Raw genomic sequence first — 144,179 nt, 5'->3', positions numbered from 1 at the left:
TCCCCTTTAGAAGTAACCTGAGAAATCTGCAACTCCAAGACAAAACAACGAGCTTCCAATAATGCCAAACTTCCGATCTCCATTGATCTCTTTGGAGGAAAGGCTGCATCTTGAGCATAGACAAAAGCACCAACTATGTCTTCCAATCACCACACCCATAGCTTAAGCATAGAGGAGAAGTTGCCCCATCAAATTATTATGATCATTTAGGTGGTGTTTGGAACCAATGTCGTTTCTTAAGATTTTTTTTTTTTTTAGAAAACAATGACACATTAGTATGTCATTTTCTTAGAAAATGTTTTTCCTTTTTTTCTATTTATACCTTTGTTGTTACTACCACGTAGGCATTTTTCAATTACATGTCAGCATACTATTGTTAGTAGTAGCAAAAAAAAAGAGCACACACCAAAAAGGGCATTTTCGCATACCACATCTTTTCATGGTCTGAATTTTTTTTTGAAAAAAAAAACACATAACCAAACATCAAGCGTTGTTTGAAAAACGGATTTCAAAGGTGGTGCTAATGTGACCGTTTTTTGAAGAAATAACATCAGTTCCAAACACTTACTTAAAATTGAAACATGCAACCCACATGGATATTTACTAGTTAAAAATGGAAAAAATACTTGTTTCAATCAAGTTTTTAGAACCAAACCGGTGATCAAACCGGTCAGGGCACCGTTTTTTCGGTTTGGCGGTTCAACCGTCTGGGTTGAACGGTTCGACCCGTGATGTCATAAATAAATAAAAACAAAAAATACATATATATAATAGCAATACCATAGAAATTTAAATAAAATACATAGCAAAATACAGGAAAAAGAACAATACATGAAAAAAATAAAAATATCTAAATATAAAAATAATAAAATACAAAAAATACAAAAAAAAATCCAAAAAATCCAGAAAATTTTCCAAAAGATATAGAAAATTTTCCAAAAATATAGAAAAATTTCCAAAAAATTCCAACTATAGTACTTAGACCCTTTAGCCTACCTGAAGCATCCATGCCAAAAGATATGTAGTCTAATAACCAAAAATCTAACGCCCTAACGCAAGGTAGCTTGGATCCATCTTGCCTTGGGGTAGTCTAATAATTTGTAGTTGTGTACATATCTGTATTTCCAAAAGATCTATAGTTATGTACATTCTTCAATAAAGGGGTAGTCTAATAAATATTAGTAATATACTTATAGCTGCAACCAAACACCACAACCTACATATATATGAAGGTCTTTAAGGACTGACTAATGAAACATCCCAGTCAAAATAACTCACTTGTGTAATGGAAATTGGAAAGAAATAGCAATGTCCTTTTGACAAGTGGAAATGAAGTAGATTAATAAAGCATGTGTGAAAAATTGGTTTAGCACCTTTAATAAGCAAGATCTTTTCAAATCAAGAATCATGTAATTATAGTCATAGTTTCTTTTTCATCATATATCAAACTACAGTCATAATCACCCATATGTTTGATGTAATGCAACATTTTCAATAAACAAGAATTTAAGGTCCTAATAAATTACCTTCAACTAACCAATTGAAAATAGTAAATTTCCTTTAATCATAATGAAATCAAAATGATGAATACAAATGAAAATGGATTCATAGCATAAACAGTTGGCTGTAATGGATTCATAGTAAATTTCCTTTACATGATTGAGCTACTTAAAAAATAATATCTATTCAAAAAACTAGGGTGAAAGCATTGAATACTTGTGAGAAACAAGGAACTCTTGGCTATAATAGCCCTGTTAACAAGCTTAACAACTAGAACTAGAGAAAGAAAATTTACATCATAAGGATGAGTAAAAGATGGAATCCTTGATCATGACTCTAGAATACAAAAATGGATTTTACCTATCTCCCATGGTCACCTTTAGCCCTTGTTCGCTTCAAAATGTTTGTCACATTTTGCCTTTGTTCTTTGCTTGCTTCTTCTCTGTGCATTAGAATCACATATAATTGTCAAGAACTCATTCAATAGATTTTGTATGTTCAAGAAGAGGGTTGAATAACCACCTTGTCTCCTTTTTGCTTCAGATTTTGCAAAGAATTCCATCCATTCATCCGTCATTACAAACATAGGTTCTTCCTCTTCTTCTTCTTCTTCTTCTTCTTCTTCTTCTTCTTCTTCTTCTTCTTCTATTTTTTCCATCAAGTCCTCTTCCCTCTACTTATTAGAAAATACCCATTATAACAACTCAATGCACCTTACCATTAATTAGATAAATAAAATTTTTAATTAACAGAAAACGTTATAACTTATAATTGAGAAACAAAATCATTCCTTGAGAAATACCCATTATAATAGCTCAATGCACCTTACTATTAGCTATTTCAGGCTTTCAACTTCTACTTTCATTGAGTTTCTAACAAGCCCTTTTAACTTGTATTCCAAATATACAAAGAAAAATGTAAGAAAAACTTTTACAGGCCATAAGCAATGCAAACTATAAAAGGAGTACTTTCTTTCACCTTATGGAAAGGGACCCCTTTAGATGATCAAGTCTTTCAGAGTTTCCTCTAGACTTCCTATTTAAAAACACTAAGAAGACAAGAAAAGAAATTTTGCAAAAGATTCTATACATATTGTTATAGCATCGTGCATTCTTAATTCATCAAACATAATACTTAGATACTCAAAAACCAAGTTCACCAAGTATTAAACACAAATCAAAACTTCAAGTTCAACATAGAGTTTGGTTCACTAATCTAATCATCCAAATTCTCCAGATATGTTGGCCCCACTTCTCAATGGTACCAACTACCAACCAAAGCCAGGTGGTATTTCACCATCATCTTCATCTTTGGGATGTTGTGTTTCATCTACATCTCCAACTTGGGTATTGGTTGCATTTTCCTCCATGATTCCCCATTGCTCAATGAAAAATTCATCATCTAAAGAACGAAAATAGAAAATTAGAACTCAAAAAATAGCTAAAATAATCAAGTATGGAAATGTCATTTGAGATAATATCAATGATAGTTACCATCAATCCTATCTCTTTTTCTTGATGGTGATTCCATTATTGGAAATGTTGTCTCATCAGCTTTAAACATATCATCATTATCATTACCATCAAGTAATGGAGGATCCTTATCATCGTGCACTATCGAATCTTCCACAACATCAACATGTTCATGCCCAATTGGGTCGAGACTTTCAGTTTTTCTCCTACAAATCAATAAATGATACATTAGATGTAATGCAAGCATTAAAAAAAAGAAATCATGAAACATAAAAGTTAAAACGCTTACCCATCCATCACATGCAGGTTGCAATGAACATATACTAGGTCATTGAGCCTCTGGTGCTCTAACCTATTCCTTCTCTTCGTGTGTATACGTTCAAAAACACTCCACTTGCGTTTACATCCAGATGAGCTACATGTCTAGCTAAGGATCCGTACAACAATCCTTTTCAAATTTGGAGTGTCACAACCAAATCTCGACCACCATTCACCTATATACAATGAAATAGAGTTAATTTAATTTATAAAATAAAATTGAAAATTGAAATAATAAACATGTTATAAGAAAAAATATTTATTACCCAGAGATGTTGACTTAAATGTCTTCACTAAGAAAAGTCTTCCAAAATTACCACGACAATTTTCAAAAAGATTAAGCTCTTTGTTCAGCTTTATCTTTACATCATCTGATTTGATTACAAGCTTTTCAATGACATAAAAAACTGTAGACATAACGATCAAGGATTCAACTTTTGATTTTGGATCATATTGGAAGTTCGGGTTAAAATAATACCCTACAAGATGAAGCCTCTTACCCATTTTGTCTATTCCATCTTCTATCAATAATGTCCATGATTGGGCCATATTCAGCTTTCTTATAATTAAAAAACTTTTTATGTGATTCTTTTGCCTTCAACATTGCATGATACATATACCCCATTGCAGGCCTAAACTCAGAATCTGCAAGTCTCAATGCACTAACAAGAGGTGATGTGAAACCCATAATCATTTTTTATTGTGCCCAAAATTCAGAATCCAAAACTATTTGTATTACTTCCTTCCCCTTTGCATCTTTTGCATACCTAGAATCAATAAAACTCCAATCTGTCACCAAATTTTGCAAATCATGCATGTGCTTCAAAATGCTATCTAATGCAATGAAATTAGTTGCAAAACGAGTGGCTCCAGGACGTACTATCTCAGTCCAACCAGGTCTCTTCCTTAGCATTGAGAGTACAAAAATATGATTGTAGATAAATTTGGTAATTCTAGATGCACGTTGAACCACATTTGCAACATAATCCATTTCCCCAATTTCCTTTAACATCAAGTTTAGACAATGTGTTGCACAAGGTGACCAATATATCCATGGAAATTCTGCTTCCAACAATCTTCCTGCAGCTACATAATTTGTAGCATTGTTAGTGACCACCTGAACAACATTTTCTGCTTTTACCCAATTAATAACTTCCTTAAACAAAAGAAATAAATTCTCTTCACTCTTGACTGTTTTAGAAGCATCTGCAGACTTCACAAATGCAGTTCCTGTAGGACAATACACTAAAAAATTAATCAATGTTTGGCTACGTGTATCTGTCCAACTATTAGCAATTATAGTGCAACCATATGTAGCCCAATCCTTACAAAGTTTATCAACTGACATTTGCACCTCTTGAACTAAATCCTTCAACAAATTGGTCCTACAATTATAATATGAAGGAGCTTTGTACCATGGACCAATAGTAGCAAGGGCATCCAGCATAGGCTGAAAATATCTTGAAGCAAAGCATTCAAGGGAATACAAGCATCACACAACCACTTCATAACAGCATGGTCCACATGATTAATTGCTCCCTTAGATGCCAATACACTCTTAATTCCAGGTTGTGCACCTGGAATGGTCCATGGAGCAAAATGGCTAGTTATTAGCCCTGAAGATGCTTTCCCCTTTCCTGATGATGTAGTTGGTTTTTTCCCTTGATAGGTATAATGTGTACTAGGTGGATCTATTTCTCTAATCTCAATATCATCATCATTATCATTCCTTCCACATTGTACTCTAGTGTCAACAAATTTCATTGGTTGCTTTTCACTTCTTTTTTTGTCATTGATTTCATTCAACGATTGCTCCATTTTGAACCTTACATCATGGGGTACTTTACGACAAATTGCAATCTCACATTTTCTTTGGGCAAGATGTTGTTTCATCCTATTAATCCCTCACCCTTTAAAAGTCTTTTGACAATAAAGACATGTCATTGACTTTGATCCATTAAGAGGGTCAACTTTAAGGGAAACATGCTCCCAAGCAGAAACAGTTTTTCCCCTAACATTTGACGAAATGACCTCTTGTGATGGAGCTGGATCAGATGTATTAGCATTTGGACTTTGAGATTCCATCATCTTAATTCAACCAAAGAAACCCAACTCAAAAATAAATCCCTTCATACAAACACAAAATATAAAATTTAAAACCTTGCATTGACTAAAAGAACCAACCAAAATGTAAAATCGCTCCATATAAGCAAAAAATAATTAAGCAAATAATTAACCAAAATGTAAAATCACTCCATTAGAAATGAGAGTAAATTGTTTGCAAAAATTTAAGCAAAACTTTCAGCATCTGATCATCATATAAAAATTAAAAACAAATTAAGAAAGATTATTTAAACAAAGAACTAAGCATCTGATCATCAAATGAAGTTTGAGGGTTCAGCAAGGCATATAATCAACAAGAAACTGATACAGAAATACAAGCAACAACTTTCTGCTAGTAAATCTATCAACTTATTGTCTGCTGCTCCTAATTATAAACTATAAAATATTCACTAAAAGCCTCTGCCTAGCAGGCCCAAAGCAAAATGATGAACCAAATGAAGAACAAACAGGGGCTGATGAACCAAATGAATAAAAAAAATTCAAAAAATCAATTAAATCACAAAAAAAAACCCGAAAAAAAAATTAAACCTTCAGGGTTTCACTGCCGAGTGCCGGTAATGGTGGTGTGACAATGGATTCGCCGCCGGTGGGCTCGCACAGTCGGGCTTGATTGTAGGCAAGTTGCCGCTGCAAGCTTGCAAGTGTTGAGTGCCGAGTGGATTCACTGCCGCTGTAAGCCTGCAAGTCGGGCTTGGGCTCGCCAGTGCCGAGTGCCAAGTGTCGAGTGTTGCTGCAAGCTTGCCGTCCTCCGTTGCAAGTGCTGGGGTGAGGGTGACTTTTCGCCGTTGCAAGTTCGCCGGTCGCCGTCGAATGCCGGAGGTGATGGCCACCGTAGGTGATCGGTCGGTAGGGTGTGAGGGTTGAGAGGAGTGAGGAGTGAGGAGGGAAGTCGGGAAAATGGGAAATAACCCTAAAGCTAAAGGGAAACCCAAATAAGGGATTCGAACTAGTTGGGATATAATAGGTATTTTATTTTTTGTTTTTAAAATTAAAAATATTAACCCGCGAACAGCTGCCCAGGTCGAATGGTTTAGTGGTCTAACCGCCCGGGTCAGCAGTTTTTTTGACTTTTCAACATTTTTTTTTCAATTTTCATATTTCTAGTAAAACCAGACCCGAATGGCTGATCAGTTACCAGTTTTTCCAATCCGATCGTCCGGTCTGATCCAGTTTTGAAAATCATGGTTTCAACAACAAATAACAAAGGCCTAGATAAATTTTGGATTAACTAGATGCTTTAACATGTAGCAAATTGTGGAACCAATAATAATGCTCGATGCCAGTGACAAAATACATGGGGCTCGTACTGAGAGGTTGAATGGTAATGGGCCCTATGTATTCTATGACTGTGCGAAGTGTTATCATTGGTTTTTTCAGCCAATCCAATCTCTCCTGAATAGGTTCAAGGTGTTGGTTGTTCTTATAAATATACTCCGATGATAGGATCCAACATTGCAAGTGCTTTTAGCTATTTGTTTGGCATCAGATGGAATCAATGCAAATGCTAGAGGTGTCAAAGTAGATTTCAATCAGACATATAAAAAAGACTAGCAAAAACCCGTGCAATGCACATGAAATGAAGTAAGAGACCGAGAGATAAAAAATTGAAGTTGACAATGGGTATTGAATGCTTAAAAATTTGGATAGTAAAATGGTAAAAATATCAAAAAAAATGGGAGATGTTACAATCAAAAGCATATTACTTGTTGAACAAAGGAAAAAAATATATAATATTTGGTTTGTCTCCTCCAAACCTACAACAATACAAAAATAAAGGAAATTTAGTAAAGCCCTTGGTATTTGATAAAGAAAAAGAATGAAACAAATAATATAAAAAATAGATATAAAAGGAAAGAAAGAAATTTGATGAAGAAAGAAAAGAAATCTCACCACTTATGTATAACCAAGGGTCTAAGTAGGATCTACGGGAAATTTCCAATTGGAGTAGTTATGATAATATCCAAGGTTTTTAAAACTGGATTGGACAGGGAACCATTCTGGATCCGGTTCTTGGGTCGAATGGTCCGAACGGACAGCCCACTCTGATAAAAAATTAAAAAAAAATTAAAAACCCAAAAAAATCGGCTAAAAACTGTTCTTGGGTTGAACAGTTCAATGGTTTGACTGTCCAAATCAGACCAAATCAACAGTTTTTGGCCAAAAGCGAGTTTGGGGTTAAATGAAACCAATCAGGTGACTGGCTCCTGATTTTTCCAGTCTGATCTGGTTCGGTTTTGAAAACATTGATAATATATTTGCTACATAATGAAGTAAACGTCTACCCTGCCATGTTGGGCAGTTGGAGCTTCAAAACTATTGTTTGGGAAGCCATAACCAATGAAAGTAATAACCATTAAAGGAATTCTCCAAATTATCAAAATATAAGAAAATAAAAAGTAAAAGACCATAAAGCAACCAAATCTACTATCCAAATCGAACCAAGGCGGGAATGATTCATTCAAGAAAAATAAACTCAATTTGACCCAGCAAACAAAATAATTCAGTAAGGATTTAGTTGGAAAAATTAACATTATTTGAGTTTGTTGATTTAATTAAGGACAATATTCACTTCTCTTATTGTTTTATTTTGTTTTTGAGCAAAAGAGTAAAAACCAATAAATCAAAAAAAATGAAAAAAAAGATCATCATGAAAGAAAGCAAACAATCCATTTAGAAGAACACTTGTAGCAGGAGGCACGTTGGAAGCCAACAAGTTTTTGCAAAAATTAACTTGGGGCCGTTACACATTGGATGAGTAATTTTATCATTTTATAAGAAATGATCATGTTTCGTTTGTGAATAAAAAGTCCAATAGACCATTCTCCTTCCAACCAACTATTTAGTGATTTTATGCTTTCCTAAAATATCATTAGTGAGAAAAATAAATAAATGAATAGATTGATGAAATCCAAAAAGGAATCCCAAAAAGGCATTGAAAGGAATATGAACTTGTCGAACTTTGGCTTTATAGTTTGGACACTATTTCTTGTATATCTTTTAAATACGAGGCCGTTTGGTAAGTAGTCTTTTTTGAAAGATCTTTTGGAAGCTCTGACAGTCAAAAGTCGATGTAAGTTTTTGCATTAAGATCTTAATAGCTTGAAGATCGTTTGGTTAAGTCGTGTCCTTTTGCATGTCTTTCCATATGAAGATGAGTTAAACAAAGGAGAAAAGCTCCATTTGTAGCTTCTCGAAAATAGTCCAAAACGGGCTTCCCAAATCTTTTCGAGACTACAGCTTTCGGTGGCTAGATCTTTTTCCAACCAAAAAAAAAAAAAAAACGAAAACATGGGCTGCCAAGCTTCTAAAAAACCGATAGCCTTCACGAAAAGACATACCAAACGGAGTCGTAGTCTTTATCTATCTAAATTTCCCAAAGACTTAAAAGCTTCAATGTATTCCCACCCTAACAAAAAGCTCCCTCCATCTTTGAACCAAACGCGCAAACATGTACATTCCTCACTATAGTCAAAACTGAGATCAATAATATTTGGGGGAAATAAAAAATTGTAATAATGAAGACAAGAGATTAAAAACTTTGGAAGCCCCAAAGGATCCTACTGTTCCATTGAACCTTATGGTATTTATATACATACGGCGGTGGAGTTCCTTGCTCCCCAAAACTTTCTAAAACGAAGTTCCTAATCCATAAAGGAAAGAGACTTCCTATATTAGTACAGGTACAAATTAGGATAAAGACTTTCAAGCCGGGACTCTCGCGAGTCTTCTTATCTTCATCCAATACTCCCCCTCAAGGTGGTGCATGAGGATTGCGAATGCCCAACTTGGGAAGGAAGGAATCAAACTGTTGTTGTCCGAGGGCCTTGGTGAAAATGTCGGCAAGTTGTTCACCGGTACGGACATAGGCAGGTGCAATAGTGCCAGTTTGGAGCTCATTGCGAATGAAATGACAATCAACTTCAATATGTTTGGTCCGCTCATGGAAAACAGGGTTCGCGGCAATGTGCAGAGTAGCCTGATTGTCACAAAATAGGCGTATAGGTTGAGGATGAGAGATACCCAATGATGATAGCAAACCTTTTAGCCACTTCAACTCACAACTGGTAGTAGCCATTGACCGGTATTCAGCCTCGGTAGAGGACCGGGAGACAGTATGTTGTTTCTTGGTTTTCCAGGAGATGGGGAATGTCCGAACATGATAAAATACCCAGTAAGAGAGCGACGAGAGAGAGGGCAACTCGTCCAATTGGAATCACAATAGGCATATAATTGCATATCACTATCAGAGCGCAAAAATATTCCTTGACCAGGACATCCTTTCAGATAACGAACCACACGTAAGGCCGCATCCCAATGATCAACTCGAGGACTCTGCATAAATTGAGCTACGACATGGACGCAATAACTGAGCTTTGGCCGTGTAATGGTTAAATAAATCAAATGCCCCACAAGACATCGATACCGTTTCGGGTCATCTAGGAGTTCGCCGTTAGCAAGGGCAAGTTTATGATTCTGAGTAATAGGAAAGTGAGCAGGTTTGGACCCTAACAAGCCAGTTTCGGCAATAATGTCAAGGGCATACTTTCTTTGGCAAAGGAATATCCCGATGATCCGCAAGTTACTTCGATGCCCATAAAGTATTTAAGAGCACTCAAGTCTTCATGTGAAAGCACCGGTTCATATATTGCTTAAATTTGTGGATGAATGCCGGGTCATTCCTACCAACAATTAAGTCATCAACATAAACAAGCACGTGCAAGACAAGCTCCTCCTTGCGATAAGTAAATAAGGAATAATCGAAACAACACTGATTAAACCCAAAGATTTTTAAGGTAGAACTTAATTTAGAAAACCAGTTCCGGGGGGCTTGTCGTAGAGCATACAAAGGCTTCCAGAGTTTGCATACCTTGCCTGTTTTGGAGGTCGAAAAGCCTGGAGGAGGTTTCATATAGACCTCCTCATAGAGATCACCGTGTAGGAAAGCATTATGGACATCCATCTGATGTAATTCCCAATGTTGGGCCGCAGCAACTGCTAAGAAGGTTTGAACTGTCACCATTTTAGCCACAAGGGCAAAGGTTTCATTGTAATCAGGACCTTCAACTTGAGTGTTGCCCAAGGCTACCAACCGTGCTTTAAATCTTTCAATGCATCCATCAGAGTTGTACTTAATTTTGTAGACCCATTTACATCTGATTGCCTTTTTTTCAGGAGGGAGGTCTTCCACCCATTGTCTTCTAAAGCCTGTATTTCATGGCGCATAGCTTCGTACCATCGAGCATTAGTCATTGCCTCAGAGAAATGAATAGGTTCTCGGCCTACAGTAACAGTTGCCAAGAAATGCATGTGTTTCACAGAAAAATTATCATACGTCACATAATGAGTTATGGGATAAGGAGTACCTAAGGACTGAGATGATGCAGGACAAACAACGGAGGGGTCTAAACATTGAGCAAAGTGTGTGACAAAGTCTTGTAAATAGTTGGGGGTCCACTTTCTCGATGTTCATGCCCTAATAACTCTGTGGTGGGCTGAGGAGCAGTTGGAGTTTCATTATTCCTGCAATCTGTAAGGCTCCTTGTCTCATCAGGGGGTCTGCCTCCTCTTCATTACCCGTGTTCTGATGTTCTTCTTCATTGATCAAGTTCCCTACGGTGTTTATAAGTAGGACTTTGTCCAAATAGCATCTCGTAAGGTGTTTTACCACCAAGAAGGGTCGAAGGTGTCCGGTTAATCAAGTACCCTGCGGTCAAAACACACTCTCCCCAGAAGCTTATCGGAAGATGTGCTTGAAACCTCAGTGCTCTCGCCACATTCAAAATATGACAATGTTTTCTCTCTACATGACAATTTTGTTGTGGTGTTCCAACACATGAAGTTTGAAACAAAATTCCTTGCTCATCAAAATATGATTTCAAGGATTTAAACTCTGTGCCATTACCACTCCTTACCACCTTAACTTTCTTATTAAATTGCCGTTCGACCATTGCATAAAAATTTTTGAGTGTTCGACCAATTTCACTCTTTTTAGCCAGCAAATAAATCCAAACTACTCGAGAATAATCGTCAACAATTGTCAAAAAATATGCAGCACCACAAAATGCAGGTACTTTATAAGCACCCCATAGGTCACAATGAATTAATGCAAAACAATCAGTCACCTTATTGCTGCTTTGAATAAAAACATCTCTAGTTGTTTGCCTTCAAACAAACATCACAGGTTTTGTTCTTACTATTACTGAAATTAAGAAGTAAGCTAACCTTGATAAGAAGGGTGTCCCAATCTCCGATGCCATAAATCGCATGACCCAATTCCATCTGTCTTGTAAGCTTGAATCGGCACCACACCCTTGAAGACATAGACCCCATCAAGCTGTTCACCCGCACCAATCAAAGTCCTCGAGATGCGGTCCTGTATCACACACAACTTATTGGTAAATGTCACAATATAATCTGTGTCATGAAGTAACCGACCTATTGACAATAAATTACAATTGAGTTTTGGGACATATAATACGTGCAGCAATTTAAAATTATTTCCAAGTTCAACAGTGCCTTCTTTCAAGACCTCGGTGTGTGCACCGTTGGGTAACCTAACAGGACAAGGTGCAACATCATATGTGTCGACGAGCACATTTAAATTCCTTGTCATGTGACGTGACGCCCCAGAGTCAACAATCCATTCAGTGGAGTAAGTCTTACCAGAGAGTTTTTCATTAATCTTGGTTTTGTAAGCATCAAGCATGCTTACAAGAGTCTGCCATTGCTCGTCATTAAGCCCGTTTAGTCCGGTCCTATCTCCATCAGTTACAGCTGCATTAGCAGCCACCTCACACCCTGCCGATGACTGAGCAGCATGAGTTTTTGCTGAACCTCGGTCACGTCCGCTAGAGGGTCCACCCCCTTTTCCTCGACCTACTCCATGCCCGGTCGACGTACCGCGGGGTCTTTCTCCCCACCATTCAGACTTACTTGAGCTCTCACCAATCCTTTTGTTGTTGGCAACCATGGTAACCAATCAACAAGACTTCTCAGCAATAATATCGAGAAGAAACAGTAAGAAACATGACAGTCTTTGATTATCCTCTGAATCGCCGACTGGCAGGAACGAACTTAGAGCTTCGACTGCTGATGTTGCTGCACACTGTTCTGATCCTTCGGAAAAGGAAAGAGAATAACTATTCGGTATCGCCGCTATTGGAAGAAGAACTGAAGAACTCTGCTTGAGTGCAGAGTTCTTGCCTGAACTACGACAGTCAGAAGTTAGATGGCAGTGAAGACTGAAGAAAAAGAAGAATCGAAGAACTCTGCGTCTCTGCCTGAGTGCAGAGTGCCTACCTGACTGCGACAGGGGTCTGCTCTTGGCTCTTGCTCTGGAGTCGACTGGAACAGATGATGAGGAAGACGAAGTGCCGAACTGGAAACTGGAGTGCAAAGTCTGGACTCTTCCGGCGCCAAGCGAATGCGGTGTTGTTCTCATCAACTTCGTTACCGCTACTGATCTCCAGATTGTAGAACACAGTCCTCTCATTACCGCTACAATACTCCCTTTCTTTGGCAATGATATAAAAGGTCCTGCACAAACATGCCATAGCTCCAATCACACCGCACCCCCCCTCCGCCGCCGATGACAACGAAGAAGACGAGCACAGTGAAGCAGACGCGGGGGAAGCCGAAGCCGACGACGGCGATGAGAGCCAAGCAGGTCCACACCGCCAAAGCTGTGAGCGGTGAGCCAAACTTGTTAGCAGCCTATCGGCCGATGAAGCTATTTTCTCACTTGTAGAGGCATCAGATCTTAGCTCCGCTACTGGATCTTGAAGTCGAAGACGAGGTTGTGGAAGGTAAGTAGTCGAGAGAAACAGACTTTGAGAAACGTGAGGAGCCGTTGACGAGAGGGAGAGATCTGAGGTTACACAGTGGATCTGTGCACAAGAGGGCTACGACATGCCGGCGAGCTTCATCCACTAGACCTGGGGAATTCTGAGAATAAACAGACCGAAATTCCATCGATGGGAACCATGCTTACGTTTCTGCTTCTTCGTCCAAGTCGTCCTCTTCCGGAAGGAACCCAAAGTAAAAGTGAAGGGAGAGGGAACATTAAAGAGAAGTTTTGGTCTTTGATTTCCTTCTCTCCTGGTGAGGAGAAGAAGTCTTCATCAACATCTCTCCCCTTCTTTTTGAGCTCTATTGGACGAAGAAAGTAGGCCAAGGTTTCTTTTCCAATCTCGCGTTTCCTCGTCTTCAACCTCCGCTCTGATACCATGAAAAAACTTTGGAAGCCCCAAAGGATCCTGTTGTTCCATTGAACCTTATGGTATTTATATATGATGCGGCGCGATCCGGACACTCCTACCTGGCGGAAGCCTGGCTCCTAGCTGGCGACGGATGGTACATGCGAAGAAGAGGGAGGTGAAGAATTCCCAGGGAGCTCGCCCGGCGGGAACACTCTGATGCTTAAGTGAGAACTTTGAAAGAACTGTAGAGAATGCAAAGAGAGAGCTAAGAGTGCAGATGGCGCAAGTTCAGTACCTTTGCTCCTTGGGGATCAGGGTCCTTTTATATTGGAGTTTTGTCAAATCAGGCATAACCGCCTGTGCCGCAACCATTACTACCAGAGCTGAGGTGGTAGGTTCAAGCAGCCGTTGCGGGGTACGAACCTGTCAGGCATGCCACATCTTTCAGAAATGGCAGGCACGACGCTGCCTGACGAGGGACGTGGGTGCAGCCTCCAGATTCGGCAAGTACTGTTGTCAGGCAGATCTTTCCTGCAGGTTGTCGAACTACTTTGCACCGAGCTACCTTACACCGAGGTGCTGGGGGTGCACCGAGGTGCTTACGCTTGAAGCGGGCCTTAGGCAAGTATGGACATGAGTATTAATGGTGCTGACTCGAAGTGTTTCCACTTTGGGATACCTAGCCGCAGGTCGGGGTGTTCCCTTCTCAGGAAGGAAGAGCTCGGGGCTCATTGGGAGTAGATCGGGTCTTCTTCGGAGCTCGGGACTCCTTGCTTGGAGGGAGCTCGGAGCGCTCCACCCTTAGAAAGAATTCGGGGTAAGCTGGGTGTTACTTCTCGGTGAGTTTCCACATCCACCGAGTTGTCCGGCCGGGCTCCGGAGAGTTCGTTATGCCGAGTTATGGCCAGGCTGTCATGCTAAGTTGTCACTTATGCCAGGTCATGTCCACGTGTCCCCGTGTTACGAGGTCAGGCCAAATCACCCTCCATCAATTGCTCCCCACTCCCTGTGCTGGGGGTTCTGACCCAACGCGGGGAGTCTGCGGTGCGCCGGGTGGATTTGGCTTGGAGCTCAGGCCTTCTTGTTAGGCAGCTCATTGGTCGGACCAGTTCACTACTCGGCTCAATCAAGAGCAACCCTTGTCGCATATAGTTCACCCGTGGACGTCACGCGATCTATGGACTCCACGGACATCAAAAAACATGCTAAACCGATTTCGCCTCGGGGGTCACGTAGCCGGTTTTCTTGAGAATCATCAGATCGTCTTGATCTTGACCTTTGATGCCCGAGTATAGTGGCTATAAATAGTGGGGGTCATGGTCATTTTTCCCTCGCCATTAGTTCTCAGCATTCGTCTAGAGCTCACGTTTAAGGTCTCCAACTCGGGTCAATTCTCCCCAGTTCGGTTGTTTTTCCTTGGTGAGTCCCCTTAGCTTTTGTTTCAGTTCCCTCATTTCTTCCAGTTCGTTTTCTATCTTTCACCATGTCTAGTTTCGATAGTCAGTTGGATGAGCCCGTGGTGGGTACCTCGGCTCAAGGTGACCCTACCGAAGTCTAGTCTCACGAGGCACGGGAGGCCTCGGGTAATCTGGCGTCCACCTCTCACCGAGGTCGGATGCCGGATAAGTTCGGTCCTTCCACCATGACCCTAGAGAGACTCTGACACCTTATCCGGCAGTACAACTTACCTAGGGAGTATACCTACAGTCTACCTACGGGTAACTTCCCATGGGAGCACGGTCTTGACGAGATCGTGATCTTTCGGGAGTAGCTCATAGCCGGGCTCCGTCTTCCTTTCCACCCCCTTATCGTAGAGATTCCGAATCACTTCAACGTCACAATAGACCAGCTTCACCCGAACTCCATTCGTAATGTGGTCGGGACCATTTCCCTCTGCTTTGAGTACATCCTCCCTTTAGACGTAGATATTTTTTGTTTAATTCTCTCAATAAAGAAGAGCTCTTCAAGCGTTCTCCCCGAGCACAGGCGGGCCTACTACCTATCCCCGAGCCCGGGTTTCAAGTTATTGCACAAGCTTCCCAACAAAGTCCCAGCTTGGAACTAGGACTACTTTGTAGTCCGGAACACCGCGGGGTGGCCCTTCCCCACTCATTGGAGGGCGGTTGTTCAGGACCCCGGCATTATACTGGACAAGAAGACAAGGGAGACGCTCCAGTCATGGGCTGAGCTCGGGTTTAATTACAAGGATTATATCACCGAGAACAAGCTCATACAGGCCGGCTTGAGCCCGGGTAGGTCGTCTTACCTAGAGTTAAACATTTTGCCTTAGTAGCTTGTACCTTTGAGTTGCTAACATCGAGCTTTGTTGCAGGACCCATGGAGGGAGAGAAGCTCAAGGGGTAGAGGCTTTTTAGCCATATGAAGGGGAGGAAGAAGCGGGTTGACAAGAGAGCTCGCGTCGAGTCCCCGCAGGCCCCCACCTCTGAGCCTGAGCTTCCGCAGACCCCTACCTTTGAACCTGAGCTCCCTGATGTACCTCCGATCATCGATTTGGAAGAGATCTCACCACCTCAGGATCCTGAGACATCGGCAGAGCCTATTCCAAATGCAGTTGTGGAGCCCGAGGTCACCACCGAGGCCGCTGGTGTAGTAGTTGAAGCTTCTGTCGAGCCCATTTGCACAACCGAGATGGCAATTTCCAGCTCAGGGATTCAAGAGGGAGCCCAGAGTATCCTGATCCCACAGTGCAGCCTTCGGAAGAGCAAGGGGGTTGTCTACGCCGAAGAGGTTTCTGAATGGGCCCACCTCACTCCTGGTCAGCTCGGGGCCCGGGCTGCCACCCACTCTATGGTGGTAAGTTCTAAAGACTTCTTTTCTCCCTTTTTTTTGTTACCTCTTCGGTGCTAACTAACCTCCTCTTGTCAGGTGAACTCCGCTGTGCATGCCTTGACCCTTAAGTCCGAGAGGCACCTAAAGTGGGCTCTAGCTGTCGAGGATGGCTCACACAACCCATACCGATCTGAGGGCAGCTCGCAACCAAATCCATCAGTTGGAGAGCGATGCTTCAGCTCAGAACAACGTCACCGAAGCACTGATGGCGGAGAAAGAAGAGTTGACATGCGATGCTTCAGCTCAGAACAACGTCACCGAAGCACTGAGGAGCGAGGTGAATGCCCTCAAGGTAGACAAGGGGGCCTTAGAGCTCAAGGTGAAAGGCCTCAAGGAGGATAAGGGAGCCCTAGAGCACGAGGTGGAGTTCCTCAAGGCTGATATTGAGGAGAAAACCGAGATCTTCACCCAGGCCATAGAGGAGACAAAGGTCAAGGCTGTTATGGACTATGTCAAGTCAGTCAGGTTCGATGCCGTGCTGGGGGAGGCCTATCGTAAGGGCTTCAAGCTTAGCAGGTGGTTGATAAGGCACATGTACCTCGAGCTCGACACAAGCGCCATCACCACTTCACGGATCACGAATGACATAGCCCGACAAGCTACAGAGGATCTAGATTTTGAAGAGGAGGGTGGAAACGAAGAGGTAGATGTCACCGACTTGGCTGAACTCCCGAGGAGGTCCCGAGTAGGAACGATGAGCCCCCAAAATAGTTGTCCTTGTACTATGAGCCTATGAGCACAGCTTTAGTTTCTTCTCCTTTTTTTTATCGAGCTCATTGTATAGAACTCTCCATCAATGAAATTTATTTGTTTGCCAAGTGTTGTCACTTTATTCTTTTGTCGAAATGATTGTTTTATCCGAACTATTAGAGTTAAGTGCCCGAAGTAGAGTTTCTCAACTGTCGTCACCCTGAACTGTCTCTCAGTACTTTGTAGGGGTGGTTTTTATAACGTACACCGAGGTGAGCGACATAGTAAGGCATATGCCCGACCTGTCTACTCCTAGGTTACTCGATAGCTGTCCCTAGCGGGTCCAACCTGTTGTATACAGAGGTGGGCTATGCACCGTAGGGTTCACACCCGAGTTGCCTGTGTCCTTGGCATACTAAGCCTATGCCGATGAGGCAGTTAGGTCATATATAGTGCCGAGGCCCTTAGTTAGCTCGGCGTTTTACCCCTTAGGCTGGGGAAGTGACATAGTCACACTCTCCTAGAGTCTGCCCATGCCGAAGAGGTGACTGGGTCTTATAGTGCCAAGGTCATCGTTAGCTCAACATTTTGGCCCTTAGGCTCTGGAAGCGACTATGGTCCACCCCCTCCTGGAGTTTGCCCATGCCGAAGAGGCGATTGGGTCTTATAGTGCCGAGGTCTTTTGGCCCTTAGGCTCAGAGAGCAACTTGTAGTCCACTCAGTTCGGTAATTCATAGGTAATATTGCCTTAGGTTGACAATATTCCATGCCTGAGGTATTTGTTTCCCTTCTAGGGTTTCGAGCTCGTATGTACCTTCCCCGAGCTTACCAACACCGGGCTCAAGCACCATAACTTTTCGAAGGACCAGGTCTCCAGCACGGAAGTTCTGCTTTTTGACCCTGGCGTTATAGTACCGAGCTACTCTCTACTGGTAAGCCGCGGTCCTAATGTACGCGAGGTCCCGTACCTCGTCAAGTAGGTCGAGGTTGGTGCGTAGCTCGTCTTCGTTAGCTTTGTCGTCATGTGCTTCTAGGCGTAGCGTGGGAACCTCGATTTCTACTGAGATAATAACTGCCTCGGTGCCATAGGTGAGGTTGAAGGGAGTCTCTCCTGTAGCGGTCTTCACCGTGGTCCGATAAGCCCATATAACACTGGGTAGCTCGTCCACCCATAGTCTTTTAGCTCGGTCCAGTCGTGCCTTCAGTCCACGGAGATTGGCTCTGTTTGTGACTTCCTCTTGGCCGTTTGCTTGAGGATGCACTACCGAGGTAAAGTTTTGCTGTATCCCTATTACAAGTTGTGATTGGAACTGTTTACCATTATTGGAGATCAGTACTTGAGGTAGTCCGAGGCGGCATACTATACTCTTCCAGAAGAAGTTCTGCACATTCCGAGTTGTGATCGTTGTGAGGGGTTCAACCTCAACCCACTTAGTAAAATAATCGACTGCCACCACTAGGAACCTTCTTTTCCCTATTGCTGGTGGGAATGGGCTGAGTATGTCGATCCCCCACTGTGTGAATGGCCACGGGCTTGTAAGATATTTTAGGTCGGCGGCAGGCTGGTGGTGGATGCTGCCGTGCTTCTAATACTTGTTGCATTTTTTGACGAGCTCGGTCGTGTCTGCCTTCATCGTTGGCCGGTAATACCCTTGTCGCAATGCTTTCTGGGTGAGAGCCCTGCCCCCCAAGTGTCTGCCGCACAGGCCCTCATGAGTATCGCAGAGGACGAGCTCGGCCTCAGAGGGTTGCAAGCAGCGTAGATAGGGGAGCGTGTAGGATCTTTGGTACAGCCGTTCGTCTATCATGACGTATTTGGCTGTCTGACGCTCTACCCTTCTGGCGGCATTACGATCTGCATGGAGGGTTTCGTGTAGCAGGAAGCTCACGAGCGGATTGATCTAGCTCGACTCTGCTTGAACGACGGGAGCAACCTCCTTTGCTCCCCGAGAATGCTAGGCCGAGGTAAGTTCTCTATATACACGGTTCTCATGGTGTTATCACTGGTGCTGGCTAACCAGGATAGGGCATCGGCCTCAGCGTTCTCTGATATCGGGATCTGTTGGATGAAGTGTGACTAGAAGTTGAGTAGAGCCTCTCTTACTTTGGCTATGTAAGCGATCATGGTTGGCTCGCGAGCTTCATACTCACCCGTAACTTGGTTGACCACGAGCTAAGAATCACTGCATATGACAATGTGTTTGGCTTTCACTTCGTTTGCTAGAGCCAACCCAACTAGTAACGCCTCGTACTCCGCTACATTGTTGGATGCCGCAAACTCGAAGCGTAGTGCATATTCCAATTTCACACCGCTTGGCCCGTAAAGAACGATCCCAACTCCGCTGCCCTGCTGGTTTGACGAGCCATCTACGTGAAGGATCCAGGGCTCCTCATCCTAGCTCACGCTTGGTCTCACTAGGAGAGATGCCGCGCTGGTTGTTACTTCACGGTGCTCGAGCTCAACCGGCCTGGGAACCTCAGGCTCGCCCAAGCTGGGAGCCTCGTGTTCGACCGACCTTGGGCCTTGATAGCAGTTCACGGCTTGTATTGGAGATCGTACTTGCTGAGCTCGATGACCCACTTCGTCAACCTACCGGAGACCTCGGGCTTGAGCAAGACTTGCCTTAGAGGTTTGTTGGTAAGGACGATGACAGTGTGAGCTTGGAAGTACGGACGGAGCTTCCGGGCTGCAATGACTAGTTCGTAGGCCAGCTTTTCTATCTCTGGATACCTCGTCTCTGCTCCTTGCAACACTTTACTAACATAGTAGATGGGTCATTGGACCCGATCTACTTCTCTTATTAGTAACGAGCTAACCACCTCGTCGCTTGTTGAGAGGTACAACTCTAAAACATCACCCTCTTCAGGTCGGGTTAAGACTGGGATGCTGGCGAGGTACCTTTTGAGCTCATTGAACGTGAGTTGGCACTCTTCGGTCCATTCAAAGCCTTTGCTTTTTATTGCCTTAAAGAAAGGCAGGCAGCGATTTGCCGATTTGGACATGAAACGGCTCAGAGCGACTATACGGCCGTTCAATTTCTGAACCTCCTTCAATTTTCGGGGTGGTCTCATCTCTAAGATAGCCTTAATTTCTAAACCTCCACCGGTTAATGATGTACCCTAGGAATTTACCCGAGGTAACACCGAAGAAACACTTATTCAGGTTCAATTTCATGTTAAACTTTCGTAGAATTTCAAAAACTGAATGCAAATCTTGTATTAAATCATGTGAAAATTGGGTTTTGACGACCATGTCATCTACATAACATTCTATTTTTTTGCTAATCAATGGCTCAAATAATTTATTTACAAGTCTCTAAAAGGTTGCCCCGGCATTTTTTAACCCAAAGGGCATGACCTTGTAACAATACAAGTCGAGCTCGGTTATGAAGACAGTCTTTTCTTCGTCAGCTGGGTCCATCCTGATCTGGTTGTAGCCCGAATTGGCGTCTAAGAAACTCAACAACTCATGCCCTGAGGTCGCGTCCACCAGCCGGTCGATCCTGGGGAGTGGGAAGCAGTCATTTGGGCAAGCTCGGTTCAGGTCGGTATAATTGACGCACATTCGCCATTTACCGTTAGCCCTTTTTACTAGAACGGGGTTGGCCACCCAGCTCGGGTAATGGTCTTCTCTTATAAAGTCGGTTGCGAGGAGCTTGCCGACCTCCTCGTCAATTGCTCTCCATCGTTCTGGGGCTAAGTTGCGTTTCTTCTGTCTAACGGGCCTAACTACAGGATCGGTATTAAGCTTGTGAGTTAAATGCTAGGGTCTATGTCGGGAATCTCTACCGCGGATCATGCAAAAACATCTAAATTTTCAAGTAAGAAACTTACCAGTTGGGATCGTAGAGGCTCCTCAATAGAAGCATTGATCTGAAGTGTCCGAGTTGGGTCCTCTGTCAATACCGGGATGGAGACAGTCTCTTCTGTGGGTGCAGCTCGCTCTTCGCACTGCTCCGCAAGTCGCTCTAGCTCGAGGTCGTCTACCACCTTGGCTTTTCCTTTGAGGGCGGCGATGTAGCACTTGAGGGACTCAAGCTGATCGCCTCGTGCCACCCGACTCCGAAGTCCGTAGGGAACTTCATCGCTAGATAGTAGGTGGAGACCACCGCACGTAAGGCGTGGGTGATGGGCCGACCTACTATGGCATTGTACGGGGAGGGAGTTGCGACTACCAAGAAATCATGGTTGAGCCTTACTGTGGTAGGCCAGGTTCCGACCTCCACAAGTACGGTGACTCTTCCCAGGGGCCTGACTTCCTCTCCGCTGAAACCTACCAAGAGAGTGCTTGCAGGCATGAGATCGCTCTTTCGGAGCTAAAGTTTGCCGAATGCTGCTTTGAAAAGGATATCTGCAGAGCTGCTTGAGTCGATGAGGACACGCCTGACTTCAAAGTCATTGATCTTTATCTTTATGAAGAACATGTCATCGTGGGAGTAGTGGACCCCGTGCGCATCATCCTCTGTGAAGAAGATCGGGTCTTCCGTCCTTGGCCGCTTCGGGGGATTCTGCTCTTCCCTGGTGGCCTCGCAGGCTGATGTCCGAGCTGTAGCTGAGGTGCAGCCCGCGACAATCGATCCTCCGACAATCACATGAATAGTTCCCTGAACCGATCTTTCTTCACAGGGCTGCCTTTGCGGCTGCTCTGCTTGCCTGCTGGTTTCGGGGGCATCTGTACTCTGCTCCCCCTGCTAACCTGCTTTATTATTATTGTTATTTTGTACAAAATTTCTTAAGTATCCGTGACGGATGAGCTCCTCTATCTCGTCGTGGAGGTTGTTACAATTTTCGGTGCTATGACCGTGGTCTTTATGGAAATTACAATACAAATTCTTATTTCTTACACTAGGATCTGCCTTCAGCCGAGGTGGCCACTTCACATATGGGGCGTCCTTGATCACCATAAGGATCTCAGCCCACTTCGCATTCAGGGGCATGTAGTCCATCCTCTCTACTGTTGGAGCTCAGAAAGGCTGACCTGGCCTTGCCCCCCGAGCTTGGTCCTTCTTCTTGCTATCACCCTGAGTTGAGGACTCTATTTCCCTTTTTCTTTTCTCAAGGGTCTGTTCACCTTTCTGGTTGATCTCCTCCTCCGTCCCTATAAATTGATCCGCGAGCTTGAGGAACTCGGTCATAGTCTTGGACTGGTTAACAACCACATGTCACTTAAATTCTTTGTGCGTGATGCCCCTCTTGGCCGCAGTGAACCGAACTGCGGGGTCCAAGTAGGGTATCTGCAGGCAAGCGTCATTGAACCACTTGATATAACTCCGGACAGACTCTCCTTCCCTTTGGACTATGCGAAGGAGGCTCTCCTGGGTTCTGGGGCACCGCTTATTGGTGACAAAATGAGAAGTGAAGACTTGCACGAACTGCGTCCAACTTCTTATTGATCCGGGCGCAAGGTTCCGGTACCATGTGCGGGCCACCCCTTTGAAGGTGGTGGAGAAAGCCACGCACATGCAAGACTTGCTGGCCCTCGCCAAGTGCATCTGGGATTGGAAGGCGTCAACATGGTCATTCGGATCAAAGGATCCGTCATACTTATCCAACGGGGGAACTTCAAAATCCTTGGGCATAAGAACAACAAGGAGTTCTGGAGATAGGGGGATGGAACTGAGAGAAGCGGAGTAGCTTTTACTTCACCTGAGCTTACCTCTTCCTTACCCTTGAGCTTGGGCAGGTCGTGAGTGGCAGCTCGACGAGCTCGGCGGCGCCTCCGGTGCTTCTTTGCTGGCTCGGCGTTAGTACTTCTGGTCTTTGTGTTACCGAGCTCAATGGGCCCAGGGAGGGGCTCAGACTGCTACTGGTAGCTGTGAACTGAGGGGCCTTGCCTGAAATCCGCAGCCAGTACCTCGAACTGGTTTTTGGCAAGCGGGAGCTCAAATTGCGAATGCTGAGGCGACGCGGGCCTAACTGACTGAGAGGCCCCCGACCTGACTGCAGGCTGCGAGGCAGGGGTAGCTTGTCTCTCCTTCCTGTCGTGAGACGATGCCGAGGTCTCTCCCCGACGAGAAGGACGTTCGTTCCGACGGCGAGGCTTGGCTTGCTGCGTGGCCGGATGCCAAGGAGGAAGCGGCCACTGGGCCTGAGGTAGTGGAGGAAACTGCGGTTGATATTGATACTGGGAAACTTGATGCAACACTTACTGCTGATAGAGTTGAAACTACTGGAACTGTTGCATCTGAGCTTGCATAGCTCGCATGCATTGCACCAAGTCTTCAAGCTAGTTTTGGCTGGTCACCGGAGGAACGATAGAGGGTTTAGCGAAGGTTGTTTCAATCGTGGAAGGAAGTGGAGCGTTCACAGGTGCCACTGTCTGAGGCACATTCAGGCTGGGAACTCCGTCCACAGAGAGGAGGACGGTGAACTGTCCAATGCAGACAGTGGAAAGCTGAGGTTGCTCTTCAGAGGCGTTTTGGTCGACACCTCATTCGGCATTGCTGGAGGAAGCCACGGATGCTGAGTTTTGAGAGTTGCAGAGATTGGAGGAAGACTTTTTGAAGCATTCCCACAGATGGTGCCAAATGATGCGGCGCGATTCGGACACTCCTAGCTGGCGGAAGCCTGGCTCCTAGCTGGCGACGGACGGTACCTGAGAAGAAGAGGGAGGTGAAGAATTCCTGGGGAGCTTGCCCGGCGGGAACACTCCGTTGCTTAAGTTAGAACTCTAAGAGAACTGTAGAGAATGCAAAGAGAGAGCTAAGAGTGCAGATTGCGTAAGTTCAATACCTTTGCTCCTTGGGGATCGAGGTCCTTTTATATTGGAGTTCTGTCAAATCAGGCGTAACCGCCTCTGCCGCAGCCGTTACTGCCAAAGCTGAGGTGGCGGGTGCAGGCAGCCATTACAGGGTACGGACCTGTCAGGCATGCCACATCTTTCAGAAATGGTAGGCACGACGCCGCTTGATGAGGGACGTGGGTGCAACCTCCAAGTTCGGCAGGTATTGTTGTCAGGAAGATCTTTCCTGCAGGTTGTCAAACTACTTTTTACCGAGCTACCTTACACCGAGGTGCTGGGGGTGCGCTGAGGTGCTTACGCTTGAAGCGGGCCTTAGGCAAGTATGGACAAGAGTGTTAATGGTGCTGACCTGAAGTGTTTCCACTTTGGGAAACCTAGCTGCAGGTCGGGGTGTTCCCTTCTCAGGAAGGAAGAGCATGGGGCTCATTGGGAGTATCTCGGGTCTTCTTCAAAGCTCGGGACTCCTTGCTTGGAGGGAGCTCAGAGTGCTCCACCCTTAGAGAGAATTCAGGGTAAGCTGGGTGTTACTTCCCGGTGAGTTGCCACATCCACCGAGTTGTCCGACCGGGCTCCGGCGAGTTTGTTATGCCGAGTTATGGTCAGACTGTCACACTGAGTTGTCACTTGTGCCAGGTCATGTCCACGTGTCCCCATGCTACAAGGTCGGGCCAAATCACCCTCCATCAATATACATACGGCAGTGGAGTTCCTTGCTCCCCAAAACTTTCTAAAACGAAATTCCTAATCCATAAAGAAATATTAGTACAGATACAGATTAGGATAAAGACTTTCAAGCCGGGACTCTCGCGAGTGGACTTCTTATCTTCGTCCAATAGCCAACCAATTAAATAACTTAAAAGATAAGAAATCCATTTTTAAATGTCAAAATGAAAACACCAAGGTAAAGCACACCTACTTTACTACATATACCTTTCATCCATTTCTCCCAGAACAAATAAGCATAAAAGAAAATATACTACAAAATATGTAGTTCAAAGTTGGAAGCACAATTCATCATTTCATGAAAAACTCAACTCTAGGCTCAAACTTAAGCACTTATTTGTGTACCAGCAATAATTAACCAAAACCAAACAAAACACATTCTACATACACTCCTGCAATTGAAACAACACTATATGAAGTCACTTTATCAGGAAAAATATATGAAAGAGCTTCAGCCCATCCACTTGCAGCATAAGAAAACCCACCAAAGCATGCAGGAGAAACCTATCTATACAGATGAGGGAAACAAAAAAGTTAAATAAGTTAATAATGAGTAACAACTTCCTCTAAATTTAAATAAACTCTACGGACTAAATTTGACAAATTAATATGTTCTCTTTCTATCCAATTCACTTGTCTATGGGTAATTTAGGTGCAGATGAGAGTAATGAGGGTTAGATTTATGGATCACGATATAAGTAATAGTATTTTCAATGCCTAGATCAGACCCCAAGTTGTTCTCATCAATTCTTATAAGCATTTTGTGGTGAAGAAGATAAACCAAGAAAATCCGAGGCTTATGGTGGAAGATCCCTCACCTCTCCTTTTTCCTCTTTATTATATAGATATAGATTTTATCTCATGTTGGACCATCATTGAAATGAAGTCATCCCAAATACTAGCGCCTAGCGGTGCTAGTGCCACACCACAAGGAATTAACTTTCAAGGATGTATTAGTTAGGACCAGTGGGATGCATGGGTTTTATTTATCAACAAAATTGAAGATGGAACTCTATGAGATTTACAATTAAATAGTGTTCATCTAAGTTCAATTCAAGTATTATTTTTTGGGGTTGTCTAATTTATCCGATCACAATCTAAGTTGCACTTTAGTGGGAGTGGCTAATTTCCTATTCTCTAGATAAATTTGTATTATGTTTTTTGTATCTTCATGCTAATTTTTATTATTTTTTTGGAAATTATTTTATTAATTTTTATTGGTTTATTATTATTTTCAGGTAAAATTATAAAAAATCCTCTTATAACAATTCTATAAACCACATTTGTGTTTTGACCCTAACAAAGGCTTCCCCTATAGTTTTGAGAAAAAAAGTGCAACTACCTCCTTTCCCTTGACTCTTCGGTAACAAAGACATTAAAGTTATCAAAATACCCTTATCATTGCTAATGCATTATCATACATAATTTAAAGTTTCAACTTTCAAAGATTAATTCTCCTTACTCTTCTTCCACAAATGCAAAAAGGCTTAAGTGAAGTAAAACTAATGCATTACATCAACATTTTTTATTTGGGATGTTAACTAAAAGAAGGTATTTGCACCTTTTTTCAAAATAATAGGGGAGGTTTTTGTTAAGGCCAAAACACTGGAGAGTTTCATAGGATTGTTAGAAAACCCAAGGAGGTTTTTATAATTTACCTTATTTTTAAATGAAATTTAAATTGATTTTAAAATAATTCAACTATGTCTAAAACTTAATTTTTTTATTATATTAATAAAAATATTTTTATCAATAACAATAATTAATTTTTTATTTTATTTAAGTAACTTAATTATTTTTATTATTTTTCTAATGAAATACAAATGGATTATTATTTTAATATGGAAGTAGGTTATTTAGTGCATTAATATATCAATCTTATTGATAATTATAGTTTAATGCAAATATATATATATAGTTAAATTGAAATGGATATCTATTATATATATATGATATTTTAATGAGGAGTGTTAAAACTCTTAAAGGTGATTAGTCACTTGGGTTACTTTGTTAAATTTTAAAATTTAAAAAAAAAAAAATAAAAAAAAAATACGTGCTTTTGGGAAGAAACCAAAAAAGAGATAAGTGACTTTTAGAATAAACCATAAAGTAAGAAAGTGGCAACTTAGCATATTACATTTTAATATATATATATATATATATTAACTAATTAAAAACAAAGCTCATCCTACTTAGTTTCATATATTCACTATCTTATTAATAAGACACCCACTATAGTTTACAATATTTGTACTTTCAATTGGTAATGATCATTTGAGCGGTAATAAATGTGAAACAGCATGGACTCAGGATTTTTTTAGTTTAAAAATAAATATTAATAGTAACTCTCATCTCATCCATTTAGAAGCAAAACCTATGGAGCAAAATCAACATTTGTTTTTTTTCTTTTTTTTTTTCTTTTGATTAAATTTGGCCAAAGGGACACTATGCTAGGGTAAAGTACTCATAAAGTATGTGATAAATATAGTGGCTGCAAACTATAGTGTTTCTAATTAAGGTTATTTAAAGCATCGATATGCATACCCCTCATATCTATATGTGATAAATTGTATCTTTGGATTTGATACATGAATTTACAAGTACTAAATATAAAATTAAATTATAAAAATTAAAAGTAAAAATCGTATAAATATTAATACACCTCTACCAATATCGAGTAGAATCTCTTGCCCATAAGAACTCTGCCCACATCTGTCCACATCTATCCACATAACAATGCAGCCATACATGTGTAACTGTTGTACTACTTCGCCAAGCTTTGTGTATAAGGGTAAATTGAAAAGTTGAATTGACCAAAATCGAATTAAAATTTTGATTAATTGAACTGATTGATTCGATGCTTTTAAAAAAAAATTGAAGGTACTGGTTCAGTTTTGATTAACCAATATAGAAAACCGATGGTTAGTCGAATCGATCAATATACATATATTTTTATATATTTTTATTATAAATTAATAAATATACATTATATATAATCAACGTTTTAAAAAATGACCTGGAAACGGAACCGTTCTAGCCACTGGTTTTTGAGTCAACGGTCCAACCATCCGGTTCAAACGGATGGCCCGTTTTGATAGCAAAATTAAAAAATAATAAAATAATAAAAAATAAAAAACAGTCAAAACCGTTGAATAAGTCGATGGTTCGACCGCCTAGGTCAACAGTTTGTTTCAACGGTTTTTTACCAGATTCCAGGTTTGGGATAAAACGGAACCGGTTGCCTGGACGGTTTCTGGGCTGAACAGTCCGACCATCCGGGTCAATGATGGTTGAAAAACGTTGTTTATAATATATCATATATTATTTATTATTTAAAATATAATATTTTATTATTTATATTATAAAAATAAAAATAATAAAAAAACTGACAATTAACCAAATTGATCAATCGATTAACATATTGATTTCGATTACTGATTTTCCAAAAACCGGTATCACCGGTTCGATTAACCGTGGACTGGAGTACCCCTACTGTTATAATACTTCGCCACTGAGACAAATGTGGGACCCATAAAAGGACATGCCCAACTTCGTCCCGGCTCCCGACTCCTGAAGGTGATATCATGAAAGTTGCATGAAATTGTTGTTTACGAGCATTTCTCCATATCTAATGGTCCTCATGTGCAATTCTCATACGACTTCGCCCCGGAGAAAAATGTGGGACCAACGAAAACACATGCCCAACTTTGTCCTGAGGGCGAAATCATGAAAGTTGCATGAACTCGTTGCTTACGAGCATTTCTCCCTATCTAATGGTCCTCCGTCCCGGAAAGTGTATATTTTGTCTCTCAAACGAGAAGGATCGGAAATTGTTGCGGAATTGCTGAGAAGATTCTCATCCTCCTGCTGCAATGGACCTCCGTGTACTGGTTCTAATGTTCTTGCTCTGCCTGCAGATTAGGGTTTGTACTCAGTTCCTTTTTAACCAAATTATTCTCTTACCTTTGATGGGAATCGCTGCAATTTCATTCATCAGTCTTCGTAATTATTCGCGAAATTGATATAGATCTGCCAATGCTCTCGTTTGTTTTTGCTGTTTTTCTATCTAGGCCGAGAGCAGGACTGGTTCGATCTTATTCCTCGATAGCCCTGGTCATCAGTTTCTTCGTTCTCGTTCAACAGATGTCGCCTATGAGGTAGTTTATTTATTTATTTTGTTTGCTTTGTCGCCGAGGTATTCGAGATAAACAAATTTTGGGTTCTCCTGAACTTTATATCGTCTTCGCCGCCGAAGCTGAAGCTCTAGGTTTTGATAGGTTCAGGTGGATTGGTTGAGGATCGGAACTTACTTATTCTGACTGACTGAACCGATTTTTGTTTTCTTTCTCTATCTTTTTGATTAATTATTCATCATTTAGCATGATAGAGCCATGTTTGGTTTCTCAATCTTGACGACGGCTTGCTTGCTCATAATTATTAAATTGGCAATAGATTTTTTCCGTGCATTTGAATGATTTTGCAAACTATGCTTTGTAATCGACAGACAACTGATTGAAGGATTTTGTTCTTGTTGCCATAGACCGACTCGATGTTTCTCTCTGATGTTGCTGCTGCCGTGGCAGTTTTGCTTGGTTTTGCACCACCTGCTTCTCTTTCAGCAGATAGTTCATACAAGGTCTTATGGGTTATTACTCATTCGAAGTTTCTTTTCTTTACTTTTTGAGTAGGCTATCCTCTTTGCTATGGAAGCTTTTGGTTCTTACTAATGCCTTCTGTATCTGCAGTTGAATGAGGTTCTGCTGCCTAACCCATTTGATAGGCCTCATGCCGTATTGATGCTGGAAGTCAAAGGAATAGAAGGTTGCTGAATTTGATCCATAAAATGCATCTTGATCCATCCCCCTCAATTTCTTAGACTTAGTGAATAATTGATGAAATATTCTATTAATGCAGATCCACAGCTACTGGTTGACCAACTAGGCAAGGGCCACATTGGTGGTGCTTTTAAGAGCAAGGTTCTTCTTGATTCAAGTAAAGCTGATATCCAACTTCAAGGTATTTTAACTCTCTTAAACATGTCTTCTTCTCAGGCTTAAATTATGAGATATGGCCACTTATTGCATCAATACGTTTACACTCCAAATACCAAACTTTGTTGATGATTTGTGCAGATGAAGATGGCATCTCTGTGGTCTACCTAGATGAACCCTTAGGCTTTGACTGTGATGTTGATTGTACTCACAAAGAACTCCATGATCTTGTTAGTTATATTTTTCTCACTATTTCTTTTTGATGTTTACATTATTAACATCTTCATTCTCCTTTTATCATGTTCATATGTTGACCATGGATTTATTTTGTTTGTTCAGGCATCCTGGTTGGGTGGATCATATGTTTCTAGTGCCTTAGGAACATTCAATGGGGAGCTGAGTGTCCCTTTGATCAGTGGTTCTTCTATGAAACTGCATATGTCAAAGGTCTTCTTCAGGCTTTGAGTCCTTGCCCTTTGTTAATAAGCATCCAGTTTTCATTGACAAAAACAAATGCATATAGGCTCACACTACTTTTTCTGATTATTTTTTTTTTGAGGCTTTAATAGTAGCTTTGCATTCTATTATGCAGAATGCAGATAGGGAGTTTGTCATGAGTCTTCTTTCAATGATGCACAATATAAGACGGGCAATGGAAATGCATGAAGATTCCTCTGGTAGTATGCAAAGTCCGGCAGAATTAATCATAGGCTGTTTCACTGGCATTAAGGTGATGATATTTTTTCTCCCCTTCTCCATCCCTTCCTTCCTTACATGATGTTCCATAACTAGTATATTTTTTGAAAACTGAATGAAACTACTGAAAGAAGACTTAAGGGAGGGAAAAACCTTTGCTAAGTAAGTAGGCAAAGAGAAGTACTTAAGAGTTCCACCATGCAGCAGGATGGAAGATTGATGGAATATTTTAGAATACCACTTTGAGGGGATTAGTTTTTATACAACTCTGTTTTTTTTTTTTTTTTTTTTTGTGTTACAAATGACATTCATGTTCATGCCTCAAGTTCTATCCAATGGCAAAGACTTGGGGGAGTAGTATGTTCTATGCATATCTTTTTTTAGATTGTTAACAATGAAAAGATATTTATTAATTAAAAACTGTAAACTCTCTACCCTCTGAATATCAAGATTTGGGTGGGGTGGATGGATCCAGAGCAAATGACTGAGTACACATTAAACAGTTAAGCAAAAACAATGATCTGGAAATGTACAAAGCGACCCTCATAACGCAGCCCCTGGGCTTGGCAAGTTATTGGATGAACTTGGGGGTGCCGGGTATTTCTCCAAGATGGATCTCTGATTGGGCTATCATCAAATTAGGGTTCACCCTAGCCCATTCGGACAACCATCTTTTTTAAATAACTAGCTGTAATTATTGATCAAAAAAAAAATTAGGGTTCACCCAGAAGATGTGCATACGATAGCCCTTAGGATCCATGACGGCCATCCACCTTCTAGGCCATTATGAATGATATTTTCCAGCCCATCCTTCATGTTCTGTTCCATGTTCTGTTTTGAAATGGATATGTTTTATTCCACTAGCTGATAAAGTTAAGAAGATCAATCTACATTTGGTTAAACTACTCTGCAGGATCATTGCTTGAAGGGTTTATTTCAAGGTTGAACTTATTAGCTCCACATAATTACTTCCTGAGAATGAGTTTTTAGATGGAGAACAAAAAAGAATCGGTTCTAATGATTATCACATATCCAAACTTAATTGATTCTTAGAATCACAAAAATTTCGAGAACCCGTTCTCTCAAAGCATGCCAAATGCAACCCAAATTGTTGGAAAGGTAGTGTCAGATACATAACTTGTTTGTAACCTTAGTAGAGCACATGACCATCAATGTTCAAATGCTTGTTGTCTAGGTAACTTTTGTACTTATCTATTTTATTCTATTCATATTTTCCATGTTAATCTTTCCATTTTACTTATTATATACCCGTCATATACCAAGTCTATTTGATATGGTTCAGGTTTTGCAAGAACAATATGGACCTGATGACATTACTCAGCAAGGATTGGAGCTGTTTATGACCACTCTAAGCAAGATAGTTGATTCGTTATGGACAGCATACAAAGGTCAAATGCATTTTATGGTCCTAGATAATTCATCACTTAATTCTATATTGTATCAGCACAAATTTCCCTTTTTCTCTGGGTTAGTGACAAAAAAATGAAAATAAGATGATACATGAATATAAACTCCTTTCCTCCACACTGGGGCACCAGGGGTAAACCAAAACTATGTTGGCAATAAACGAAGTCCCTCAAATAAAGAAAAGTTCTTTCTCTACTAATCCTGTTTTAAGGAAGATCATCAATTATTAAGTTGGCCTCCTTTCAGATCCCCTTGAAGGAGAGCCAGGAACCTCTCCCTGAATTTCCAACCTAAATTGGACCTGAAAAGCTGAGCCAGATAGTTCTGATCGTTGTCTCTAGTAGTCCCCTAGTGCCTGGTGAGCCTGGAGTTCCCCATCATCAAGGTTTAGTTTATACTATCAAAAACTTAAAAAATAAATAGAAAAAGAGGAACAAACCATCTAGAGATAGCAAAACAGAGAGGAGCTGGCAATTAAATGCCCATTTCTGATGATCATGTTAATTGGGATACCTTTGAAGCCGCTACTACACTCAAAAAGCAAGATGCCATTATTTTTTCTCTTGAAAATTGCAACTGTGCATCACAAGGCTGATTGTAGAAGGGGACTCAAAAATAGTCATTGGTTGGTTGAAAAAAAGAAGGGGTATTATGGCAATTCAGAAATGAAATCAGGCAGTTCAAGTTGCTGTCAAGACAATTGCTAATTCATGTAAGATGAGTTAGGAGGTCCACTAATGGGTTGGTCCATGGATTAGCTAAGCAAGGAGTATATAGACATCATTTGTTTTGGGCTCAATGTTAAGAGGGTGGTGGGTTTTTTTGGTTGTAAAAGTTTTTTTTTTTCTTAACAGCTTCTTGTTGTAATCTCTTTTTCTTTAAGTTTTAATAAAATTCTGAGTTGCTGATAAAAAAAAAAGAGAGAAAATTTCAACTGTGCATACTGGACTTTGTCTTGGAAGTAGCCTTGTTTCTTGTCTTCTGATTCATGAATGCACCATAGAGATGAAAGGATCTAAGATCCCCATAATATTTTCCGTTAAAACAGTGAAAAAATCCGAATTCTGTTGCACATCAATGATATTAAATGGACACTCCTAATCAGAAGGTAGTTCCAAGAATCAATTCTGTGTTACAGCACTGCAATAGACCAATATATGATAACATTTTCCCTTGTGATCATACAAGTTACAACATTCCAAAATCTAAGATCAGATTTAGAGAGCAAAATATAGACATTTTTAGGGTTTGCATGTTACTGACATACATTAATGATATGCCAAGAAGATGTGAGACATGAGATTGTTATAGGCCTCTGGCAGAGGTGCCTGCTACTGTGCTTGTTATAGGCTTGATTGAATCCTACCTTCACAAAGCCAAAATCCTAAGCTAACCTTGACTTGGGATAGGTCACATTGAAGGGAAAGTTTCTAAAGGGAGAAATTCCATAAAGCTAATGGAATCTGGCACTTGGGTTCTTTGCCCACCCATATTTTCACAAATTTTAATTCCACTGCCCCCTCCAAGAAAATGTAGAAAATGTATATTTATCAATGATAGAAAATTTGGGTGGTATTGTGGAAATGGCTTCGCAAGAAATTGTATCACATTTAAGGTGTTCAACCCCTTTTCTTGTATCAATTGTATTGTATTAATGGCAAAAATGTACCAAGGAAGGCCTTTGGCATGGTTCCCAAGGCGCCAAGGTGAAGCTAGGTGATTGGGGGGGGGGCACCTTGCTGCCTAGTCCCAGGCATCACCTAGGCGATGGAGTTTTTACATGGAAACCATGAATCCTAGGGTAATTCCCTAGGTTCCATTTTTTTTATCAGTAAAACAGAGCAAATTTATTAATAAAAGAAAGGTGTCTTTACATCAAGGGGTAGCCTCGGCTACCCCTTACAACAGAAAAAGAAAAAACCCCAGTGGCTTTTTCTTCAATGTTACAGCTGTGCCCAAAAAACTTGATCTCTGTATACACCTTGTTTTGCTAACTGATCAGCTAGATTGTTGGCTGACCTTGGAACCCAATGAAATAATAGCTGCATGTCTTTTGACATTTTCTAAATTTTTTGATCTCATTTCTGAACCACCATGGGTGCTGTTCTTCTTTTCTTAGCTAGCTTAGAATCACCTTCAATTATCAGCTTTTGAAAACCTAACTCCACAACTCTGTATGCCAAACATCACAGCTTTCAGCTCTGCTCTCGTGGAGTTTCCTTCCCCAGTTGGTCCTGAGAACAAAGTCAGATTTTCTCCCCTCCCATTTCTTAACACCCAGCCTATCCCTGATGGACCTGGATTGCCAAGATTGCTGCCATCAAAGTTCAGTTTGAGAAAATCCATTTTTTCTTGGAGGAAGAGGTAGCTGCAATCACCCCCCAATTTCTGATAATATCATCAAAAGTAAAGTCCGAAAATACAGTAATAGTCTTGACCCAATGTATTACTTTAACCACAATGCCTTGAAACACAGCTTCTGCATTCCTTTTTTCCTTGAAAATTCTGAAGGTTCTTTCTTCCCAGATCATCCATAACATTGCTGCCCTTGTGCATTTCCAGAGTATCTTCCCTCTTTTTCTTGGGCACTTGAATGTGGATGAATTGAAGAGCCTGTCCAAACTGCTTGGAGTAGACCACCTGCAACCAAACAACACAAAAATTCTCTCCCAAATACATTCAGCAAAGGGACAGGATATGAAAAGATGGTAAACAGTTTCACCATTAGAAATACACACGATACACCTATTTGGAGAGAGGCACCAGCCAGGTCACTTCCTTTGCAACATGTCACAGTTTCACCATTAGAATTCCCTAGGTTCCATTATCAACCAGCAACCATCTTTTATTGATAATTATCAATTAACTTCATAAAAAAAGTATAAGTTTCATATTAAAACATAAAATCAACATATTTATGCGAAGAAGAATAAGAAAAGGTTATAAAATATATATAACTTCTTCCTTGCTTCACAAAATGAATTTCTAGATTAAAAATATCTATTTAATTATTGTAATATCAAAACAAAGAATATAAAAGTGTTTCATAGCAGCATGTACAAAATAGGTAGTTGATTAAGCAAGGCAACCATCCATGGGCACCCTGTTGCCTAGGTGTTGCTTTGACAACTAGGGGCCTCCTACATATACTTAAATCTGAATCTGTAGTTTTACCCTCCCCCCACAAAGAAAAATCCACATCAATAGAATTTTCGGCTAATTTACATTTTTCACCGAGTCTGCCTACCAGATCCAGATTTTTCTGTTGGTCCTCAATCTGTAAAGAAATTAGAGGGGTCGAGCATGTGACCTTTCTGATAAAAAGGACAGATTTTTTCTGAATATAACTTTTGATCCTCATATGTAATGAAGGTCTTGCTGACCTTCCCTTATCGACGCTAAGTGCATCTGAAACTGGTTTTGTAGCCTAATATGATTCCCTATTTCTCATACATGGCTAGCATTCCTTTGTTGATGACAGTGTTCCTAGTTGAATTTCTTTGTATGGACTGTTTTTTCCTGTGCTTTCAATTTTCAAATGATGACTTGGTTTTCTTTTGTTCTCAAAATCTTGTGGTATGTATCACTTGGACAGGTGAAATTGTTGGAGTGTTCACCTTTTCTGGAGACCTTTACCAAGAGTCTTCCTCAATGGTGAATGTGAAGTTTACTTCTCAGCCTTCTTTTCGGAGGATGGAGGAGGTGGCAGGCTCAACTAATTCGACAACTACTGCAGAAGTTCTGTTGGTTAGATGGAGCCTTGCTTGGATAACAGGAATCATTCTCCTCATATCTACTCTGCTTGGGGTGAGAAACACATTCGGTTTCGTTCTTTAACTTACTTTTTTTGTAATAAATAAAAAAGTAAATTTTGATTAAGTAATAAAAGGAAATTACAACATAGTTGATAAGATATCACTGACAGGAAAAAAGAGAAAACTCAAAACCTATATCCCAGCAGCCTTCACAAACCCCTAGCAAATAAACTTTTCCCATCCCAGAGACCTTAAACCAAGGCCCAAAACCCAACACAAGAAACCCAGGTGTCTTCCCTACACCCTGAAATACAGACACACCCAAATGCAAACAACTACTAATCAAATCTCAGCACTAGGACTTTCCACACCAAAAAAAATTTCTTTTGCAGTTCCAAAAAAGTTTTTATTGCAAATTCTTCTCCTCTGATAGAAGAAAGCCCCAACAATTTGCTAACTTGAACTTCAATTTCAACTATCTTTTCCAAATCCACATTTTTATCTATTTTCCTCTGTCAACAATCACCTTCTTTTCCTCTTCCCCTTCTGCAACCTCTTCCTCATTTTCACACTCAGTCCCCAGCTGATCTTCCTCCCTTAAAAAAATCAATTTCCTTATGGTCATCAATATTTAGTTCCAGTTCCTCCACCTCTTTTTTTTTGTCAAATCTGAAGAATTACTCCATTTTGTAGAGCTCTGAATTTTATTTTTGACCTTCACTCCATTCCTTTTTTGAACCCTCTTAAACTTGCTACAAGAGCCAGCCCTAATAGACCATCCTTGAGCTGATGGAAATTGGAAAACCTTGGTAGCATGATAAATTGGCCATTGTTTAAACCTTATTTTTTCAGATTCGCCAATGATTTATCACCTTTTTTGGCTCCTTCAAGATACTTGCATCCCTTTTTCTCCCTAAATCCACCTCTAATTTTCCAATAACCACTTTACTCGTCAAAAAAAAAAAAAAATATCCAATAACCACTTAACTCATAAAAAAAAAACCACATATAACAGATTCAGTGTCAAACTCCTCTACATCTCCACTTTCTCAAAACTTTTTTTTGGATAATTAATAGAAAACAACAGAGAGTACAATAGGAAAGAGGGAGGGGTAAAATCTCTTAACCCTCACTAAGATTCATATTCATGTTACAAAATTGCCCAAAAGAGACCGACTCTTCCCACCCCTTGCTTGGAAAGTGAACCCGCAAATGAATTTGCACTTCTCTTAATCCACTGGAACTTGATTTCCATGTTCCGGGTCAACTGCTTAAATTTCTTTTTCTCATTTAAGAACTTCCAAAACCTAATCTCTTTCCTTTGCAGCCAGCCAATGACTAACATTGAATCACCTTCCACCATCAGTTTTCTGATATATATATATATATATTGATAATTCATCAGTTTTCTGATATTCAGCTGTTTTCTTTTTACCCCTTCCAAGACCACCAAGATTTTCTCTCTTAATGAATCCCCATTACCAATAGGACCCGAATACAAAGCAGTGATTTTTCCTTCCTCATCCCTGAATACTCCTATAACTGAAGGGCCCGGATTTCCTTCACTGTTACCATCAAAATTCAGTTTAGTAAAGCCAACATCCGGAGGTGATCAAACTGGACTGGGAACCGCTTTAATAGGAGCTGAAAATGCCACTTCTTTCCAGTTCTTAGTGATATCTCCTGCTGACAACCCCTCAAAGAGCTTTTTTGTCTTGACCCAATGAATCACCCTAACAGTTATTGTTTCAATGATGATATCTTTACTTCTTTTTTTTTTTTCAGAGAAGATTCTTTGATTTCTTTCCTCCCAAACTGTCCAAAACCCCATGGGTCAAATATCCTGGGCCTTCCTTCAATGCTAATCAGCCTTTGTTTTTTTTTTTTTTTCTTGAAATGATTTTATCTGTCATGCATTCTTATTTTCTTTAGAATTAGCATTGAGATATTCATGAAACCTTCAAGCACAATTCATTCTAAGCTCAGGAAATTTTTCACAAGCATGCATAATGATTGCTGAACATGCCACAGAGATTATTTATACTGATCTGTTACTAATTGGAAAATATTACTGATTGGAAATTAAAGGTAGCCCAGTGCACAAGGCTCCCACCAATGTGTGGTCTGGGGAGGATAGATGTACGCAACCTTAGCCCCACATATACAGAGAGGCTGTTTCCAACATGCCTCTGATAATCATACCTCTCTGTTTCCAATATGCATATCATTGTCTATAAACCACATACAGGATTGAGAAGCTGACAATTATATTGTTTGGTGGTATACTTTTTTTCTATCTGCAGATCCACTTTCTTCTCAATATGCCTCTCACAAGGGACACCCTCCTGTATTCTAATGTAAAGCTTGACTGAATTTGAAGGGAGAATTTTACTGACTTGTCCAGTCGTGACAAGAAACTCCGCACATATTTGGAGTGCTAGGTACTTGCAATCCGTGGATCACGTGCTTTTTTTTGGGTATGATTATCTTCAAAGAGAAGTACAGTATTTTGTTTCCGTTACATGGAGTTCCTTGGTTCACTACACTAACTGGTTTGATGGTTAGTGCTTTGGGAAGTTGTAGCCTTGTAGGTGGACCAAAGAAGAATGATTTAATACATGTAGTATCAATTCCTAGTAGTATTACAGGTTATTTCATTCATTTCATAATAATGTGCGGAATTGGACACTGGAAAAACTGTATCAGCAAAGCTAGGGTTGTAATGATCTAAAAATATGCGCGTTTCATATGGATAACATCAGAATAAAAGAAAAGTTGCCCATTGACCAATCATGTCCGCATTTTTGCATTCCTTGCATTTACAATCTTGTAACCCCATTTTTGCACTATTGACCTGTTATAATCGCCAAGCTAGTTTGCTGAAACTCTAGTGCAAATGTGCAGCATTTTTTTAGGTAGTGTGACGAGGGAGCTAGACTAATGCTTGGTTGAAAATGTAAACGCGTTGTGCCAAGCCATTCTCCCACTCCCAGATAGGTATTTTGCGTAACAGAAAAGAAGGGTTATGTCCAAAATGGCTGCCAGTGTGCCACTGCTGTGTTGGATTATTTGATTTTCAGTTCTAGCTAGTTCTATGTCCATGCGCATGCATGCCTTGCTCTTACCGTGTCATAGACTTTTTAACACGTGGAGTAAAGACTGGTCGGAGCTCCAAATCTCAATTCACTACAAATCAAATCCAGTCGCCATCGAAGTGACTGGATTTTCTTCAATTGCATTTGTGAAACTGAGTCATTTGAAACATTTTTGTGGCCATAGGTTTGTTTTCTCCTTTTTTTTTTCGCTTAAATGTCTGTTTCATGGCCACATCTTTGGTGAAGCATCTATAGAATGCAGTATTTTAAAGGATTCAATTATGATGCTGGAAAAGACATGATGCCAGAAAAATTTATAACCAACCAATTGGTATCATAGAAGCGTAAAACCAATCAGATGGTATTGGTTATTGAAGGGAGGGGGGGGGGGGGGGGTTGATTGATCAAGTTCTTACGGTGAATTTTGATTGATGTCAAGTTACCAATTGATTTCGATACCGGTTCATTTAGTTACAAGTGTGTTAATATCATGCCTTTCTGGAATCTGTTGGACCCTTTTGAAAAATGACATGGCAATGCCTTACATATGGATGGTGGGCTTGCACTGATCAGCAGTTTCAATTGATCAATCTGTGATGCTAAAAATCAAATAATTAAAAATCTAGAAACTTCGCAGAAAAATTGATCTTATCATAAGTGTAACAAATGATAAGGTAAAATATTTATACCTCCCCTGACGTTTCTGATAATTACTTAAACCTCCCCTCACCATTAAAGTTTGTAAAGACCTTCCTGACCTTTGGTGTAAAATCTGCCTATTGACCCCTTCTGTTAGTTGCACGTTAGAAACTGAACAGAAATATAAGTCTATTGCTCTATTTTTTTAAATACCCAAATTACCCATGAATTATGCCAGGGTAAAATACTTATACCTCCCTGACGTTTATGATAAGTACTTATATCTCTCATCTTTTGATGGAGGCCCATCCCAAGGCCCATCTCACTATATGGGCGGCAACTCATAGGATAAGGATAAGGGTAAGGATAATTCAAGAAAAGATAATTCAATGATCCAAGACTCATCAAGAATTCAAGAACCCAAGACTCATTAAGAATTCAAGAATTCAAGACTCATCAAGAGTTCAATGCATGGATAAGATCCAGGGAAATCGGATAGTGATGATCAAACCAAAGTATTCGATCCTATCAAGACCAAGATCAAGAAGAAATCGACCCTAGCAGATTAGATGTTTTGATATCTATCATAGTTGTTCTTTCCTAGTTCTTCTACAATTTCTAGATGTATTATAAATATTGCTCTTTCCAAGCTAATACACACTTCAGATTTACACTTCAATTTTCGTCACCTTTTCTCTCTCCTCGAGATTTTCGTTAGCTTTGCTAGAAGCTTGTGTTCGCCCGGTGCTTGCGTAGCCAACCCGATTTTTATTGCTTCCACGCTGCGTCAGGTGGTATCAGAGCAGGGAGTTCGCCCAGTCAAATGGCCAACCAAGACGATAGCAGTCGCAACTCACCCCGTGACGGAGATCAGGGGTTCCCAACTGTTTGGAGAGCAATCGAAGAGCAGTGCACGACCACACGTAACATCGAACAGCAGTTGGCAAAGATGGCTGAACAACTGCGAACCTTGTTATGGGAGGTTGTTCCATGGAACCGGGAAAATCCACATCCAATCGAAGGAGATGACCACGACAGACCACCCGTCAACGCTGCATCCCGGCGTTCAGTTCTTGACGATGACAGTGATGATGAGTTAGAATTCGGTGGTGCTCCAGTTTTTCCCGGCAACGACAGAAACGGCAGAAATTGGCACAATCAAGGTAATTTCAATCCCCGTAGGCATAATGATGAATTTAAACTCAAGGTAGATATTCCTACTTTTAGTGGGGATCTTGGCATAGAGGGACTTCTAGATTGGATCACAGAAGTCGATCGTTTCTTCGAGTATATGGAAATCCCAGAAGAACGGAGAGTCAAACTAGTAGCCTTCCGACTAAAAGGAGGTGCATCTGTTTGGTGGGAACGCATGAGAGAGACTCGGATCAGAGAAGGAAGGGGTCCTGTTTGAACCTGGAGGCGCATGAAACAGTTAATCAGAGGTAGATTTTTACCCCCAGATTATGAACAATACATGTTTGAATCATACCAACGGTGTGCGCAGGGTTCTCGTAGTGTTAATGAATATACATCTGAATTTTTAAAATTAGTTGAAAGAAATCAATTATCTGAAAGTGATAACCAGCAGGCAGCCCGTTATCTAAACGGTTTAAGACCGTCTATCGGAGATAAAATTGGTGTACAGATGGTTCTTAGTGTGCAGGAAGCAAGGAACCTAGCCTTGAAAGTAGAATTGATGTTCCAAGAAAAGACCCATAGTGATAATTATCGCCGGTACAGCGGGAGCGACAACAGACCGGCAACTGTCGACAGGAACAAATCAGTCCCAGTAGTAAAACCTTCTCACCCGACAAGTACAGCTAATGTCGGTAAGGCCAACACAGGAGGACATACTCGAGGTAACCCTTCTAACCCTCCTAAACCCAGTAATCCCTATGCAAAGCCTACTCCTTTTAAATGCTTTAAATGTAATGAGGTTGGGTATAGATCTAGTGACTGTCCCAGAAGGAAGGCAGTTAATATGATAGAAAGGGAGGAGGAAGAAGATGTGGAGGAGGAAGTATACTGTGGACCTGATGGGGAAGATGAAGAGGGTCCATACGAACATAAAGAGTATACTTGTGTTGTGAGAAAATTAATGCTATCCCAGAAAAATAAAGATACCTCTCAAAGGCACAGATTGTTCCGTACCAGATGTACTGTCAAGGGTAAATTATTTGATTTAATTATTGATAGTGGCAGTCAAGAAAATATTATTTGCAGGGATATAATACAAAAGTTACAACTACTTCCTGAAAAACATCCAAACCCATACACAATTGGGTGGGTCAAGAAAGGAGGCGGCGTACGGGTGGAGGAACGCTACAAGGTACCCTTTTCTATTGGTAAGTATAATGATGAAGTATATTGTGATATTGTAGACATAGATGCTGGCCATATTTTGTTAGGTAGGCCTTGGCAATTTGATACAGATGCAAGGCACATGGGTAGGAAGAATACCTACCAACTTGAAAAAGAGGGCATACGCTATACTTTGTTACCCATGGTTGAAAAGAGTGTTCCTAAGGCCCCAAAAGCAAATGGAAAAAATTTCCTTACTATTACCCATCACCATGCTGAATTTGTAAAAGAATGTAAGGATACCCGTGAGGTACATTTGTTAGTAGTAAAGGGAGAAAATATGAATGAGACTCTGGAGGAAAATAAAATTCCAGTGGAAGTGCAGTGACTACTTGATGAATTCCATGATGTAGTTCCAGAGTAATTACCAAATGAACTCCCTCCCATGAGAGATATACAACATCATATTGACTTTGTTCCAGGTGCTAGTCTACCTAACCTCCCACAGTACAGGATGAGTCCTAAAGAGAATGAGATTTTATGGGAAAAGATAGAAGAATTGTTAAAAAATGGACACATTCAAGTCAATATGAGTCCTTGTGCAGTACCAGCTTTGCTAACACCTAAAAGGATGGCAGTTGGAGAATGTATGTCGACAGCAGGACTATTAACAAAATTACTATTGGATACAAATTCCCCATTCCTAGGCTGGACGACATGCTAGATCAGCTTAATGGAGCTGTAGTTTTCTCAAAAATCGATCTCAGGAGTGGATACCATCAGATCAGAATCCGCCCCGGAGATGAATGGAAGACATCCTTCAAGACTAGAGATGGCCTGTTCGAATGGTTAGTCATACCCTTTGGACTAACCAATGCACCCAGCACTTTCATGAGGCTGATGAACCAAGTACTGCGTCCCTTTACTGGTAAATTTGTGGTGGTATATTTTGGTGATATTTTAATTTACAACAATTTTATCACTGAGCATATTGAACATATTAGGGAGGTCCTAAAAGCATTAAGGGAAAATAAATTATATGCTAATTTGAATAAATGCACTTTTATGAGTGATAATTTGTTATTCCTGGGATTCATTATGAGTAAAGAAGGAATTAAAGTAGATGAAGAAAAGTTGAAAACCATTAGGGAGTGGCCGACCCCATCAAATGTCACAGATGTGAGACATTTCCATGGGTTAGCAACTTTCTGCAGGCGATTTATTAAACATTTTAGCAGTATTGTAACTCCCATCACTGAATGTTTGAAAAAGGGGAAATTTCAATGGGGAGAAGAACAAGAGCAAAGTTTTGCTCTCATAAAAGAAAAGTTATGTACTGCTCCTGTCCTTGCTTTACCAGATTTTGATAAATTATTTGAAGTTGAATGTGACGCAAGTGGAGTTGGCATAGGGGTTGTATTGTCCCAAGAAAAGAGACCCATTGCTATCTTCAGTGAAAAGTTATGTGAATCCAAGAGAAAGTGGTCTACTTATGACAAAGAGTTCTATGCTGTGGTTAGAGCCTTGAAAACATGGGAACATTATTTAATTGCAAAAGAATTTGTTCTTTATACTGACCACCAGGCCCTAAAGTATCTCAGTGGGCAAAAGCAATTAAGAAGTGATTTACATGCAAGATGGTTTGCTTTCCTTGACAAATTCCCATACAAAATTGTGTATAAGGCTGGACAACAAAATAAGGTGGTCGATGCTCTTAGTAGACGTGTAGCCCTCACCAAGACCCTCAGTATTGAGATTGTGGGTTTTGAATGCCTAAAAGACCTATACGCCCAGGATGAGGACTTCCAACATGTATGGGAGAAATGTGGGAATCGACAGTCAGCAGATGACTTCTACATTTATGATGGGTTCCTTATGAAAGGGAAACAGCTGTGCATCCCTTGCACCTCCCTCCGCGAAAAGATCATCCGTGATCTGCATGGGGGTGGATTAGCAGGACACCTGGGAAGGGACAAGACAATTGAAGCAATTAAGGGGCGTTATTATTGGCCAAAATTAAGAAAAGATGTGTCCACTATTGTGAGTAGATGTTATATTTGTTAGACAACTAAGGGCCAAACTCAAAACACTGGTCTCTACATACCTCTCCCCGTTCCTACTGTTATTTGGGAAGACTTGTCCATGGATTTTGTGCTAGGTTTGCCAAAAACCCAAAGAAATATGGACTCCGTCTTCGTAGTGGTTGACAGGTTCTCTAAGATGGCTTACTTCCTCCCATGCAAGAAAACAATAAATGCATCAGCGACTACCAAATTATTTTTCAAGGCGTTTACATGGGGTACCCAAGACTATCACATCAGGTCGAGACACAAGGTTCTTAAGTCACTTCTGGATGACCCTATGGAGGTTATTTGACTCATCACTAAATTTCAGCAACACAACCCATCCGCAGACAGACGGACAAACAGAGGTGGTGAACTAGACCCTTGGTAACTTGATTCGCAGTATATGTCGGGAGAGACCGAAACAATGGGATTTCGCTATTGCACAGGCTGAGTTCGCCTATAATAATGCAATACACAACTCTATAGGTAGATCTCCATTCTCCATTGTCTACATGAAGGTTCCAAATCATGCACTGGACTTAGTAAAGCTACCCAGAGTACCTGGTGCCAGTACCTCCGTAGAACAGATGGCGGACCAGATCCAATCCGTCCAAGAAGCCGTGAAGCAGAAGCTAGAACAAACCAACGCCAAGTACAAGTTGGCAGCAGACAAGCATCGGCGGCACCAAGTATTTGACGTCGATGACGAAGTTATGGTATTCTTGAGGAAGGAAAGGATTCCCGTGGGAAAATACAACAAGTTGTAGCCTCGGAAGTACGGTCCATACAAGATCGTGAAGAAAATCAACGACAATGCATATGTCGTGGACCTACCAAATCATATGGGTATCTCTAAGACGTTCAATGTTGTTGACCTTCATCGCTACCTGCCAGAGATGACACTTGCATATCCTAGTCACGACTCGGGGTTGAGTTTTTTCCAAGTGGGGGATAATGATGGAGGCCCATCCCAAGGCCCATCTCACTATATGGGCGTCAGCTCATAGGATAAGGATAAGGGTAAGGATAATTCAAGGATCCAAGACTCATCAAGAATTCAAGAACCCAAGACTCATCAAGAATTCAAGAATCCAAGACTCATCAAGAGTTCAATGCATGGATAAGATCCAGGGAGATCGGACAGTGAAGATCAAGCCAAAGTATTTGATCCTATCAAGACCAAGATCAAGAAGTCGACCCTAGAAGATTAGATGTTTTGATATTTATCATAGTTGTTCTTTCCTAGTTCTTCTACAATTTTCAGATGTATTATAAATATTGCTCTTTCCAAGCTAATACACACTTCAGATTTATACTTCAATTTTTGCCACCTTTTCTCTCTCCTCTAGAGATTTTCATTAGCTTTGCTAGAAGCTTGTGTTCGCCCGGTGCTTGCGTAGCCAGCCCGGTTTTTATTGCTTCCACGCTGTGTCATCTTTAAACATTTTCATATCTTCTCAAACTGGTTTCTATTATCCACTTGTTAAAGGACTCGGACATATTGTTATGTAAGTCATCACTCTTTGCACTAGTGTTGAAAGCATGCCTACTCCAACATTTTGAAGGTGTGTCCTTCGCCCACTCCCAAGCTAGCTTTCAACATTGTCTCATTAAAATCTTGAACTGTATAAGCCCTTGCTGCATCCCAAAAGGTGAGGGGAGGTTTAAGCATTTATCAAAAACGTCAAGGGAGGTATAAGTATTTTACCCGAGTATGATTCATAAGTATTTTACGTTCAACTAACGGAAAAGGTCAATAAGCAGATTTTACACTAAAGGTCAGGGGAGGTCTTTATTACAACGTTTAAAGGTGAGGGAAGGTTTAAGTACTTCTCTGAAACATCAGGGGAGTAAATTATTTTACCCTAAATGATAACGTTACTAATGAAGGAAATGTTCAAAATATTAAAAATAAAACAGAGAATAAAAAGCATGATCTTCTGATCAGGGAAAATGTTTCAATGGTTAAAATGAACCATTGATTGAGGGTGTTTTTTTTTTTTTTTCAAATATATTGGGGCCTAGAAGATCCGAACACCTGGTCAAGTGATTGTCCAGATTGGTTGACTGATCTTGAGACATGAACTTAATGATCAGAGATCATCAGTCCACTTACAAGGGCAAGTAACTAATGGTTGAGATTAATCGGTAATCTTCCCGAATGGTGACCAATTGTCATCATGATATGAGCTCCATTATCAGCTCATATAGAGGTGGACCCATATTCAATCAGTTAAAGAAACGGACAGAGAAAAGAGACAGATCAAAGGGGAGGAAGCGTAACAGGGGGAGAACGCAGTTCAAGTTGCTGGTTACTATTGGGTAAATTAAAATAAAGATGTGATAACGTCTGCAAGTACGTAACTTTTGGTGTTTTTTTCTCTTCAAAAATCAACACTACCCAAGTTCCTGCTGGGATGCAAGCATTTGACTTCGCTATGTGAGTTGTGAACTCACGCGCACGCCCTAATAATAATAAAACAGAAAAGACGTAGTGAGCAGCTAGCTCAGGTGCCGTTTGGCATTATTTTTTTTTTTTGAAAGATCTTTCAGAAAATCTGACAGCTAAAAAATCGTTAACGATCTTAGCAGACTTAGCGGTTGAAGGATCGCTTGTTTGGATGTGCGCCTTCCTGCATGAAGACGAAATTTAAACATACGAAAAAAAAGCGAGAAGTTCTATTTCTTTCTTCCTAAAATAAGTTCCAATCAAGCTTCTCACATTTTTTCTAAACTCCATCTTTCAGCCGAAAGATCTTCCCCCAAACAAATAAGAAAAAGATTTGAAAAGTAGCGGGGCTTAAGTTAGCAATCATCTAAAGTCCAAATGAATATAATTCACATCTATATATCTAGTCCACTTACTAGTGCAATCACGCAACCTTCTAAAGTCAATGGAAAGAGAAGAAAAAAACACCGAGAGTGCAATCCGTTTGGTTTGTAGTTAGACTTGGAATCGGAACATTCCATCAAATGGGAGAATGACATTCCAGCATGAATGAAAATAAGATTTCAATTCCACCCAACCAAACAATTGGAATGGAAATAGCCTATTCCGATTCCGATTCCGGCCTGTGAATCAAGCGGGGCCTGAGTTTTTCACTTGATAAAAGAGAGATCAACATTGCTCTGCTCCAGAACCTGCTGAAGCTAAGACTGATGATCATGATCATGAGTGACCATTAGTGGGTCCCGTGTGAGTCTTCATAGTGGCTGTTGGCTGCGGTCCTGAGGATGGGCGAAGAGCATCTCATGATTCCTGCTTTTAATATATAATATAAATAGAATTATCACCATACATATAATCCCCAATCACTTGTTTGACTATCTATATTAAAATCCTCGGTGCAGGAGAACACGATTCCTCCAAACCACAACTAGTGGCTCATTTGTTCTTCTCCCACGACTGCAAAAGGCATGCTTTTTACTCAAGATTCGCTCGGAGTTATAAATCCAATCGACCCACGTTCTCTTGGCATTCTGCAACTGAAGTTGTTTATGCAAACATGGAGTACCCAAACCACCAATCAGAGTGTCGCAAAACCAGCGAAAACCCATCGGTGGTGAGCACCGACCTTGCCCCCGCATCATCAAGTTTTCCGACCAGTGCTCTCAGCAAACTGAAGGACAACCTTGCTTTCAGAGGCTCCAAATGGTCGGAACTGAATGGAGCCATGGGAGACTTGGGAACATATATTCCTTTAGCAATCTCCATGACACTAGCCAATAACCTTAACCTTGGTGTAACGCTTATATTCACCGGTGTCTACAACATTATCACAGGTGTGATCTATGGTGTTCCTATGCCCGTCCAACCCATGAAGTCCATCGCCGCCGCTGCTATCTCGGATAGCAAAAACTTTGGCGTCCCGGAGATCATGGCTGCCGGAATCTGCACGTCGGCAATACTTTTCTTATTGGGAGTAACTGGGTTGATGGGACTTGTGTATAGGCTCATTCCTCTACCTGTTGTTAGGGGAATTCAGCTCTCACAGGGGCTGTCGTTTGCCTTCACTGCAGTTAAGTACGTTCGAAATGTTCAACAGCTTTCCAAGGGAAAGTCTAGCGGGACTAGGCCATGGTTAGGATTGGATGGTCTGGTTTTGGCTATTGTTTGTGCTTGCTTTATCGTGATTGTTAGTGGTGCAGGTGGGGAGGAGGAGACAGAAAGAGAAGGAGAAGATGCAGTTGGTGGTGATGGGTTGCCTGGAGAATCAAGGCCACGAACTCCAAGCCCAAGGAGACGATTATGGGGAATTTTAGTATCTCTACCTTCAGCCATGATTGTTTTTCTATTGGGTGTGGTCTTGGCCATCATAAGGAGGCCTAGAGTGATCAAAGAGATTGAATTCGGGCCATCTGATATACATGTTGTGAAGATGTCCAGGCATGCCTGGAAGGAAGGATTCATTAAAGGTACAATTCCTCAGTTACCACTTTCCATGTTGAATTCAGTGATCGCAGTCTGTAAGATGTCGTCGGATCTCTTCCCGGGGAAGCACTTCTCAGCCACTTCAGTCTCGGTGAGCGTGGGGTTGATGAACTTGGTTGGGTGCTGGTTTGGAGCCATGCCATGCTGCCATGGTGCAGGTGGGCTTGCTGGACAGTATAAGTTTGGGGGAAGGAGCGGTGGGTGTGTGGCAATTCTAGGGGCGGCCAAATTGGTGTTGGGCCTTGTGCTTGGGACGTCTTTGGTGAAGCTGTTGGCTCAATTTCCTGTGGGATTGTTAGGGGTGCTCCTTCTATTTGCAGGGATCGAGCTGGCCATGGCTTCCAGAGACATGGGTTCCAAAGAGGAGTCCTTCGTGATGCTTGTGTGCACTGCAGTATCGCTTGTAGGATCTAGTGCTGCACTTGGGTTTCTGTGTGGGGTTGTTGTTTGCGTGCTTCTTCGTCTTAGAAGCCTGACTAAAGATCCGTCGCTTCTGAGAAAATGGATGCATAGAATTAGAACCCCATGAAGTTGGACGTACCCCAGATTTCTCTTCTTAAAGGCCTGATTTTCCAGGTTCTGTGTCCAAATTAATGGGGCGACCTTCTTAATAAAGTGTCTTATTAATCTTATTAAGATCTAGTTCAATCACTGTTGAACTCGATTAACTATAGTGGAAGGTTGTTTTGCTTTTACATTTAAATCTGAATAAAGAGCTGTAAGCCAAGAGTTCAATCACTGTTGAACTCATAAGCCCTACTGGGAGGTCAATAATATATTTGAGACAGTGTCTGATTATTTCCCTTGTTAGCTCATATGTTAAATAAATGGACGTAGAGGATATTTGGCATCCCAATCTTTCTTGGTTGTTTAGCTACTTGATCTTTGCAATACATGCCCACTAACCAGACTTAAAGGCCCAAGTCCAACCCAATCCTGAGTAGGCCCTAGTTCTGTAGTTCATGGACATTGAGCCTGAAAGCCTGCCCACCGGGCCACAGATCCTAATTTATTTATTTATTTTTTTAACATAGGTGATAATAGCGGGATTCCAGTCCTAGTGTCTGCTGGGACTACCAGCTAGCATGCCAATCGAGCCACCACTCAATTGACGACCCTAATTTAATTTGATAATTATTTATATTTTGTAAAATTTTTTTATAGTTTTTATGAAGGGATTAGTGAGGAATATTGCAGCGTTTAGAAATCTGAAACATTGATACTCATGTTTTTCTTTGGTAAAAAACTTAAGCCTCCCTTGAGGTTTGTCATAAATATTTATACCTCTCCTCCAATTATTTTTAATAGGACTTAAAACCTCCACTGTCTAAATAAGATGCGGTTATATTTGACATAATTGATAAAAAGACACTTTTATCTTTTATTATCCTTCAAATTTTCAAAGAGTAGCACCGTAGGACCAGCTTTCACCATTTTGAAACAAGAATGATCATTCTAACCACTTCAAGGGTTGCTCACAAGAGTTGATTCACAAAGTTGATCTCAAGAACATTTTAAGGTAATTTGATAAGAGGTGTAAAGTGGGCCGGGCTGGGCACGGCATGGCCAGTGCAAAGTGTGGGTCGTGTCGTGCTGGCCCGTGGGCCGTCATTGGCCATGTCACCCTCCCTAGTGAATAGTTTGGGATCGGACCAGCATGGCCCACGGCCCAAGCCCGTGCCATGCCATGCCGTGTTGCGGGTCGAGTGGCCCGTTGGCCAAGCCTTGGTCCAAGTCGGGCCATGGACTGGGTCAAAGTTATTTTTGCCTATTTATTTAAAAAAATTAAAAAAAAAACTTAAAATTTTAATTTTATATGAATTTTGATGTATACAATTGCTTATATATAATAATTAAATAAGTTAGTATAATAAAATTGAAAACAATTGTTTATTTTATTAATATATTATACACTCTATATTATTATATAATTATAATTTATATAATATATTATATATTATATATATAAATATATAAAATATATAAATATTATATTTATACCATATATAAATAGTATATACGAGACGTGTTGGGCTGGGCCAAGCCAGGGCCGTGAACCTAAAACCCTAGGCCTAGCATAGCATGAACCATTGTGCTGGGCCTGGCACAGCCCGCGTGCTATCGTGCTAGGCCGGGCCGGGCCGTGCCGAGCCACAGGCGACACAGCCTGATTTACGCCTCTAAATTTGATGTGAAAACAGCTAGGGCTCATGAAACCATGAAATCATGGCCTTCAATAAATGGGAGGTTGCTAGAGAATGAAAATTTTAGGTTTTTCTTATGAAACCATCCAAAAGACTAAACCTGGACTACCTGGGCTAGAATAGCGATGGCAAAGCAATGGTAATAAAAGAAGCTCTGAAACTAATAAATCTGTTTGTCTTTTTCCTAAGGTTTTAGCTAGTTCTAAGGCCATGTTTGGAAGTGTTTATGATAAAAACAAGTGCTATTCGAATAAGTGCTTATTTTAAAAAGTAAGCACTTATTTCATATTGGGCGTTTAGTTGTCATTTTCTCCAATAAGCATTTGCGGTTATTTTGTCCTTCATTTTCTTTCAAATTTTACGAAAGTACTTTTATGAAATCACTAGCACTTTTACAAGAATACTTTATAAAACTACTTTTTTATAAAGCACTTTTACGGAAGTATTTTATAAAATTCAACTAGGGATAATTTTGTAAATGATATTTTAAAATTCAACTACGGATAAATTTGAAAGAAAAAAATTGAATAAGTGCTTATTGTATAAGCACTTAAAAAAGTCTGAAAAATTGGGCTTAAAAAATAAGCTCTTATTTTTAAAATAAGCAATTATTTTGGGCTTAAGTCCCAAACACCAAGAAGGCAAGTGCTTAATGGTGTGGTCCCGACCCAAATAAGCTCTTATTTTTAAGCACTCCCAAAGATAGCCTATCAGTCATTTCATTCAAGGGTTTAATTTCTAAAACCCTGAAATCTTAACTTCAAAGTCAATCATTGTAGCAGGAGCAAAATCATCATTAAAACACAAGCTCCATATCATTTGCTTGCACTGCGTTTTCTAATTTTAACCACATCAACGTGTATTGAGTGATTGATGACAAGCTCTACAAGAACTTGCGTCCCTAAAATTTCTTGCCTCAATTCTAATTGAACATTTATCCAAAAAGAGGATTCAAATATGGATAAAATAAAAATAAGTACTGAATCACGACTCCTCTTAATCGGTGCTTGTAAATAGAAATACTGAATCACGAGTCACGACTCCTCTTAATCAGTGCTTATTATCTCTCTCTCTCTCTCTCTCTCTCTCTCTTCTTGCCTTCTTTTCCTTCATCTCCTTTCTTTTTTGTTTTTTTCCTTCTTAGAAACCCAAACCATGAGTCCAGTATAGAGGGACAATATTGGGTTTTCAAAAAATTTTAATAAAATTTAGCCACACGTGAACTCACATGCAACCAATTCTTAACAAAATTGTGTTTGAAATCAGTATAAATCAAGAACAATGTAAAAATTTACACTATTTTGATTTTGTCGGTGTTTGGAAGAAATGTGTAATCATGAAAAGAAACGAGAGAATACAAGGAATGACAAGATACCTTTGTGTAGTGCAAGTCAGGTGATGCACATCAAGGGGGTGTTCTTCAATGTGAGTTGTTTTCCATGTGGAGTTCCAAAACTTGTTTTCCTTCTAAGATCCATCATTCTGATGGTTTCGAAAACATGAATGGTTTATGCAAAACAGAACACTTGCTTTTTGCTCTTCAAAACAAAAACACAGCCCAAGAACATATTTCAGCTTTTCTTGCTGATGTGGTGGTTTAAAAAAGTCATGTTGTAAAACGCCATTCAAATGTTGCCGTTGTGTTGCTCCATGAAGCCCAAAATGAAGTCAACGCTTATGTGCACCAAAGATAACTACTGATCCAATCACTTGTATTCACGGTAAAATTTAAGATATAATTGGGCCTTATAGAGGTGTAACCAAACACACTAAAAGAAGGATGTCTGCTTATCTAATCAGTTTCAAAGCATGACCGTCTTCTACAAAAAAAAAAAGGGTAAAAGACTTAAAAACCTCCCTGGAGGTTTATGCTAAATACTAAGACGGTAAGACCTCCCCTTTATTTTCAAAATAGACTAACACCTCCCTATTGCGTTACTTCATGGGACAAATACCTTCTGTTAGGCTGTGTTTGTTATCGGTGTAAAAGAACACTGATGACTCATTTTACACTGAACCGTGAGGGAAGTAACTGTTGCGCTTTAAAAAGCATGATGTGAAAAATGTAGAGTTTTACATTTATTTTACATATATTCACAATGTAAAAGCATGATGTACTTACTACATCGATGATCAATATAAAACCTTATGTTTGATGATGTTTTATATCTATTCACTATGTAAAACTCCACTCCATCCAAATGCACACAAAACGCAGTTGTTCTTGATTTACACGACAAAATCAAACTAGTATAAACTTTTACATTGTTCCGATTCCAAACACAGCCTTCTTAAGAATTCAAATAATTTCCACTTCTGCTTGTTATTTTCATTACAAAACAAAACTATTTGAAAAGGGATGTTATTTTCGAAGAACCCTACAGATATCTCTAGATCAAGGATGGGAGGATGTTTTGGTAATGACATGCTGAATCGGTGGCCAGTGTTGTCATCAAGAAGTTCTACTGATGGGTGATCTCAGAAGCTTCCTCCCCCCTCCCTCTCTGTTTCTGTTTTTTTTCTCTTTTTTTTTTTTTCTTGTGAGATATGGGAATGACAAATGGCAAGACCAACTTTCAGTAAACAGGAAAATATTTTTTTTTATTGTGACAAGACTAAACAAACAGAACCTTTCACTATTTTCCTTCTGTTTTTATTTCTTTCTACATTGTAAGATTTGTGTACCAATAAAGAGAACCAAAAGAATATCTCATCCAAATGTTCCCCATCATTTTAAATCATTTTTTCTTCATGGATCTGTTTTTGGCTTGTTCTCTGCAGAAACACGCCTTGTTACAGAACGCATCGTCACGAACTCCTCAGCAGCTGAGGGGTGAATTCCGACCTGTACAAATACCCCCACCCCCACCCCCAAAGAAAACAAATCAGATCAAATAAAAAAATGCATCAAATTAAAGCATCCAGTGTGAATAATTTGATTTATTTTACACTAATCAACAGAAAGTTCTGCACTAAAAATAAGAGAGAAAAAAGAGAAAGAAGCAGAAGAGCCAAAGAAAAATTATTTAATTTATTTTAGACGCATCATGTACCCTGATTTTCTTTCCCCCTTTTTAGTTGATTTGACTTTAAAAAAAGAAAAAAAAAAAAACAGAACTCTGAGCATTGTGGGAAGATTTTCCAAGGGGTAAATGTTGAACTGCTATATATAGGAGGCCTGCAGTGCACTCCTGAACTACGGGATCCAAGGAGCTTTAATGCTGCGTAAATTTTAGAATGAAAGAAAAAGGTAACCAATATCAGGGTTGATAGGAATACAGTCTAGCCCAAGGCTGATGAACCTATTTGCCTAGTAAAACCATAACCACCCACCCACCCCCATTTCCTGTCCGAGGGAATGGCTAGGCTTCTTGCACGACAGCTTTTCCTCAAAGGTTTTGTATTGCACCATCCTACATCAATTGACTTTCCTAAGAATTAAGGAGTATGAACTATGAAAACTGCAAAATATATCATGAATTAAGCAGAGAACCAATCAAAAAAGAATGAAGCAGAGCAAAACAATAAACCCCACTCTACTTCCTCTCCCATTGCAGGTTGTACAATGTCCATCACTTTCAAGTATTTAACAACCCCTCCGCCAAAGAAAATATGAAAAAAATAAGATAATAAATAGAATATACCTTGTTATGTGACAAAAAAAGGGCAGCCAAGTGCATGAGGCTCGCACCAATGCAGGGTCTGGGGAGGGATAGATGTACGCAGCCTTACCCCTGCACATACAGAGAGGCTGTTTCCAAGATTCAAACCCTGGTCACCCAGGTTGCAATGGAGCAACCCAACCATTGCGCCAAGGCCCACCCTCGCTAATGTGACAGAAAAACGTAAATATAATTCACTTAACATCCCGAAGAGTAGAACAACCACTCTGGATGCTGAGCTACCCGCCAAGATAAAGCTAAAATGAAATTCAAAGTATAGGTAGCCCTCAACTAATTATTATCCATGATTGGAAAACCATCAGTGAATTTGTAAATTATCAATGTTAAATGAAAACCAGGTTGCAGAGAAGCATTCTTCTTTCTTTCTTTCTTTTCCTCCTTTCTATGGGGGTAAAGTAAATAAAGAATTTTGTAAAAATAGCATCAACAATTTGTCAGGGCTACCTAAATTCTCATGAAAGAATCTGCTTACCGTGCTGTCAAATTGTGCCTTTGTTGCTTCACACTTGAGTGCAATAGCAATGCCCTGTGGAAAATGGCCCAAAATAACATTAAGGGTTTAAAATTTAAAAAGAAAATGAAAGAGGAAAAAAGAAATGAATAAATAAACTCATTTTATCAATAACAAACTCTAAGCTTATCCAAGGATACAGAAATAAGTCTATAGAGCAAGGTGAGCTTGACAATTAAGCCACTTCCAATGCAAAGAGATAGCAAGAAAAGTGTTGAAAACAAGTTCATGGTTGAATGGAAAAAAAAAAGAAAGAAATTATCATATAATTTGGAATAATTCTGAAAAATGTCTTTAGAATGAAGATTCATACCTGAATAATTTCAGGAGCATCAGGCCCACACATAGATGCACCTAGAACCTTATCTGTCTCAGCATCAACAACAAGCTTCATGATTGTCTTTTCTTGTCTCCTGCAGATAAACATAATGGAAACAAAACTAAAATTAGAAGGCATTGCATGCTAAGATTATGATTACTTGGAATAATTATTTCTTGCCAATAAATCCGATTGAAATATGAGGAAGTAGAGAAGAGAAGGGAAGAAGAGAGAAGAGAAGAAGAAAGGAAGAAGAAAAGGTTTAGAGCAATGGAACAGTACTGGCGGCGCCAGATTCTATTATATTATATAGGGCGGCAGAAATAAGAAGGGAAAAGACTCTTGTGCCCCTGCTGTAAGTGAGTACAATAAAAGAAAATAAAAAAAAAAGGCTTTAACTAGCCAAACAGACCTAACACAAATAACTAAATTATTTCAACACTCCCCCTCAAGTTGGAGCATAGATGTCAATCAAGCCCAACTTGTCACACAAATCATTGTGCCGCACATGATGAAGACCTTTGGTGAAGATATCTGCAAGTTGTTCTTCTGAGCTGACATATGGTGTACACACTTCTCCATTTACAAGTTTCTCTCTAATAAAATGCTTGTCCACTTCAATGTGTTTCGTCCTATTATGCAGGACTGGATTAGCAGCAATATCGATGGCAGCTTTATTGTCACAGTAGAGTGACATAGGGTTGCTCACTGCAAAACCCAGTTCACCTAACAGATTTCTTATCCACATGATTTCAGCAACCCCATGAGACATCGCTCTATATTCTGCTTCAGCACTAGATCTAGCCACCGCACTTTGTTTTTTACTTCTCCATGTGACCAGGTTTCCTCCTACAAAGGCACAATACCCACTGGTAGACTTTTGGTCATCAAATGCTCCTGCCCAATCAGCATCAGTATATACTTCCACCTTTAAGTGTCCATGTTTCTAGAACAACAAACCAACTCCGGGAAACTTCTTGAGGTATCTAAGGATCCTCTCTACAGCTTCAAAGTGAGTTGTCCTAGGATTGTGCATGAACTGACTAAGGACACCCACTGCATAAGCAATATCAGGCCTGGTCATAGACAAATACAAGAGTCCCCCTACGAGTCTCTGGAACTTCTTCAAATCTTTCAAAAACTCTCCCTGACTGTCTCCCAGCTGATGATTAGATTCAATTGGTGAGTCAATTGGTTTTACCCCCAACTTGCCTATATCTTCTAGTAGATCTAGTACATATTTCCGTTCGGAAATAAAGATGCCCTTGTGAGAGCGGGCAACTTTAATTCCAAGGAAATAATGTAAGGGGCCTAGATCTTTCACCTTAAATTGAGTGGCTAAGAATTTTTTTTAGTCTCCGTATTTCAGCCTCCCAATCTCCTGTGATCACTATGTCATCCATACACAATTAGAGCTGCAATTTTCCCTTCACCTTTTTTCACAAATAGAGTGTGATCTGACTGACATTGTTTGAACCCCATCTGTTGAACTGCTAAGTGGAACTTACTAAACCAAGCCCGAGGTGATTGTTTCAACCCATATAAAGATTTTTTTAACCTGCACACTTTTTGTTCACTGCCTTTGGCACAAAAACCTGGAGGTTGGGTCATGTACACTTCCTCTTCCAAGTCACCATTCAAGAAAGCATTTTTGATGTCCAATTGGTGAAGTTCCCAGTCAAGATTTGTTGTCATTGAAAGAAGAATCCTGATAAATTTCATCTTGGCTACTGGAGAAAAAGTCTCTTGCTACCAATCTAGCCTTGTACCTTTCAATAGCTCCATCAGCCTTGTGTTTCACTGTGAACACCCACTTGCAACCCACTGGTTCCTTCCCTTCAGGAAGATCAACCAACTCCCAAGTGCCATTTTTGTGTAATGCATCAATTTCTTCCTACATTGCATCTGTCCATTCAGGTTTAGATAAAGCTTCTGCCACATTCTTAGGAACGGGGACACTGTCCACAGAAGAGAGGATTGCATGGAATGAAGGTGAAATGTGATCATAGGACACAAAATTAGAGATAGGATGACTAGTGGTACAAGATCTAACACCCTTTCTCTTAGCAATAAGAACATCAAGATCATTGATGATAGGGGAATCAACATTGAGAGGAACAGGCATATCAATAGGAGCAAGTGTACCTGGTTGATGAGAAGGATCTGCCTCTGGCGAATCCGATGATGTTGGTTGCATAGTATCAGGTTCCACGGCTCTTGACCTTTGCTGGTTTTTATGGCGACAATGAAAGACATAGAATGGAGGAGGATCGGGTAAAGGAGGTAGTTGAGTTTGAGCTGCCTGTTTCTTCTCAACCCTACTCTCCCCCCGAGGAGAAACCGAGAAGAAAGGTTGATTCTCAAAGAAGGATACATCAATGGAGACATAGTACTTGCGAGAGGTAGGATCATAGCAACGATACCCCTTTCGAGATAAAGGGTAACCAAGGAAAACACAAGGAATAGCCCGACGATCAAGCTTACCTCGAGTAGGGGACAAGTTATGGACAAAGCAACGACACCCAAAAACATGCATTGGAATGGTGGACAACGGAGCTGTAGGAAACAGAAGCTGATGTGGGGCCTTATACTCTAGTAACCGACATGGCATGCAGTTGATGATGTATGTAGCACACAAAACTGCATCCATCCAAAAACGTTTTGGCACATTCATATGAATTAATAAGCCACGAGCTACTTCGAGAAGGTGACGGTTCTTTCATTCAGCAATACCATTTTATTGGGGTGTCCTAGCACAAGAGCTTCGTTGAAGTGACCCACTCGAAGCAAAAAACCCTGTGAGATCACTATGGAAGTATTCCTTCACATTGTCCGACTGGAAGATATGGATTTTAGTTTGGGACTGAGTAAACACCATGCGTTGAAAGTCTTTCACAATTTTTGGCACTTCATCTCTAGATCGCATAGGGTAAACCCAAGTGTATCTAGACTAACCATCAATCAAGGTAATGAAGTACTTATATCCAGCCTCAGTAGGTAGAGTAACAGGGCCCCAAACATCAGAATAAACAATATGAAATGGAAATTAAGATCTTTTATTTCTCAAAGGAAAAGAACTTCTACAATGTTTACTCAATTGACATGTCTGACACTGTAACTGACTCGCTGACAAGGACTCAAACAACTTTGTGAACATAACTTTTAATGACTCAAAAGAAAGATGACCAAGACGATTGTGCCATAAATAGGCTTGACTCTCACTGGACAAACAAACTCATGGACTCTGTAGCCACAAGACCAGCTTTATTCTCCAACACGTAGAGACCATCCACCATGCTTCCTCTACCAATCGTCTTCCCCGAGGCCAAATCCTAAAACACACATGAAGACGGAAAGAAAGTGACTGAATAGTTCAAGGAGTGAGTTATACTATTAATGGACAACAAATTTATAGGTAATTTCGGAACATGCAGTACATTAGAAAGGGTAAGACCGAGTGGGAGAGGTATGGTACCTTGGCCAGCTATGGTAGAGAAAGAACCATCAGCTAGTCTCATCTTATCTCTCCTAGAGAGAAGGTTATATGTCTGAAATAAATTTGACTAACTGGTCATGTGGTTTCAGGCTCCGGAGTCAATAACCCAAGGAGAATCAGTGGTATGAGATGACACATGGAAGGCAGTGGCAACGTTGCTTGATGTAGACGCGAAAGAGGTAGAGGGAGTAGAACCGGAATCCATCTGGCGGAGAGTCCTACCATACAATTCCAAATGGTCACGAAAGGAGTTGATAATTTCTTCCTTGGGGTCAGAACTGGGGTGCCTCTCCTGAGTTACCAATGGACTAGTCTCTGGAGATGCCATATTAGCTGAGTTATACTTTTTTTTATTCTGTTGACTTGGTTTCTTGCCCTGATCAGGTGTTGACTTCTTACCCAAATCTTGTGCCCATTTAGGTTTTCCATGGAGATCCCAACATGTATCTCTGGTGTGTCTTGTCTTCTGGCAGTGAGTGCACCAAAGTTTACTCTTATCATCTGTTCTCTTCTGAGAATCACCTTTCTTAAAAGCACCTCCGACATTTGTATTTGAATTTCCTTGGACAGCTAGGGCAACTGACTCCCCCTCTACACAATTCATCACACTTCTTCTACTCTCCTCTGACTGCACTAAGGCATACACCTCCTGAACTGATGAACTGATGGCAAGTCTTTACTACCCAAGATCTGCACCCTGATGGACTCATATGAAGGATTCAGCCCTAGGAGGAAGGCAAAGACCCATTGTTGAGATACAAGTGACTTATACGCCTTTGCATCTTCATCACACTTCCAATTCACATTCTGATAGTGATCAACTTCTTTCCATATCGATGTCAAATCAGAATAGTACATCGAGAGACTCCTCTCCCCCTGCTTGCAAGTAGAGGATTCAGCTTGTAGTTGGTATATCTTGGCATAGTGTCTCTCCTCTCCCCCTGCTTGTTCCCATAGTGTCTCACAAGCAGTTTCAGCCCACAAAAATCTTCCTTACCTGTGGCAGCATGGAAACCAAGAGCGATGACATCACTGTACTATTCTCTTGGTTCCACCTATCATATTCAGCACTTATGTTCTTCGGTTCCTTCACTCTCCCATTGATGTATCCTATTTTCCCCCTAGCAGTGTAGAGTTTTATTCCCCTAGACCACTCAAGGTAGTTCAAACCATCAAAGGGAATAACAGTCATGGGGAAATTCATATCCATTTCCCCACTCACTCCATTGTGGCTCCCTGAAATCTCTAAAGTAGTAGAATTCTCCGACGACATTGTAAACACAAAGTTTTTTTTTATCTAAACTCTCAACTTAGGATCCCTCCTTATATCGACAAAAGATCCACACACAACAATTCAGTTCTGGACTTAATCTGAGCACAAAAAACAGCACCAATTTCCAAAGAAGAACTATGGCGAGACTGATTTTCAGATCTGCATGAAGAACAGTCCCAACCTACTGGTTTTCCAGTAAGTTCCACCACAGCATTAATCAATAAGAGAGATCCTAACACACATGAAATCAGACTAACGAGCAGAGAAAACAGGTCATCTGTGACCTACAGTCACCTTTTCACAGGTATAGGATCACACGATCCAACAAATAAAAGAGGTATAACACTCACAAAAGTTTGCCGACATTCAGTGGTTTGGATTCATTTGTTCTCCACTTGGTACACGACCAAGGAAAGAAATAAAAGAAGAAAGAAAACTTTAGGGTTGTACCAGTTGCAGATCTGATTTGATCAGCCCAGATTCAATCCTCTGTTCCGCCCAGATTCAGCAACTTGAAGAGAAAACTTGGTCGCCCAGATTCAACAGCCTTGCTCTGATACCATCTTGGCAATAAATCCGATTGAAATATGAGGAAGTAGAGAAGAGAAGGGAAGAAGAGAGAAGAGAAGAAGAAAGAAAGGAAGAAGAAAAGGTTTGGAGCAATGGAACAGTACTGGCGGCGCCAGCTTCTATTATATTAAATAGGGCGGCAGAAATAAGAAGGGAAAAGACTCTTGTGCCCCTGCTGTAAGTGAGTACAATAACAGAAAATAAAAAAAGGCTTTAACTAGCCAAACAGACCCTAACACAAATAACTAAATTATTTCAACATTATTCTTCGATCTGGCTATGAATAAATGAGGGTTTGGAAGCAAATGGAAAAAGTGGTTTAGTGTGTAGTCACTTTTCTACCATGGTAAATGGGAGTGTTGAGGGTTTTTTCCTAGCAAAAAGAGACCTTAGGCAGGGGGACCTATTGCCACCAATCTTATTCACTATCATAGCAGATGCCTTTAGTAGTTCAATAACGAGGGCAGACAATCTAGGCCTCATTAGAGGGTGGGGGGAAGGAACAAGAAGTGTCCTCTCATTTATTTTTTGATAACAATATCATGATTTTTTGCTAGGACTGGGGGAAGAAGATATGCAGAATTTTCATCTATTGGTGAAATGTTTTGAAAGAATTTCAAATTTGAAGGTGAACTTGGGGAAAAGTTTCTTTATTGAGTTAAAAGATAATGTTCTTTTTAATTGGTAACCAGTAACTTGTATTAATCTAGAAATTTTAGTAGTACATGGCTCTCAACCTGAGCCAACCCCATATAAATCTTAAGAGTACAAGTTAAACAAAAATAATTGCTCCCTAGTCACTCCTTCACTCCTTTGCGTTGCTAAATGTGGAGATTCTGGGTTGCTCAGTGGCACATTAGTCCATCAAATATCTAGGTCTTCCTGTAGGTGGGAACCCAAAGTCCTCTAATTTTTGGTATCATGTACTGGATGGATTCTCCAAGAAGTTAACAGCTTGGAAGATAAATTATAATTTTTTCTTGGGGGTCAAATCACACTAATAAAGTTCACATTCAGCAACCTCCCTATTTTATTACCTTTCAATATTTGGAATCTTGACATCATTGGTAAACAGGACTGATAAAATCATGCAATATTTCCTTTGGGAACTGAGTAATGCAGGAGCTGAAGAATGAAATTTGGAATTTTCTTAAATTTTCTATGTTTTGTATACTTGGACAGTATGGGTATTTTCGTAATTTAACTAGTTCTGTGTGGGGCCTGGGCTATAACATAAGTTATTGTGTTTCTTGATGCACAAGACAAAGTGTGGCACTTTTTGTAATTATGGTGAACAGTGTTCCAGGCCACACAAGTCACTCTATAAATACATGTATTCTCTTCCTTTTGAGGCTAATGAATGAATGAAGATTTCTTAAGAGCTCTCTTTCTGTATGGAGTGATTCCTACAAACCCTAGAGTGATTCTAGGACCCCTTGGAGTGATTCCTTGGGAATTCTCTCTTTTCTCTAATAGTCGTACAAGACTACAAAGACTCTTCAGGTTTTGAACAGAAAATAAAAGAGAAGGAGAAAAGGAGAAGAAGAGAGATAGAGAAGGAGCACTCGTGGGAGAAGCTTTGAAAGAAGAGAATGGTTGGAGTGCTTAAAACAGCCGCCCCACTCCTTAATTTATATACATGGTTTCCTAATTGTAAAAGAACTTTAATGCTTACATGGCAATAAAAGATAAGATTAAAATAAAACTAATCCTAGATAAGATAGAATAAAACTTATCCTTATCCTACTAAGAAAGCTGATCCTAATCAATTAAATCTAAGTACATCTCAGGGTGTCACACGAATACTCTCAATGTGGGGTCCACAGTTTCCTACACTCCCCCTCAAGTTGGGTAGTAGATATTTGTCATTCCCAACTTGCATAGATCTTCTTTTTGAAACAGCCTTGGTGAGAAGGTCTGCAAGCTACATGTCGGAGGTGATGTAGGGAAGGCATACTTCTTGAGATGTAACCCTTTCTTTGATAAAATGCCGGTCCACTTCGATATGCTTAGTTCTATCGTGTTGTACTGGATTATGGGCTATATTGATGGCAGCCTGATTATCACAGTACAACATTAGGGGTTTTTCATAAACAATACCCAATTCCTCAAGTAATGACCTCAACCATAGAATCTCAGCCACACCATTTGCCATGGACCTATATTCAACTTCAGCACTTGAACAAGAAACAACACTTTGTTTTTTACTCTTCCAGGAGACCAGATTACCTCCAACAAAGGCACAATATCCAGAGGTAGATCTTCGGTCATCAACACACCCAGCCCAATCAGCACTTGTCTAGACTTCTATCTTCATGTGGTCATTTTTCTTGAACAAAATGCCTCTACCTGGGGACCTCTTCAAATATGCTAATATCCTTTCAACCGCAAGGAGGTGAGTAGTTCTAGGAGAGTGCATATACTGACTAAGTACACTGACTTCATAACTGATGTCAGGTCTTGTGAGGCAAAGATAGAGAAGCTTTCCAACTAACCGTTGAAACATAGCTTTATCTTCAATAGCCTCTCCACCCTCTGCACTAATCCTGTGGTTCTGTTCAATAGGTGTGTCCGTAGGTTTAATTCCCAACTTTCCTATTTCTTCTAGCAGATCAAGAAAATACTTTCGTTGAGAGACAAAAATCCCATGCTTGGATCTAGCTACCTCAATGCCCAAGAAGTGTCGTAATTCCCCCAGATCTTTTACCTCAAACTCTTGATGAAGGAGTTGCTTAAGAGACTCAATTTCACTAGTATCACTCCCGGTTACTACAATATCATCCACATACACGGAAACCAAGGTTACGGAGGAACCCACTCTCTTAATAAACAAGGTGTGGTCTGACTGAGCCTACACATATCCAAACCTATCAAGGGCTCGTCTGAATCTGTCAAACCATGCTCTGGGTGACTGTTTTCTCTACCCTTTCTACTCTCTCTTCCTCTCTCTTTCTGTCTTGTGTTAGTTTGTTCCAGCCCCACTGCATCAGTTTTTGGTATCAGAGCTAATGGTTAATCACCATGTTCTCACAAAGTGACCGATTCTATGGGCCTAGGGTATCATTTAAACAATCTCATGGGCCTAGAATGAATGATGATAAGGCTTTTGAACCATATGAAGGGTTTATGGTTGATTTACTTGAGAAATTGGTAGAAGAAAGTAGATCTAGTAATGTTGGCTATACGAAATAGGTTTTCAAGAATGTTAGAAGAGAAAGAGAAGTGCCTAATTTCAAGGGAAAAGAAGACAGACAAGCATTCTTTAATTGGATTACTATAATAGAAGAATATTTCGATTGGCATGATATGTCTAAAAAACAAAGATTTAGATTTGCACGCATGAAGCTCGCGGATATTGCTAAAGTATGGTGGAGAACTCATGATCAACGACTAGAAAATAGAGGTGAATATCCTATAACCACATGGGAAAGGATGAAGATGTATTTGCAAGAAAAGTACATTCCACAATACTTCCATGATGATCTATATACAGAGTTAACTAATCTCAAGCAAGGTATGCTATCTGTAGTTCAATATATGCATAAGTTTGATGAATTATATATTAGATGTGACATTACAGAAAGTGAAAGGCACAAATCAGTTCGTTTCATGAATGGACTAAGGGATGATATCAAGAATGAATTGTCTACGACTCGGATTTATGACTTAGACCATGCCTTTGAATTGGCTCTTAAGATAGAGAAGAAGCAGTTGATTACAACAAAGAATTTGAAGCCAATGCGAAGAAAGTACAAAGTTGAAGATAAAGAAGATGATTTCTTGCATGTTGATGCCCATTTTGGAGCTAAAGTTGAGAATGAAGAATTTCAACCTATAGAAGTTGTAAACATTGAAGATCAAAAGGGTGCAAGCCAAGAAAAGATTAGAATTGTTGAAGAAGGAACTTCCAAAACCTATGGTCAACTTGAGGTTAATGATCAAGAAGAGATAGAAGTTGAGCAAGTTGAAGAAATTCAAGTGCAAGATGCAACTGTGTTGGTTGTAGTAGATGTTAGTAAGGAAGCAAGTCATGACTTTACCTTACAAGTTCAATTGGAACCAATTGAAGAATTACAAGTTGACATAGTACAAGTTCCACCAACATTAATAATGGCAGAAGTTCAAGATTTTGCTGAAGAATCAAGGGGAGCTGGACACATAGAGATGGAGATTTCTCAACTATTGAAGGAAAAGTTCCAAATGCTGCAGTTGAGATTTTGGATATGAAAGTTCATAGTGATAAGCAAGGGGAAGATTCACCACAAGATAAGCTGATTGGTGATGTAAGTAGTCAAGAAGTTAATGTTATTGATTATTTATCAATGAAGGTTATGGAAGGCAGTATTTCAGACATACATTGCTTTCAAGATCCATTTATAGTTTTGTGCGTGACACCTACTCTACAGTCCAAGTATGTTGAAGTAGTTATGGGAATTACTATTCCTTTTGTCATCAAGGTACATCAACTTTACATCCTCAAGTTTTTCAAAACTCGAGGACGAGTTTTTTTGAACCGGGGGAGAATAATGCAGGAGATGAAGAATGAAATTTGAAATTTTCTATAGTTCTGTATACTTGGACAGTATGGGTATTTTTGTAATTTTAATTAGATATATGTGAGGCTTGGGCTATAACATCTTGTTCCTCTAGTTTAGTAGGGCTTATCTTTCAATTTTCAGTTTATTTGCATTAGTAGATAGAAAGTTATTGTGTTTCTTGATGCACAAGACAAAGAGTGGCATTTTTTGTAATTATGGTGAACAATGTTCCAGGTTGATAAGCCTATATTTGTACATATTTTCATACCTCTAACTTGATGATTTTGGAATTAGCATGGTATTGCACTAATTATGATGAAATTGTCTTGCAAGATGATTTGGAGCTTAATTGTGCAATTTTAAGGAGTTCGATTTAATTGATCAAGATAATCAGAGGAAGGACCATGTAGCAATGATGCTCCATGATGTAGCCATGAAGGAGAGAATCCATTGAAATCGGATTTGATATGTATGCACAAAAATCGGAAAATTTCCAATTTTGATCTAGTTCCCATATTTTGGGCATAACTTTCTGCATACAACTCGGATTGAGGTGATTCAAACGACTAATTAAAGCTAAGAGATAGGGCTACAACTCTTGTGTTTATCACTCAACCTAATTCCGCCGCCAACCAAGTGCAATTCGAGCTACAAGTTTCGGGTCTGGCAATTGGCAGTTGAGGGGAGGCTAAGAGACCTAATTTGTGTTGAATTAGGAATCTACATTGAGAAGCAATTGAGGGGAGGCTGCACTATAAAAAGGACCATAGACTCAAGGCAAGGGGGCACATCCTTAGAGAGAATTCAGCAAAAAAGAGAAGAGGAAGCATTCTCAACACATCAGAAGAGAAGAGGAAGCAATTTCAGCACACCAGAGAAGGAGAGGAAGAATCTGAATTCAAGAGGGAGAAAGGCTTAGTTGCTGCACTTGTCTTCTACCTTCAAAGGCTAAAGTTTTTTTGTTATTCTATTCATTCTTTAATGTGTTCTTGTTGTGTTTCCCCTTTAATTTTCTTGAGTATGATGAATTTAATGATGTCTAGCTAAATTCTCATAGCTAGGGTTTAGATGGATTTTGATCTTAAGATTATATAGTTATTTGTTTAATTCAATTCAAGACCTTTATTATTTGCATGAGGAATTTTTATTGCTATGCTTAATGCTTTAAAAGAATTGGTCAATCTTTTAATGATTTGATGATTCATGCATGACTGACTAAAGGATTGTTATGAATTAGATCCCTAGGCAATAAAAATTGCATGATAGACTATGATATCGAAAGATGATTAGCTCATGTGTGGAATCAAGGAAGCTTAGTGAGTCAAATCCCCTTCTACGATTAGAGGTTTCCAAAGAAATTAATGCTTATTTTTCCTTTTGACAACCACTTAGAAATTTGATGGTAGAATTGGATTAATAAAGGATTAATATGACTTGAGAAAGCTTATTAATTAATTTAGGGAAATCCACCATCACATGCAAATAACTTTAATATACCTTAGGGTAATTTCGATCTTGAGTTGGATAAAATAGGTAATTATATAACCTTGATTTAATGAAATCTAAACCCTAGCTGCATTCATCCATCAATTCAGTTTTTATTTAGCTCTTGGATTTGCATTAATTCTTGTAGTTTTTATTCATTCAATTGATTCACAAGTTCAACTTAGGTTAGTTTAAAATTGATTTGGAACTGTGATCTAGTCTCTGTGGGATCGACACTTTTCTCATCATTATACGCACATTTGACTAAGGTACACTTGCCTGAATTAACTGTGCATAAATTACACAACACAAGTCACTCTATAAATAGATGTATTCTCTTCCTTTTGAGGCTAATGAATGAATGACGATTTCGTAAGAGGTCTCTTGCTGTATGCGGTGATTCCTACAGACTGTAGAGTGATTCTAGGATCCCTTGGATTGATTCCTTGGGATTTTTCTCTCTTTTCTCTTTCTTTACCCTTTCTACTCTCTCTTTCTGTCTTGTGTTAGTTTGTTCCAGCCCTACTGCATCATTGAGTGAATCAAAAAGAACCATCTAGTCAATTGGAAGATTGGGAAAGGAGGAGGAAGGTGGATTGGGATTGGGTAAGGTGTCCTTAAGGAGTAAACACTTTGCCTGTTGGGAAAATGATTATTGCAATTTCCCATTGATTCAAACAAGCTTTGGCATGCAATTAACAAGAGAATTCATAGACAAAAACTCAACGGGTAGGACGTAAGTCTAAATTCAAGAGCTTCTTTGACATCACCTTAGAAAGTCATTGCGCCTCCATACTCCTTTCGTTCTTGGCCAATATTAGGTATGATGTCCCATCAGGATCTAGTACCAAATCCTGGAAGGACCTATGGTGATGGTGATGGTGGTGGTAGGGATCAGCTCCTCAAGGATTTGTTTCCTTGCATTTTGTATTTTCAGCTTTGTCATCCAACAAAAACTGCATGGCCTCTAATTGTGTTTCAATGTCCATTCTTGCCTTCTCAACCTACTAGAAGAGGTATCTATTGATCCCAACAAACCTGATTTCAGAATTTGGACTTTAACAACTTTAGGATCATACTCTTATGCATCGTTCTTCCTTGCCCTCTCCAAGGACCCCCATCCTAACCTTGTTTGCCCAATAAATGCCATTTAGGAAGGATTGGTTCCACCTAAAGTTAGAGCTCTCCCTTGAGAGATATACCAAGACAAGTTTAATACTTGTAAGGACTTACAAAGGAAAAAACCATTTTGGCTGCTCTCTCCCTATTGAGCAAGAGCAAGTGAAGAGAGGAGAGGAGAAGAGAGAAGAGAGATGAGTCGAGTGACTGAAAGCCATCCAGAACATAGGGGGCGAAAGAATGATTTTATTATTTATACTAGTACAGTCGAACAATATAAACAGAGGAGAAATTACAACAGTACCCTTATGGTACTAAATCTGAATACATAAACAACTAACAACACTCCCCCTCAAGTTGGAGCAAAGATATCAATCATGCCCAACTTGTCACAAAGATTATGATGTCTGGAAAGGTTTAAACCTATGTAAAGATGTCTGCAAGCTGGTTCTCAGAAGTGACATAGGGGGTACACACTTCGCCTGTGATAACATTCTCTCTGATAAAATGCTTGTCAACTTCGATGTGTTTTGTTCTATCATGTAACACCGGATTGGCAGCAATGCTTATAGCTGCTTTGTTATCACAAAATAGAGTTATAGGTTTGGTCACTGGGAAACCCAACTCCCCCAACAAATTCTTTATCCACATGCCTTCAGTACCCCCGTGGGCCATAGCACGATATTCAGCTTCAGCATTGGATCTAGCTACCACATTTTGCTTTTTACTCCTCCATGTAACAAGGTTCCCTCCTATAAAGGTGCAGTAGCCACTGGTAGACTTTCTGTCACTTTGGGATCCAACCCAATCTGCATCTGTATAAACTTCAACTTTCAAATGTCCGTGCTTTTGAAACAACAAACCAGTACCCGGATACTTCTTTAGATATCGGAGGATTCTCTTTGTTGCTTCAAGATGAGAAGACCTAAGAGCATGCATGAACTGACTGAGGACACCAACAGCATATGCAATGTCTGGGCGAGTCATAGAAAGGTATAACAATCTCCCTACAAGCCTCTGAAACTGTTTCACATCCTTGAGCGATTCACCACAGTGTCACCTAATTTATGGTTGGGGTCAATGGGAGAGTCAATTGGCTTCACCCCCATCTTTCCAGTGTCCTGAAGTAAATCAAGGACGTATTTCCTTTGAGAAATGAAGATACCCTACTTTGATCGGGCAACTTCAATTCCAAGGAAGTATCTGGCAGGTCCTAGATCCTTCACTTCAAATTGAGTGGCAAGAAAAAGTTTCAATTTTTGAATTTCATCCTCCCAATCACCAGTAACAATTATGTCATCCACATATACAATTAGAGCAGCAATTTTACCTTCTCCTTTTTTCACAAACAGTGTGTGATCTGATTGACATTGCCTGTATCCTTTCTGCTGAACTGCCACATGGAATTTGCTGAACCAAGCTCTTGGTGATTGTTTCAGCCCGTATAAGGACTTCTTCAACTTGCACACTTTCTATTCATTGCCTTGGGCTAGAAAACCAGGAGGTTGAATCATGTACACTTCCTCTTCAAAGTCACCATTCAAGAATGCATTCTTGATGTCCAGCTGGTGTAAAACCCAATCCAGATTAGCCGCAAGAGAGAAAAGGACTCTAATGGAATTCATCTTGGCAACGGGGGCAAAAGATTCTACATAATCAACTCCATACACTTGAGTAAATCCCTTTGCCACTAAGCAAGCTTTATACCTTTCCATTGTTCCATCAGCCTTATGCTTGACTGTGAACACCCATTTACATCCAACTGGAACCTTTCCCTTAGGAAGATCAACAAGTTCCCATGTGCCATTTTTGTGAAGGGCATTAATTTCTTCCCTCATGGCATTTGTCCATTCAGGAACTGAAAGAGCTTCTGCCACATTCTTAGGGATAGGGACACTGTCAATAGAGGTAAGGAAGGCACGGAATGAGGATGAAATGTTCTCATAGGAGACAAAGTTGGAAATGGGATGTTTAGTGGTGCACAATCTAACACCCTTCCTGTGAGCAATAGGACGGTCAAGATCATTAGCAGTAGAGGAATCATTTTCAATAGATTCAAGGACATCATTGGGAGCCAAAATACTTGAGTGAGTATGATCCTCCCCCGAGGAGTCTGGTGGCACTGGAGGTACAGCTTCCGGATTCTCTACAGCTCTTGAATTTGGTTGGCTTGCGACGACGAGAAAAAACACGAAAAGGTGGAGGGTCAGGGAGAGAGGGAAGCTGAACCAGTTTCTCCTCATGCCTACACTCCCCTTGAGGAGAAACAAGATAGAAAAGGCTCATCTTCAAAGAAAGAAACATCCATGGAGACATAGAATTTACGAGAAACAGAATCAAAACAACAATATCCCTTTTGAATGAAGGAGTAACCAAGAAATATGCAAGGGATAGCACGAGAATCCAATTTCCCACGGGTGGGAGACAAATTTTGGACAAAACACCGGCAACCAAAGACACGAGGAGGAATAGAAAGAAGGGGAGCCTTAGGAAAGAGAAGTTGATGTGGGGCTTTGTAATCTAACCGACGAGAGGGCATACGGTTTATAAGGTAAGTGGAACAAAGAATAGCTTCAAGCCAAAACCGTTTGGGAACATTCATATGAAGTAGCCACTTCAAGGAGATGTCGGTTCTTCCGTTCAGCCACACCATTTTGTTGTGGTGTGCGGGCACAAGAGCTACGGTGAAGGGAACCATGCGAAGCAAAAAATTCCGTGAGGTCACTATGAAAAAATTCTTTTGCATTGTCTGATTGGAAAATTTGGATTTCAGTTTGAAATTGAGTGAAGACCATCCGCTAGAAATCTTGAATGATTTCTGGTACTTCTTCTCTAGTTCGCATCGGGTATACCCAAGTATATCTAGAAGAATCATCAATGATCAATGTGAAATGGAGATTCAGATTTACTATTTCTTTGAAGAAAATGAATTCTACAATGCTTACTCAACTAACACGTTTGACAAGAAAAATCAAAAACAGACATTGACTTAAACAGTTCTGGGAATACAACTTTCAAAGACTAAAAAGACAAATGACCAAGACGACAATGCCATAAATAGACTTTTTTCTTACAGGACCGACTTATAGACTGACTCATAGACTCTGTAACATGAAGACCAGCCTTATTCTCCAGCATGTAAAGTCCATCAGCCATACGACCCCTACCAATCGTCCTCCCCGAGGCCAGATCCTAAATCACACAATGAGAAGGGAAAAAGGTCACTAAGCAATTCAAGGAATTAGTAACACTACTAACAAAGAACAAATTAATGGGAAAATTTGGAACATGAAGAACATCAGAAAGGGTAAGGCCAAGAGGAAGAGAGAGAGTTCCTTGTATGGAAGAGTATGATCCATCGGCTAGTCTCACCTTGTCTCTTCCAGAAAGAGGGTGATAGGTTTGAAAGTAAGAGGACGTACCAATCATATGTTTTGATGCTCCAGAATCAATGATCCATGGAGAGTCAGGGATGTGAGAAGCAACATGGAAAGCAATGGCAAGGTTACCTGAGGTAGATGCAAATGAGGTTGAGGGAGGAGTATCCATCTGACGAATTGCCCTACCATAGAGCTCTAAATGGTCACGGAAGGAATTCATAATGTCCTCCCTCGGATCAGGTCCAGTGAGATGTGTCTGAGTCACAGTAGAAATGGGGGGCTGATTTTCCCGAGTAGCCATGTTGGCCATGTGATGTTTCTTTGTACTTTGCTGTCCGTACTTCTTATTCACCTCTGAACCTTGCTTCTTAGTCAGATCTTGAGCCCATTTTGGTTTCCCATGAAGATCCCAACAGGTATCTTTGGTGTGTCGGGGTTTCTGGCAATGAGTGCACCACAATTTTTCCTTATTTTCTGTTTTTTTCTAGAGATCTCCTTTCCGGGAAGAAGATCCCACACCAGTAGATACACCTCCTTTTGCAACTAACACAACAGCATCCCCACCAGGGTTGTTCATCAAATTTCTCCTGCTTTCTTCAGATTGTACAAGAGCATAGACTTCTTGAACAGAAGGGAGATCCTTAGAACTGAGAATTTGAACCCTGATAGATTCATACATAGGATTCGGACCATGTAAGAATGCAAACACCCTTTGCTGGGAGACAAGCTGTTTGTACTTCTTAGCATCCTCAGCACACTTCCAATCCACACTCTGGTAATGATCCAACTCCTTCCAGACAGATGTTAAGTCAAAGTAATAGACCGATAAACACCTCTCCCCCTATCTACAAGTAGAAGATGCTGCCTGCAGTTGATAAATTTTGGCATAGTGTCGCAATTCTGAATATGTAGACTTTGCTTGTTCCCAGATTTCATTCGTTGTTTCAGCCCACATGAAATTCTTCCTGATTTGAGGTTGCATGGACACCAAGAGCCAGGACATAACAATACTGTTCTCCTGATTCCATCTATCATATTCAGCACTCCCGGAGGATGGTTCTTTTATCCTCCCATTAATATAGCCTATATTCCCCCTTGCAGTGATGTATAATTTGATCCCTCTTGACCACTCCAGGTAATTTAAACCATCAAGAGGGACAACAGCCATGGGAAAGGATAGGTCACCCCCACCCATTCCATTCAGCATTGAGGAAACTCCAGATGTGGCTGAATCTTCAATGCATTATATCTGAATAAAAAGTTGAAACAGCAACCAAAAAAAGGCACAGCCGTACAAGACTATTTCAGAGATAGGTCCTTCTGACCACCGGTTTCACTGAGAACAAAACAAAGAGCACTGCTGTTCCAGTACAAGAACAGGTCCTTCTGACCTACAGCTTCACCGAGAACAAATAACAAACTGAACATTGTTGTTGCAGTACTGAAGCAGGTCCTTCTGACCTACGGTTTCACTGAAACAAATCTGCACACTGCTGTTGCAGTACAAGAACAGGTCCTTCTGACCTACAGCTTCACTGAGAACAAATAACAAACTGAACACTGCTGTTGCAGTACTGAAACAGGTCCTTCTGACCTACGATTTCACTGAAACAAGTCTGCACACTGCTGTTGCAGTACAAGAACAGGTCTGAATGACCTACTTAGTAGGGCTTAATAAGATTGATGTTGAGCAGACAATTAGTCGGCTAAAACAGACCATCAACAGTCCACAATACCAACAACAAAAAAGTTTGAATACAGTTACTGTGTTAAGGAATACAGTCGCTTAACAGTAGGACAGCCGAACAGTTCATTAGTCGAACAGACAACAGTAGGGTAGCCAAACAGTCATCAAACAGTTCAGCAAACAATAGGCATCCAAACAGACAAGGATGATAGTCCACAAACAATAGGCATCAAACAGTAGGCATCAAATAGTTCATCAGTTCATCAGTCGAACAGACAACGGTAGGGTAGCCGAACAGTCATCAAACAGTTCAGCAAACAACAGGCATCCAAAGAGACAAGGATGATAGTACCTCTTTTAGTTTCGGATGATAGTCTCCCTTATGGTAAACCAGAACTCCTTGACTATCAACCAGAGCTCCTTCTACGAATCCTCAAACAATAGGCAGCTGAACAGAAGATGAGCAATTTCTAAAGACAGAACACCCTCTACGAACTGCAAACAATAGTCTCTCTACAGTCGAGCAGACAGGAGGAGCAATTTCTGGGCTGGAAGACGAAAAGACTCTGTAACTTCTGGGTCGAACTGATTTCACCAGATCAGGAGTTCGATTGGAGGCAGCACTGGATGCAACAGTAGTTAGCTTGACACCACCCTTCAGGCCTGGACGACTTGCTCTGATACCATGTTGAGCAAGAGCAAGTGAAGAGAGGAGAGGAGAAGAGAGAAGAGAGATGAGTCGAGTGACTGAAAGCCCTCCAGAACATAGGGGGCGAAAGAATGATTTTATTATTTATACTAGTACAGTCGAATAATATAAAGAGAGGAGAAATTACAACAGTACCCTTATGGTACTAAATCTGAATACATAAACAACTGACAACACTCCCCATGCCTACCTTCTATGCAAAGCAAATGGTGAAAGTACATTACACCTGCTAATTTCCTGAATTTTTTTTATCGGTAATTAATAGGATTTCATTTTATTATAAGAGGAAGAAATACAGTACAGATTAAGATCAATTTTTAAAGACATATGAGAAGCATAGTTTTTGAAAAGTTACAAGACTCCCAAATCTGCCCAGAAAGGTTGATCCCTATGTACCCCTTGTTTTGCCAAAGTATCAGCCATCCCATTTTCTGTTCTCTAATTTCATCTGCGGACTCGAATCATTGAAAATATCACCATTAAAGTTGTGCATTAGAAGAAATTATGGAGCTGTTCTCAAGTTTCACAATAGACAACATCATTAGAAACTAGAAACAGGTAACTACTACATCTTCAACCAGAACAAAACCTTTGGCTTATTTTACTCACCCCCCCCCCCCCAGTTCTAATAAAGTTAAACTTTGATGGATGCAGTATAGGCAACCCAGGGCTGCGTAGTGTGGGAGGAGTATTCAGGAATGAAGAAGGAAAAATTTTAGCAATCTTCTATGGACCTCTTGGGATTGGAGACTGAACTAAAAAAGAAGTTTGGGCAGTTCTCACAGGGCTAAGAAGAACAAAAGATCTAAAGTCTAAACATGAGAAACCTTATTGAAAACAACTTACATGTGGTAATATGGTGGTTAACAAGCAATCAGTATGCACCTTGGAAACATAGGCATGTCCTACCAAAAACACAAAGACTAACAAACAAGCTGAGAGTAAATGTGAAATGGTTACCACATTCTGCCAATGGTTTGGCATAGAAAGGGGTATTAAGGTATCAGATATACTGGGGTCAAGGGAAGTAGTATTTGTATTTGTTAGGAGGTTAACCTTGGGGTATCTCTCTTCCTTGTAAAATAAGTAACTGTCGTTCATCATTAAAGAATCTTTTATCTCAGATCATTTAAATTTGATAAAATATTTGTGTGGTTGCAGAAGGAGAAGTCGCAATACATGGAACCTCCTTTCCTATCTGTTTGGCATTATGGAATACATGTAAATTTTTAATGACAAAAGCCACATGCCGGTTATAGCTAAAAATTTCTAATACTTACTCGTATCTGTCCCAGTAGATTTTTAAGCCAAACTAAGATTGGAATAATGAGAACCATGAAAACAATATAACACCAGATAGATTGTATTAATATGAGAAAAGGGAAAAAAACACCAAGCCCAGATAGATACAATGATTACATGGTTAATGAGAACAATGAAAAACAATATACAGGTATTAACCAAGAATGGAAATTTGGAATAGTGTTTCACAACAAGGATTGAAATAGTGTTCTAAAGCACAAATCATAAAATAAAAAATCCATCTAGAATTTTATTGGGCTGCAAAATCTCTTAAAAACTTGCCCCTGTAAAATAACAGTATACTATTTCATGAGTCATGACTTGTGACTATATAATGGGGCTATACTATTTCATGACTTTTTGTCTTTGATAAGTTATACTACTTCATGGCTTCTCACTACAGTAATCCTTTAATCAACTCTCAATTTCCTTTAATTGCTTAAATTTCTTTAATCTTGCTACTTGGTAAGATACAAAAAGCATGTTATTAGTAAACATCAATTCCTTGTTTTTCATCTTTCTTCTTTCACCAGTCCCTCTTTCAAACATCCAAATCCAGATTCATTCTAAATTTCTAAATAATAATAATAATAATAATAATAGTAGTAATAATAAGAATAATAGCAACAACAACAATAATAATAGGACCCTGTTCTTTGTAAGCCTATTATTTAGCAAGAAAACAGTTCCGGATTATTTCACTTACCCAGATATAGTATTCTTCATTGGATTGAATGTTGATGTGAAAATCAGAATATCACCCTTTGCTTGTTCTATAGCCTTCTGTTCACTGAGGCCCACTACAGAAAGAGGAGGTATACTGCAAAGTGCCAAGTAAAAAACATTCATATTCTGAATATATTTTCAAATCTAAAATATGATAAAGAAAACAGAGTTATTTTCACAATCATACAGTTACCTACTTGATATAAACTTGCAAAAATCCCCCACCAAAAAAAAAAAAATAGTAACTGATCAACGGAAGAAATGTTTAGCTGCTTGAGATCCAACTAAACAATCAATAATTCTGATACACATATTAGCCATCCCTGTTTCCAGCATTCTAATTTGTTGCAATCAAAGTAGGTAAGTGAATTTTCTTATAGTTAACATTAAATTTTATAGAAATTACTATATGTACAAGTACAACTGAGGGTGGTCCTTGGTGCAATAGTTGGGTTGCTCCATTGCAACCTGGGCGACCAGGGTTCAAAATATATATATAATTTTTTTGCAAGTAGTACAATTTGTTCCTTTTTATATCCAAACTTACATATTTCTTTTTATTACACATATATTCTATATAATATGATTCTTATAATTTTTATTTTCTATTTTGCTTATGTTTATAATATTATTTACCTTAATTAAATAATATATAATATATTTATTTTTAAATTTATGCAATTTATTTCTTTCATAAGAAATTTATATATTTACTTCTTAATTACATATATATTTGTTTTAGTATGACTCCTATGTTTTTGCAATTTTATATTTTGTTTTGTTTCATGCTTGTAACCTTCTTTACCAAAATTAGAGATGGTAATTTGACCTGCCCTTGTCGAGGCTTTGACGCACCCGGCCCCGGTTGAGGCGGGTTTTTTGACCTTTGATCAGGTTCAAGGCAATTTTGGAGAAACCCAAAACTATGGTGACCAGGGACGGTGAGGATGGTATTTGTCCACCCTTTCCCAACCCCAAATCCACCCCAACTAATACCTACCTATATAATTCTAGGTAGGTTTCAAAAAATAGTAAAAAATAGATTTGCAAGTAGGAATGACTGGTGTGGGGTGGGGCAAATTCAAGGATCCCTATTCCTCACAGGGCATGCAAAACTTGGTCACTCAATGCCCCTTTTCATGAGCTGAGCTTGAATAGCTCAATTTTGTGTCCACCTCTAGCTCCTACTGAAGCTATTCCTGTTCTCCTCTTCTAGCTAACCTTTTATTCCTTATTCCTTCTATCAGATGTGAATCTGTCCTTCAAATCTGATATAAAACTGATAAAAAAAAGAAAAGTGAGAGAGAAAAGGTTACAGCAGAATAAAAAAAGTTTGATGGGTTTTTCTCTCCCTTCACTAATCTTTTATTAATCTTAATAAATTATGCTAATTACAAGTCTGCCCTTTATGTGAGCAGCCAGCAAAGCAAGAACTTAAAAAAAATTAAAAAAAAATATTAACAAGCCCATTAACTCATAAAATAGATAGAACACTACTTAAGCATAAAACAAATATTAGGGTCCACTCGGCCCAGTCTCTCTACACTCCCCCTCAAGTTGAGCATAGAAGTCAATCATGCCCAGCTTGCTTAGTGTGTCAGCTTTCCTTTTAGAACAACTCTGGTCAAAACATCAGCCAACTGCTCTTCTAAAGCAATAAATGGAAAGCAAACTTCCCCTGAAGCAACTTTCTCCCTTATGAAATGTCTATCAACCTCTATGTGCTTAGTTCTGTCATGCTGAACAAAATTATGTGCAATGTTGATAGTTGCCTAGTTGTCACAATAGAGCATCATTGGCTTTTCATGGTCAATACCCAACTCCCAAAAGTGATATCAACCACAATAGTTCAAACACTCCATGTGCCATTGCCCTGTACTCTGCTTCAACTGAGGATCTGACAACTACAGACTATTTCTTCTCCATGAGACAATGTTCCCTGCCACCAAAGCACAATATCCCGAGGTGGATCTCCTATCATCTATACATCTGGCCCAGTCAACATCAGTGCATGCCTCTAGCTTCATGTGTCCATGCTTAGCAAATAGAATACCTTTCCTTATAGTGCCTTTCAAGTAGCACAAAACTCTTTCTGCAACTATTGAATGTGTATCTCTGGGAGAATGCATAAACTGACTAATAACACTTACTGCATAGGAAATATCTAGCTGAGTCATGTAGAGATATAACAACTTCCCGAGCAGTCTCTGGAACACTCCCCTATCGATCAACAGTTAACCATCGGTAGCAGAAAGCTTATGGTTTAGGTCTATAGGGGTGGAAGCCGGTTTAGCACCAAGTTTACTAGTCTCTGCAAAGAGATCAAGAACATACTTGATCTTTTATCCCCCGAATCTTTTATCTCAAATTCAGTGTTAAAAAATCTTTTTGAGTTTAATCACTTCTTGAGTGTCATTACCTGTAACCACAATGCCATCAACAGAAACAATCAGAAAAGACACCAAAGAGTTACTTCTCTTCACAAATAAAGCATGATCAGATTGAGTCTGTGCATAACCAAAAGAAACAAGGGCAGCTCTAAATCACTGAAACCAGGTCTAGGGGATTGTTTGAGACCATAAAGAGACTTCTTCAATTTGCACACCTTCCCTTGCATTTCCTTTCCATACACCCCTGGAGATAAAGACATGTAGACCTCTTCATGTAGGTCTCCATTCAAGAAGGCATTTTTTACATCAAACTGGTGAAGGGGCCAATCGAAAGTAGCAGCTAGAGACAACAAAACTCGAACCAAAGTCATTTTAGCCACAGGAGAAAAATCTCAAGGTAATCAATAACATACATCTGAGTGTAACCCTTAGCAACCAATTGAGCCTTAAACCTCTCATTAATGCCATCAGAATGATATTTGATAGTGAATACCCATTTACAACCCACTAGTTCCTTCCCTTTAGGCAAATCCACAACATCCCAGGTATGGTTCTTATGCAAAGCATCTAGTTCAGTCATCATAGCATCCCTCCATTCAAATTTGGACAAGGCTTCTGGTACAAACTTGGGAATCACATGGGTAGAAATAGAGGCAAGAAAGTGTTAGACAGTGTATGCCCTTAGCTCCAATCATTGTAAATGAATAAAGTATATATTTGATTCATGTTAATGTGGCATGTTTCTGTGTAATACCCTTAAACTGGACACATATGATACTCGTGTTAGTTTAGAATGTTCACAGCCGTTGGGTAAGTCTGGGGAGATTTATCCTACCAAGGCTGACACTGATGTGCCGCCAAGTTGGTTGGGGTAGCATGTCTTAACTGCCAGGGTGAGACCCGAGGTACATGCAGTGTAGGTTTACTTGAAACCCTGAACCAGACCAAAACTCCAGTATTGCTCTGGACCTTGGAGATTGATGGGCAAAACTGGAATGTTACACCTGACCCCTAGACTCGATTATGATATTGCACTAGGTGTCGGATTGGGCTGTCGTTGATATGCCAATCAGTGAGATCCGTAGAGGGGGTCAAAACCTGGGTATGTTGGAACTGTCTGAGAATTCATCTGAGTGGGTTTGGAAACAAAAGCTGAACACAGAATGATGTACATTATGACATTTATTGTAAATGTCATAATGTGTCCCTTTGTCGAACAAAAGTAATGATCGGGGATGCACTCTCTTTGATGGAAACCAAAGCTGCCGGCAGCCGATTTCAATCGTTGAAATTTGTTTTTGCAAAATATATTTATATAAAGATATACATATATATTACGGTTTCAAAATGTTTGCAAAAGGTTTTAATTCCCAGGATCCACGTGAGTAGAGAGTGCAACACTGTTCTTTGCAGCCGAGGGAGAGGTCCTCTCTTGTCGAGCAGTGTTTGATCATTATGGGTTGAGAGGTTAAGTGTAAGACCATTGAGGGCTAATCTTGCATCTGCCCACAGTCCCTGGGTTTTTTTAAGGTGGCTTGGCCCAGGGACCACTTAGTGTAAGTGTTGAGCCCATTAAGAGCCCATGGTGATGAACTCTGGGGTTCATTGCCCATAACAGTGAATTCGGCTAGGCCTTGTAACAGAGGCTAGGCTGAACCCATGTGGCTGATGTGTAGATCAATGTTTGGGTCCCATGCCATACAAGGAAACCCAACTGGGCAGCAGTTTGGAAGGTTAGTGAGCACATACACTTAATGGGCCTAAAGCCCAATTCGAACTGGTCTAATTTGATTAGTTAAAGAAGGGGGCGGATCTAGGATTTGGATTAACAGATAGGATAGGGAGTTATCCCTATCCACTCAGAGAGTCCAGATCCAATTACAGATTTGGATTTGGAAACTCCTAATAAGATTAGGAGGGGTTGATCTAATCTACAGATAAGATAAGGGCTTATCCTTATCTCTTAAAGAGAAGTCCTAATCCAAATACAGATTTGGATTAGGAAACTCCTAATGAGATTAGGAGCTCTCTTTAAGGCTATAAAAAGAGGAGGAGGGCGAACCTCCAATCCTCTCATCACAACAGATCTCAGATCACAGAAAGAGAGAAGACAGCTACAGTAAAACTGTGCCATCTTCTGCTCTTGCGCCCTCCTCCTGCTGCCGCTATTGCCAGTTCGATCTCCACTGTAGGAGCGATCAAGAAGAGTTCTTGATATCAGTTTTTGGAGAAGAACTGATATGAAGTTGTGCTCACATAGCCTCCATCGAATTCTTGCTGAAGGATTCGGTTCTTGGGAAGAACCACCTGCTGATTCTGCTCCTCCCTACACTGTGTCATCTTCAATGGGAGCAGTCTTTGGAGCTTTCCTTAGGTGTGAACACCTTCGTTGGGAGTTACTGCTAATTCGTCTCAGGTATATCCCTCTCCTACCTTTTGGTTTCAGATCTGGTTCGGTTCTTGGTTCAAGATTGATTCTTGAAAATGCATATTTTCTAAAACAGGGAATGTGATTCCCAGATGGGAGAGAAAGAAATTTTGAAATTTCGCCCTACCTTCCTGCAAGGTTCGGCCATCCATATGATGGATCTCTCATCCCTTCAGTGGTATCAGAACCATGGTTCAAATCTTGAACCGAAATAGATCAGATCTAAACCTATGCAAATGGGTAAAAGGCGTTCTACCCGATTTTCGCAGATTGTGGTTTTTCTGGGAAATTGTTTCCTAGATCAAGGGCGAATGATCTGAAATTAATTCTTTATAAATTTGAAATATATTTAGAATTGTTCTTTATAATTTTCTTGATTTATGGGTTGTTCGTACAAAGGAGATCGAACTCTTTATTGGCGCAGGATATTTGCAGATTTTTACTTTCTGGTCTGTAATTAACTTTTCTTTTAATTTTTAGAATGAATGTATAGGAATTCGATCTGATGTAATATTAGTAGAAAATTAGGGTTTTCTATTTATTTTATTTCAAGATCGAAGTTGGATGCACAGGAGGAGATTTCGCGGATAAGAAAATCGCTATCTGCAATTTGTAGTTTATGAAACTGCAAACTGTGATCTAACATCTGTTTTGCAGGTTGGGAGATGTGCGAACAGCCCTGTTATCGTTTTCTTGAATTAATTCTTGAATTAAAAATCAAACCCTAGACCCATTCGAACCAGATTGGACCAAATCTGTGGTTCGACGGGGGCTGTTCTCAGCCCTAATTTCCCACTTTTGGGTCAAGGGATTGATGTTTAATTGTGAGACTTAATTCGACCCACACCTGTAAGGCCCAATTTTAAAATGTTAAAACTGCTTAAGCCCACTAACTGCAGAAAAACTATATGGGCCGAACTGCTTAATGCTATTCAGCCCATATACCTAGATAATATTAATCAGTAATATTATGGATTAAATTGGGCTTTAATAATGGGCTTCACAGATATTAATTGATTGGATCAATTCTATCCTTGCATGTGATGTATGGATGTGTGATGTGCAACGTTCATGGGCCATACGTACTTGGCCCATGCTGATACAACAGTGGCTCTTGCACACACCATGGCTGAATGCACATCATTGCCATGGTGTCCTTAAAGATCATTGGATGATCTCCCTTTGTGGTAGGCCCCACACCTCCCTGAAGAGGATCTGTGCAGAACCCTAGCCGCTTAGGGCCCATCGAAATCTGGCTTTATGAAAGTCAATGGGAGCCACTTTGGTTTGACCTAAATTAAACTAGGGCGTAATAACTTTGTTCCCTCCTGAAATATGAGTGCATGTGATAGGGAGATTCATATGATGAACTCTCTAAAGGCCTTTCATCATTAGCATGAAGATGGCTCCTTAAGTAATGAGGAAACGCACCATAAAATTGGGCTATCCATTTGCTGCTAGATCTGTTGAAATGTTTCATAAGATGATAGGGGCGGCATAGACCGATGTGGGAGGGGCCTATCCTAAAATGGAACTCTCTCACGGTACCTTGGCGTTCACGAATATGATGGGTGAGCACTCACTGGACAGAAAGGTTAAACCTAAAATGGCAATGAACCTAGTCTGACAAAGGCCAAAGGGAAAGCTCATTTGATGAGTGGATATGATCCTTCACAAAAAAGTGGTGGGGTTATACAGCTGAAACAGTTGGCTCCATGCACCCTATGTAATTTCCCACATTTCTACAGACAATTCGTTGTCTCCGTCACTAAGATAGGAGGGAAATCTCGAAGATGAACAAATGGAAATGGAACATAGATTAAAATCCATATCTATGTAGATAACATGAATCAAATTAGGTTGTGGACTAATGTTTGCTTTTTATCAGAAATGACAAACGGACAATTTGCAAAGCTGTTGGATGACAACAAACTGAAAGGACCAAACTATGTTGACTGGTACCGTAACCTTATGCTGATCCTAACTTCTGAAAAGTTGGACAAGGTGGCTAAAAACCCTACCCTGAAGCGTCCGGGAGATAGGGCTTCTGTGGCCCGTAGGAGGGACTACCAAGAGTGGGAAGAGAAAAATTCCCTGGCCCGGTGCTATATCATTGCCTCCCTGGACAATCCGATACAGAGGCAGTTCGATCAGATCGAGCTGGCCAAGGACATATTGGACAGTCTAAAGACAATGTACGAAGAGCAGAACCGTTCTACTCAGCAAAAGGTCTTGAAACAGTTCATGACCGTGCAAATGTCCAAGGGCCAACAGGTTCATGACCATTGTCTTTGGATGATGGGCTATATCAATGAACTTAAGGCTCTTGGATCCGGGCTGGACCATGTCACTAAGGTAGACGCCATACTAAATTCTTTGCCTCCTTCCTTCAATCTGTTCATCAGGAATTACAACATGAACAAGCTAAATGTCAACATTCAGAAACTCAGCAATATGTTGCAGAGGGCCGAAGAACTGATTAAGAAGGATGAGCCTCTTGCTATGCTTGTTGAAGCTAGCAAGTCGGGCAAGAAAAAGAGGAAGGCAAAGAAGAAGCCCCAGAAGAAAGCCGCCAAGCCCAAGAAGCAAAAGAAGGACAGAGCATCAGATGCTTGTCACTTCTGCAAACAGACCGGCCACTGGAAGAGGAACTGTCCTCAGTACATGGAATCCAAGAAAGGTAATTTCGAATCCTGTGTCATAAAAACCAATTTGTTGGTAACTTCTGCTTCCTAGAGTATTGACTCTGGGACATCAACTCATGCGTGTAACTCACTGTAGGGGTTCAGGATAAGCAGAAGATTGAGTGACGGAGAAGTAACTCTTTACTTGGGGACTTCTGCAAGTATTGCAGCTATGGCTATAGGAACCGTAGAGTTATTTTTCAGAGAAGAATCAATTGTACTGAAAGATCTTTATGTACAAAATTTGAGAAGAAATTTGATTTCTCTTGACAGTATGGCCGGCCAAAAATAAGGGGAAGAGAAGAGAAGAGAAGAGGAGAAGAAGAGAAGAGAAGAGAGAGAAGAAGGAAGGGTTTTGCAATGTAACAGTACTGGCGGTGCTAGCCTTTATTTTAATATATATAGGGCGGTAGAAATAACAAGGGAAAAGACCCTTGTGCCCCTAAGTACAAGAACAGACATAACAGAAAGAAAAAACGAAATAAAAACATTTTAATTAGCCAAACAGACCCTAACATCAGCAACTAAATTATTTTAACACTCCCCCTCAAGTTGGAGCATAGATGTCAATCATGCCCAACTTGTCACACTAATCTTTGTGTCGCACATGATGACCTTTGGTGAAGATATCTGCAAGTTGTTCTTCTGAGCTGACATATGGTGTACACACTTCTCCACTTTCAAGTTTCTCTCTAATAAAATGCTTGTCCACTTCAATGTGTTTCGTCCTATCATGCAGAACTGGATTAGCAGCAATATTGATGGCAGCTTTATTGTCACAATAGAGTGACATAGGATTGCTCACTGTGAAACCCAGTTCACCTAACAGATTTCTTATCCACATGATTTCCACAACTCCATGAGCCATCGCTCTATACTCTGCTTCAGAACTGGATCTAGCCACCACACTTTGTTTTTTGCTTCTCCATGTGACAAGGTTTCCTCCTACAAAGGCACAATACCCACTAGTAGACTTTTGGTCATTGATTGCTCCTGCCCAATCTGCATCAGTATATACTTCAACTTTTAAGTGACTGTGTTTCTGGAACAACAAACCAGCTCCAGGAAACTTCTTGAGAGATCTCAAGATCCTCTCTGCAGCCTCAAAGTGAGTTGTCCTAGGGTTGTGCATGAATTGACTAAGGACACCCACTGCATAGGCAATATCAAGCCTGGTCATAGACAAATACAAAAGTCTCCCCACGAGTCTCAGGAACATCTTTACATCTTTCAAAAAATCTCCGTGACTGTCTCCCAGATGGTGATTAGGTTCAATAGGTGAATCAAATGGTTTTACCCCCAACTTGCTTGTATCTTTTAGTAGATCTAGTACATATTTCCGTTGGGAAATAAAGATGCCCTTGTGAGAGCGGCTAACTTCAATTCCAAGGAAGTATCTTAAGGGGCCTAGATCCTTCACCTCAAATTTAGTGGCTAAGAATTTTTTCAGTCTCCGGATTTCAGCCTCCCAATCTCCTGTGATCACTATGTCATCCACATACACAATAAGAGTTGCAATTTTACCTTCACCTCTTTTCACAAATAGAGTATGATCTGACTGGCATTGTTTGAACCCCATCTGTTGAACTGCTAAATGAAACTTACTAAACCAAGTCCGAGGTGATTGTTTCAACCCATATAGAGATTTCTCATACTGGTCATAGTCCTGTAGTGATGATAATTACTCAGTTGTGAATATCAGAATGTTTCCCCCTAAGCATTGTGATCCGTCCCATAATCCTTTGATAGCAAATAACTCCTCCTATAGATCCTTTCTTTGTAACTCGTTGGTTCATAGGCATTCATCACAATCCACTCAAATCCATTCCACACATCTCAATTTTACTGAAACTGTAAATTGGCCAACCAGTTCCTCCACACATTCATATACATCATAGCGCCATGTTTTTAAAATACCCCCTAAAGCTCCCCAAGAGGCTGCATATGACCAATCAAGATTCCTAAAGGACCAAATACTTGTAATCCATATGGTGTCCACCTCAGTCAGCTTTTTACTTGTAATAAAACTATCTCAGGCCTCTCCTTCCTTAGGACATCTCTTATTGTTCTTTTCCTAGAGCTTCCAAGTTCTTGACATTCCAACTTATAATTTTCATCTTTGGTTTCTCTTATTGCCCAAGCCTTTTCCTCTTTTCCTTCCTTACATCCTCTCCCTTCTAGAGTTCCCATCTATGTCACATCTTAATTTCACACTTTTTTCTCTTCCTTTGTGTGGTTTGATTCTCAACAGTTTTCCTAGAATAACCTTTTGTTTCTTTCTGATTGATCATTTCAACACCCATGCTTCTCACAAATTCATTGAGCTGATCTTCCACAACTTACCCAATTCTATTTTCAGCTTCTGGCCTTGCTTACTCAAGAACTCCCCAAGTTTCCTTTTGAACCTATCCCCTCTTTCCTTCTCCTTGTTACCTAGCTTCCCTACTACTAGATCCCTAAAGGTTTCCAATAACCAAATCCAAAATTTTCTCTCTACTCTCTTAATCTTTTACTTCCATTCAACCCCTTCTATCTCTTCCTTATTATTCCCTTCCCTTTCTTAAGCATTCATGGTTTCCTCTGAGGTTGTGAGGATAGGACTTTCTACAATGACTGCATTAGAGAAAACTGCATACAAATTACAAAAACAAGTGGGGTTTGATATTTCATTGGATCAAGGTGACATTGATGAATAAATCAATGTTTTGCATGTTTCTTGTCATTAACAGTTTGGGTTTGCTATCACCTACCATAGACTCTGCAGGTCTTACCTCCTTGGTTTTTTACTCATCCCTGCGGTCACATCAACCAATTGGTGCAATGCCGCTAATGAAGCTTTCTTCATTTGACACTGAGTGTGGTCAACTATCTATTCTACATACACCCTATATTGCCTGGCGAGGATTCAAAGCTCTTTCTTTAGAATGGCCTTAAGTGATGCAATATAATCAACACCCTTTAGTATTCAAAGCTCCTTTTTGCCAACAGGAAGGAGCTTTGAATCCACCTTGCCAATTCCAGTACTATCGTCTGACTCTTCATCCTCAGATTCATCACAATGTACTCATTCCTTATCATTCCCAAGTTCCCTGATGTCCTTGCTCTCCCGGTGGTATATTGGACAAATGATAGCACTTGAGTAAAGTTCCAATACAAAGTGAAAGGGGTGACCTGGGCTTGGGGGAAGATACAATTCACTGGCCTGTCTATAAAAGTCAAGCTACTAAAAATTTTTCAAATATAAAATAGACATCAAGCTTTTTGAAAGTTAAATCAAAATTAATAACATGGTTTAACTTTATATTGAAAGTAAAAGCATGATAATTATATGCTAATGTGCATATAAATATGTGCTGTAAGAAAGAAATTTGTTACCAGAACACAGCATTAGGTACATTACTGTAATCAGGTTTAGCAGATTGACCACCAAAAACAGTTTTCTGCAGGCAATGCAAAAGAAAACCTTTGGTTAACACAAGGCAAAGTACTCCTTTGCACCAATCAAAGAATAAACAAAGAAATATCATGGTAATAAATCCTCAGTGAAGCCCCAGTTGATCACATACTGAAAAGCTGGTTGCCTCCATTAAGGCAACAGGAGTAAGATTGATCCGGTTAGTAACATCACCAACAGCCCATATGCTAGGGACATTGGTCCTGGAGTACTCATCTACCTGAAAACACAAACTAACATCATTAATAATCTTCCACAATGTCCTGCAATCATATTATAAACTTATCAGCCTTCACACAACACATTTAGTAATTTTAGTCAACATGATTTGTTTCATTTTCATTGAATAGATACAATGCAGTCAATAGTTGGATAAAGTTGATGAGAGACTTAAAACACATTTGGTAATCTTAGTTAATCCTAAATACTCTGTCAGTACTTAGGATTCCAGTGGGGGTTAGTTGAAGACTGGAAATGTTGATGAGAGACTTTTTATGGGAACCAGGGGAGGAGAAGAAGGACCATACAGTAAGTTGGGAAGTGATTTATAGAAGTACGGTGGTTTAGGTCTTGGGAACATTCAAGAGAGGAACATTGTATCTATAGCTGGCCTCACAACCATTTTATAGAATTTCCCTTTTAATCCAAGCATAGTTGTCAAGGCGACTAGGCGAGGAGGCTAGGCAACCATGGGGCACCCAGGCGATGGAATCTGACCTAGACTATTTTATAAGTTTAGCCTTTAGGAACTAGGAAGGGAGTAGGTTTGGCTGTTAAAAATATAAGTGCAGGAAGCCAGAAACTAGGAAGGGAAGAAGAAGAAGAAGAAGAAGGAGGAAGAGGAGGAGGAGGGAGGAGAATAGGGGTGGAGCCCCTGTTTTTCGGAAAAAAAAAAGCTGGAAGGAGGGGTGGAGCCCCTGATTTTTCGAAAAAAAAAAAAAAAAAAACATTGAATCTGGGCTGGAAGAAGAAGAAGAAGAAGGAGGAGGAGGAGGAGGATAGGGGCGGAGCCCCTGTTTTTTCGAAGAAAAAAAGAACTGAAGCTGGGCTGGAAGAGAAGAAGCCCCTGTTTTTTCGAAAAAAAAAAGCACTGAAGCTGGATTTAGGCACCCGCCTATTGACAACTATTAATCCAAGTGGTATTCTCCTATCACATAGGACTCCAGATGCACCCCCTCCATTTTTCCCATCCTACTCTAATTCTATGGGTGACATCTCTCCCTTGTTATGAATTATCAAACCAAGGTATCGGAAAAGGACACATTGAGTTATTCATGCTCTGCAATCCTAAGTATACCCTAATTTGCACTCCTATTATTATTTGTAGAGAGACTGGGCCGAGTGGGCTCTAGTGCTTATTTTCTTGTTATTAGTGCCTTTTATATGTTTGTTTGTTAATGGGCCTTTCTTCATGGGCCTGCTAATCTCTTTTTGTTTTTAAAATTAGATTAATAAAAGAATTAGAGAGATAGGAGAGGAGATCATTGAACTCTCTTCTTCTTCTTTTCTGTTGTCTTCTTCTTTTCTTTTTCATTTATTCTATAATCAGATATTACTTTACAGATTTTTAGTGGACTGAATCACATCTTGGTATCAAAGCACCTCTTCCTTTCTTCTTTTTGTTTTTTCCTTCTTTTCCCATACACCCTTCGATTAGAAGAGTGTATGGAGAGATAAGTTGCTGATTGTTCAGAGAACTTTTATGCCTAGTTGGTAGAGGGTTTGGAAAGTCAGAATCTAGCTATAGATTGCCAAAAAAGTGAGACTGCTAAGAGATAAGTTGCTGATTGTTCAGAGAACTTTTATGCCTAGTTGGTAGAGGGTTTGGAAAGTCAGAGTCTAGCTATAGATTGCCAAAAAAGTGAGACTGCTAACAGATAAATTGCTGATTGTTCAGAGAACTTTTATGCCTAGTTGGTAGAGGGTTCAGAAAGTCAGAATCTAGCTATAGATTGCCAAAAAAGTGAGACTGCTAATTTTTTGCCCAAAATCCTAGCTGACTAGAGAGTTTCCAATTACAGGTCAAAGAGAAAGTATGGGTGTGGCACTCAGGGCTTGGGGGTTCCTTTTGATCTCCAAAAGTGGGTGATTGAAGTCGGAAGAAGTTAGAGAAGCCCTAGTAGGTCCATAAAGACTAGTTTGGGAAGTTGAGTGTAGTGAAACCCTAGATTTGGAACCTTTAAGCATTGGATTGACCTCGGTTAGGTCCATAAAGACTAAAAACCTTGTTTTGGGATTTTCATTTGGTCAATGGAGCAATCTAAAAGTGAGGTGAAGCAAATCCCAGTGTCCAGGGTTGGTTCAGTAAATTTCCTTTTGACTGGAGTGACTAAAATTAAACTGGATGGAACAAATACCTGGCCTGGGCACAATTTATAAGGATTTATGTTTGTAGTAGAGGTAAATTGGGGTATCTCACAAGTAGTAAGGAGAAACCGTCAATTCTATGAAGCCTCACATAAGTCAACAATACTCTAGATGACTTTAGCCAAGGAGATTTGGAACAATGTTACAGAAACTTATTCTCAGAAATTGAATGTTGCAAGAGCCTATAAGTTGAAGAATGATGTGAACATCTGAGACAAGGGGAGAGCAGTATAGTTGTTTACTACTCTATGTTGAAGCCACTATGGGAAGAGATTGATGTAATGGAGACGGTTGTATGGGAGAGCACCAAGAATGCAGGGACATTCAAGAAATTGGTAGAAAGTGTCAAACAACATAAAATAGCTCTAATACCATGTCAACAAACATAAAATAGAATAACAAATCAAGAAGAAAATAAGAAGAGGAAATAGGGAAAACACCAAGGTTTAATGTGATTCGGCTCGGTAGCCTACATCCATGGGAAGAGAGGGAAAAATATCCACTAAGAGAACAAGAGATACACGTCTGACCTCTCTATAGACTCACAACAAAATATCCACTCTCGCTCAACCCTAATCCCACGCATCCAATGGCTTAAATAAACAAAAGGCCAAATTATACAAAAATTTCCAATAGGCCCCTCTTCCTCCCATAAATACATACAAGTCCCCAAAACTTATCAGCATTACAAATATACCCCTGTAACCTCCAAAAACTCAAATGCAATATACCTCTTGACACCCTCCTTCAAATTCAAGGTGGGGAAACTAGCTTGATTTTGCAAAAAGGATGTTGAAGCAACCTCAATGAAAATAGGTGTACTATCGAAGCAACAACCATGAAACTTGAGATGCTGAAGGGGCCTCTTAGAAAACCAAAACTCAAAAAGGCAAAGTAGAGCCAAGTCAACATCTAGTAATCACCAAATTTAAGTTGGTTAACGAAAAGCTAGCACATATCATGCCAAAGAATCAAATTCGGCCATCAAAAGGCCAATCACAACTTCCGAACTGAAGAACCAACCATGTCAAACAACTAGATCATTAGAAATGCCAATTTTACCAAAACAGAGTTGACTAGCAAAAAGCCAACTATACTTAACTCCATAAACCATAGCAAAGATTCAGATTTGATCAACAGAAAGCCAACTAGGAACTCCATAAACCAAATTGATAAATCAAAGTTGGCCAATTGAAAAGCCAACTAGATAAAGTGAATCAAAATCCCATGTCACCAAAGGAGATCAAAACTCCAAGGATTTCTTCAATAATAACTCAGAACTGATGAGCATAATAAAGGGTAATTGCAGAAATATTTCATCAAACATCTTCCATGCAAAACATGTATAAGGTAAACAAACCAGATATTGACCAATGATAATAGATCCATCATTCACCGAAATAGTCCAAATATCAAACCAAGCCACAAACGAGATCATATCAGAACCAATTATAGCAATGGAGAGCCATTATAGAAATTTTCACCATCGAGACATTTTCTCTAACACCAGATAGTCACCTTGAGCTCTAGTATCACACGCTGATATTGATACTCATAAATAAACCAGAGAAGTCACAGAGCTTCTATAATACTTCTTCGAAAAATTAGAGCTCCCGAAGAAAACACCAAACTTGGCTAAATGACCAACAACCAACCTCTTAGACAATAAATCAAACAGCTGATTTGCAACATGGAAACCAGAATTTGCTTGAAGATATGAACTAGTTCAAATGCTAGAGAGCATAACCCACAAGACAAGAAGGGAAAAGATGAAGAAAATAGTCTCAAATAGGCTGAAAACAACAAAGAAATATGTTCATAGTCCAGAAAAGGAAGATTCATAGATGAACCAAACAAAGGAAGGGATCAAAACCCTAGTAAACCAACTCCAATCTTCACCAAATTTCTAGGGCTGTAGGAACAGCCTAGGGAAACACCAGATCTAAATTTTTAGAGCAAATGGATTAGTTATTTGAAAGAAAACCCCAAAAAACTGACATAAGTGGCATCCCAGTCCAGAAAATCCTGATTTCTTGTCTTGATCAAAACAGTCCAAAAAAGGACATGCCAGTCCGAATAGGTTGAGAAATAGACAACTTGATGCTGAATATAAGAGAACAAATCCTGAGATCAAAGCCAAATAGAAAAATCCTCGCGAGAACAGATCTCGCGTGAACAGTAACGTGAATAGTAATTATTAGTCTTCTTTTTTTTTTTGATAAATTAATTATTAGTCTTCTTTGTTCACCAAACTAATTCCCACACTAAACCTTTCCGATACTATGTCAAACAACATAAAATAGCTCTGGTACCATGTCAACAAACATAAAATAGAATAACAAATCAAGAAGAAAATAAGAAGAGGAAATAGAGAAAACACCAAGATTTAACATGGTTCAGCTCGGTAGCCTACACCAATGGAAAGAGAGGGAAAAATATCCACTATGAGAACAAGAGATACATGTCTGACCCCTCTATAGACTCAACAATTTTTTTTTTCATCGGTAGCAAAAAACTTTATTAATGATGTGAAGTTTTGTGAAACTTTAGTTAAAATAGAGGGAGGTAAAATGTCTTAACTCCTCACCAACAAGATACAATGGAAGAAAGTTCAAAGTTAGCCCAAAACAGAGACTCCCTAATCACCCCTTGCTTGTCCAGCCCATCTGCAAATGAGTTAGCAGTCCTCTTCACCCAGTTCTATTGTATCTCAATGTCCCTACACAGCCAATTGAATTTTTCTTTTCATTGTTATAGCTCCACAAACCACTGTCTTCTTCCTTTAGCCAACTAATCACCACCTTCGAGTCACCTTCCAAGACCAAATGTCTGATATTTAGTTCTCTTGCTGTTTGGATTCCTTCAAGAGCTGCAAGGATCTCAGCCCTAAGAGAGTCTCCTTCTCTAATTGGTCTTGAGATCATAGCAGTAATAATCCCTTCCTCATTCTTGAATACTCCCCCAATCCCAGAAGACCCCGGATTCCTTAAGCTACTGCCATCACAATTCCGTTTTATAAATCCAGAGGGAGGAGGGGGCCAAGAGGGGCTAAGAGTCCTCTTACATTGGGCAGAAGTATCTATCTCTTTCCAATTTCTTAACAAGTCCGCCTTAGAAAAATCTGAGAACATCTCCATAGATTTCAGCCAGTGGGCAACCCTTAAAGTATTAGGTCTAATAGGTTTTCCAGGGTTCTTTCCTTGTCTGAAAAAATTCGTGAGTTTTCTTTCTTCCCACAGGGACCATCACATAGTTGCCCTAATGCACCTCCACATAATCTACTCTCTCTTCTTAGGCCATCTTAAAAATGAGAGAGAGAACAGAGTTTGGACACTATCGAGGGGATTCCAAAAACACCCAAAGAGGGAGAAAGCCCACTCCCATACAATTTTAGCAACCTTACAAGTAACCATAAGGTGGTAACCAGTTTCCCCATCAGCTTTACAGAGAGTACACCTATTAGGATGTAAACAAGAATTGGGTCTCTTTTTCTAAAGCAGATCATTTGTGTTAATTCTTTCCAGTAAAATTTCCCAACAAAAACTACCAACCTGAGGAGGAATGGGCTTGCTCCAAATTTCTTTCATCGGAAAGGACAACCCAAGAGGAACAGGAGGCTGAGTTAAGGTCTCAAAAAACGAAGCACAAAAGAAAGTACCTGAGGAGGAAGGAGTCCAAAATCTGGTGTCCTCCTTATTAGGGTCCAAGAAAACAATTTCAAGGATGGCTAACAGAGATAAAATGTGTCCAAGTCTATATCCCTAACTGCCCTTCTCAGACCTAGGTTCCACCCAAAACCAGAAGTGGAGTCTGAAGGACCTAAGAAAGAAGAAATAGGTTCATTTTTCAAGTCTGATAGAGCATACAAAGAGGGAAATTGGTCCTTCAAAGGTGAGTCCCCAATCCAAAGTTGTTCCCAAAATTTTATTTGATTACCAGAGTTAAGACCATACCTAATCCAAGGGGAGAAAACTAGAAGCAGATCATGAATGGCTTTCCAAGGAGAAGCAGCAATAACCCTTGCCATAATTCCAGGATCCCAACCATTGTCTTCCAGCCCATGTATGCTAGCCACAATCTTTGTCCACAATTTGCCTTTTTCCAATGTAAACCTCCACAACCATTTCCCCAGCAAAGGCATATTCCTTTTCTTGATGTTCCCAATCCCAAGGCCTCCTAGCATTTTACATTTAGTTACCACCTCCCAACTCACCCTATGACCTCTTCTCCTCTCCTGGCTCCCACAGAAAATGAGAAAATCCCTCATTAATTTTTCCAAAAAGTTGAAAACCTTTGTGGGAATCTTAAACACTGACAGAAAGTAAACAGGTAGGTTAACTAGGGTAGACCTAATCAAAATGACTCTCCCCCCTAAGGACAGACAATTTTTCCTCGAAGAAGCAAGCCTTTTCTCAAATCTCTCCATTACCAAGTTCCAGAAGCTTTCACTCTTAGGATTATCTCCTAAGGGGAAGCTCAAGTAAATCAAAGGCCAATCCGAGATTGCACAACCTAACACACATGCATATTCACTTAATTCACTCCCACCATACAACTCTTATCAAAGTTCACCTTGATCAAAGAGTAGTATTGCCAATTTTAAGTTCCCGATCCAATTTATGTCCCCACCTTCACAGAAGAAGATTGTGTCATCTGCATACTACATATCTACAATCTTCATCTCGAGATCTCATGAGATAAATCCAAGTATAGCGAGAGTAATCATCAGAGCTAGATGTTGAAACTACAGTCTCCAAATGATTAATTAATCTCCTGTACTTTTCAAATTCTGCCTTTGTTGTTGCCAGCTGCTTTATAGCAGATTTTTCTTCACTACCTTCAGGTACTATAGCAAAATTTGCATTCATCGGCTTCCTAATCTTATAATTCCTCCTAAAATTGTTGTTGTTGTTTTGAAACTTTTCAGGAGAAGACCTAGATGAATTTTCCAACAAGTGTTTTTAGTATGTTTCGGTTTCTTGTAGTATTCACATATCACCACTTTCTTCTTAGCCGACCCCTTTGGCTTTATCCCAGCATGTGCAAAATGCTCTGAAGGCGGTCCCTATAACTGTACTTGATTTACTCTCTTCACTACACACCATAGAATATGCTTGAGCAAGGGGTACTTCATTTCTAGCTAGAATATTCTACCTTATAATGTCAAACTCAGAGTTGAGTCCTATAAGAAACTCAAACACCCTACTTCTTTCTATCAAGAGATTAACTGTTGAGTTTTTGGAGGTTGTAGGAGTATATTGTAATGCTGATAAGTTCTGGGGACTTGTATGTATTTATGGGAGGAAGAGGGGCCTATTGAAAATTTTGGGATAATTTGGCCTTTTGTTTATTTAAGCCATTGGTTGTGTGGGATTAGGGGCCTATTGCCTTCTTAGTTCGGGTTTTGTTATCTCTGGATACTACTTTGGATTGGTCACTTCACCAATTTGATGTTAAAAATGCCTTCTTGATCTATGTCTTAACCTCCAAGGGTGTATGGGAAGAGAATGCAAGGGAAGGTGTGTAAACTGAGGAAGCCCCTTTATGGCCTCAAATAGTCTCCTAAAGCTTGGTTTGAGAGATTCCGAGCTACCCTTGTTACTTTTGGTTACACACAGACTCAATTTGGTCATACTCTATTTGTTAAGAGGAGTAATTCCTTGGTGACCCTTTTGTTTATTTATGTTGATGACATCGTGGTTACTGGTAATGACACCTAGGAAGTGGTTAATCTCAAAAGGTTTCTTAACACCGAGTTCGAGATCAACGATTTGGGGGGCTTCAGATATTTCTTGGGTTGAAGTTGCTCGGTCTAAGGATGATATCCTCATTTCTCTACGTAAGTATGTCCTTGATCTACTTGTAGAAACTAACAAACTTGGTGTTAAACCAGCCTCCACCCCTATAGACTTAAATCACAAACTCTCAGCTACTAATGGTGAACTACTAACTGATAGGGGAGTGTTCCAGAGACTGCTTGGGAAGTTGTTATATCTTTGCATGACTCAATCAGATATTTCCTATACAGTGAGTGTTATTAGTCATTTTATGCATTCTCCCAGAGATACACATTTAGTAGTTGCAAAGAGGGTTATGTGTTATTTAAAAAGTAATCCAGGGAAGGGTATCCTATTTGCTAAGCATGGACATATAAAGTTAGAAGCATACACTAATGTTGACTGGGTCGGATGTATTGATGATAGGAGATCCACCTCAGGATATTGTGCTTTGGTGGCAAGGAACATCGTCTCATGGAGTAGCAGTCTGTAGTGGCCATATCCTCAATTGAGGTAGTGTATAGGGCAATGGCATATGGAGTTTCAAAATTATTATGGCTTAGATCACTTTTGAGAGACTTGGGTATTAACTATGACAAGCCAATGATGCTATATTGTGAAAACCAAGAAGCTATCAAAATTGCACATAATCCTACCCAACATGATAGAACTAAGCACATAAGAAGTTAATAAACACTTTATACTAGAGAGACTTGCTTAGGGGGAAGTCTGCTTGCCATTTATTGCTTTTGAAGAGCGACTGGCTAATGTCTTGACAAAAGGTGTTCCAAAAGGAAAATTGATACACCATATAAGTAAGCTGGGCATGATTGATATCTATACTCAGCTTGAGGGGGAGTGTAGAGGGACTACATCGAATGGGCCCAAGTGCTTATTTTCTTGCTATTAGTGCCTTTTATATGTTTGTTTATGAATGCGCCTGTTAATCTCTTTTTGTTTGGCTGCCCATTTAAGGGCATACTTGTAATTAGTCTTAATTAAGTTAGATTAATAAAAGAATTAGAGAGAGAGGAAAGAAGATCATTGAACTCTCTTCTCCTTTCTCTTCTTCTTCTCCATCTTCTTATTCTTTTCTGTTGTCTTCTTCTTTTTTTCCTTTTTGCTATAATTAGAGATTACTTTATAGGTTTTTAGTGGACTGAATCACATCTTTATAAAAGTTACATAGCATTTATACCGCTTCCAATAAAAAAAATGCATATCATATATTCTGTTTTAGCCTTTATCAAGGTTCAAAATTTCAATACAATACGCCCCGTATCAGGCATATCGTATCGTATCGTTGGGGTCCTGATACACCTGTTTACAAGTGTTTCAGGAACCCTGTTTTTTTAATGAAAAAATATAGTTAAAATCAAGCCTAAAAATCAAATTTTGAAAAAAAAAAACTAAAAAAACAAAAAGGCATGTGGTTTTAAGTACCGATACACCTTTGCCAATACATAGGGGTGTATCGATACTTTGAACCTTGGCCCTTATTTTAAAACCTCCTGTTTTTAAGGTATTTGTCCATGAACTTAATTTTGAATTTAATAATTCATTAGTTTCATCAATTAAAGCAATGCCATTGGCAAACAACAAACACCATGGGACCTCTTGAACATGTTTAGTCAATTTACCTATGATCAATGCAAATACATAAGGGCTACGTTCTAAACCTTGATGAAGACCCATCTTAACTATAAAATCTAATGTTTTTCCTAAGGTTCAAAGTATCAATACGCCCTTGTGTATCGTCAAAGGCATATTAAAACCATGCGGGGCTTTGTGCTTTTTTTAGTTTTTTTTCAAAATTTGGTTTTTAGGCTTGTTTTTAACTATATTTTTTATTATAAAGAACAGGGTACACGAAACACTTGTAAACAAGTGTATCGGGACTCCAACGATACAATACAATATGGCCGATATGGGGCATATTGTATTGAAATTTTGAACCTTGGTTTTTCCACAAGCCACAAGTGTTCTAACATTGGTTGTTGCACCCTCATGCATATCCTTAACTACATACTTATTTGGAACTCCTTTTTTTTCCAAGACACACCATATTATCTCTTTAGGGATTCTATCATATGCTTTCTCTATACCAATGAACACCATATGAAGATCTCTCTTCTTCTCTCTAAATTTCTCTATCAATTGTCTCTAAAGAGAGATAGCTTCCATGATTGATCTCCCTAGAAAAAACCCAAATTGGTAATCTACTATACTTGTTTCATGTCGATCAGACAACTTATACCTAATTTTCAGAAAATAAAACAATAAGATTTTTGAATAACAATATGGCTGAAAGAAAATCCCTCATATATACAGGAATTAAGAGCCCCAACTTCAGCTTTACATACACATGCTAACCCAAAATAGATTACACACTATCAATATATATAGGGGGCATAGTTACCTTTTTCCCTTCCTAAAATGATTATATTATCACCTAATAATTGGTCCACTAGGTGATAAACCTCCAAAATGCCTAATCAGTTGCCTAGATGACATTTTAACTACATAGGTTAAATAGTATATCATTGTTGGTACTGGGTAGAGGCAACCATTTAAGGCATTTATTAGGTGACCAGCTAGCTAATATATTAGGCCCACTTAAGCATTTTACAGTGCTATTTCAGACAAATCATAGAAAATGCAGTAGTGAAATGGATAAAGAATCTGGTAACCTTCACAGCTCCAGCACCATCAAGTTCAACACCCACAGCTTCCAAGTTCAGCCTCTTTGTATTCGGAGTTCGACCTGCAATCAGAGAAGGAACATTGGATCTATAAGAATGAAGGATAAAACCATTAGGGTGGGCCTATTAGATTTCAGCATAGAATGCTACATTCCAACAAAAGCATAGCTCCATAGTTGGTGAAAATCATGGAAAAGTATGGAAAGTATGAATACAATTTTTATCAACATTGACCAGGGAGAATAAAACTTCGACACTAGGAAAATCACTAGACTAAAAATTTACAGGAAATATCCAGGTCGGGATGTTAACAACAAGCCCCCATAACATGTCTTATTTCTCACGTTCACAGTATTGGGATTCAAAATTGAATGAAATCAACTTAAGCATAACTTTTTTTTTCTTGCTTCATTCATTTGAACAGTCAAGAAGAAGAGATTTTTTCTAAGCTTCAAAGTGTAACAGTTAGATGCTTAAAATACAACTGATCGCGCTGTTTTTGGCCTTCCAGTATAGGAAAAGTGGAAAGTCTTATGCTGAATTTATGAACATGAGTTAGATGCTTAAAATACAACTGATCGTGCTGTTTTTGGCCTTCCAGTATAGGAAAAGTGGAAAGTCTTGTGCTGAATTTATGAACATGATGATATACATGTGATTATGTGTCTAAGTGGGGCACTTGCAGGTCCTGTAGCTCCATAACCAAGATGACCCCCAAGAATTATAATAGCCATCCCAAAAGGCTGGAGCAACAAAGACAGAATTTAGATGTAACAGTGTCAGTGCTTGTGGGTGTATCCTTCACAGCTTTTAATTAGCATTCCCCAATTCAAGCATAGACAATTTATTGGACTTTGGATGAGGAGTTGTATAGCACATAATCAGAAGAGCATGCTTTGGTACGTCTAAGTAGACCAACTCTTGCTCCATTTCATATACCAAAAGAGTTGCATTTAACAAGAGACAATGGCATATTCCAAAAGACTACACCATAAATATAGTATTTCCTAAAATATCATATTATGCCAAAGAACAAATATACATCATTATGGAGATTGAACCAAGCAGAAATACAATATAACAAAACAACTATGACTATGACACAAGCCCATGAAAGTTGGATGTGTTACTCAGAAACCACTATATTAAGAATTTGGTAGGCAATTACCAGTGGCAAACAATACAACATCTGCTACCAACTCTTCTCCATGATCTGTGAGAACTCTTATGCCATCTTCTGTTTTAGTCAGCTAAATTATAGAAGACAAAATTAATATAGTAGGTTGAAATTTCAAAATGCAAAAAGATGTTATGGAAAGAGCAATGCACAAGAACCAAAAGAAGAAATTATGTAAAGATTAAGAAGATCAAACCACAGTAATGCACAATATAAAACATATAAAAATGGGCTAAGAATACCTCTGATATGTTTGTTTTTGGGTGCAACTTGATTCCCCTGCCTTCAAGATTTCTTGCTACTACTTCCCTCATTTCATCATCAAAACCTCTGTAATATATTGCACAATGACATAAGCAACACTGATGCATTTTAGTCATAAAAAGATATGGTGACTGAACAATGCCTATATATAGATTATTTCTGACTAAACAAAGATAAAATCAAATATTGAGGAGCTAATTAAGTATTTTTGTTGATATAACATATCCTCTTTTCTCTGTTACCAAGTTGTTAGGAACCTGCCTAACTCAGGGCTCTTCGAGGGAGCCAACCTCCTGAATTCGTTGGAAGGAGAGAGAAAGAGAGATTAATGCCAAAAGAATTACTATCTTATTTCTCTTTGTACTTCACTACTTATACTCTTTACAATCTTTGATTTCTTTCTGTTACAGCTGTTGCAAGTGGACGATTAGTTGTGCTGACGTGGCCTCCTCTTGTAAAACTGATTAACTGCTTTCTGTTGGTCTGTTCCAGTAGTCTTTACAATCCCCCCTTCCTTTAGAGCGACCTTGCCCTCAAGGTCTAATGTGGGAAAATTTGATTGCAGATCTAAGTAGGATTCCCAGGTTGCATCCTCTTCTGGGAGTTTAGACCAAACAACTAATGCTTCTGGTATGACTCTTCCACCCCAGCACACCCATCTGAAATCAATGATTCAGGCTGGCTCAGTCTGCACTTGTCCTTCTTCTGAAAATGTGGGAAGGGTCGCACTTGTAATGACTCCTGACTTCGGCCCTTTCTTCAGTAAGGAGATATGGAATACAGGGTGCAGTTTTGATGTTGCCGGAAGGTCCAGCTTGTAGGCCACTGACCCTATTCTCTCAAGGATTCTAAATGGTCCAAAATAGCGTGGGCTGAGTTTGTTCCACTGTCGGCTTGCAACTGAAATCTGTCTGAAAGGTTGTAATTTGAGAAACACCCAATCACCGACTTCATATTGGAAATTCTTGTGATGTTTATCATAGGTGTGCTTCATCCATTGCTGTGCCTGTAAGAGATGATGTCTCAGTTCCTTTAACACCTCATCTCGTTGCGTCAGCTGTTCTTCTACAGCCGCTACTGTGGTGATCCCTTTTTCATAAGGAAGTAGAGGGGGAGGGTCCCGACCATATAGAGCTCTGAAAGGTGTCATCCCAGCGGCGCTATGGAAAGTGGTGGTGTACCACCATTCAGCCCAGTGGATCCACTTCACCCATTGTCTTGGTCGATCTCCCGCAAAGCATCTCAGATATGTTTCGAGACTCTTGTTAACTGCCTCTGTCTGTCCATCAGATTGGGGGTGGTAGCTAGTTGACTTGAACAGTTTAACCCCATGCAGGTGAAAAATCTCAGCCCAGAAACGGCTCATAAAAATAGGGTCCCTGTCTGATACAATTGAGCTGGGGAGCCCATGTAGGTGCACAATTTCCCAGAAGAACAATTCAGCAACTGTGACTGCTGTAAATGGGTGTGATAGAGGTAGGAAATGACTGTATTTCGTTAATCTATCCACTACCACAAGGATAACTGTTTTGCCGGCAGAAACGGGCAATCCTGTGATGAAATCCACTGATAAATCATCCCAGACTTGGGTTGGTATTGGGAGTGGTTGCAAGAGGCCTGTGCTGTAGTGGCCAACTTGTTTTGTTGGCACACTGCACACCCGGCTATGAAGTTCTGGATAGATGTACGCATGCCTTTCCAATGGAATTGTGTGGCGATGGGTTTTTGTGTCCATAGGATGCCGGAGTGGCCACCTGTGGGTGAGGCATGGAATAATTCCAAGAGCTTCCTGAGATGAGCAGAATCTGCCGGAATTTCCAGGCGTCCTTTGAAGAAGAGTAGATCATTCTTAATGGTGTACCCGGGGTGCAGTGAGGGATTTGCCAATACTTGGGCCTTCAACTGCTGTAACTCCCTATGGGATTGGGCTTCTTTTCAAAGTAGATCCAGGAGTGGAGAAGTTGGGGAAGATACTAGTAACTGAAATGATTGTGGGTGCCATTAGAGGGCGTCAGCCACCCGGTTAGCAGCCCCTGCTTTGTACTCAATTATGTAGTCGTACCCCAGTAGCTTGGATATCCATCGTTGTTGTTCCGGGGATAGGACTGATTGATCCAAATAAGAACTTCAAACTTTGATGGTCGGTCCGAATTATGAACCGTCTACCGAGCAAGTAGGATCGCCAACGTTGGACTGCTAAGACCACTGCTATTAATTCTCGTTCATAAATTGATTTGGCCCACTTTTGTGATGTTAAGGCCTTTCTGAAAAAGGCTAGTGGTCGCCCCTCTTGCATGAGAATAGCCCCAACACCTTGACCGGAGGCATCACACTCAATGATGAAGTCTTTTGTGAAATCGGGCAATGCTAATGTTGGAGGGCTCGCAACTGCCTGTCTCAATTGCTCAAAAGCTTGTTGGGCCTGGGTTGACCAATGAAAAGCGTCTTGTTTCAGCAATTGGGTCAACGGGGTAGCTATTAGGCCGTAGTTTTTGATGAAGCGGCGGTAGTACCCAAGAAGGCCCTCAACTCTTTCACACTTTTGGGTTGCGGCCAGCCCATTATACTGGAGATTTTATCTGGGTCAGCCGCTACAATTCCCTTCTCTACAACATGTCCCAAGTAGTGAACTTGGTTTTGTCCAAAGGAGCACTTGGACTCAAGTGTTGCAAGGGTGACCTGTAGATGATTCAAAAGTTCCTCCCAATTGGGGCTATAGGCCAATATGTCATCAAAGAAAACAAGGATGAACTTACGTAAATATGGCCAGAATATGTCATTCATTAATGCTTGAAATGTGGTTGGAGTATTGGTCAGTCCAAATGGCATGACCAGGAACTCATAGTGGCCATCATGTGTCCTGAAAGCCGTTTTGTGAACATCCTCCCTATGTACCCTTATTTGATGATACCCAGCTCATAAATCTAATTTTGAGAATATGGTGGCTTGACTGAGTTCATCAAGCAGCTCATCAATGATTGGTATTGGAAATCGGTCTTTAATGGTGATATTGTTAAGGGCTCTGTAATCAATACAAAATCGCCACGTCCCATCCTTTTTTTTACTAATAATACCGGTGAAGAGAATGGGTTGTGACTAGGTTGTACTATCCCTTGCTTAAGCATATCTTGAACTTGCTTCTCGATTTCAAATTTTTGAAAGTAAGGGTATCGGTAAGGTCTTACATTGGTTGGGGCAGCTCCCGGCATGAGGGGGATGCGGTGGTCATGCTCCCAGCGTGGTGGAATTTCTTGGGGTTCTTCGAACACGCTGCCATAGTGCTAAAGAAGTTGTTGTAGGCGGCTTTGGAAGTCTCTAGGCCCATCTGGGCTGCTGTTATCTAAAGATGGACTGGTTCAGATTGAGTCCATGTGCATGAATATGGGCTGATCCGGATCTCCTATTTGCTTTGTTAATGTTGCAAGACTGATGGGCCTTGGACCCTTGCATGTTTGCCCTTGTAGATGGACTGTAGAGTTCCCTGATGTGAAGTCCATGGTGAGACAGGCCCAGTCACAGATCACGGGCCCTAGCTGTCTTAACCATTGGATGCCTAGCACCACATCCGCTCCACTGAGATGAAGAGGATATAGGTCCACTGCAAACTGGTGACCCTGAACCTTTAGTGGTAGGCCCATGCAAATGCTATTGCAAGATAGGCTATTACCGTTAGCCACATGAACCGTAAAAGTCGTTGTTGGTTGAACCGGGAGTCCCATTTTATCCACCAAGACTTGAGTTATGAAGTTAAGGGAACTGCCACTGTCTATGAGGATTGACACTTGGTGTCCCTGGATTAGCCCTGCAACTCTCATTGTTTGAGGGGACGCAAGTCCCATAAGGGCTTGTAGAGATATTTCAGGTGTGCCATTGGGTTGTATTTCACACCCTGGGTTAGATTCTCCGCAACCGGTAAGGTCGTCTTCCTCTTCGGCATCTGTTTGGAGGAGAAATGCTTGTTGTTTCTTGCACCGATGGCCCGGCCCGAATTTCTCTTCGCAGTTGTAATAGAGTCCTTTGTCTCTGCGAGCTTGCATCTCTGCCCAGGTCATCCATTTGAAAGGAACCAATGGGCCTGGGCCCAGTATTCCTTCATCCTCGTCTGGTGTTGTCGTCCTGTTTCTTGGACCCCATGGTCGTTGCACCTTTCTTGCTTGAGCGAACTTATCCTCATACAATCTTGCTAGCGCTACCGCATTTATGACCAAAGTGGGCTGCATCGCCTTTACTTCCAGTCGCAGTTCTTCTTTTAGGCCGCCAACGAAGCTTCCCACCAACACCTTCTCCGTCCACCCTTGGACTCTCAAGGCCAGCTTTTCGAACTCCATCTGGCAATCTTTAACCGATCCCACCTGTCGTAGCTTTGCCAAACTCTCATCATGATCTTTGAACCCAAACGATCCAAAATGGATAGTCATGGCATCCGTGAAGTCTGCCCAAGTTTGACGAGGGTGCCCCCATACCATTGAAACCAGAGGATAGCTTCCCCTTCAAGATGCGCGGAAGCTAGAGCTACCCTGTCTTGCCCAAGTGTCTCATGGTAATCGAAATACCGTTCGGCTCTGAGAATCCAAGGAGTTGGGTCGCCGCCTGAGAAGATGGGGAAATCGATTTTGGCTGCTCTCGTTGCCGCCGGCCCTGTTCTGCGGTTGTTTTCATTGCTGTGCTCTTCTTGGCTTCCTTTGTCGTTGTTCGTTGCCCCCTGCTCCAGCCAACTAAGGAGAGTAGTGAAACCTTCCATCATTTCTTTGAGATCTGAAGACATTCGATGGATCTCTACCTCCATCTGATCCACTCGGGTGTCTATTGACGTGTTTCTTGTGTTGGTCATGTTGGTTCTAATACCAACTTGTTAGGAACCTGCCTAACTCAGGGCTCTTCGAGGGAGCCAACCTCCTGAATTCGTTGGAAGGAGAGAGAGAGAGAGAGAGAGAGAGATTAATGCCGAAAGAATTACTATCTTATTTCTCTTTGTGCTTCTCTACTTATACTGTTTACAATCTTTGATTTCTTTCTGTTACAGCTATTGCAAGTGGACGATTAGTTGAGCTGACGTGGCCTCCTCTTGTAAAACTGATTAACTGCTTTCTGTTGGTCCATTCCAGTAGTCTTTACACAAGTACAAAGAAACATTTAGATGTTGTCAAGAACCACCAAAATCTACACTACTATTAGAAGTATGAATAGGATCTAAGATTTCTTGACTTTTTCTTGATTAAAATACCACTATTTTTGAATTTAGCCCCTTTCTATTATGAGGGCAGAAAACATAATTTAGATTGTCACTTTTCAATTCGTTTTATTACCTCTTATTAAGACCCATATTTAAGGTCTTAACTTCCACTCTCTCTCATTGAATCCATGTTTAAAGCATTTTTGTTTCTCACTATTGAATTCCAATAATTATCAATAAAAAATTCACTGATTAAATCTATAACCCATAATTTTACCATTATAAAAACCTATTTTTTTTAAAACTGACCCACAAATGGAACCATTTTTTATCCAGGTAGCAACTAGCAGGTTAGAGGTTCAACCATCTGAATCAACTGGGTCAACCCATAAAAATAAAAATAGAAAGAAATGCAAAAAAATACAGTAAAATACACAAAAATGTAAAAAAAATGGCGCATCTCTAATATTATATATTCAATATATTAAAAAAAGATAATTATGATAAATAAAAATTATAATTAATAATGATGGAAATGGAATACACAATTTAAAACTAGCCAGGTGCAAAGGCAGGGCTACATATATGTGAGTAAAGTTAAAAGAAATGCTAAGTTGAGGTATTGTTGTGTGACATTTTCCCATATCCTAGTGAAATCAAATGAAAATTTAAAGGGGTTGGGTCAATTTAGTAACTGTATGAAAGAGCAGATCAACCTATCAAGAGACAAGAAACATAGGCTTTAACTGTTGGATAAAGAAAAGAAAAAAAATATAAAGCCTCTAGAGAAAGCCACAAGTTAGAAATCCCTTGGGTTTTGACTGTTGGATAAAAACACAAAAGACAAAAAATCCCATGGGTTTTAACTGTTGGATAAAAAACAAAAACCAAAGACAAAGCTTCCAAAGAAAGCTACCATTCCAATTGAATAGTTAATCTCTCTCTCTCTCTCTCTTGGCTAAAACCCAAAAGCCCCAAAAGTTCACATGCTGAATTCAAAATAAAATCCCCCCTCTATCTTTTAATTCAATTATATATCTTATGCACAAGAGTTTCTAATGTAATTTTCTTAGTTTTTGATGCAAGACTTGTTATGTCTGCCCAGTGATTCATTGGGAAGAAATCGAACATAGAAGAAGAGTTGGTTAAAGACAGCTTTGTTGAGAACTGTGGTAGAAAGCTGGCCTGAATCAGCAATGGCGGTAGTTCAAAACAGACAAATAGGAGTGAATGAACTGTTTTCCAATTAGGAGATACCCTCAGTAAGTCTGTTTTCTCTATTGAGAAAGGTGCCAGGTAAGATCATCTGTGCAATTAGTTTTAGTTAAGCTATCCCGTCCTTTTCTTTCATGGTTCTTGTTTCTATTCTTTCCTGTTTTCTGTCTTCAATAGCAATCGGTACCCTAGTTTAATGTTATGAGTATTATTTATTTTAGTTTCAGTTTTATCTCTGTTTCATTTGCTATCTATTGTTATTCTTTATTTTTCTTTCCTGTTTCCCAGAAAGTGTTCGAAAAGAATCCCAAAGCAGGCAATTGCAAAAAATGCCCATCAACTCTGAATCCTTTGTCCACAGCACCACTAGCTTTGAATTATTCACTCATTCTCTTCTTGTGATGGAATGTGATTGCCTTTTTTGTAGTTTTTGTAACTTTTCTTCATTTTTTTATGTTTTTTAAATTTCTATTTTTTTCTTCATATTGTTGTTTTTATGTAATTTGTGGTTTCTATGTTTTGTTTGTAATTTTTGTAATTTTTTCATTTTCTATATTTTCTGTATTTTCTGTGGTTTTTATAATTCCTGTATTTTTCTTCAATTTATGTTTTGTTTTTATAAAATTTAGATATATATGCCCCATTTAATAAATAAAAGGATTAACGGGTTGGGTGGGTCAAGGCGGGTTTGGATTGAACCCAACCCATATAATTTTATCTAAATGGATCATTAATGGGTTGGCGGGTTAGACAGGTTGGGTTGAACTTCAACCCAAACCCAACCAACCCAAATCCGCCCAATTGCCACACCTAGTCTACCTTATTGTTTACAGCTCCAATATCAAGGCTGAGTTTGTGCAAATATAGTATCAGAAAATTCAGAACTTTTTATTTACTTATCGTTAGAAAGTTGTAAATTCAAATTTAGAAAGGTATTATCTTTTATTTGGCTGGACATCTTGCATCATTTTACACCAATACTGGTCCAAAAAGCAAACTTGTCCCCAGAAACATCAACATTAAAACTGCCATTATGAGTACGATATTCAAATAATAAAGTTTTTTATTTCATTATTATAGTGAAGGTTCTAAAGCTTTGTGGAGGAACTTAGTATCTAAAGCTATACCTAGAGTTACATCAGATCATTGTCCAGTGTGCATTGAAAAAGAAGCTGCAGTGGCGGGACCTACACCGTTCCGTTTTGAAAATATGTGGTTTGAGGATCCATCCTATAAGGAGAGGTTAAAGATTTGGTGGGAAGAAATCAGAGTCCAAGGGAGAAAGAAAATAGGGAGATTCTGTAAGAATTGAAAAAGTGGCAATTATATCTAGGATTGAAGTTTTGGACAAAAAAGACGCTCTTAGCTTGTTGTCCGAGGAGGAAAGGGAGGAAATATGGAGAAAAAAGGTAGAACTGGAGGAAGTTCTAAGAAAAGAGGAAATTCACTGCACACAAAAGTTGAGGAGCAAATGGATTTCGGAAGGAGATGGTAACACCAAGTTCTTTCACTCTATAACAAATTGCAAAAGAAAGAAAAATATGATTCATAGGGTGCTGGTTGATGATCAAGAATTAAGAGAGAGCCAAGAACAGTAAGGATCTTTCTGAATCACTTTAAGTCAATCTTTTCAGAATCAGCGGGGAATAATCCAGGTCTATCAGAATTGGAATGGAGAAGATTATCTGAGGAGCAAGCACAGGAACTAGAAAGAAGATTCTCTCTAGAAGAAGTTAAGGAGGCGATCTTTGCAATGGATAGGCTCAAAGCTCCTGGCCCAGATGGTTTCCCAATGTCTTTCTACCAAGAATGTTAGGATTTCATCAAATTGGAGTTGTTGGAAGTGTTTCAAGAATTCTGTCTAAAAGGGAAGATCACCTTTGGAGCATATGCCACCTTTATCTCCTTAATTCCCAAAAGGAATGAGTCTTTATCTCCAAAGGAATTTTGGCCAATAAGTTTGATAGGGAGTCTTTATAAGATCATCTCAAAGGTTTTCGCTGAAAGGATCAAGAAGGCCTTGCCTCACTAGTTTCACTGTTCCAAGGGGCTTTTGTTAAAGGAAGACAGACTGTAGACCAAATCCTAATTGCAAATGAATGTGTTTTGGAGAAAAGAAAGAGTAGAGCAAAGGCGCTGGTTTGCAAATTGGATATAGAAAAGGTCTATGATTTAGTTGATTGGAATTTTTTGCTAGCAGTCTTAGAGAAGATGGGTTTTGTTGTCAAATGGAGGTCCTGGATGAAAGGTTGTCTTAGCTCTACCCATTACTCAATCCTTATAAATGGGGTAGCAAAAGATTTCTTTCCGGCTAAGAGAGGTATCAAACAGGACCCTTTATCCCCTTTCCTTTTCACCTTAATAGCAGAAGTGTGGAGTGCTATGTTTGTGATTGCATATGCACAGGGTCTGATTAGGGGGTGGAGAATTGGTAGGGATCAAGTAGTAGTTTCCCATCTCCAATTTGCCAATGATACACTTGTTCTGTGAGGATATTAATCTAGAGATGGTGAGAAATGTGAAGTCATTGATAGATAACTTTGTGGACATGTCAAGACTAAGGATAAACTGGAGTAAAAGTGGAATAGTTGGTATTAACCTAGAAGGAGGAGAACTCTTAAGCTTGGCTGAGGTGTTGGGTTGTGAGGTGAAGAGTTGGGCTATAACCTACCTAGGATTACCTCTGGGGGGAAACCCAAGAATTGATGGTTTTTGGAAGCCAGCCATAGAGAGGTTTGCATAAAAGTTGGCCCTTTAGAAAAGAAACTACTTCTCTTTAGGAGGAAGAATCACCCTGATTAGAGCCACCCTTGCAAATCTACCCACTTACTTCCTTTCCTCTTTCCGTGTCCCTTCAAGAATTGCTAGACAGTTAGAGAAGTTTATGAGGGATTTCTTGTGGGAACCAGGGGAAGAAAAAAAGGATCATCTGGTTAAACAGGATCATGTCTGCAAACCTAAGGATCCAGGGGGTTTAGGGCTGGGAAATATCTCTCTCAAAAATACCACTCTCCTAGGCAAATGGTTATGGAGGTTCCCCTTCGAAAGAGACAAGTTATAGCACAAAGTTATAGCAAGCATTCATGGTCAAGAGGGTAATGGTTGGGATGCTAAACTCAACCCTCATTCTACTTTAGCTTCCCCTTGGAAAGCAATTCATGAGGTTTACCCTTTGCTTTTAAGCTCTACTCAGTTTGATTTGGGAAGGGTTGATAATTCGGTTCTAGGAAGACCTTTGGGTTGGAGAAGCTTCATTGAAAGATCAGTTCCCTAACCTTTTTGCTCTCTCTAACCTTGGATGTTGTTGTATCTTTTTTGTGCACTTCCTCTCCCTCGGGCCTCAATTACCTGGGCTTTAGAAGAGATTTAAGAAAGAGTAGGGATGGATTCAAGCCGAGCCGAGCTAAATACTTGGCTATTCAAGCTCGACTCGCTGAAATTGTGTAGGCTCGAGCTAGAGACTTGAGCTCGAGCTCGAGCTCAGCTCGGTTCAAAGCTCGCAAGTTCGAGCTCAGCTCAGCTCAAGCTCAACTGCAAGCCAAGTTCTTTTTCTAAAAAATAAAAATTATACATACAAAAATATTTTTTATTTTACATACAAAAAATTAAGAATTATAAAAATTATTTATTACTATACATATAAAAAATAAAAATTATCCATATAAAACATTTTTTATTTTACATACAAAAAATTAAGAATTATAAAAATTATTTACTATTATACAAAAAATAAAAATGTTATATATAAGATGTTATTATATATATAATAAAAATTATTTATAATATATATTTATATATTTATACTTATATGTATATGTATATGTATATATGCATGTATTTATTATATATATTTATGTATGTATGTATATAATAAAAAAAGTATTTATTTATTATACTAGGCTCAATTAGGCTCGCGAGCCAAGCTTCATTGGGCTCAAGCTCGACTCAATTAGCAAAAGAGCCTATATATTAGGCTCAAAGCTCGGAGCAAAGCTAGGTTTAAACCGAGTCAAGCCGAGCTCGAATAGCTCGTGAGAAGCTCGGCTCGTGGCCACCCCTAAGAAAGAGTGAGTGTGCATCTTTGATTAACCTTCTTAATATCCTAGAGAATACTTTTTTTGACCCGCTTTCGAATGATTCTAGAATCTGGGTTCCCTCACCAAATGGACTTTTCACTTGCACCTCTTTTTTCAAATCCTTAACTTTTCCTACTTCACAAGGGGTGGACTTCCCAGTGAAATGTGTGGTCTAAGCCTATCCCACCTAAGGTTCAAGCTATCTATTGGGAATCTCTCCTTGGAAAGGTTAACACTTAACACTTGTGACGTGCTGTAGAAAAGAAGGCCTTTTTGTTTTGTTTTGTTTTTTTTTATAGGAAACGGTAACTTTCATTAGATAATTGAAAAGATTACGGGCTTACCACCCACAAAATGGATGGAAAAAGAAAATCAAAAACTTACAAACAAGCCCAAAACAAAGCCTCCCTAGTAACTCCTTGCTTAGCTAGCCAGCCATTCCATTTGTTGACCTTCTTACCCAATTAAAGCACACCCCAATCTCCCCTTGCTAAGCTAATAATCTCTCTTAGAGGTTGTTTAAGAGACCACACTCCCAGGTTTCCAGTTTGCATCCACCCTATTACCAGCTTGGAGTCTCCTTCCACTTATAATTGTTGCATGCCCTATTGTTTTGCCAGTTTCAAACCTTGAAGTAAGGCCATTACTTCTGCCCTTAAAGAATCTCCCACCCCAATTGGGCCCGAGTAAAGGGCCAAGACTTTTCCTTCCTCGTTTTTGTACACACCCCCAACTCCCGACTAACCTGGATTACCCAAGGAGCTTCCATCAAAGTTTAGCTTCACCTTGAACTAAGGCGGTGGTACCCAACAATCTTGTACTACAGGGGAGGAAGGCGAGGATATAGCTATAACACTCCAATTTCTAATTAAGTCCGTTGAGGAGAAATCCTTGAAGGCAGTGCATAACCTTGATGGTGACAACCTCCACAAGTGCTTCCTTGGATTTTTCTTGCCCTAGGAAGATCCTATTGTTTCTCTCTTCCCAAATTGACCATAGGATGGCAGCGCTTGTTATTCTCCACATTAGCCTGCCCCTTTTCCTTGGTTGTCAGAAGAAGCTAGAGTCAAAAAGTTCAACACACCTAGGGGGGGTTCCATCTGTAACCAAACAAAGAAGAGAACCAATTCCACAAATAATAAGCAAAAGGACAAGAAATCAAAAGATGAGTCGTTGTTTCACCATTTCTTAAGCAAAGGTAACAGACATGTGGGGAAAAGCTCCAGCCTGGCCTTTTTCTTTGAAGTACATCCATAGTATTTGAAGAGCCACTTCCCAACAAAAAGCCCTAACGTTTGGCGGCACAAGAGAATACCAGATTTCTTTAGCAGGAAAAGAGACAGACACAAAAGAAGACTGGACTAAGGCGTTGAAGAATGATGAACAAGAGAAAATCCCTGAAGAGGACTCTTTCCCAATTCTACTATCTGGGCAGGAAAGATCTAGGAAAACTGAATTCAACACACAAAAGAAGGCCTTTTTGTTGCCTCTCTCCTCATATGTGCTTTTTGTGTAGGAAAAGTGGAGAAACCCTACCCCACTTATTTATTTCCTATCCCTTTGTCTCTATTATTAGGGAGTTTTTCTGTGATCTTTTCAGTTGCAGGTGGGTCCCTCCCTAGGAGGTGGCAGACATTTTCAAGCCTAACTTCTTAAGACGATCAAAGAAAAGAGGAGGACTGATGTGGAAAGTCACTAAGGCTGCAACTGTGTGGGTGGTCTGGGAGGAAAGGAACAACAGAATTTTCAATGGCAAAAATAGATCCGTGAAGAAGGTTATTGAGGCAATAAAAGTGAAGGTTGCTTTCTGGATTAAAAATATGGAATGCTTTCAGGATTTCACAGTGACTGATATTCTAAGAGCTTGGAAGGAGGTAGCACATTCCTCTAGAAACAAAGACAGCATAGTAATGGACTGGAAACCCCCATAAGGTAGCAATGTTAAACTGAATTTTGATAGAAGCTCGATGGACAATCCTGGCATGGCAGGAATTGGTGGGGCAATTAGAAATTCGGAGGGCAGATTTCTGGCCCTTTATTCTGGGCCAATTGGTGTGGCTAACTCAATTAAAGCTGAATTATTTGCCTTACTTCAAGGTCTCAGGATCGCTAAGCAATCGGGCCTCAGACAAGTGGAGGTGGAAGGGGCCTCAGACAAGACAAATGGGCTATAGCTGATTCCCTTTCCAAACAAGGGGTAGATAGGCAGCATCTGTTTTGGGCATCCTTGTAATATAGTGTTGGTTATTGGGCTGATGTTGTAGTCTTTATTTAAGCACGTAATGTTTTTTCACTTATTTTAATTTAATATATCATAAGTTTCATCAATCAAAAAGAAAAGGTTCTACATGCTCTTGAAGCTTAATTCTATCAGAATTAAGGAACTTATTGGATCAGTTTACACTATAACAGTTTGCATCTTAAATATGGGAAAAGAGAACCACATATCAGAACCAAAGTCACAACCTCAAAGGAAGTTCCTTTCTGAATAACAGATCCACAGATGCACCCATCCCACGCCATATTGAAGCAAATTCAACAGCAATATACCTATATATAAGAGGATTGGACAAGTCATATCACTTGTTAGAGAGAGAGAGAGAGAACCATAAGACACAGAGATAAGTCAGCAGCCACATACCCTGCCCCTAGTATAACAGCTCGTTTGGGAAATTCATCCAAGCTCAAAGCCTCATCAGAAGTGATAGCCAATTCCTAAAGTTCATATTATTCAATTGATATCATGGAAGCATTAAAGAAAGAGAATAGCACAAATCACATATTAGCATTACAAACAATGTTCCTATTCCAATAAAGAGTATTTCAAGCTATATATCACACTTTAGTGTGTGCTAGTATTCCCAACTGAAGCTGAAAATATAAAGAATGGTCAAGTAATCAACTCTGCAAAATGCTGAAGAGCTAAAAGTAAAAGGTTTAGAAAATTCAATAAGATGTAGCAGACACATTAGGGCTGTCAATGAGTTGGGTCTACCCGACAGAACCGAACCGACCGGACCGATTATAACCGTTCTGGTTCCAGGTTTTGTACTGCTGGGTCAATTCTGGTTCTAAATTTTAAAGTTGACTTTTGTATGAAATGAAATCCTAAGTTCCTAACCGAGCTACCCTATTCAGCCATGCCAGTCTCCATAAATTCTTTGAACTCACTCAAGGGAGTTCTTTTAAAGCTTATAGAGATGGATCGGCTTCCCTAATCCCTATTTGGGTTTTATGCTTCTGGGTTCACATTTGTCTTTTCAATTTTTTTTCTACTGCAAACTTAAGAGACCAAAACTGAGAGATGGATTGCCTTCCTGCTACCAATCTGCTTCCTGAGGCATTTCCAAGGGGATGACCTCGCTGACCAATTGGGGCAACAAATTAAACCTCCACTAGTCGTTCCTCTGCAGAAACTCGTGGTGGGTCTATGGTTGTTCTTGCGATTCTAATGTTCATCAAGAGGGTCTACATGGACATCATCATCGATTACATCAAGTGGTTTAGGTGAAAACTCTAGAAACAATACAAATGGGAGCCGATAAAGGATGACCCGGAGTTGGGTAGTTCAATTTATCCAATGGTTCTCATGCAAATCCTTGCTACAATTTACAGATAAAAAGAGGTCCTTTTCTTTCTCTATTTTCCCCTTTTTCTTTCTTGTCCATGTCTTCATCATTCAGTATTGTCACTTTCTTCTTCTGGCTTTCTCTATTCTTCTAAGAATTTGCTTTTCCATTCCAAATTCATAGAACCTTCAACCTCAATATGAATGTTGATTTGTGTGAGCGTTTTTTCCTGCAAGGAATCCTGTTGTGTGAACCTTCATTCCAAATGCATAGAACATAGTTAGATATAATCAGTCCTTATCGGGATAGACCCAATTATTCTGATTAATTATCGATCACTTTTTGGGTCTGAAATTATAGAGCCTATAGGGTCTGATTCGATACCAGAACAACTATTTTTCTTATCAGTTCAGGATGGTTCCACCCTGTCCCAAACCACAGCTGAACCATTGACATCCCCAAGGCACATGATCTAATATAATCATGACCACTTTTTACAAAATAGCATAAAAAAATAGACAAGAGTATAAGTTTGAAATCTAAGCTTATAAATGAATTGGGCACATTTAAGGAAAAGGTAGTAATTATCCAACTATAAAGTTACATGAATCAGGATACAAAGATTAGAAAGAATGAAAGAAAAGTTTGAAGAGGAAATGATTTTTGTGTATGTTTTCTTGGCCATTAAAAATATCCATCCTCCAAGCTGTTAATCTAAGGGAAAGGAGAAAGAAGAAAAAGAAACTTTTGGCTGAATATTTAATAGAACAAGACATGCAAGTGTCTCATGGCCCAAGCACATGGCTTGAAATGCATGCAAGATTCACACAAGGGAATTAAAATGCATCCTGAAAATTAGAGTATAATTTCTCAACTGAACTCAACTCAACCCTTGTGCTCTGCTCTATCAAGAGACACGAAGGTTATGTGTATAATGTTTTTTTGTGATTGGCATAGTTGTCAAGGCAATGCCTAGGTGATAAGGCATTCTTGGAGTGCCGCCTCACCCAAACGCCTACATATTTATACGTAAGATACCACACAATGTTTTATATTTTTATTTCATGTTATTAATAGTAGTACAATAGATATCACTAGACTAAATTATTCATAATGCAGGTTTATAGTATTAATATTGTTATTTTATACAGTTTTCAATGAATTTTTCCAGAGGGGGGTCATAAATCCAGGACTGAACTCAATTTTTATTGCTTTGGTTCCAAAGAAAGTGGGTGCAAACCATCCGAGAGAGTTTAGACCCATGAGTTTGGTGCATAGTTTGTATATGATAATTGCCAAGGTCCTGTCCAGAAGAATTAGAGAGGTGCATCCAGATTTGATTTCTCAGAATCAAGGAGCCTTTGTGGGAAATAGATAGATTGTGGATCAAATCTTAATAGCCAATGAGTGTGTTGAGGATCTAAAGAGAACAAGGAGGAAAGGGATTGTGTGCAAGCTAGACCTAGAGGAGGCTTATAACATGGTTGATTGGTCATTCTTGATGCAAGTATTGGATTGTTTTGGCTTCAGAGAGAAATGGTGCAAATGGATACTAGGTTGTATTGAATCTTGTCATTTTTCTATCTTGGTAAATGGAGCTATGGTGGATCACTTCCCAGCCATTAGGGGAATTAGACAGGGGGACCCCCTCTCTCCTTTCCTCTTCACCTTGATTGCAGAGGTGTGGGGAGGTTAATTGAGAGAGCATATTAGAAAGGTCTAGTGAGGGGGTGGAGGGTTGGACAAACTAGTGTACCTATTACCCACTTATAGTTTGCTGATGATACTATTTTGTTTTGTGAGGGGGAGGAGGTGAGATGGGCTAGAAATTTAAAGTTGGTGATTCAAGTTTTTGAACAGATGTCAAATATGAGGGTGAATTTTGATAAGAACTATGTAGGGGCTTAATATGGAAAAGGGAGCTATGGGGGAAGGGCAGAAGCTTTGGGGTGTGTGGTGGCTCAATGGCCTATGAGTTACTTGGGGATGCCTCTTGGGGATAATTCGAAGAAAGAGAGTTTTTGGAGCCCTGTAATTGATAGGTTTCAAAAGAAATTAGCCTCTTGGAAGAAGAATAACTTATCTCTGGGTGGCAAAATCACTTTGATTAAATCTACATTGGCAAGTTTACCTGTGTAGTATTTATCAGTCTTTAGAATCCCAGTGAAGATAAGTAGAACTTCGGAAAAGTTAATGAGAGATTTTTTGTGGGAACCTGGGGAGGAAAAGAAGGATCACAGGTGAATTGGGAATTGGTCTCTAAAAGCAGGGCTGATGGAGGGTTTGGACTAGGTAATATTCGAAAGAAAAGTGAAGCGTTGTTGGAAAAATGGTTATGGAAGTTGGAAGGTGAAAAAGTGAAGTTGTGGACTAGAGTTATTTTGAGTATTCATGGTCAGGCAGAAGATGGCTGGGATACTGTGACTTCGACAAGATTAACTGGTGCTTCTCCTTGGAAATCTATACATGCAATTATCCCCTCTTTTCTACAACACATCAGGTATGACCTCTGTTCTGGGAATCAGGTTAAATTTTGGGAACACATGTGGGTGGGTGATTACCTTTGAAAGAACAATTTCCTTCCCTTTACTCACTTTCTCGGTATAAAGGCAAGGTTGTATCTAGTTTTCCGGTTCCTTCTTAGTCCAAATTTGGGTTTGATTGGGATTTGGGGCTTAGGAGAGGCCTAAGGGATTCAGAAGATGAAAGTGTATTGAATTTGATTCAAATCTTAAATGATGTGGTGTTGGACCCCTTTGAAAGGGATAAGAGACTATGGACTCTAACTCCTTCCGCGTCTTTCTCTTGTGCTTCCTTTTTCAAGTCCCTCTTGCCTTTTAACAGTAACCCTGCACAAAGTTTTCCAGTTAAGGAAGTTTGGGGTGAGCCGATTCCTCCAAGGATTGGAGCTTTCTATCGGGAAGCTTTCTTGGGAAGACGTAACACATGTGAGTTACTCCAAAGGAAAAGGCCTTATTGGTGCTTGTCTCCGAGTTGGTGCATTCTCTGTAAGGCTAATGGTGGAAGCTCCTACCACTTATTAATTTCTTGCCCTTTTGCCTCTGCTATTTGGGAATGGTTTTTTCCTTTTTGGTTGCAGGTGGACCCCCCCCCCATCAAACACCCAGTCTTTTTAGCTCTTCGTTCTTTAGATGGCCTAAAAGAAGGGGAAGGATCACATGGATATGTGTGAGGGCTGCTACTTGTTGGTCTTTATGGGAGGAAAGGAATTCTAGAATTTTTTCTGAAAAGGAAAGAAACAAAGGTGTTATTGAGGCCATAACAGTTAGGGTGGTGCATTGGCTAAAATCTGTTCAACTGTTTGATGCTATGTCTACAGATATGTTGTTGAATAGCTGTGTGGAAGTAGCTAATTCTGCTTGGGCTCGGTCTACTGCTTCTCTTATGTGGTCACCACCTAGCAATGGTTTTATAAAGCTAAATTTTGATGGGAGTAGTGAAGGTAATCCAGGCCCTTCAAGTGTAGGAAGTGTCTTTAGAGATGAGGAGGGGAAGGTGATGGCAATGTATTCAGGCCCCATTTGGGGTTGGGGACTCTCTGAAAGCTGAGATCTATGCTGTATTGGAGGGTATTAGAAAGAGTAAGGAACTGAATGTACAAAAATTAATTATTGAAGGGGACTCAAAGTTAGCTTTGAGTTGGGTGCAGAGGGGAAGTGGTCTTTGGAAGTTTTCTAATGAAAGAAGGGAAATCAAATGGCTAACTAGGGAGATGGACATCCAATTTCAGTGGGTGAAAAGAATAGAAAATGCCTTTGCAGATGCTTTGGCAAAACAGGGTGTGGGAAGGGATCAATTGTACTGGGCTAAATTGTGAGCTTGATGTTGCCTTCTTGGTGAGGGTTAAACCTTTTTAACTCTCTCTATTTGCTGTAACGTTGCAATATATTATTCTAATGAAATTCTGCTATTGATCAAAAAAAATATTGTTATTTTATACTAGTTTCTTTTTGTTATTTTCTTATTTGTTTGGGTTCAATCAAGAACAAGTCAGTGACATAGTCTTGAACCCTTTTGGACTTTAAAACCTGAATTGATAGGTAAAAAATAACTTGAATATTTTATCCATTGACACACAAGAACAATCAATAAGACTTCTGCTTCTTCCTAGGACTAAAACAAGGTCTTAACCCTTATGTTTTGTATGTTTCTTTCCTTTCTTATTTTTTTACTCATAAATATGTTCAGTTTCTATCTATTGATATGGGGTTTATACTTATTTCATGAGAATTATGGTGATTATTAGTTAAAGATCACTACTTATTACTATGAAACCTAAGGATCTATCCTAGGATTTATATTTTTTTATTTTAAAAAACTCATGCCTAGGCGGCACCTAGGCACGCCTGTCTAGGCGATAAGGCACTCCCCTATCACCCAGCTTCGCCTTGACGCCTTGAAAACTATGGTGATTGGAAATGGTAAGTGATATTTTATCAAAAAGAAATAAAGTGACTACAATATGCCAAGCATCCCAATAACGGGCCATTTACCCCAAAAAGGAACAATTATTGTAATTCTTCATAAAAAACACTATTTCTATTTTAATTACAAAAATATTTGGTTGGAAGCTTAGGATAAGGGACCATGCTGGATGTGATGGTAAAATCTCAAACTAACAAGTGTGAGAACATGGATTAGAGTTGGACAGTGGCCAATTCATGTAAAAAGTACTACAACTTAGGCCCATATCCAGTCCACCCCTCCCAAGTCCCCATATAGCCAGGACCTTGGGTAATGGCCTTTCTCAACCAATTGGGATAAGACCCAAGTGAAAGTTTGAGTATGTTTTTCCTTTTTGTTAGAAAAATTATATTTTTCATAAAAAATTTGGCTTCAATTCTTCCCAATTTTTAATTAAGAGAGTTTGCAATATTACTAAAGTACAAAAAATACAAATACAATAAATTATATATGGCAAATTGATTTTATCTTACCCACTATGTACTTTAGTCACATGTTAAATCTTTTAAACAAGTTGAGGTTTAGTCAAATATTCCCATATTCTAACCAAAACTGTCATTTTCATGCAGTTAAGCTTTGGTTCAAACAATCAAAGCCTACTATAACTTGGTTGAAATTTATCAAAGTATGAGCAAAACCTTGTAATGTTTCTAACATAGAGAAATAATTTGGTTTGCCTGGAATCTTAAAACCATGGCAGTTTGTTCTTTTCTATTCAATTAAACAGAAGTATCTCTGGAGTCTGAATCTAACAAGAATTGTAGCCTCTAAGTTGAAATAGAAATGATCTGATGAGATGCCTAAGAAAAGTAAACTGCTAAAGTCATACTCTTATCACCCTAACCCATGAACTTAAGGTGGCATGCTAGCATCAATTTCCAAATTAGCAACTTGATGGCAAGTTCCAAACCAATTTGCAATTTGTATATTCTGAAAAACAAGTCTTCTACATTCACTTAGAAAGTTTCAGAGCAAAAGGTGCAGCCTGCTGTGGCCCTTACTCGTATTACCTAATACCTACAACATTATGTGGCATTATATCATAGTCCTACTTTCCATCTAAAACCAGAGCCCACAGTAATGATCTTTTGGTCTCTCAATATCTCTTTCATGGAAGTCACCTGTCACCGCTGCAATCAACACTATCTTAAGCTACAAATCACTAACCATACCTTGTAGTTGCTGCAAAGAGGGATCGAGTTATAGGTTTTAAGTTTTATTTAGGGACACGATATGAATAATAGATAATAATTATACCTTATCCATATCCACATGGCACATGCTCATACATATGCCTTGATATGTTTGTATTTGCGTATGATGCATTATGGCTTTATATGGGAATGATACAGTGCTACAGAAAATAATTACAGGTGATTCCATGATAAAATAGGCACATTGTGTCAGCTAGTTAAGGCACATATAAACAGTTCACAGGGTTGACTACAAAGAGACTGGCAATGTGATTATATTTGACTACAGTAACAATTTGTAGGCCTCTATATTTACTCTAACAGATCTTATGAAACAATGCTAATTACTTTTTTTATCGGCAACACAGAAAAGATTTCATTAAATAGAAAAATCCGGTTACAACAAGAAGTTGTGAAGAGAAAAAACCAGCTTTAGAAGCTGACCCAATCCAAGATTACATTTGAACCCAAAACATGTGTTCTATGTGCCCCTTGCTTGTCTAAGCTATCTGCCAAGCTGTTGGTAGTTCTCCTCACCCATCTCACTTGGATTGACATGTCCTTTGATAGCCATTTAAATATCCTGAATTCATTCCTCAAATGCCATGTCACCCCCTCCCCCAGTGATTTAAAAGGAACGCCTAGGCACACAGGCGAGGCACATTTTAGGGTAGGCGCCTCTCCCAGGTCCTAGGCACACGCCTGGGGCGCCAAGGCGAGGCTAGGCGACAAGGGGCGCCACCTAGGCGATGAATTTTTTTAAGTAAAATCATATATCCTAGGGTAGTTCCCTAGGTTCCATAACCATCTTTCCTTAATAATTATTCATAATTTTCATAAGAGAAGTATAAAATTCATGTTTAAGTCTAGATAATCAACATTTTATGAGAAGAAAAAGAACAAAGTAAAAAAATTCAAAAAATATAGGGGCTGAACCCCTACTTTTGTTATAGGAAAGAAGAAAAGAAAAGGTGGAAGAAGAAGAAGAAGACATGGAAGAAGAAAATGTGTTGATTAGACAAAGTTTTAAGTTCTTCCTTTGCTTATAGGTTCAGGTTTTGAAATTTTTCAAGGTTCAATCAAGGATCAAAAATTCGATACGATACGCCCCATATCAGGTGTATTGTATTGTATTGTATCTTTGGGGTCCCGATACCTGTTTACAAGTGTTTTCGGGGACCCATTTTTTTAAATAATATATATATTTAAAAATGAAATTGAAAACCAAAGAAATAAAAAAAAAATAGGGAAAGTATGGTTATAAGTACCAATACACCTCTGCCAATACACAGAGGTGTATCGATACTGTGAACCATGGGTTCAATACAGCAGTTAGCAATGTTGCATTGATTAAACCCTAACAAAATAAGAAAATAATAAAAAGAAATTAGTATATAAGCACATAAAATGAATATTCTAGTTTAATAATGTCTATTTTATAATTATAATGTCAAAAAAATAAAAATATAAAAGTATTTTATAACCCAGTGCACAAAACTGCTAGGCGAGCCTCCAAGGGCACCTTGTCGCCTTGACAACTATGTGGTGCGCCTTGCGCCTTAGCCCAGCCATGCGCCTTTTGAAAATTTGCCACTTTTTCCTTTTTTTTAGTCTAGCGGCTAGGAACCAGAGCTTTGAGAACCCCCGATTTGGTAATATTGTCCATTCATTCATCCTAATAAAATATCTTCTTAAAAGTAATTAAAACTATAAAATCATTATTTTTTGTGTGAAAACTAAGAATTTAAGACCTTAACATGGACTTGTTTGGGCTTGCCTCGAGGGGCATGGCTCAAAGGCGACTCATAGAATTAGGAATGTAATATGTCACATTAGCTACTTGATGCAGTTGAGAAAAAAAGAGATTGTGGGTTTTATATGCTTGAAAATGTTTTATATGTTTGATTTTATTTTTAAATTCTCATTTGAATATGCTTTACATAAAATGTTTATGTATTTTAATTTTAGATAATAGGTTTTTTAAAACTTAAGTTTATATTTTTATTAATATTATGTTTTATAACTTTTTTATTTTTTTGAATTTTTTGCTTTTATTTAATTTTTTTATTTTTTTGAATTTTTTTATTTTTTTTTAAATTGTGCGCCTCACCTTGCGCCTTACGCCTCAGGCGTAAAATGGCCCTTGCGCCTTTCACTTTTAAAACACTGCCCTCCCCCTTATGTAGCCATTTTACCACAATTTTCGAGTCTCCCTTAATAATCAGTCTACTAATACCCAGTTCTTTTGCCTTCTCAACCCCATATACTGCAGCCAAGAACTCTGACCTTGCCACATCACCTAGCTCCACAGGACCGGAGTATAAAACAATTATGTTCCCACCTTCATCCCTAATGCCAACCCCCCCCCCCCATCCAAACAACTCCCATCAAGGTTCAGTTTCTTCCAGCCATTTATTGGGGGAGACCATGTATCAACAGATCTCTGTCTTGTAGATGAGGATGCAGCAATAACACCCAAAGCTCTGAAAAAATCTTCAATCTTGAAGTCTGAAACAATGCTAATTACTTGTAAAATTAAATGTCATAATTTAACCTGAAATTCAATTGCACTTTTCTTTCATAGGCACAATCTTTCTGGTCTTTTTAGATTTAGACATGTTTCTTATCGGCGTGCAGTGTTATGACTTGCTTTATCTTTCCATTTTCAAGTCTATAATGGTTGTCAAATTGATCTCTATCTCAGAAAAGGGGAGCATCACTAGTAACACAATTTTATAGACTACCCACACTTGCCAATGGAATTATTGGTTTATTACTTCAGTAGTTTAATAATAAATCGAGGTGCAATGGCTTCTCTACCATAATATTAATGCAATGAACAAATGAGTTTTAATGACAGCAGTTCACATTACATATAGCAATAGCCTAAGTACAATCAGAGAGGCAGATAAAAACTGAAAACCAAGAACACCCATATGGATCTTAAACATACCATTCGAATCAAATATTGAGTTACAGAGTACCTACTAATAAATTTCAAAAAATGTACCTGCCCAGGGATACGTGGACGCTGGGCTCTGCTGCCAGTAGCGATCAGGATATGCTTTGAAGAATAAGACAGTTTAGTGCCATCTATTTGTGTCACTTGAACTTCATGAGGGCCAATTACCCTTCCCTCGCCTTCAAACATTTTAACCCCAGAATTTGACAATAACCTCTTGTATATTCCATTTAATCTTAGTATCTCCTGTGTCTACAATGTCAACCAAAAAAAAAGTAGAAAATGAAATATACGGAAGAAAAATAAGAGAGAGGAGAGGAGGAAAGAAATAAAATTGGAATCTAGGCAGGCCATCTTCAGGAGTGGATTCCTTCCCCTCATGGAGCAGTCAAGTCAAGCTCAACTTCAATTGCAGCTCTTTGTAGACCCTCTTTTTTTTCTTTTTTTTTTCATTTTGGGGTGGGAGGTCATGGATGTGAATGGAAACATATTCTAGGCATGTTCAGGGCAAATAGACTCAATTAAAGATGACTTGGGTGGTTATTGTTTTTTTTTTTTTGTAGTGGTTATTGTATGTCATAGAGATGATATTGAAAGCCCTTGAATTTTTCAAACTACATCTGAATATCTCATACAGATGGATTAGTTGTCTAGGGAGATCAGAGTTATATTAGAGGAGGAATTTCTCTCATATTAGATAATCCTGTTGTATTCATGATGAATTTACATGCACATAGTGTTGTCTGCAAGAGGGTTTATGAATATTCAAAGGCCTGATGGCAGCCATTCTTTATCCTTTTTCATCACTTTACATGTTTTGATCTGGCCAAAGATCAAAGTAAAATAAAACAAATTTAATATTTAAGAAGCAGAACACTTGACTGGCATAAAGTATGTTTTATTGGACTTGCTATCAAAGGAAGGGGAAGAAATGCAAAAAACAAACAAACAAACCAAAGAGTTATTTGAGAGGAGAAGATTCTGAATGATCAGAAAACTGGACCAACCACTTTTACAATTCACTTTTTGGTCCAGTCTTTTAGGTTTTAGACCATGTATTTTTGTTCTTTCTATAAAAAAAAAAATGATTGGTTTCAGGGCAATATATTTTCTACTAAGAATTTCATGTAATGATTTTCTTTCCATAATTTTCCAATTGAGTTCGAGGAGATAAACTCAGCGCTTTCTTCTAATTATGGATCCTATATGGCCCTTATCATGATGACAACAGACAATATAATAGTCCACCAAGCACAACAGAACCATCTTTTGTCTTTCCTAACTACTTTTTTTTCTTGATGTAAAATGAATGTTCAATGCTTTTTTTCCTTTCATCATTTTACTAATAAGAAAGGAAAAATCAGATAGAAAAGAGTGCTCTCTTTGGAAAGCTAAAAGCATTTTAAGCAATTGTTGTATCCATGAAAAAGGCATAGAATTTAGAACTAACCTTGTTATGCAGGAGCTTTTTCCAGTTGAACTCAATATTTTCATTCAGTTCCCACCCATAATTTTTTGCATCCTACAAAAAAAATGTCTGCGTTTAAAAAGCAGTGATTTGAACCAAAAAAAGTATTGACCATAATAAAAGCATCTTGAACAATGAAGACAATGGGCTTCACTAATACTCTCATTGGAGAAGGGAGTATTAATAGCGGATCTGTTGGTTGTTCCTCGTGGAGTAAAGTGGGCAAAGAAAATGTAGATTTTTAAGTAAACTAATTATTAAAGATAATTCAAAGGTAGTAATCAGATGGCAGTTGAATAGGGAGTGAGCTTTATGGAAGTGTATAAATGAACTCAAACAGTTTTAAGTGGCTAACAAGATCAATGTAAATCAAAATCCAATGGGTAAAACGGTCGGCTAACAGCATGCATGGCCGATGCTTTGTCCAAACAAGGAGTAATAAGGAATCAATTATTTTAGGCTCAGTTGTAATATATTCTCAATGGGTGTATGAAAAGTTGTTTATATATTTAATAAAATTCAGTGTTAATTATCAAAAAAAAAAAAATCCCTCTATTGAGCACTTGAACCAATTCAATCTCTTGAAGTCTTAAAGTGTCACATAAATTTCAATGAGACCAGTCATCACACATTTTATCCTAAAGAAATTAAATGAAATTCCTGCCACGTACATGTATTTGCATGATAAATGTAGGGTGGCAAGCATCAATAATTCCAAGAAGATCCTGCCAACCTGAGTGTTTGATTTCTTCCTGATGTAATGTTTTATTACTTTCTCATTGAATTAATAGTTTTCTTTTCTCACCAAAATGGTTAATTGAAAACAAAATGGTATAGAAGGAAGTCAAGTTTTTGACTGCAATAGATTCAAAGAAGGGATCTTAAATCATATGCAAAGTGAAAATGAAAAGTCGTTGCAAAGATTCATGGAACTCTCGACATTTTTTAAGAAAATTAGAAAAAAAAAATAGTAAATGTAATTATAGCCTAAATGAAGGCAGCAGGTCTATATAGAGGTCATAATAAGCATGTATATCAAGGCAAGGCAAATGGCTCTAATGCAGAAAAGCAACTAGACAAGATAAGAACCAAAGAAAAATACCAAACTCTCCCAGTAAATCCACCAAACTCTTCATGAATCTATATATTTACTTGATACAGAGGAGAACCTCACCTGAAGTTCACCTCCATAAGATGCTCCATATACCAGGATCTTTTTAGGAACACAGCCACGAATGACACACCTATTATACCAAATTTGAAGGACATCAGGGAAGTGTACAACATTAGTATCATAATATCAATTGTTTAATAGGAACATCACATATAAGTGTAGACGAATTCACTAATCTAGATACCAGAGCGCAACAAAATTATTGAATCTGCCAGCAATCACAAGAATGACTTGCTATCCATTAAAACATCATGCTTAATAAAAAAAAGCACCAGTAAAGTAATGGTTTTGCAAAACTTACGTTCCACCCACTCCACCTTCGACTTCTGAGCTGATTGGGTTAAATGGAAGCTCACATATTGCAACCTTGCAACAAAATTTCAAAAATTAATGAAGTTGATTGAGTTGTTGCTTGGTGAACCAAAAGCCAAACTGAAAAAAAAAAAAAAGTGCTGTAAGAGAAATTAACCAAAACAGAAGACACTATTGCTTTATGCATCAGTCCCTCATAGAAAAACAAAAAAGAATACTAGTTAACTATCTAACAGCATGTAGAGGCGAACTAAGTTTTAAAAACCAAACAATTTTCGGAATTTGGTTAAGAAAAAAAATGAGGAAAATAAATAAATGCGAATAAAAAGAGACAAAAAGAATACTTAATATTAAAATTAAAAAAGATCGCAACATGCTCTGGTGGAAAACTAACAATATTTATATTTATAGATATATGAAAAGGCTAAATTCAAAATTGTTCGCTTTTGTTTGTTCTTTCCCTGTAAGTATATTTTCAATAACTTCTCGATTGTTACCTTAGCTCCGAATCCAGCAGAAGTTCTAGCGGCACGCACTCCGCCACTCCCAGCGCCGATTACAAACAGATCAAAATCATACTGCGCCTCTTCTTCATTAGAGCTGCCCACCTCCGCATCAATAAGCATCTTCCTCGACATGGTTGCACGACTAAATAAACTGAGACCACATCAAAAAACCAAAATCATCACCAAAAAGAACAAAACCGGTCATAACAAACGAATAGCTTGAATTCATATCAAAAGAACTAACATTTAACAGAATTGAACCAAAATAATGAAAAGTTAGTCACAAATTCTATAATAAAAACCTGCAAATGAGAGAGAAATCTGAATGGAATCAATCCGAATGTGCTTTTCTTTGTTTACCTTTGCAAAGAGAATCAAATGAAATGGTTTTTAATCGATCAGTCACAATCTGAAAAACTTTAATATTAGGGTTTTAATCAAGAACAATGGTTGACGAGTAACACGAGCTTCTTGCCACGACAGTCGCTGACTCAGAATGTGAAAAGAATCTTTTTAGGGCTTAGGGAATTTCCACTCAAAGTCAAAGATGACAGAAGAGGAGGGAAAGAGAGACGTTTTGTTTTCAACTTCCTCTCTTCGTTCCCGGCATTCAAACAAGCGACTAACGGAAATGGCACCGTCAATTCAAACCAACGGCTTTGGATTTTACCCCATGTAAAATGATGAAATTGCCACGGTAAGTGGGACCATCATGGAACCGTGCAGGTGCAGGCGTGCAGCCGAGGAATCGGACTCTCGTTGAAGAAGCCAACTTAACTTCGGATTCGGATTCGAACTCATACTCGGATCTTAACTCTGGATTCTTAAGGCTGTGGGTTTCTGGCCTTTTGGGTCCCGTCCGAATGCGGAAATAAGCGCTCGACAGGATTCGGCCCACCGGATCCCATGAATGATAACCCGAGGGGTACCGGGTTTAGGTAAGTTGATGTATGTAAGTGGTTTGGTGGCATGAAGACCCGAGGAGTGTTGGGGTGTTTGGAACGGTGGGTGTTTATTCAATAAATGCAGTCATGTAGGCGCCACTTCAGTAGTTACCCTCTCATGTTCTTCTATGTATATAGAGAATAATAAAAGTGATTTATGCTTGCCTATTGTTTGGGAAAGTTATTTTTTAAAACTTTTTCCAATAGTTAATTGTTTTTTCACTTTTATGCTGATTTAGTGCCTAATGGCGTCTATTTGTCATAAACGATTGTAATTATTACCTTTCTCGGTTTTGCAAACAATGAATGAAAAAACATAAACGGAACCAAACACATTATGTAGGTGTTCGACATTATTGCCATTTCCTCGGAAAATGGCACTACATTCAATGCCACATTAGAAATCCTTTTTCTCATACCACACCTTGAAAATTGGGAAATGTGTGGTATGAGAATATGTCTTTTTTTTGTGTTTTCCTGTTTTTTCTATTGTTACTGGCAACAATATGTTGACATGGCATTGAAAAATACCTATATGACGACAATAGTAATGGTACCAAATAAAAAAACCTGAGAAAATACCATGCTTATGCAGCACCTTTTTTGAGAAAATGCCTTTCATGAAACTACATTGGTTCCAAACACTGCTATATGGTTTGAACTACAAAATCACACTCAATCAAAATCAAAATAGTAGTTCGCTCTAATTCCGCTTTAAAAATGGTTTGGTTTTAAAAAAATTCAAACCATAATTTTTTGTTTGGTCAGATTTTTGGACTTCATAAATCAGACCAGATCAAACCATAAATTATATTAAATCAAATTATTAATAATATATCTATAATACATATAATATATATAATACATATGTTTAAACATATATAAAATGTGTATGTATATATGTATGTATGCATTTAATATTTAAACACATTTTATAACTCTTAAATATACAAGTATTTCATGCATTTTTATTTGTTTGTTTCAATTTTTAACATGATAATTTGATATCCACGCAACTATTTATGTTTGTGAATAATAGGTAACACTTGTTAACATTTCAATTTGATATTTGAATCATATTTGTTATTTATATAAGTATTTATGTTATTTGGGCTTTTTAATTAGTTTAAGCCCAATAAAATGGCTCAAATCTATATATTAAAGTAATGAAATCAGGCCAAGCGCCTTCACAGTCAGACACGTGGCAGCCCCATTATAAGACAACTGTCCTCTAGTAATTTGTAAATAAATAAAAATGGCAGTATATGTAGACACATGGCCATCTCTGATTTTTTTTCTCTTGGTGCTTTCACATACGTGTGATATTGTATTTCTTGAGATGTGAGAAGTGAGAAGTTCCCACTCTCAATCTCTTCATAAAAAAACACAATATTAAACAATTTTAATCTTCTTGTACATTCACTCTAACCAAACTTTCCACATTCAACAGTCTGCCAAACTCTCAAGGAATCTGCTTTGTGAACCTGGAACTTTAGAGAAGTCTGGAACTCAGAGAACTCTCAAAGTGCCCAACTCTCCAACTTCAGAAGTCTGCAACTCAAAGAATTCTGCAACAACTCTGCTATTTAGAGAAGACTTAACTTCAGCATTAGTGTTGCATTGTTCAACAAACTTTCAATCAGTTAGTGTATTATCATACTTAATTTTTTTATTAGTGTTTTAGTAGTGATTTAATGTTCAATCGGTTTTCTCTATTTGTTCAACAGTTTGGAGTTAGTAAATTCTATGTTTTATAGTTATTTCAATCTTTTGTTTATAGCAGTCCTCTGTTCGATCGAGTAGTTTATAGTAGTTCTCTGTTTGAATACTTTATAGTAGTAGTAAAATCTCTGTTTTAATGATCGCCGACCACCAGCGATCGTTTATGGCCAGCCGCAGTGGCATGGACGTTAACAGGATAGACTGGGTTTATGCTCAGCCGGCAGTTTACAGAAACGGCTTTGTGCAGTTTACAGAAAGAAGAAAAAATAAAATTTGTGATTGAAATGTAGTTGGAATCTGGAAACGGTCTTTAACCCAGTAACCCTCCTCTCGGTCTCGGCACCCCCTCACTCCTCATTCCTCTCAGTCAATGAGTCCTTACTCATTCCTCACCTCACTGCATGCTTTTGAAGCATTGACCGTGAGTCTGTAAAGGCACAAGGGACCTTCCTACGAAAAAAATATATTAGAGAGATTTTCTTCTGTCGGATTAATCTGTTTTAACTTTTCAAAAATGGATGAAAAGTTAGCTGTAAACGTCGGAAGATAGGTTTTTTTGCTCTTCAATTTCTTTTTTTTTTTTTTACGTTTTCTTCTTCAAATCTTATTTTCTTCCGTTTTCGCATGTTTAAGATAGTATTTTTGTTGAAATGGGTGATAAACCACCCATCTGTGGCCAGTCGACGGCTGTTTATTTATTTGATTTAGTGAAATTCAAATTATAAAACTTTCAATTATTAAATATTGGTAAACAAAATTAATTATAAGTATTATTTCATTAATTAACTATTAACATTAATTATTACAAATTAATAACTTATTATTAATAATAGTTTCAAAACTAGTCTACTCAAAAACTAATTTACAATATATATGTATGTATGTATAACATTAACTTCCTCGTATATATATATATCATTCAGACAAGTGGCCTTTTCATTTTCTAGAAAGTTAGACATGTGACAATTTTTTATAAATTCTTGCTAAAGCCCACTACCAGGCTACAACCCCCTACCATTCAGACACATAGCTTTTTCATTTTTCTAAAAAACTAGACATGCATTTTCTGAAAAGTTACTACTAAAGCCCACAACCCATTATCACCATTTTCAATTCATTCCTAAAAAATGCAAAAAATGTAAAAGTAGTTATTCACAACCACTCTTGCCTACATTCTATCAATCTCAATTAATGCATATCATAACAAAAGAAAACTATCCATATTCTAATAATTATTGAAAAGCTATTTTTTAAAATAAATATTACTTAAAATTTTAATAATTATTTAAAATATTAATAGATATAAATTTAAGATTATTGATTACATAATGTAAATTTAACATTAATGATTCCCCATACTTAATACAGAGTCATTCACTAGTTGTATTAGAAACTAGACCAAACCAAATAGAACAGTTTTATTTGGTTTTGTTTAGTTTCTATATTAAAATGGTTTGATTTGGTTAAGAATTTAAAGTTTGGTTTGGTTTCTATACCAAAACCCTAACTTGGAGTGGAAGTTTTTTTTTTTTTTCTCTTTTCTGAATAATAGTTCACAACACATGATGCGAAGGAGATTCCAATTATAATGCATGCAATTCAACCCTTCTTTTTTCATCTCCATGGCGCTACGCAACAGGGGTAGCCCATCCCCACCCTTCAATAATGCAAGAATTATGAGAGAGAGAGAAGAAATTTAGATGCCAAAAAGACATGATGTTGAAACAGTTTTGACCAATCAAAGCATCCTGTGAATTTTGATGAATATAAGGGTGGCAAATGGGTGGATTGGGTGTGGATTGAATACCAATCCACCCATATTGACCCATTAGCCCATTTGCTACCCATATTAGTGGGTCACCCTAATCCACTCATTTGACCCTTTAATATAAATTAGATTTTTTTTTATCTTTTTAATTTTTTTTATTCTCACATTGCATAATTAAATAGATAGAACCATATATTTCAACTCAAATTTTCAGAAAAAATAAAAAATGCATAAAAGCACACAAATGTAGTAAAAACTATATATTTCATGTAAAACATAAAAAATACAGGAATGTTGCAATAAATTTCAGAAAAAGAATGCAAGACTTTGCAGATAATGTAACTTTTTGAAGATTTTGTTTGCAAAAAAAAAAAATCATAAAAATACAAAAAATACTGAAATTTGAAGAAAAATGCAGAAACTTGCATATTATATTAAATATTACATCTGTCAAAAAACAGAAATTGATAGAAAATTCCAAAAATTATATATTTCAATAAACACAAAACAAAAGCAAAATTTGAAGAAAAATACATAGATTGATAGAAAAATGTTAATAATATATATTTGAGGAAAATAAAAATAAAAATTGTAAAAACAATGTGTTAATCGCAGAAAACATATAATATTACAGAAATTTCAAAAACAAATATAAAATGTAGAACAATGAAAAATTATATTATAAAAACATAAAAGATTAAAGAAAAACGCTTCTTCTCACACATGATGATCCTTCGTATATGCAGCAGCATTCTACAACCCTATTCCTTTGTCAGACGGCACTGGAAAAGTTTAAGAGAGTCCAGCTTCGAAAAATCACTACCGTATATAGTCATCCGGTGAATGCAGCTATTGAGTTCAAAATTCTAGGCTGGACATAGCCGCTTTCCAGGGTGGTTCTGTTAATGGAACGAGTGGGTATGGGTGAATTGGGTGGATGCGCATGGCTTGGGATCAAAATTGCCGACCCGAATGAATACCACCTGATTCGATACTTCTTTTATGATAGGGTTGCAAGTTTTTCTAATATCATAATCCAATCCAAACTAAAATTAGTGATTTGATAGGAGGAGAATTCGCCAACGAAGGCAGTTGGCACCATCCGAATGCAGTTCAACCTTTATTTTCTTAAGATAATGAACGCTTAACACAAGCCCGCCCAACTTGTAACCCTTTTTGTGGGTAGTGAGTACTTTGGGCTGATTCTTGTGCCTAAAAGTAGTACCTTTCTTTTTTAAGCTTTGATTTGATTGATGGACTACTCTGTTCCATCTTTCCCGTGTTTGGACCACCATGTTGTTAACAAGAAATTTATTTGGTTGGTCGGTCGCATCCTTCTAGCATGGAAGTGGGCCGGACTTGATATTGAGTTAGGGCCGGCCCTGTTCTTGCTTCATTGAATTTAACCTTGAATAAGGCTGGATTCATTTTTGGTACCGTCTACCGTTATCTTATTGAAAATAAGGTTCAAAATATTGGTACCGTGACCATAGTTGGATAGTTTGGATTCATACACCTGTCATCACACATTTTGGACATGCATCTATATCTATCTATATATTAAAATGGAACGTGCCAAGTTGGCATTTTCCTTCTTTCGATTTATATATATATATATTAAAGTAGAGCTTTCCATGTCAATAGTTTTCTCTTTATTCCGTTACCCAAATCGAGTAATTCTAGAAGGGCTGCAAGATTCCTTTTAAAAGTACTACGAGTTTCCACGACTTATCCCCTTTCCTCTCCTTTTTATTAGGAAACTAACTACCCCCCACTTTCTCCTAAATTATATGTATCTCTCCCTAATTCCTATTTATCTCCTAAATTATTTCTAATTCATATTTATCCTCTCCCCCACTTTTCATCTATATCTATCTAATGAAAGTTTCAATTAAAATATTTAACAATTAATTAAATATTATAATGAAATTATGTAATAACTTTAAAATATTTATTAAAAACACAAAAACTAATTAGGGCAAATCATCACATCGCCATTGTTCGGGTGCCATGAGGTTGGAGAAGATGAACAATGGTCTCTCTGAATTCTTGGGATTAGGGCACAAATCATCACATTCGGTTTACTTTATATTGAGCATAAGGACATTTTTGTAAATTCAGTAAACTTTAGGGGTATTTTCATACTTTCGTGCACCCGAGTCAAAATCGGTTCAAGGGGTCAAGCCGGGGGTTCTAGTTCAATGGTGGGGATTTTTGGGTCAAAAAAAGGAGGGTTGAGATGGGCCTAACCGCAGAGAGTGGTTTTGTATATGCAGGCTAGTGAGATTGTCGAAACAAAATCTTTCCAAATGGACGGGTAAATGAGGTATTTTTTACTGAAACTTTACAAGGTAAGGTTTCTGAGTGTTCTAAATTAATTGGCGGGGTCAAATTGGTCTAGTCGGGCATGGGTTGGGAAGATCTAGTAAAGGGTTTGATTCAATCGATTTAAGGCCTCATAATGGAATATTGGTGCGATGAAAGGGTAAATAAAGGTGCTTTGGGCTAAAATTTCACAAAGTAGACATGCTGAGGTGATTGGTAAGGTCAGATTGGGCCAAATAGGTCTGGAATGGGTGAATTTGGAATTCGGTCAATCTGGAGCCTTGAAATGGAATCTTAGCACGATAAAGGGGTAAATTGGGGTATTTTTAGTTGAAATTTGGTAGGGTGGGTTTTCGGACGTTCTGGGATGATTGGAAAGGTTTGATTGGCCTAGATAAGTTTGGATTAAGTGGAATCTGGGTCAATGGTAAGATCAGGAACATAATCTTGGTTTAATGGAAAGGTAAATGAGAGAATTTTGGGCATAAACTTTATATGCATAGGTGTTTTGGTGTCTCTAGAGTTTAATGGTGTGGTCTGATTGGTTTATATGTGTTTGGATCAAGGAGATCTAGTGTGGTCTGATTGGTTTTATGGGTAGGTATTTTAGGATGTCATGAGTCTGACGGTGGTATTTGATCTAAGGGTTAAAGTGTAGTTGGGGGTTGATCGAGGCCATTGGTTTAGTATCAGGTAAATTTAACGGTGGACTTGAAGGCTCTCAGGGCAAAATTTGGATATTTTTGGTATTTAGGTGTTTTAGAGTGACCGAAAGGGTTTGATCGACTATTCTGGGTAAGTTAGGGGTTCAGACGGTGGACGAGCAAAAATCGGGTGTTGACTTTAAAGCAAGGTATTTGCACCCTTTCTCAAAACAATAGAGTAGGTTTTTGTTAAGGTCAAAACACTAGGGAGTTTCATACGATTGTTAGAAAACCCAAGGAGGTTTTTATAATTTTCTTTATTTTTAAATGAAATTTAAATAAATTTAAAAATAATTAAACTATGTTTAAAACTAATATTTTTATTAAAATTTGAAATTAGTAAAAATTAAAATTAATTAAGTATATTCAGTTTTATTAAATTTAAATTCCTTATGAAATTTAGTTAACTATATAAATTTTTATTTTCTAGTGGAACTCAAGTTGCTTTTAAATTAATAAAATTCAATTATAAAACTAATAATTATTAGACAATTTCGTATTATTTTTATATTAATTTTAAATTGATATTTTTTTTAATTTATCTTATTCTTTCTTTTAATTAAATTCTTATTATTATATTAATAAAAATATTTTTATCAATGAAAATAATTAATAATTATTTTATTTTATTTAAGTAACTTACTAAATTATTTTTATTATTTTCTAAAGGAATGTAAATGGATTATAATTTTAAGTGGAAGTAGATTATTTAATGCAATAATATATCCTTGAATATCTCAATTTCCATATAAAAGATAAGCGGCTTTCAAAATAAACCATAAAGTAGGAATGTGCCAGCTTGGCACATTACATTTTAATATATAGATATAGATTATATATATTAGATATATTTTCATTAATTGCAATTATTAGTAATGATTAATTATATTGAAATTGAGATATTCAATGATATATTACCATGCTAAATAATCTATTTCCATTTAAAATTATAATCCATTTAAAAGTAATAAAAAATTATTAACCATAATAAAAATAATTTAGTAAGTTACTTAAATAAAATAAAAATAATTATTAATTATTGTTATTGATAAAAATATTTTATTAATATAATAAAAATAATTTAATTAATCAAAGGAATAAGATAAATTAGAAAATAATATTAATTTAAAATTAATATAAAACTACTACAAAATTATCTAACAATTATTAATTTTATAATTATATTTTACTAATTTAAAACCAACTCCAGTTCAAATAAAAAATAAAAAATTATATAGTTAATTAAATTTCATAAGGAATTTAAATTTAATAAAACTTAATTAAATTCATTTTTTACTAATTTCAATAATTAATAAAAATATTAACTCTAAATATAGTTTGATTATCTTGAAATTAATTTAAATTCCATTTAAAAACAAGGAAAATTATAAAAATCGCATTGGGTTTTTGAACAATCCTATAAAACTCCCTAGTGTTTTGACCTTAATAAAAACCTCCCCTATTGTTTTGAAAAAAGGTTCAAATACTTTTCTTTTGTTAGAATTCCAAATAAAAAATGTTGATGTAATGCATTAATTTTACTCAACTTCAGCCATTTTGCCTTACTTTGTCCAAGAAAAGTAAGGACAACTATTCTTTGAAAGTTGTTTGGAAAAATAAATTAGTGGAGGAGGGTAAAGTTGAAACTTTAAATTGTATATGATAATGCATTAATAATAATAAGGGTATTTTGGTATCTTCAATGTCTTTGTTATTGAAAAACCAAGGGAAAGGAGGTATTTGCAGTTTTTTTCTCAAAACTATATGAGAGGCCATTGTTGTGGTCAAAAAACAAAGTTGATTTATAGAATTGTTATATGAGAATTTTTTATAATTTTGCCTAAAAATAATAAAAATTATTTTTATTATTTTTGGGAGATCATAAGGCATTATAGTCTCCTATTTCCATGATTGTTATTGCTATAACTCTTCCATTTACCGTCTTTGATAATTCTATAGCTATTGCTAGTGAAAACTATAATCGAATTGTCATTTTTTATAATTTTGCCTAAAAATAATAAAAATTATTTTTATTATTTTTGGGAGATCATAAGGCATTATAGTCTCCTATTTCCATGATTGTTATTGCTATAACTCTTCCATTTACCGTCTTTGATAATTCTATAGCTATTGCTAGTGAAAACTATAATCGAATTGTCTCTACTTGTTAATGGTGTCTGCCGCAAATTAGGGCTTGGTCTACAACAAATTTTTCCAATTTTTGTTTGCTATATTTTCCCTCTCAAACTGGGTGGTGAAAGACTGAAAGTTTCTTTCTTCACATTTTTTTTATTCCTATCTACTTCCATATATCCATATCTATTCTACTATATAAAAATGAGAGTTTCACGCTCTCTTCTTTCGTCAATGATGTAATTTTCATTTTCAAAATTACCCTGTTGTGAATTTAAATAATACCACATTTTATTACTTACTCTTTCCAGAATTAAAACCTTTTTTATAACCTCTTCTCTTTCTGAAAAGCTTCTTCCACCCTCTCTCCTATCAACTACATAGCAATTACAACTTTTGCTCAAGATGTTGGATTTACCACTATACTGAAGTTAGGGGTGGCCACGAGCCGAGCTCTTCATGAGCTATTCAAGCTCAGCTCGTTAAAAGCTTGGCTCAACTCGGTTTCAACCAAGCTTTGAGCTAAATTCAAGCCCAATTTACAGGCTTATTTAATAATGAGCCGATCTCGAGCCTAATATAGCTCAGCTCGTGAGGCTCGTGAGCCAAGCTAAAATAGCTACATATATATATACACAATAATAATAATAATAATAATATATAAAATTATAGAAAATAAGATATATAATAAAAATATTATATATAATGTTTTATTTTTATATAGAATAATAACTAATTATTATAATTCTTAATAATTTAAATATCAAATAAAAAAATATTATATATATATATTTATTTTTATAAAACATTTTTTCTCAAGTCGAGCTTGAACTTACGAGTTTTTGACTTGAATAGAGCTCGAGCTCAAGGTTCTAGCTCGAACCGAGCTTGAGCTCAAGGTTCTAGCTCGAACTGAGCTTGAGCTTGATCTCAAGCCTTGTATTACCTTGGTGAGCCGATGAGCCTCGTATTATTTGGCTCGGCTCGGCTCGAATCCACCCCTAGATGAAATAATCTACTTTCGAATTAACTCCAACATGTCTACGTCGAATTTTCCTATCAAAAAAGAACTTTCATCTATTCAAATTCAAGCTTGTGGTAAACTCCACTTCAATCTATCAACGTGATATTGCGGATCATGGTGGTAGAAGGATAGCAGTTCCATTGCTTAGAAATTGCTTCCTCTTAAAAGGAGGAATAAACTTCAATTTAGAGCCAATCTTATTTCAAAATCGACACTTGTAGAGTGAGTATTTATTCATTAAAAACAAACTAGACGGCTGCTTTCAACTGAATAAAACCAAAAAAAAAATGTAGAATTGAATGAAAGAAAATATAAAGAGGTAACAATTTTTGCTTTAGTAAAATTTATTATTAAGGAAAAATGAATTCACAAAATTCTGAATTTGATCCAATTATTTGATTTGAATTCAAATCCTAATGGATTCAGATGGGATTTAGATTTAATGCGACTCTGTTTTAAATTTTTCAAATATACAAAAACTTAAAAAGTTAATAAGTTTTCAACTTTCAGAAATTCAATTGGATTTGAAGACCTAAAATTCGAATGCAAATCCTTAACGGATTTGGATCTGATTCAGATTTAATCCAATTCCACTTTAATTATTAAAAATACAAAAAAAACATAATTACTTTTCAACTTTCTAAAATCTGATTGGATTTGAAGACTTCGGATTCGAATTCAAATCATAGCGAATTTAGATCGGGTTTGGATTTAATCCAAATCAACTTTAATTTTTGAAAATACAAAAAAAGGTAAAAAGTTTTTCGTCAATGATCATTGAATGTGAATCCTAATGGATTCGGATTGGATTTGAATGTGAATCCTAACGGATACGGATTGGATTTAAATTTAATCTGGTCTTGCTTCAATTTTTTAAAATACAAAAAAAAAAATTGATTTTCAACTTTCTGAAATCTGATTGGATTTAAAGACCTAAAGTTTGAATTCAAATCCGAATGGACTTAAATCATATTCTGATTTAGTCCAACTTCACTTAATTTTTAAAAATACAAAAAATTAAATTATTAAATGCTTTTCAACTTTCTAAAATCCTATTGAAATTGAAGACCTCGGATTCAAATTGAATCCTAATGAACTTGGATCAGATTCGGATTTCTATGCTTTAATTTTTTAAATATATTTTTAGATAAATAAATATAATTTTTATAATTTTAAGCATAACTATATAAATTTTATATATTCATATCAATAAATGTTATATATAATCGGATTCAAATTTTAATTGGATTGGATGGAGTCAAATTCGAATCCAATCCAATTACATAAATACATCATCTGAATCCAATGTAACCAGAATGGGTGTCAAATCAGAGCATCTAAATCCGATCATGAATCCAATTGGACTTAAAGACCTTGGAGTCAAATTTGATTTTTATTGGATTCAGTTTTAGTCAGACTCCGCTTCAAATTTTTAAATATAAAAAATTAAAAAATTAATTATTCTTCAACTTTTCGAAATATGATTGGATTTGAAGACCTCAAATTTGAATTTGAATTTGAATTCTCCTAAGTTTTCGACTTTAACAATCCTCACGTTGGGATTGATTATCGATTCAGTGTTTAATAATCAATATACTTTCTAAATATGAAAATATTTTATAGATTTTATTTTGACGAAAAAAAATGTTTAACTTTTTTACATCACAAACTGGCCACACGACTTAAACGTAGCTAGAATGCATACAATATATATCCATATATATATTTAAGCTTATGTAGATGTGCACAGCACGTGCTCTTCCGCTAGTACATTATATATACCTTATATAAAGGGTAAAATACAAAAACTTCCCATGAAGTTTTTGACAATCATAAAACCTTCCTTATAGTTTTACTTTAGCAAAAATGTCCCTTTTATTTAAAAAAAACATTGACATAAAACCCCCCTTCTGTCAATGACAAAGACAGAAAACGTTAAACCAATGATATTTTTTTCAAAATACCTATTTTACCCCTTTACGAGTTACTGTACACCTATTTTTACTAAAATACCCTTTGCCCTCTTTTATTATCCTGGTTTCATCTTTTGCGCAATCTAAAGAGGAGCATAGGTGAGGAACAAACAAGAATGATGCTAGAAAGAATAGCAAACCCTGTGCCCGCTTTTGCCAGGTGAAGAGTAGCAATTGAAGAGGAAAGAACCAAGAAGAGGGGCAACTGGAGAGGAGCAAACAGAGGAACGAGGAACCCAGGAAGAACGATTTCAGCCCCATTGGAGAGGAACAACAAACCCAGGAAGAACGATTTCGGTCCCATTGGAGAGGAACGATGAAGCCAGGAATAATGATTTCGGCCAAGTGGTTTTACCCTATATCCCTCTTCATTTTAATTCTCTAGGGTTTTACCAGTAGGTAGAGATAGTTCATTGTTATCTTTGGCTTCTCTTTTTTGTAGACGGTTCACTTTTACAGACTCTGTTTTTTCAGCTAACAAGAGTCCTATGATCTCTAGATTCCATTGTTTCTAAGTGAAGCTAACCAAATGTTAAATCAATGTTTGAGTGAGTAATTTACTAAAATTACCAAGCTTCATAGCCCTTATTATAAAGACTCACATCAACATGCATTAATAAGTCCAATCTCTAATATAATATCTACTCTTTCATGGCTTGAAAATTGAAATGTATGGTATTGAAATTATTGGAACAGGCCTGACTACTGAAAGACAGTAGTCACATAATATTATCATATGGGCTGAAATAAAGCCTCAGATGTTGCCCTTCATTCTCCATTGGACAGTCTAATCCTAACCTGCAGAAGTGTCCCACACGAAATTAGGCTGAATATATCCACACAATTGAAAGTACATTATTGATTCATTAATCTTCTCCTCTATGGGTTATTAGTTTAATGCGAAATCCACTCTTTTTTATTTGACAACCCCATATGATTGCGCTAATCATTAGTCTTTGTAGTGAAGATTGTAGATAATTAGCCATCTTCAATTGGCCACATATATAAATATAATTGGGTGGTGATAAACACATCCTCCAAGTAATGAGTGCAGATAATAATGTTTGGTAACAAATTTACAATTCAGATTATTCATAGGAAGTTTGTTAGAACCTAAATGAAAGCCAATGATCTGTATACCTAGGATGAAATAAAACTTAAAGGAGATCAATCATGAGCACTAGGGCTGTCCACCGGTCGGGTTGGGTCAGTTTACTGGTGTTTTTCCAACCAACCCGACCCGGTCAGGTTACCTAAAGATGAAACCGAAACCGACCCTATACTAAGAAAAACCGACCTGGTCGGTTTGAGTTGGTTTGGGTCGGTTTTGTGATATTCAAAGTATCTCTTGGCCTTGTCCCTTCTTGCTTGTGGCTGGTTCCTTGAAATTTGAAAATTGAAAATTTTGATTCTTAAGAGTTGAGAGAATGAGAGTGCTTGAGTTTAGGGTGGATTAAGTTACCAAGAAAAGAAGAGTCAAAGAGAAAGAAGAAAAAAAGGACACCTATTTGTCATTGTCTATTTGGTGTAAAGGACCTTAGAGAGTAGGGATACTTTCTTTAAACCTTTCCAAAAAATGCAAGAAAGTATCAAGCTAATATTTCTAAAGGAGTAAAGGTGTAGGGAGTAGGACTAGGGATTCCTTGCCTTGTAATGCTTGCCATTAATGGCAATCCTAAATAGAAGACTAGAAACTAAGTTAGGTTGTAACTAGGATAGAGACAACATAGTTAAGCAATAACTAATAAGTAATAAGTAGTTATATAACTCGATTCGATTTGGTTCAGTTTTGGTTTTTACACATGAAAACCAAACCGAACTGAACCGTTGGCTTACCTATCTTTGCAACCTGAAACTGACCGGTGGTGAAGAAAAATCGGTCGACTCGGGTTGGGTCAGATCGGGTTAGTCAGTTTGGTCGGTTTGAATTTTGTTATGAACAAGCCTAATGAGCACATCACTGATTGCAAACGATGTTATAGCATTCCATTTAATAGCTTCATTGATCATTGTTGCTAGTATGAAAAAGTGCCTATGCAACCAAGTCTTAAATAAGTCTGTTCTAGAATATCTTTGTGTTTTTTTCTTTTACATATTGCTTCATTGATCATTGCAAATGATTTTAGAGATTGCTCTTTGTGTTTCCTTTTATATAGCAGCATTAATGGAACTGAAATAAGTTTGTGGTTCTCCACGAAAGAAGCATGGAGCATTTAATTTGTTGAATTAAATTCAAGTACTATTGTCACAGATCAAATCAGATCGCAAATGAAAATTTTGCAAACTTTGGTCTAATAAGTTTTCACTTCTTTTTTGTAGTTGCTCAAAATGCTTGTCGTGTTGGATGCGATGTCAATGCAGTCTTCGACATCTAGAGGTTCCTACCTCAAATACAAGAATAAAATATGCAAATGCGGTCGAAAAGCTACAATACGAGCCTCCGAGTCAGTAGACAACCCTCATAGGCTATACTTCTTTTGTGCTAGACGATTGATAGGTGTAATTGATTTTTATTTTCCTTCTTGATTTGTGAAGCTATGATTTACTTATATGTTTATTTTATTCTTCAAATAGACAGGTTCAAACTAAAAAAAGTTTAATTTTTTTCATGGTCCAACCCTTCTGATGAAGATGATGACTAAGACAATTATCCAATGGTTGAGTAGGGAAGAGGTAACCAATATAAAATTGAAGGCCATGAGGAAGGAAGAAATAGTGGCTCAGTTATATGAGATGAAAGGAGTGTTGGCTGACTTGGGTGCAAAGGTGGATGGACAAAATTCATCACGCAAACCAACAAGTAGTATGGCAGTGGTGGCTATTTTCTTTATTGTCATTTGGGTCATCTTCAAGGTTCTCTAGTGTTACAAGTCTAAGAGAGTCTTGGTTTATGGATATGTAATCAAACATTTAGTTTTGGTTTTCTAAATGATGCTCATGAAATGATGAGAATGAAACGTATTTGGTTTTATGGTAGAGTTTAGTTGAATCCACTCATCTTTTTGGGATTTTTGAGGGAAATGTATTCAAATCGACTGAACTGAACTGACGAATGAATGATATTACTACTTTGAAAAGCAATTCTATCATGCATTCTTCAAATATATGCTTTATACGGGATAGTATCATAACGTAGAAAGCAAAAGCTACTGTATAATATAGGAAACACGCACCTTGTTATGAAGATACTTGAATAGGAATAAACTACCCAAATTAATGCCAAATCTAATAGACTTTCTATCATCACAAGTACATGACATACAGAAATACTTTGTTGAACACCCTATGTGGAAATATTTTGGCTCCATGATCTGGAATGTAAGTTGTAGTCTTGATATGAAAATATGGTGTAGACTTGCCACCCATAGAATAACTCAATATTTCAAATCTCTAATTCTAATAAGGAAGTTTGTTCATTTATTCCGACTTGGCTTCTAAGCAGTTCATATACAATTTTGTTTGATGTTAGTTAATTTGAATGATAGTTTATCCATCAAAAAAGAAAAAAAAAACTATCATGATCTTAGTAACTCATTTGTTGGAATTAGCCTAGGTTCACGCAACTGAATAGAGAAGTCCTTGAAGTATTGTCCAGTGGTTTAAAAATAGAGGAAGGTTTAAAAGCAAAGAAGCGAACAAGTCTAGTGGTTATGTAATTGAACATTTGTAGTTTATTCCGAAGCTCATCAAATGGTATTGCCAAGTTAAATGTTGACTTAAATACCAACTAATTATAAATTTTATTATCACAAATGTCAAAAAAAAAAAAATCAGTGATAACCAACAATGTATTCTTATGCTATGGGTCATCACATTAATTGAATTGTTTGTAGGGTCCCTTCTCAGACTTGGATCATCGGATCTAACACTGAAAGTTCATAAAATTCTGAATGAACAACTATAAAATCCCAAAATGATTTCTCTTAGACAAGAAATATCATGTATCATGTCCAAACTACTGTGTCACCAATGTATGTGAGTTTGTGTTTTCAAAAAATGATTTGTTTTGTACCTCTAAAAAATTTAGTAATACCTAACAAAAAAATACACAAAATGATTCATATTGTGGCTCTTTCTCAATTCAGTTAAACTAGTGTTAACATGTTGTTCCTTTATCAGTCCAAACAAGAAATGATTCAACATGGTTGTGAACAGTGTATTGTTTGACTGCTTGGCTACTCCTATCCTTGTAGATTGTCAACTTGTTGGTGAACCTGGGGCCTCACGGATCTGAAATACATTGGATCTGGCTCTACAACTTGATGTTGTCCTACAACTTTATGTTGAGTTGGGGGCCTCGTGGCTCTGTTGGACCCTTTCTCACCATTATTTATTCTTTTCACCTGTCAATAAATACTCAATTATCTATGAGGAAAATAATCAGTTGAAAGTAAAATTAATGCATCTAACTAATGGTATATTAATAGGACCTGCAAATTATGTGATTGTTGTCGTGATTGTGCCAAACCAGAACCAGAACTACTTCCTCTATTTCTTGGTGTTGGCCCTTGACAACCTCTAACATTGTGTCTGTATATATTACATCTAGAACATTTAACTCTCCTACGTAAGAATGGAGGTTTCCTTGATGATGGCTCCTCATCTAGTGCCCTTCTTCTGGTGGATCATGGTCTTCTTGGTTGTCTCTTTAAATGTGGTGTTTCAATGGGATCCCAAGAACTTTCTGGCCAATATTTTGTATCCGGTTTAGGGTGATATGTTGGTGCATAGCGTAGGTACATAGTGCTCACTCAGACCATCAAAGTATAGAAGAAACTAAACTGGTACCACATGGACACTTGCGATGAGTACATAACTCATCGGTTACTTGCGATGAGTTTATAACTCAACGAAGGACTGCGTTGAACATACGACTCATCGAATGTCCGCAACAAACTTGCACTTGACACAAGTCAGAGTAAACGTTGGCAAATGTGAACCTACGATGAAATCTAAACATACACAGTTCTATGATAAAATTTGAATGCGCGCGGTTCTACAATAAACTTTGAATGTGCACAATTTTGCAATGAACCTCGGATACACGCGGTTCTACGAAGAGCCCGAGGCCATCACAAAACTGTGTGATATTGTGAACTGAAGCTAAATATTGGTTACACGTGCAACTTCAGGATCACGTGTGTGAGAATGCACCATGCAGGTTTAGTGAAACACGCCTATTGGAGGACAACATCACTACTACCACACCGGTTAAGTAGGTCATGAGAGGAAGTAGCATACATGGATTATGAGAATCCTCGGACGAAAAAAAACTCAGTCCTTGGGAAGATCTCATAAGACACATGGTGAAACCCTAGCAATGTCCCTTAATGACCAACAACCAATCTAATATTCCCTTTCCTAATGGGAATCAAATTCTTTAAATGCCTTCCTTTCGGGACCTTGGGATCCCTCCTTATAAATGAGGGTCCTCTTATAACGAAAGGATTCATTCACTCAATCATTTGAATCATTCAATCTTTCTACCTTGCTCCCTTGCTCCCTTATCACTTCCATTTGCCCTAATTCCCAAACCCTAAACCTACACCGGTCTTCCTTCGACCTTTAAGGAGACCCTCGAATGTAGCCTGACCACCTTACTTACACATAGGATGCCAAATATTTCTCTCTTTTTCAACATTTGTTGAAATAACCTTCAATTCGTTTTCACCTATGGATTACCACGGCCAATGCATGCTTGTAAGGAATACAACTAATGTCTTAAACTCGACAACTACATGATGAATTTTGTAAGTAAACATACTCCCATATACCGTTATACTGCACTTCATACTCTAACTCCTCGGACCTCAAGACTTGGCAATTCCTTCAATTTAACAATTACACTAAGGTGAGTAAACAAGAAAAAAAACCAAAAACCTATAAATGAATGACTACACAAAAATTAATCCATACCTAGCAAGCCATTTTTGCTTCTCAACCAACCTAGCAACTTTTGGTGTAGGATGGGGATGTAAGGCTAGGTTGGGGAGTCGTCTCTTTGAAAGACGAAGAGAAGCCTCGGGAGTGAGGCAATGTGAAGGTCTTTAGGTAAAAGGCTTAGGAAATGAGAGGGTCGTGGATACTCGAGAGTACCAGTAACAAATGCTTAGGATCGTATGAGTTCTAATGTGAAGAGGGTATCTATTTATGGAGGAGGACCCCAGATCCTAAAAGGTAGGAGATTAAGATATTCGCTCCGTACCGGGGAAGGGAATATTTGATTCATTGTCAATCATTACGTGCACTACTGAGGTATCGCCACATGTTTCATGAGGATCTACTCAAGGATTTACTTTCCTTATCATTGAGATTCCTTATTACTCACGTGTGCTACTACCTTTTTGTGCATCATAACTAATCCTATGTGGCAACAATGACATCACCGTTCGGTGGTCGGCACTTCGTCAGTTCTACATGGCGGCTTGCAAAGTCTTTTGTTGTCTTGGGTTCGTGTGTATTTGGGCACACACAGGCCTCGCCGTGGGCTCGACCTACTGTCCTTTCTATCCTATTATACAAAGCAGGCTTGCAGGTTATGAGTTCACCGCATGTTATAGCAGGTGTGGCTTCATCGCACACTTAGGTGTGTTTGGATCTCTCAGATGGGTCTTTTTGTGGTTTATTTAGGTTCGGGTGTTAGCTGAACTTGGTGAGCCAAGGGTTTCTCGCAACTAATGAAGGGTGGTTTGGTCCGACCTAGTAAAGAGGGGACACGTGGACACAACCTGATCAAGAGGTGACAACTCAGCTTATCATAACCAGTTCGCAGCAGATCGAGCTCGGGTAACCAACCACCTCGGGCTAAAGTGACCTCGGGACAAGGCCACCTCGAGATGAGATTGCTTCAGTACTAGATCGCAACAAGAACACCTCGATGCCAAGGCACTTCGGCACTCAACCCAGTTTGGGACTTAAAGACATCAGTTCGGGGATACCGACATGCCACTACGTGGTGATCCCGAAAACCCCTCCAACGGATCCCGGGCCTCATGGGATCACGCCGCATAACAGCTAGCATTATCTCCCCGACCGATTCGGGTGAAAGTGATGAACCTTATCGGTTGGCAACCTTATCTTCCAACTAATGCGGAAATGGGTCCTATCGTGACAAAGATCCCGAAACTAATCCGCGAAACCCACGAGGACTCGACTATATAAAGGCTCCACCCCCAGAGGTTCAAGGTA

General features: G+C 38.7%; 2 protein-coding genes, 1 long non-coding RNA gene and 1 pseudogene across 4 annotated transcripts; 3 read left to right on the top strand and 1 right to left on the bottom strand.

Moving 5' to 3' along the window:
• The first annotated feature begins 28,274 nt into the window (after positions 1-28,274).
• Positions 28,275-38,277, top strand: LOC104602180 (uncharacterized). The gene is made up of 11 exons (XM_010265778.3): positions 28,275-28,540; positions 28,688-28,774; positions 29,158-29,253; positions 29,363-29,438; positions 29,532-29,633; positions 29,750-29,838; positions 29,948-30,055; positions 30,201-30,338; positions 31,608-31,713; positions 35,328-35,539; positions 37,791-38,277. Exons 1-11 carry the CDS (start codon positions 28,490-28,492, stop codon positions 37,857-37,859), a joined length of 1,134 nt encoding a protein of 377 aa, XP_010264080.1. The 5' UTR covers positions 28,275-28,489; the 3' UTR covers positions 37,860-38,277.
• Positions 38,278-46,996: 8,719 nt separating this feature from the next.
• Positions 46,997-48,690, top strand: LOC104602179 (molybdate transporter 1 pseudogene; annotated as a pseudogene).
• A 4,108-nt stretch (positions 48,691-52,798) lies between these two features.
• On the bottom strand, positions 52,799-124,952 carry LOC148801251 (glutathione reductase, cytosolic-like). Of its 2 annotated transcripts, none has more exons than XM_088900214.1 (17): positions 124,759-124,952; positions 124,390-124,549; positions 123,882-123,946; positions 123,581-123,650; positions 122,389-122,460; positions 120,987-121,190; positions 111,371-111,444; positions 111,196-111,279; positions 98,244-98,331; positions 97,993-98,074; positions 96,813-96,886; positions 86,091-86,198; positions 85,900-85,964; positions 75,003-75,116; positions 54,732-54,831; positions 54,380-54,433; positions 52,799-53,069 (listed from the first exon to the last, which is right to left on the bottom strand). In XM_088900214.1, the coding sequence occupies exons 2-17, from the start codon at positions 124,528-124,530 to the stop codon at positions 52,974-52,976; spliced, it is 1,491 nt and encodes a 496-aa protein (XP_088756340.1). In that variant the 5' UTR covers positions 124,531-124,549; positions 124,759-124,952; the 3' UTR covers positions 52,799-52,973. The 2 variants fall into 2 exon arrangements, with proteins under 2 accessions (XP_088756340.1, XP_088756341.1); XM_088900215.1 differs by having other exon boundaries at positions 124,701-124,840.
• A 12,121-nt stretch (positions 124,953-137,073) lies between these two features.
• LOC104602178 (uncharacterized) lies at positions 137,074-140,080 on the top strand. The gene is made up of 3 exons (XR_736042.3): positions 137,074-137,339; positions 139,311-139,435; positions 139,566-140,080. It is a non-coding gene; the product is annotated as an uncharacterized LOC104602178 (long non-coding RNA).
• The last annotated feature ends 4,099 nt before the right edge of the window (positions 140,081-144,179 follow it).

Source organism: Nelumbo nucifera, chromosome 3 (assembly GCF_055504915.1).
Source record: "Nelumbo nucifera cultivar China Antique chromosome 3, China Antique-T2T, whole genome shotgun sequence".
Taxonomy (NCBI): Eukaryota; Viridiplantae; Streptophyta; class Magnoliopsida; order Proteales; family Nelumbonaceae; genus Nelumbo; species Nelumbo nucifera.
This window is presented reverse-complemented; position numbering and strand designations above follow the sequence as displayed.

Bases quoted from the DNA above. Each gene is read 5' to 3' on its own strand.
- LOC104602180 (XM_010265778.3), top strand. From the start codon at position 28,490: ATGGACCTCCGTGTACTGGTTCTAATGTTCTTGCTCTGCCTGCAGATT. The intron at 28,541-28,687 runs GTTTGTACTCAG...TTTTCTATCTAG, and splicing joins TGCTCTGCCTGCAGATTAGG to GCCGAGAGCAGGACTGGTTC. The intron at 29,839-29,947 runs GTTAGTTATATT...TTGTTTGTTCAG, and splicing joins ACAAAGAACTCCATGATCTT to GCATCCTGGTTGGGTGGATC.
- LOC148801251 (XM_088900214.1), bottom strand. From the start codon at position 124,530: ATGTCGAGGAAGATGCTTATTGATGCGGAGGTGGGCAGCTCTAATGAA. The intron at 121,191-122,388 runs GTTAGTTCTAAA...TTGACATTGTAG, and splicing joins AAAAGCTCCTGCATAACAAG to ACACAGGAGATACTAAGATT. The intron at 111,280-111,370 runs GTATGTGGCTGC...TCTTATATATAG, and splicing joins GCTGTTATACTAGGGGCAGG to GTATATTGCTGTTGAATTTG.